This window comes from Equus asinus, chromosome 6 (genome assembly GCF_041296235.1).
Source record: "Equus asinus isolate D_3611 breed Donkey chromosome 6, EquAss-T2T_v2, whole genome shotgun sequence".
Taxonomy (NCBI): domain Eukaryota; kingdom Metazoa; phylum Chordata; class Mammalia; order Perissodactyla; family Equidae; genus Equus; species Equus asinus.
In genome coordinates, this window is record NC_091795.1 from 57,272,261 (window position 1) to 57,416,439 (window position 144,179).

The window sequence follows — 144,179 nt, forward strand, 5'->3', positions numbered from 1 at the left end:
AGTTGTTAGTAGCACTCAGGGCAAAGGACAAAATTTAAGGGATTAAAATTCAATGCACTAGGCTTGTCCACAGACCAAGACATAGAAAATACCCTAAGAATTACTGGCAACTTGGTGGCTGTAGATGGGCATGTAGGAGTTTCTGTGCCTTGTGAGAACATGCCTGAGAAGTTTATGAAACTCAAAAACAGAGGAAACAGTGTCTCATGGAGCAACTGGCAAAGGTATCAATCCTCTCTGGAGTTTAGAGTCTTAGGGGTACAGGCTTTAGAAACATGAATGGCAGTTTTAGAATCTTCCATTGTTGATTTTCCAGCTGAAATAAATGCAAGAATAAGATGAAAAACCTATGCCAGTCTCAGCTCACTATGAATAGAAGAGAATTTCCTCAGCTTGATAAAGAACATCTACAAAAAACCTATAGGCAACATCATACTTCACGGCAAGAAGCTAGAAGCTTTCCCACTAAGATCAGGAACAAGGAAAGGATGTCCCTCACACCATTCCTTTTTAAAATTGTACTAGCTAATGCAACAAGATGAAAAAGTAAATAAATAAAAGATATATAGATTGAGAAGGAAGAAATAAAACTGCCTTTGTTCACAGATGACATGGTTGTCCATGTAGAAAATCTGAAAGAATTGAGAAAAAAATGTCCCGGAACTAATAAGTGATTACAACAAAGTTTCAGGATACAAGGTTAATATACAAAAGTCAATTATTTTCCTATTTACTAGCAATGAAAAAGTGAAATTTGAAATAAAAAAACACTGTCATTTACATTAACATCCCCCCAAACTTTAAATACTTAGGTATAAACCTAACAAAATATGTACAAGATCTATACAAGGAAAACTACGAAACTCTGACGAAAGAAATCAAAGAAGAATTAAATGAATGGAGAGTATACTATGTTCATATGTAGGAAGATGTAATATTATCAAGATACCAGTTCTTCCCAACTTAACCTATAGATTCAACACAATCCAAATTGAAATCCCAGCATGTTATTTTGTGGATGTTGACAAACCAATTCTAAAGTTCATATGGAGAGGAAAAAGATCCAAAAATGCCAACACAATTATGAAGGAGAAGAGCCAAGTCAGAGGACTGACACTATCTAACAGAATAGAGAAACCAGAAATAGACCCACAACAATATAGTCAACTGATCTTTGACAAAGGAGCAAAAATAATACAATGGAGAAAAGACAGTGTTTTCAAAAAATGGTGCTGCCACTTGGCAAGCCATGCTGTGGCAGGCGTCCCACATATAAAGTAGAGGAAGATGGGCACAGATGTCAGCTCAGGGCCAGTCTTCCTCAGTGAAAAGAGGAGGATTGGCAGCAGATGTTAGCTCAGGGCTAATCTTCCTCAAAAAAAATAAAAATAAAAATAAAAACCAAAATATACAAAGAATACTTAAAACTCAACAATGAGAAAATGAACAAGTGGAGGGGCTGGCCCAGTGGCACAGTGGTTAAGTGTGCATGTTCCACTTCGGCGGCCCAGGGTTCACCGATTTGGATCCTGAGTGTGGACATGGCACCACGTGGCAAGCCATGCCGTGGTAGGCATCCCACATATAAAGTAGAGGAAGATGGGCACAGATGTTAGCTCATGGCCAGTCTTCCTCAGCAAAAAGAGGAGGATTAGCAGCAGTTGTTAGCTCAGGGCTAATCTTTCTCAAAAAACAAAAAAATGACATTTCACTATATACCTATTAGAATGGCCAAAATCCAGAACACTGACAACACCAAATGTTGGCAACAATGTGAAGCAATAAGAACGCTTATTCACTGATAGTGGGAATGCAAAATGGTACAGAAGACAGCTTTTGGAAGACAGCTTGGCGGTTTCTTACAAAACTAAACATACTCTACCATGCAATCCAGCAATTGTGCTTGGTATTGGTATTTACCCAAAGGGAAATTACACAACAACTTGCACACAGATATTTATAGCAGATTTATTTATAATTACCAAAACTTGGAAGCAAGCAAAATGTCCTCAATAGGTGAATGGATAAACAAACTAGTACATCCAGTCAGTGGAATATTATTCGGTCCTAAAAAGGAATAAGCTATCAAGCCATGAAAAGCCATGGGGGGGATCTTTTTTTTTTTTTTTTAAGATTTTATTTTTCCGTTTTCTCCCCAAAGCCCCCTGGTACATAGTCGTGTATTTTTAGTTGTGAGTCCTTCTAGATGTGGCATGTGGGATGTCGCCTCACCATGCCTTAATGAGTGGTGCCATGTCCGCACCCAGGATTCAAACTGGTGAAAGCCTGGGCCACCAAAGCAGAGCACATGAACTTAACCACTTGGCCACGGGGCCGGCCCCTCCATGGGGGAATCTTAAATGCATAATACTAAGTGAAAGAAGCCCATCTGAAAAGGCTACAGTTTTGGGTTTTTTTGAGGAAGATTAGCCCTGAGCTAACATCTGCCGCCAACCCTCCTCTTTTTGCTGAGGAAGACTGGCCCTGAGCTAACATCCGTGTCCATCTTCCTCTATTTTACATGTGGGACGCCTGCCACAGCATGGCTTGCCAAGTGGTGCCGTGTCTGCACCTGGGATCTGAACCGGCGAACCCTGGGCCACCGATGCGGAACGTGTGAACTTAACCTCTGCGCCACCAGGCTGGGCCCTGAAAAGGCTACATTTTTTGTGATTCCAAGTATATGACATTCTGGAAGAAGCAAAACTATGAAGACAGTTAAAAGATCAATGGTTGCCAGAGGGTAGGGGGAAGAGAAAGATGAATAGACAGAGCACAAAGGATTTTTAGAGCAGTGAATCAATTCCATATGATACTATAATAGTGGATACATGTCATTATATATTTGTACAAACCCATAGAACGTACACCAAGAATAAACCCTAAGGTACACTATGGACTTTGGGTGATAATGATGTGTCAATGTAAATTCATCTGTTGTAACAAATGTACCATTCTGGTGCAGGATGTTGATAGTGGGGCAGGTTGTGCATGCATGGGGTCTGGGAGTATACAGGAAATTTCTGTACTTTCCATTTAATTTTGCTGTGAACTTTGCTCTGAAAAATAAGTATATTTTAAAAAAAAAAACCCCACCTATGCAAGGAGGGAGGTTTCCTTGGTCTAACACATGGTATTTTTAAAAATACAGATTCTTCAGGAAAATGACATAAGAATCAATATTTTTTTAAATTTATTTATTTTTATTTCTATTTATTTATTTATTTTTGCTGAAGAAGATTCGCCCTGAGCTAACATCTGTTGCCAATCTTCCTCCTTTTTAGCTTGAGGAAGACTAGCCCTGAGCTAACATCTGTGCCAACGTTCCTCTATTTTGTACATGGGTCGCCACTACAGCATGGCTGATGATTGGTGTAGGTCCATGCCTGGGATCTGAACCTGCGAACCTGGGCTGCCAAAGCAGAGCACACCAAGCTTAGCCACTATGCCATAGGGCTGGCCCTCTAAGAATCAACACTTTAAAATAAGCACCCAGGTGACTATTTTGATCAGACAAGTCTGGAAAACATTGGTTTAAGCTATTCTATAGCTGAAAGCAATCACAGCAACTGATGGCCAAGAACTAAAATTTTCAGCTCACATGATATTACTCAACCAGGATTAGTAGAGCTCACTCTAAATGTAGCACTGAAAGGACAAGAACTTATCCTTGCGTGTTCCCTTCCAAGTTAGAAGGCCATATAACATGCTTTGGCCAATGGAAGTGATGCCAGTGGAAGAGATGTGTTACTTCTGGGCAGACATCTGAAAAGCCAGGGCATAACTTGTCACTTTCTCTAGTCCCTGTTGTGGTGATCATGGAAAAATCTGTGGAGAGTGTGTCATCCTAGTTCCATAAGTGAATACAGTGTGAACAGAACTCCCTTACAATCCAAGATGGATGTGTAGTATGAGTGAAAAATAAACTGTTGTTGTTTCAAACCACTAAGATGTTGAGGTTTTTTGCTATTGCAGCATGACCCAGCCTACCCTGACTGATACAATCTTCAAACTCTACAAACGTCTAAGCTTTACAAGAAGACAATAATATCTCAAATGTCACTCTCTGAGAGAGGAGTTAATACGGATAAGTAAATTTTTCCCCTAGAAATGGAAAATTTAAAGTGCCAAATTTAACATTTCCTAATTAAGTTTATCTTCACAGGACATGGGTTCCAGAACCTTATATCAGATCAACCATCTTGGTAAAGCTAAAACTCAGAATTTCTCTCCCTCTTACCCCTGACTCCAGAGTGTCTAACCTGGTATTTGACCCCACAAATTAATGGGCTTTGGAAACATAATTTTGCCTGGAATAACTATACTAGAGACTGGGGAATAGCTTTTTCTAAATGTAACGGGTATAGAGAGAGTGCTATAATAATTTTGCATCTTATTGACTTTTTGGACTCTCTAGAAACTCAAAGAGAGACCTGATATTAAACTAATACAATTTTTGTCCAAGCTACAACTGCTTAAAAACATTCCAACCCTATTTAAGCCATAAGAACCCCTCTAATTAAGATCGACTGAAATATGAAGTGGAAAGGATAAATCTGGATATTAATTTCTTTGAAGTTTAAATCTCAAGGGCTTCAAATTCAAGAGAATTTTACTTCAGACAATTTCTTTGGACCTTAATTTGTAAGGGGTTTTAATCTTTATACAACAATTTTCCCTGAGAATTTGATAATGGAAGAGAGTTTATGGTCAAATTTGGAGGGTCTCTGTGTTGACTGCATTTTATTATTGAAGCGTCTTAATGGTGCCATGTAGTCTCATTGCAAGCCCTTTTATATGTGAGATCAGACAATGTTTCTGAATATAATTGGTATGGAAAATCGATGAAGGGATGAATTTTCATATTTGGAGCTTCTATAATTAATATACTATTTATGGTGACTATGAAATGTGTCTGTTTTATGTCCTGTCCTAGCAGTTTCTCTCTCATGCAGGGCTTGGTTCTGGAAGGGAGCTCAGGTCGGTTTTGAGAATGCATGGCGCCTAGGCCACTCTCGCACCACCCAATCTTCCCATAGTTACCTTGTATTCACCTGCGAAATGGAGCCAACAAAGCTTCTCCCCAGTTTTGACTGCTACCCTCAGATGAACTCTCTAAGCTTTATACACCAGATGGGACTGCTTCCTTTGGGGGCATCTTTGGGTGTTTTGTTTTGGTTCCCTCTTCCTCCTCCCACATGTGAATTTTGTTGCTATCATGATGTGTCCCCACCTGTGTATATTTAGGAGCTCATACTTTGCTACCAAAACTTGTTATTGATGTTTGTGGGTTATAGGTTTTCCTAGCCAACTCGCTCTGTCTTTGTAGGAAGATATGGGGATATTAAACAACTATGCCACTTGCAACTTCCTAGAATTCCCTTTGCTTTTTTCTTGATCCCTTCATGTAGCAAAGATAATTATATGCTCACCAAATCCCTTTTCATGTTTATTCTACATTCCCTGAGTGCACACACACACACACCCCCCGCCATTAAGCATGACCATGAGACTAGTTCTGGCTAGTGAAACACCAGTGGAAATAATAGGTGTCACGTCACAGCTGTAGCAGTGAGATCCCTCTGCATCACTCCCTAGGCACAATCTTCCCCTCCAGTCATGAGCATTCAGCCCAAAGATTGAAGCAGCTGGATCAATGGGTCTTAGTGTTGAGGACAGCAATCTATAGAAGAGTTTGCATTAGCAAGAAATAAACTTTTATGTGTTAAGTCATGATTCTTTTTGGGTTGCTGCTACAGCATAAACTGAGACTACCCAGACACTTTCCCACCTACTTCCTCTATTAATTATCCCCTTTTCACCTCTTCCTCTGTAAATATGCTCAAGTATCTCCTATCCAAAAAAACTCTTCTCCTGATCCTACTGTTTCTCAAATTATCATATACCTCCCTCCTCATTCACTGATACATTTCTGCAAGGAAAATCTATATTTGCTGCCTCTACTTCCTCACCACCCACTCACTCCTTCATTCCTGGAGATCCGGCTTCTGCTTTCTTTACTCTTCAGAAACTATTTTCTTTAAGATTATCAATGATCTCCTACTTGCCAAATCACACTCAATCCTGCTCAACCTCTCTTCTACCAAGGCCCCCAACTCTGATCAAGTGGTTTAAATCTTATGATCACAGACCCCTTTGAAAATCAGGTAAAAGCTATGGATATTACTCCCAGAAAAATCACATGCACGTACATAAAAATTTTCATAAATTTCAAAAGGTTTGGATCAGCACACTTCCCCAAAGCCTATCCATAAATAGTCTAAACATCTCCTGGTCTGTACCTAAGAAATAAACAGAAGTGAAGAGCGTCATCCATTCCCACAAAACAGTCACATGGAGTATTCTTTCACTTCCTGATGTATTTTTCTATATCACCCTGAAGTTTTGTCTCCTTTCTATTTCTTGCATTTCTGTAGTGGCTTCTTACCATCTATTCCCCCATTCACCTCTCTCCTCATTCAATCACGGAGTACTTGTACAGTAAAAAACAACATTGTGTTCCTCTTATGCCAGAGGAAATGACAGTATAGCTGGGAAAGAGACATGCTCACATTAAAACTTGAGTAATAAAATAAGGAAAAATATGAATAAGTGGGAGATATATTGAAATATTTGTGAGGAAGAGTCAGACACTGCTTTCTGTAGGAGTGGAAATGTATAGTGGGCTTTGAAATTTGGGCTCGGTTTTGATAGGCAGATAGAAGGGCCAATGCGTCAAACAGAATAGAAGGTATTACATGAGCAAGAAGAAATAGGTAAATATAAATGACATGTTGGAGAGATCACAAGTAGGCCCCACTTAGATTGACCAGAGAGGACACAAAGTTAGATAAAAACAGAATGGTAGGTTGGGCCCAATTTTGTGTTAGCCTTGAGTACCAGATTAAAGAGTCTGGGCTATTATTTTGCGGATAATAGGGAGACACTGAACATTTTTGAGCAAAGGACTAACAGGATAAAAAATCAGTTTTTAGAAGATTAACCTGCTAACTGTTTAATAAAGAGATGAGGAACACCAAAAGGAGGAGAGTTAGGAGACTGTGAAACAATCCATAATCCGAACTTGTGAACTATAGAACTGAACAGTTTGAGAAGAGTAACATTAGCAAAAGGGGCACAGTTGATACAGTAGTCATGAAGACTCGCTGCTTGGATCTCCCTTCAGCTAGAAGGATGCAGTTAGCTGACAGCCTCCAGCTGCAGTATCTTTGGGACCTAGCGCAACAACATTCGAGCTGAGGTCATCATCTTCTCATGCGGCCCCCACCAATAACTGTGCAGGGCAAGGTTACTAGGGCCTAGCCATTTCTACCCAACGCAAGGCTTCTTTAACAGGAAATCTTTGCTCTGGAGCTCCTCACTGGATTGGCTGAGACTTTGCTAGATCTACATCAAAGTTTGAGCATGTCCAATCCTATCTCCTCCCCATTTTTTCCCCACAGGTGTCAGGTCAGCATCCAAATAGGAAGGCTTTCTCCACTCAATCCTCCTCTCTCTCTCTTTCTCTCTCACAGGTGTTATACTCCACTTTCCAACTAACATAAACATACTTTGGAAATACATGAAAAGTGACACATTACAAAATTCATACAAATAAAAAGTTAAATTGATAGCAGTGAATTAATTGTGTCTAGGAAAGGCATATTCTAAGTTTAATTATTTCACGCGCTAGAAAACTAAGAAATACAGGGCTGGCCTCATGGCCGAGTGGTTAAGTTCACACGCTCCGCTGCAGGCGGCCCAGTGTTTCATTGGTTCGAATCCTGGGCACGGACATGCCACTGCTCATCAAACCACGCTGAGGCAGCGTCCCACATGCCACAACTAGAAGGACCCACAATGGAGGATGTACAACTACGTACTGGGGGGCTTTGGGGAGAAAAAGGAAAAAAATAAAATCTTTAAAAAAAAAAGAAATTGAAAAAAAAGAAAACTAAGAAATGTGATAACAATGATTGATGTATTGAGAAAAACACCAAGGTCACTTCAGGTTTGAATGAGTTTCTATATGCTGAAATCTTTTCTTTGATTTAACTTGAGATTAAATAAGAGACTGAAGTAGCTATTTGGACATTTCTTTATTTAGAGGAGCCAATTTATTTCAAAGAGAACATTTTCATCTCACAACTGAAAGTAATAATGGGATAAATGGGAGGAGCAGAGCAGTTCTCTGAGACAAATGCTGCAGCTGGGGTTCGGTAAATGTGAGAGTCAGTATATGCACTAAAAATATGTCCTTCAGAAGCTAAGATTCTTGAAGTTTCTTTTGAATATTCTTTCTGTCTTGTGCTCATGAGACATTTCTGTGAAAAAGGAAAGATGCGCCTTTCATGGCAGTGTTGAAAAAATACATATGCATGTAAAGAACTGTCACACCAACTTCACATGCAGAATGTAACGGAAACTCTACATGACAGACCATCTAACACTATCAGCTAAACATAACCACTCTTCCTGTTTGGTTTGATGGGGGACGTTTTAGCGTAACGTTAGAAGTATATTTTGCTGAGTGTGTTAGGCTGGGGGAGATTACTTGGTCATTGAGTTTCAGTTGTTCAGTCGTAGAGTAATTTAGGAATGAAATTGTTACACTAGAAGTAGTTTTGAGCTAATACAAAACTATTTGGTTGAAGCCCTAATCATTTCATTCTTATTTCTAATTGCTACCCAACACAATAGTTTCCTTTTGAAGTAGATCTTGGTAAAGGTTGAAACATTTCAATGGTATAAATTAAAATTATTGCCTCTCATTAATAAAACATTTAGAAAATAATTCCACAGTCCACCTTAACCACCAGCATGACCTCTCTATTTCCAGCTTCCCATCTTAGATATTCTCTTTCCCAGATTATTTTCCTCCTTACTCTACAAATTCCCAATTTTCTACTTTTTCCTCATACCTTCTACATCATTTCCACAACTCTCTACTCCCAACTGAGGACATTGCTTCATACTTCTCTGAGAAAACAGAAGCCGTCAGAAGTTGCTCATCTTCTGCATCCCAAATCTACGATTCTACCTATATTTTCTCCTTCTTCCCTCACGTTTCAATGGAAGAAGTGTCTCTCCTCCCATCATTTCACTCCTGTTCTGGATCCAATCCCTCTCTCTCTACATCATCATCTCTCCCTTTCTGATGAAACATTCTGATCCCAAACAAACATGTGCTAGTGTCTCTCACCTGTTAAAAACTTTTTCCTGACTTTTATACTCTTCAAGCTACCTTTCTTTCGTTTCCTCTCATAGAAAATTTGAAATATTCTTTCTCTACATGCTGTCTCCACTTCCTCACCAACCAGTCACTCTTGAATCCTCCCTAATCCAGCTTCCCTGTCCCACCATGTCTCTGAAATTGTGCCTGTCAAGGTCAACAATGACCTCTGTATTGACAAATCACTTGGTCACTTTGGTCCTTATCTTACTTGATTCTTCAGCAGCATCTCTCTCCCTGGAAACATTCTCCTCCTGTAGCTTCTGTGATGTCACTCTCTGCAGAAAAGAGTTAACATAGCAGGTTTGAGATTGCTATCCTTTGAAGGGGCTTGCAAGGTTAGCCCTTGGCTAACATTTGGAAACTCGATTTTCGGAAGTGTTCCCTTTGTTCCCTAACTGATAATGATGGCTCACTGTGCCTACACTGTGTAAACAATGTGGTTTATGCTGAATACCTGCTTTCCTTCTGGGAATCTGGAAATTTGTAGGCTGAGTGCCTATATTACCAGACCCCAATAAAAATCTTGGGCACTGAGTCTCTAGTGGGCTTCCCTAGGCAGAAACATCACACATATGTTGCTGTATTTTCATTGCTGGGGGAGAGTGTGCTCTGCATGACCCCTCATGGGAGAGAAGGCATAAGGAAGGCTGCCCATGGATTTCTCCAGACTGGACCTGTGTTTTTTTCCCCTTACAATCCAGGGCTGTTTATTTACTATACCACTGTGATAAATCTTAGCTGTGAGTACAGCTATGCCGATTCCAGTGAGCCTCTTAGTGAATATCTGAACGTGGAGCTGGTCTTGAGGACTCCTAACACTACTCTGTCCTGGTTTTCCTTTTCTCAGATTCCTTTGTTGATTTCTCCTCCACTGTCCCACTTGGAGCCTCAAGGTTTTACTCTCTTCTCTTCTCTATACTGCTTTCTGGGTGATCTTTTTTGGTCCCTTAACATTAAATATAATATCATCTATATGCTGATAACTTCTAAATTTATATCTCCAGTCTAGTTCCTCCATTAACTATAGAAACCAGAAATCCAAAAAACTACTTGAATCTTTACTTATGATGTTCTAGGCAAATTTAATATGGCCAGTATGGAACTCATGATTGCTTTTTCTCAAATCTGGTCCTATCCTCTGTTTTCCTCATCTCAATGAATGATTCTACCATACACACTATTACCAAAGGCAGAAATGTGGGAGTCATCTGTGACTCTTCCCTATCTGTCACACTATATTCTATCATCTCCTCCTGATACAAGCCATCATCATCGCTATCATCCTCTCTCACTGGATTGCTGAAATAGCCTCCTAATTATTCTCCCTACTCCATTTTCACCCCTGTATAATCTACTCTCCATTGAGAGTCAGGGAGATCCTTTGAAAGTTTAAAACAAATGATGTAATTCTTCTGATTAAAAACTTATCTTTCAGTTTCCATCGCTCTTAGGGTAAATCTTAAATCTTGGTTCACTTATTAGGTTAGAAGAAAGAGTAGGTGCATTGTGAAAAAGCTTGACTTGATGAAGAAACTGATAGAAGGTCAGAGTACCTTGAATAGAATGAGTGAATGGGGAATCAAGATATGAGATGAAATATTAAGAGAGGAAGGCATCTTTTCTTGCAGAGCCTTGTTTTTGAGTATTTATTACAAAAATACGTGCTCGCATATGGAAGCAAAAGCCATAATAATGCAAAAATGTTCTCTAATGAACTATAATGATCATTTATAAAATGAATCCCTATCAAATATTTTTCCATACAAAACACTGGTACTTATTTTCCCCACCCTATCTCATTCAGTTGCCCCTCAGTTGACATCTTCATTGGTTTGAAGTTTGAGATTGTGGTAAACACCCAAAAATATTAATCAAATGCAAACCAAATAAATAAAAAATAATTGAACTGTAGATTTTGCAACAGGTACAAGATTTCATGAAGTTGATGAAAGTGATATTAGAGAGCTCTTCAAATCACACACGATGCTGTTGGCAAGTGAGCTTCCATAGTTATACCAGTTAACAATAGAAGCAGAGAAAATAGAAAAGGAGTGTGCTTCAAAAAGAAATAATTTGAGCGGCCAGCCCAGTGGCATAGCAGTTGTGTTCACGCACTCTGTTTTCGTGGCCTGGGGTTCACCAATTCAGATCTCGGGCACAGACCTAGCACCACTTATCAAGCCATGCTTTGGTAGGCATCCCACATATAAAGTAGAGGAAGATGGGCACGGATGTTAGCTCAGGGCCAAGCTTCCTCAGCAAAAGGAGGAGGTTTGGGAGCAGATGTTAGCTCAGAGGTAATCTTCCTCAAAAAAAAAAAGAAAAAGTTTGAATATCAAGCAATTAAGGGAGATCACTAGGAAAACTGATGAGGCTCTTGATAATTTTTACAAAAATCACTCTATGCATATTAAGAGAATGAAAAAAAAAGCCACAGGCTGGGAGAAAATATTTGCAAATCACATGCACAATACAGGACGTATCCTCAGAATATATAAAGAACTCTCAAAACTCAATAATAAGATAACAAATAAGGCCCCAAAAAGAGGACAAAAGATTTTAATAGACACTTCACCAAGAAAGATACTAAATTAGCATGCAAAAAGATGCTCATCATTATTAGTCATTAGGAAAATGCAAATTGGAACCACAATGAGCTACTACTACACTCCTAATAGAAAGGCTAAAGTTAAAAAGACCAATCATGCCAAGCAGGCAAGGATGTGGAGCAACTGGAACTCTCATACACTGTTGGTAAAAATGTAAAATGGCATAACCACATTGGAAAATGGCTTGCAGATTCTTAAAAAGTTATACTTACACCTATGATGTGTTCCAGCCATTCTTCTCCAAGGTATTTACTCAAGAGAAAAGGAAATGTATCTGCATACAAAGACTCATACATTAATATTCATAGCAGCTTTATGTAACAGCCAGAAAATGGAAACAATCGAAACTCAACAAATGAATGGATAAGCAAATTGTGGTATATTCGAACAGGGAACTCTAATCAGCAGTTGTTTGAGAGAAAACTCTAAAATCACACCAACCCTGATGAAGTTCAAGGGTGGTCACCTGACCAGCAGCATCAGCATCATCTGGGAATTTGTTAGAAATGCAAATTCTATTCTCAGACTCCACACCAGACCTGCTGAATCACAAACTCTAGGGGCGGGAGCTCTCTCAACCACTGACCTGGTTGCTGACTGATCTGCTGATCTGCTAAAAGTATCAGCGAATGTTCTTGATATGTCAGTTATCTTCATTGTCAGTAACCAACTTTGGTTAACTTAAATTGAAGACGAATTTATTGGAAACTATCAGGTAACTCACAGAACTGATGAAAAATGATAAGAAACATTCTCAGATAATAGGCTGGAATTAAGGGATTCAAGATAGCAGAAATAATCTACTGCTGCCACCACCCATGTATGTCATCTCTTCTATTTGACACAGTGGTCACTGTAGGTAGCCACTGCTCCTGATAACACAGCCACAGATGCCAGATTGCCTATGCCATAGTTACCACAGATCCAATATCATCCATCATCTCTTAACCTTGGCATCACTTGCTCAAGATTTAAAGTACATCCTGTCCAAATCTGGTCACAAGGCTGTCAGGGGAGTGAATAGAGGGTGAATCTCACCCCTTAGGCTTCTAAAGTTACAGGTAGGAGCTCGCTTCTCACCAAGACCTGGATAATGGGGGATTTCCCAAATCTAGAGGGTAGGTTCAGACGCTGAGTAGTCAAAAACAATTACAGATGCCGACTATTGTAAGTGTTCTGAATAAAGTAAATTAGGTGTATTTTTAGCAGGACCATGTTCCAGAAGAATTAGTCAAATTTATTCTTTGTATTACTAAGTATGGACTTAAGAACTGTACATAAAACTTACTCTTTGTTCTTGAGAGATTTGTCTTTTCATTTAAGTTTTGGCTCACATTGGATCCTAAGAGTGGATGGTGCCAGCATGTGCCTTTCTGCATATTTGAGTAAAGACTGTGAAATGAAATGACTGGATTTGGAACAGTGCTACTTTGGCTGAACTGTTGGTGGTCTTCGAGTGGTATTATTTATGTCTGAATTAATTGGACATTCATAGGCAAAAATAAGACCCTTGACCTAAATGTCACACCTCATATAAAAATTAACTCAATTTTCACTGACTTAAATGCAAAACATAAAACTATAACGATTAAAAAAAAATCTTTGAATCTAGGACTAGGCAGAATTCTTAGATTTGACACCAAAAGTTTGACCCACAAAAGGAAAAACTGAAGGGGTCAGTGCCACAGCTGAGTGGTTAAGTTCACAAGCTCGGCTTCAGCAGCCCAGGGTTTCGCCAGTTCAAATCCTGGGCGAGGACATGGTACTGCTCATCAGGCCACGCTGAGGTGGCGTCACACATAGCACAACCAGTAGGACCACCACAACTAGAATGCACAACTATGTACTGGCGGGGCTTTGGGGAGAAGAAGAAGAAAAAATAAAGAAAGAAAAGGTTTTTTTAAAAAAAGGAAAAATTGATAAACTGGACCTCATGAAAATTAAAAACTTTTACTCTGCAGAAGACTCTATTAAGAGGATGAAAAGACAAGCTACAAAGGAGAAAATATTTTCAAGCCACATATCTGACAAAGGAATAGTATCTGGAATATACTAAGAACTCTCAAAATTCAACAGTAAAAACCAAAGCAATCTGATTAGAAAGCAAGCAAAAACATGAGCACACATTTCATCAAAGAGGACATGCAGATTGTAAATAAGCACATGAAACATGGTCAACATCACTAGCCACTAGGAAAATGCAAATTAAATCCATAATGAAATATCACTACACATTTATCAGAATGGTTAAAATAAACAGTAGTGACAATAACAAATGTTGGCAAGGATGCAGAGAAACTGGATTACTCATACATTGCTGGTGAGAATGTAAAGTGGCACAGCCACTCTGGATAACAGTTTGGTGGTTTTTTATTTACAAAACTAAACATGCAGCGCCGGCCCTGTAGCTGAGTGGTTAAGGTCACGCGCTCCGCTTTGGTGGCCCAGGGTTTTGCTGGTTCCGATCCTGGGCACACACCTAGCACCATTCATCAAGCCATGCTGAGGCAGCGTCCCAAATAGCACAACTAGAAGGACATACAACTAGAATATACAACTATGTATTGAGGGGCTTTGGGGAGAAGAAGAAGGAAAAAAAAAAAGATTGGCCATAGATGTTAGCTTAGGGCCAATCTTTGAAAAAAAAAAAAACTAAACATGCAACTCAGCACGACCCAGCAATTGCTCTCTTGGGCATTTATCCCAGAGAAATGAAAACTTACGTTCACACAAAAACCTGTAGACAAATGTTCATAGTGGCTTTATTTGGAGTAGCCAAAAGCAACCCAGATGTCCTTCAGTGGGTGAATGGTTAAACAAACTATGGTACAACCATACCATGGAATGCTATTCAGCAATAAAATGGAGCGAACTATTGGTACATGCAAGAACTTAGATGAATCTCTAGGAAATTATGCTGAGAGAAAAGAGCTAATCCCAAGAGGCTACATCCTGTATGATTCCATTTATATAATAGTCTCGAAATAATAAAATTGTAGAAATAGAGAACAGATTAGTAATTTCCAGTGGTTAGAGACATGGGAGGGTTCAGAGAAGTGAATCTGGCTATAAAGGGCAACAGGAGGGATCCTTGTGGTGATGAAAATGTTCTTATCTTGACTGTGTCATCGTAAATATCCTGATTGTGATATTGGACTACAGATGATACCAGTTTTGCAAGATGATACCAATTTTGGGAAACTGGGTAAAGGGTACAAGGGACGTCTCTGCATTAGTTGTACAACTACATTTCTATTTCTACATGTGAATCTACAATTATCTCAAAATAAAAAGATCAATTTAAAAAACAAAGCAACATCTGGAAAACTGAATTACTCAGGTTCTAAGTCCAGAAAGGCAGTTCACTCTCTATGGGTGGGGATGAGCGTTTTCCCACAGCAAATGCTGTGTCCACCACGGACTATCCACAGGTCCAAAATGAAGAGGGCTTAGACAGAGAAAGGCAGGACTTACCTTGTTCTCTAAGCTAAATGGGAATTAGGAGCCTACACTTTGTAAAGAAGCCTGGAACTGCAGCTTTTTGTTTTAATTTTGTATATATATATAGATATATATATATAAAAGCCTCATACACATATATAAAAGGGCACTTATCATAACTGTACAGCTCAATGAATTTTAACATACTAAACACACTCATGTCAACGGCTCCCAGATGAAGCGACAGAACATAACCAGCACTCTGGAAGCCCCTCTCATAGCCCCTTTCCGTACTTGATGCTCAAGGGTAACCATTATTCTGACTTCTAACACCACAGATTAGTTTGGCCTGTCATAACTTACATAAACAGAATCATACAGAACATGATCTTTTGTGTCTTCTTTTGCTCCAACATTGTGTTTTTGAGATTCACCCATAGTGTTGCACGTATTTGCAGATTTTTCATCCTTATTGCTTTCTAGTATTTTATTGTGGGAATAAATCACAATTTATCCATTCTACTGTTGATACGGATTTGGATAGTTCCCTGTTTTGGACTCTTGGATACTGCTGCTGTGAATTCTTAAATGAATGTCCTTTGGTGAATATATGTACACATTTCTGTTCCATTTTCCAGATAGTGGCTGCTCTATCAGCCTGGATCTTGGAGTGAGGACAACATGGAGAAAGGCTCCTTCTTGGACTGCGATGGAAATATAGTAAATCTTAAGCCACTGAGATTTTGGGATTGTTTATTAGTGCAGGATAACCTGACGCAATTTATTGATACAGCTATTGTCCTTATCTTGTTCCTGATTTTAATGGGTCTTCTAAAGTTTCATTTTAAGAATAGAGATTGACAGAAATTTTATCGTTTAACGAAGTTCCCTTTTATTTTCTAATTTGATAAGCATTTTTATCGTGAACAAGTGAATTGCACTTAATGATTTTTCTGCATCCATTCTGCAACATTTGTCAAGATGTTGGTTTTTCTGCATTAATGTGTCGAATTTTATTGGTAGATTTTGTAACACTGAACTAGCTCTGTGTCTCTGAGATAAACCCTACAAGCTCTCAAAGTATTATTATTTATTTTATTTTTTTTTTTGAGGAAGATTAGCCCTGAGCTAACTACTGCCAATCCTCCTCTTTTCGCTGAGGAAGACTGGCCCTGAGCTAACATCCATGCCCATCTTCCTCTACTTTATAGGTGGGATGCCTACCACAGCATGGCTTGCCAAACGGTGCCATGTCTGCACCCAGGATCTGAACTGGCAAATCCTGGGCCGCCAAAACGGAACACGTGCACTTAACCGCTGTGCCACCAGGCTGGCCCCTCAAAGGATTATTTTTTAATATACACTTCTGGATTCAATTTGTTAGTTTTGTTTTTTGTTTTTTGTTTTTTTGAGGACAATTATCCCTGAGCTAACATCTGCTGCCAATCCTTCTCTTTTTTGCTGAGGAAGATTGGCCCTGAGCTGACATCCGTGCCCATCTTCCTTTATTTTATACGTGGGATACCTGCCACAGTATGGCTTGATAAGCAGTGCACAGGTCCACACCCGGGACCTCCATCAGTGAACCCCAGGCTGCTGAAGGGGAACATGTACACTTAACTGCTGTGCCACTGGGCTGGCCCCTCAATTTGTTAGTATTTTTGTTAGGAGTTTTTCCATCTATGTTCAAATCAGATTGGTCTATAATTTCCTCACTCAGTTTTGGGGTTAAATTAGTTCTAGTTCCTAACTGCCAACTACCAAGGCATTTTTTGGCCTTCATAAAGCATCTCATTGTTCACCACCAGTTGCCCCTTCAATGTACTGGTTATTTTTATTATGATAATGATGATGATAATGTCCAGAGTTATCTTTCTAATCTACAAGGCCTCCTCATGTCATGCCCCTGACTCAAAGATCATAGGATAAACCTCAAAAACCATTGGTAGGGCCGGCCCAGTGGCGCAGCGGTTAAGTGCACACCTTCCGCTTCAGCAGCCCGGGGTTAGCGGGTTCGGATCCCGGGCGTGGACATGGCACCGCTTGGCAAGCCATGCTGTGGTAGGCATCCCACATATAAAGTAGAGCATGGATGTTAGCTCAGGGCCAGTCTTCCTCAGCAAAAAGAGGAGGATTGGCAGTAGTGAGCTCAGGGCTAAGCTTCCTCCAAAAAAAAAAATATATATATAAAACAAAAAACAAACAAACAAACAAAAAAACCATTGGAAGGCATACATGACTATTTGTAATCTGGTTTCAGCTTACCTTCTCATCTCTTCTCTTGCCATTATCCACACTTTCTATGCTTTACCATACCATACTCTGCTCCCTGGCCAAAGTAGGCTCACTGAAAACTCCAGGCCTTTCTACATACTGATGCCTCTACCTGGGATATACCTACCCACTTGACTTTAAGACTTCAAGACCCTAATGTTACCCCTTCAGCTTCCCCCAAGTATTTGGTTACTGCCAACAGCACTATACTCATATATCTGAAATAGTTTTTGGATAAAATCCAAAATTCTCAACTCAGTTTACAAGGTCCTACATGATCTAACTCTGCTTACCTTATCAGCCTTATCTGCTACTCTTACCCTCTCTCTCTGAGCACGCTGGTCTTTTCTGAGCTTCTTGGACAAGCCAAGTTCTTCCCCTACCTTAAGCCTCCACTCATACTGTTTTCCTAGCTGGATTATTTCTAATTACCATTCTTCCCAATTCCTTATTCCTTATTCACCAAATGCTACCTCCTCAGAGAAATCTTTCTAGGCCTCCCAGTCTAGGCCAGGTCCCCCTATTCTACACAATCAGAGCACCCTTTCTCCTATTAAACCATTTAACAAAATTATAATTACAGGGGCCGGCCCAGTGGCACAGTGGTTAAGCGTGCATGTTTCGCTTTGGCAGCCCGGGGTTCGCTGGTTCGGATCCTGGGTGTGGACATGGCACTGCTTGGCAAGCCACGCTGTGGTAGGCATGCCACATATAAAATAGAGGAAGATGGGCACAGATGTTAGCTCAGGGCCAGTCTTCCTCAACAAAAAGAGGAGGATTGGTGGCAGATGTCAGCTCAGGGCTAATCTTCCTCAAAAAAAAAAAAAAAAGTAGGGAGTGACTATAAAAACATAAGCCCCCGTCCTCTAAAACTGAGGAAATAAAATAGAAAGATAAAAATAAAACAGAAAGAACTATTGGATGAGGCATTGAATTCTTCACAGTCTATGGAAGAGAGTTTGCATTAGTTTTATCTAGCGATCTTAAGAGGTAGGAAGATCCTAACCAACATCTGGTTTCAATTTTAACTTATTTGTTTATTTGTGTCAATCCATTAGACAGTGAACTCCTTGAGGACAAGCACTGTGTGATTCATTTTATCATCTCGAACTTGGCACTCAGAAGGCACTCAATACATGCTTATTGAATTAATGGACATATAATACATTCTGGAGAATTAGGAATTTGATATATTACCCCTTGTATGAGTCTATAAATTTTAAAAGAGATTCTGCTTAGTAAAAAGAAACAGATTGCAAAGGGTAGCATTTCAAGCAACAGATAAAGTATGAGTGTCTTGCTGGCTACTCAAACTATTCATGCAGACAATTCCATTCTCTGCCTATGAGCAAGGCCTGTTCTATTTATACATATAAAAACTGGCGGTAGGTGGAAAGAGTGTACATCCTCTTTGTGCATCAGTTATTATCTCTCCACTGACTCTATTGTTAATTTCTTCAACTACCATTAAAAAATACAATACATGTCTTTACTATATTTGATTATGAGGGAAGCTGTGACCTCTTACATTATTCAAAGCTTATCAAAAAAGAAGAAACACAAAGAGCTTCAGTGGTGAGGAAAAACTCTTTTTGCATTAAAATATCAAATAGGTATTTTAAAAATAATAAATTATTTTTTAGTCATTAAATAAATATAACTTGGTGGATAGGCATCATCAGTGACCACCTATGTGATATGTGGATTCTAAAAAAAGCTCCTAATCATCCACAATTACTCCCTTTTGTTGCCAACGATATCTAATATTTTAGAGTTAGAAGTTCATTCCTTATGGGTCTTCCAGTTCCACTGGCATGGCAGGCTGAGCTAATGCAGAAACTCTCTTCTATAGGAATGCTTCATTAGACAGAACAATAAATGATAACCATACATGAGCTCACATAGAGAAAAGGAAAATCTCCAGATGTCAGAAACAAAGAGGAAAGGAAAGCCACAGTGATAAGCGTTAACTCTCCACCAGCTTTGAGGCAGAGTTATTGGATCTGAAAACAGCAAGTGAGGTGGCTTTCTTTTCCTTTTTTTTTAATGATTGTCCCTGAGTTAACATCTGCTGCCAATCTTTTTTTTTTCCCCCCAAACCCCTGAGTACATAGTTGTATATTCTAGTTGTAGGTCCTTCCAGTTCTGCTATGTGGAACGCTGCCTCAGCATGGCTTGACGAGTGGTGTCAGGTCCTCGACCAGGATCTGAACCAGTGAAACCCTCGGCCGCTGAAGCGGAGTGCACAAACCCAACCACTCGGCCATGGCCCAGCCCCAGCAGTTGGCTTTTAACATCTGCTCAGGGACAGAAATTGAAGCCTTGGACCTAAGGCAACTGGAAGTAAAATACTGCATAAAAACAGAACTCTCCAAGCGTTGAATTCCCAGGCCTGTAACTTGCATAGGATAGAAATCCAAATTTACACTAGATGCAAAATGAACATAAATATTGATCAGTACTGGGCCTGTGATACTTCATGCATCTGGTGCAAGCAAACAAAATACTGCTCTGGGTCACGTGGGATTCCCACAGAGAAATAAAGCTATCTGAAGATGATCCCAAAATATAGAAAAATTATAAAACACAAGTAAATGATCCATCATGAACAAAAGTCAACAAACATATAGCACTGCTAAGAATTTGAGATAATAGAAAGTATGCCTAAATTTGACTGTCTAAAATAATTAAATACATGTTTCTAAAATGATTAAAGAAGTCATTGGAACCATAAAGGACAAAACTCAATGAAAAACAGAATAGGCAGATTTGGAAAAAAACTAAATAGAGGGCCATCCTGGTGGCAGTGGTTAAGTGCACACATTCTACTTCGGCGGCCCGGGGTCAGTGGGTTCAGATCCCGGGTGCGGACATGGCACTGCTTGGCAAGCCATGCTGTGGTAGGCGTCTCACATATAAAGTAGAGGAAGATGGGCACAGACGCTAGCTCGGGGCCAGTCTTTCTCAGCAAAAAGAGGAGGGTTGGCAGCAGATGCTAGCTCAGGGCTAATCTTCCTCAAAAATTTAAAAAAACACTAAATAGAGCTTCTAAAATTAAAAATATAATCATTTGAATTAGATCAATGGAAAAATTAAATAGCAGATCAGATACAGAATGAAGAATCCTAAGTACTAGAAGTAGATCTGATAAAGTTATTCAGAATGAGTTAGAGAGACAAAGACTTGCAAAATATAAGTAAGAAATATGGAGACAAGAATGAGAAGGTACAGCATATTTCTAACAGGAATTCTACAAGGAGAGAAGGGGACAAAAAAAACTGCGAAAAGATAATAGTTGAAAATTTTGCATGACTGATAATGACATGAATCTTTTTTTTTTTTTTTAGGAAGATTAGCCCTGAGCTAACTACTGCCAGTCCTCCTCTTTTTGCTGAGGAAGACTGGCCCTGAGCTAACATCCGTGCCCATCTTCCTCTACTTTATATGTGGGACGCCTACCACAGCATGGCTTTTGCTAAGCGGTGCCACATCCGCACCCTGGATCCGAACCAGTGAACCCTGGGCCGCCGAGAAGTGGAACGTGCGTGCTTAACTGCTGCGCCACCGGCCGGCCCCAAACATGAATCTTTTGATTCAAGAAACACAAATCTGGTGCCGGCCCGGTGGTGCAGCGGTTAAGCACGCACGTTCCACTTCTCGGCGGCCCAGGGTTCACTGGTTCGGATCCAGGGTGCGGACGTGGCACCGCTTGGCACGCCATGCTGTGGTAGACGTCCCACATATAAAGTAGAGGAAGATGGGCACGGATGTTAGCTCAGGGCCAGGCTTCCTCAGCAAAAAGAGGAGGACTGGCAGTAGTTAGCTCAAGGCTAATCTTCCTAAAAAAAAAAAACCCACAAATCTCCTGCAAGATAAACAGAAAGAAGCCCAGAGAGAAAAATGGTAAAATAATCAAAGCAAAATTCATTCCTTTAGCTGTGATTTCCTTCTTATTAAAAAGTGAAGTCCAGGGGCTGGCCCCGTGGCCGAGGGGTTAAGTTCGCGCGCTCCGCTGCAGGCGGCCCAGAGTTTCGTTGGTTCGAATCCTGGGCACGGACATGACACTGCTCATCAAACCACGCTGAGGCAGCGTCCCACATGCCACAACTAGAAGGACCCACAACAAAGAATATACAACTATGTACCGGGGGGCTTTGGGGAGAAAAAGGAAGAAATAAAAAATAAAATAAAATCTTTTAAAAAAAAAAAAGTGAAGTCCAGGGGTTGGCCCCGTGGCCGAGTGGTTAAGTTCGCGTGCTCCGCTGTCCAAATATGCTCTAGTTCAAATGAAGAGAATGGATCTTATGGCTGGATGAGAAGAGAAGTGTTTCTGGATGAAAAAATTCAAAACTAACTAATCATATGGGGGTCTGGCCTGGTGGCATAGCAATTAAATTTGTGTGCTCCACTTTGGTGGCCTGGCATTCACCAGTTTGGATCCCAGGCACAGACCTATGCACCACTTATCAAGCCATGCTGTGGCAGGCATTCCACATATAAAGTAGAGGAAGATGGGTACAGATGTTAGCTCAAGGCCACTCTTCCTCAGCAAAAAGAGGAGGATTGGCAGCAGATGTTAGCTCAAGACTACTCTCCCCCCAAACCCCCCCAAAACAGGGTTGGCCTCATGGCCCAGTGGTTAAGTTCACACACTCTCCTTCAGCAGCCCAGGGTTTCACCAGTTTGGATCCTGGGCATGGACATGGCACTGCTCATCAAGCCATGCTGCAGTGGCATCCCTCATAGAAGGACTAGAATGACTTATAACTAGGATACACAACTACGTACTGGGGCTTTGGGGAGGAAAAAAAAAATCATATAAGAACTAGAAAAAAATCCTCATTTCTCAGATCCAATATTCTTGTGGGTTTAATAACTGTAACAGAGGGTGTCTGGATATTTGATTATATTAGAATGAGTCATTCTAATATAATTTAAAAACTTTTAAAGATTACGCTCTGGCAACAGAGATTCTTCCAGTTACAATATAGCTCCAGCCCCAAACATATCATATACAGAAACAAACTAAGGCAGGGGAAGGCGTGAAACTAACTGCCACTTTTGTTCACTGTTAATAATAAGTGGATTATCCAGTAGTGAACCAATAAGTATATCAAAGACATAAATATTTGATCGATAATTATCCCTGCCAATTCCTCCAGTTTGAGGAGAAACCTCTTTCTTCAGAATATTTTTCCAAGAGCTACTGCACTTTCTTCCAAGAAGGGCAATTACAGTCTGCTTTCTAGAGGAGTCTGATAAGCCAGTGTCTCCCTCAGGACAGGACTGAGGAAAGCAGGCTGTTATCGTTGGGCAGAGTGTCCGGAGCTCTAAGAGATAAAAAATGCTTGCCAGTTGGTCTGAGGAGAAAACTGACCCCAGTCTTTGGGTTACTGTCTTCAATGATGAGTAGACTATGTCCCTCAGAGACACTTAAGGTCTCCCAACTGTCTCACCTGAAGGGGTTTCAATAGTGTTTTCTATTAAATTTCACATGAATAACAGAAACAGACTTCATCTCTTCTGGTTCAATAATTCTTTCGACTTTTCCACTTCAGACATAAACTCCCAGGGAACCTGACATCACCTGGAACTGCTTCTTTGAAATCTTATAGAAACACTCCTGTTCTTCCAGGTGCCTTGCTCAGGCTAATCCTTTCATACTGTCCTCGTACCTTACCAGGATCTCAGTCCCTTGACCCTTCTACTCTGCCTATCAGCCCTCTTCTCTCTTCACTTAGACTTCAACCAACTTAGTTGTTAACCACTCTCTGTCAAATATTTTCAACACAATAATCTCTATTGAGAGAAGAGAATTCAATGAGATAATGTAGGTAAAGCACTGGCAGAGAGAAGTGCTCACCAAATGGTAGCCAAGACCACCACTATCACCACAATCAACATAGACCACCACTATCACCACAATCAACATACGTAACATTCTCTTGCTCCTTTGTCATTCTATCATACCAGCCTGCGTCTCATACAATCCTCAGCTGCTAATTATTGAAGAAATCACTAAATCGTGCAGACAGATGATAGTAAATTCGTGCTTCCAACCTTAACTGCCAAGCAATTTCTCCTGTTTCTCTCAACAGTTTTCTGAATTTTGAGCTTACTCTAAAACTTCTCCAATCTCCTTAAATCTCCTACCCACCTCTTCCTTCCATCATTCTCATTCTCTTGCTTCACAGAGTAAAAAAGAAACCACCAGAAAGAACTTCTCCAACTTCCAGCCACTAAATCTGCAAAGCTTTCTTCATTTGCACCTATCTTCCCCTGCTTTCCTCCTCTGACAGTGGAAGCACAGTCTGGTTTACTGCCAAGGGCCAATGACTCCACATTCTCTCCCACTCACTGTCATCCTCACCCACAGCATCTTCAACTTCTCTCTTCATTGGCTCCTTCTCATCAATATTTAAACATATTTAAATATATCCCACCTTCAAAGATTCCTCTTTTTATTCTAGCTACCTCCTTATCTCTCTCTTGTTCTTCCCACTCAGACTTTTGAAAAAGGTTGTCCATATTAGCTGCCTCTATTTATTTACTCCCCATTTGTCCTTTGTCATTGTAATCTGGTTTCCATTACTACACTCCACTGAAACGGTTCTTATCTTCTTTATCAATAACTCCAATAAACCCTTCTAGGGTTTCACCACCTTTGGTAGTTGATCACTTCCTCCATCTCAAACACTGTTTTCAGGAATGCCCATTTGCCTAGAACTCCTCCTACCTCTCTTCTTTTGAGTATTCTTTGTGGTCTCTCTCCTCTTTCTCTGTCCATCCTTAAATATAGGGTTTCTCAGAGTGTGGTTAAGGGCCCTATTCTTTTCATACTGTGAAGTTAATTAAACAAGGAGGCCATTAGGCTGAGATGGTTCTAATGCCTTAGTAACAAACCAATGTAAACAAACCAAAATCTAAACCTTTAAATGGCTCAAGATTACCAAATCTAAACACTAGGAATGACCAATCACAAAAACTAACTAGGCTTTAAACTATAGCCAACGAAATACAATCATGTGCAGTGAAATGAACTTAGACTCAAGCAGGGACCACATATATAACACTGGTCCCATAAGATTATGTTGACAGAGGGAAGATCACTACATTTTAAACAGCATTTATTTGAGCAATTAGAATTGCAACTTGGGAGACATAAATTCAGGAAGAAACCCAAAACGTGTTCTGATTACAGGAGAGGGGCTGGGCTTAGGGTATTTATGGGAAAAGGGGAGGATGAAGCAAGCAGTATTAAATAAGAATTCATTGGCGCTGGATGAGGTAAGGCTAGGTTTGTACATCATTGATTGGCTTAAGATTCAGCCATCAGGCAAAAGGCTAAAACTTGTATGTACTTCATTGATTGGTTAGCCATTCAGTCATCAGCAAAGTTCAGTTTTATCAGTCCTTACAAACAGGATATTCTTATCTTTACTCACATCTTGGATTGTTGGCAGTTTGGTCCAGTTTGCAAGATAAAGAAAACAAGATGTGCAAGGCAATTCCTCTGAAATGGCTGCTCTGGCTCTATTTTAACATGGCTCCACGGGTGTCATCTTCCACAATTAGTACCATAGAGCCTAGGTGTGTAGTAGACTATACTACTAGGTTTGTGTATGTACATTCAATGATGTTCCCACAATGATGAAATCATCTAACGATGCCTTTCTCAGAACATATCCCCATCATTAAGCAACACATGACTGTAATTTCTTATCTTTGCTGCCATATCTTCTCTAGTATATGCCTTACCCCTGGCTCCTCTTGGCAGTACTAACCACACCTGGTTTGGCGCTGCCCAATTCCAATGGATTTTCGCTCAAATACACTCTCAAAATTTTCAATATGCCTCACTTTATCTTTTAGCAATACTCTATATATCTCATTCCCTCCAATCCACCAATATGCTAACCCATATCCGAGTTTAGCTCAGCCTCCTGATCTGCACATTAAAATACTTACCCATCTCTCAGACACCTCCAAAGCTGTTTCTGCTGTGTTCTCTCAGTGAAGGGTTTCACTATCTACCCAGCTTCCCAAGCCAGAAATCTGACATCATCCTGTCTCTTCCCTCTCTTTCACTTCATATGTAATCAACCACTAAGCCCAGGCCAATATACTTGCTGAAACAGCTCTCAAATCATTTCAACTGACATCCAGGTCATCATTATGTCATATTTCTTATTGAGGGGTCCCCCGGTTTCCAATCTTGTCTGTTCTAACCCATTCTCCATACAAAGCCAGTGTGATTTTTCAAAAATGTAAATTGCATCATATCACTCCTATGCTCAAAATCTTTCAGTTTCTTGTTGCCTTTAGGATAAAGGTCTAATAACTCCCTAGCATTTCCTTCTTAGTCTTGATTTTCCACTGCCCTCTCTTGCAAGCAATCTTCAGCCATCCTGAACTTCTCCGAATTGCTTAGAGTGCTTGCTTGCAGCCTCTGAGCTGTTCCCTCAGCTAAAATATACGTTCTCCTCCCTTCTTTTTCTAATCAAATCTGCACTCAACCTTAAGCTCAACTTTATGTATCACTTCTAGGAAACTACCTGACACCCCTCCAGTTTTTAATACTTTAGGTGTTCCCAAGGCAGCCTGTATTTATCTAGCAATTAAGAGTATTGTCTTGTAATTGCCTATTCTCTAGTCTATAGCTCGGCTTGCCTGTAAGTCCCTGAAGGGCAGAAACTAGGTGTTCTTACTTTCCATCTCAAGGGCCTAAAAGCAGCACCTGACACATAAAATAGTAGTTCAATAAACACTTGTTGAATGAGTAACAATTCCCCTCTTTGGAATGAGGGTGGACAGGACAATACCAGAAAGATTACGGCTTACAGGGGACAGAGTAAAAAAAATCTCTAAGTAACAAGCGGGACGGACACAAAATACCTAGGTTTTTCCACAAACTCGGCCTGGCGGACTAGGCCGACTGCCTTGCCCAAGGCCACGGAGACTGCGGGCTCTCGAGGGCAGCCGCAGGGAGCACGCGACCCCAGGCAAAGAAGGACAATAGCGTGGAATTCGGCCTCGGGCTTCCGGTGGGGAGCCTCGCGCTCGGCGGCTGAGGCCCCGGGTCGGGGGTCCGAGCCTGGCCCACCGCGAGGAAGGGGGCCCCCGCGGCTCCCGCCGCCGCCGCCGCCGCCGCCGCCTCCGGTGCCACCTCCTCCGACGCAGTCGCCCCGCCCCGGAAGTGACTTGAGGCCCGTCCGGAACCGCTGGGCCCGGCGGCTGCAGCGTCACCACCCGAGCCGGTGCGGGGCGGGCGGAGCGGCCGCTGCCGCCGCCAACGAACCACAGACCGCGCGGGCGCCAGCAGCGCGCCGGCCAGGGGAGGGGGCCCAGCGGTCGGGCCGAGGACGACAGGCCGCCGGCGGCCGCGGGGCGACGACGACGCGGAGGAGGCGGAGCCCGGAGAGGGGTGGGGGCCGGGGAGGGCTAGGGTGGGAGGGTTGGGGGGTGTCCCTGGGCTCATGGAGCCGGCCGAGCGGGTGGGCGGCGGGGATCCCCCGGAGCCGGGCGGGTGTCCCGCGGACCCGCGGGGCTTCGTCCCGCAGAAGGAGATCGTCTACAACAAGCTGCTGCCCTACGCCGAGCGGCTGGACGCCGAGTCCGACTTGCAGCTGGCCCAGATCAAAAGCAACCTGGGCCGGGCCGTGCAGCTCCAAGAGCTGTGGCCCGGGGGCCTCTTCTGGACCAGGAAACTCTCCACGTAAGTGTGTCCGGGCCCGCAGGATGGGCCAGGAGCAGAGGCTCAGAGGAGGACGTCGGGGGTGGGGTCGGCTCCTCGTCCCACCGGACCGCTGGACCCTCAACTCTGCCCCGGCTCGAGCCAGTGGTCCCCGTGCAGTAGTCTCAGGGTCACGACAGGAGCCTGGGAAGCACTCAGACCTCCCTGCCACTCTCTACGGGACCTCACCAGCCCTCAATATCCTCCCTACTGCTTCTCCCCAAGGAGTCAGGTGGTTTTCCGACCTGCGAGGCCCCCAGGGAAAGAGATGAGCGGTCCTCCAAGGGTCCTCCTTGGACCTTTGCCTGTGGGGGAGGGGAGGCAGAGAGGGTTCGTTTTTGAGGGAGCAGCTCTCGACTTCTGGTGCTTCCTCCGGTTCTTTCTTCCCCTACGGTCCCCGCCTCTTCCTATCCCTGAATTCACGTCTCGTAACTTTCTGAATGGGAAAGAGGCCGTAGGGAACTTCTAGGTTCTGCTTTTTGGGGGCCTGCTCAGTCTTTGTGAATTTGATTGAAAAGATTGATTTAAGCTCAGCCTTCAGCGCATTGTTGGGCTGTATACTAGACGTTAATGTTGAGAATGTTGAGTCTTAGAACCTCGGCAAAGTGTATGTTGCTCCTGCTGTGGCAATTCCTTTGGAAATGTATATCAAGGAATATAGGAGAGCTGTCGGGTTGTCCTGGGCATTATTTGTATCGGGCTCCTGTTAATTTTTGAGTCACTAGGATAAATATAGATTACATAACTCAGTTTCAGGAGTTCATTCTTCTTTTATTACTTTTTTTTTGTTTGGCTTTTTTGTATAAACTAGCTGCAAAGTGTAGTGCCGCTGAAATTAGGGGGGAAAAGTGAGTAAAAATATAGCTGAGGGGGGCATCTTAGAGACTTTATTTGCTAGATGGGCATCTTCAAGTGTTAGAAGAATTTTTTTAAAAAAAGGTTTTGCTCTGTCTTGTGTGGTTAACTGTACATGAAATCTGGTAACATAGTATGTTCATGCATGTGGGTACGGAGGATTGAACACACAAGACATAAGTCACTTAGCCAGTGTTTACCGAAATCTGCTGAGTGAACTGGCTGATGACTCAGGGTTTTATAATGCAATAGTCTTCTCTGTGTTTCCTCACAGGATGATTCTTATCTGCCATTTATTAGGGATCCTCTGACAAATTTCTCATCTCCACTTGTGGTGGTGGTGGGAATAATAATTGCTTTTCAATTAATAAGCAAAACTAAAACACTTACTTTGCTCTTTTCAAAGAGTGACCATAAAATGTCAAGGTTAACAGCTCTCCTCTTGATTGAGGGTAAAGAAGTTTGTGGTGTTGAAATCCATAGGAGACTTGGGGAAAAAAGAAATGCAACAGGGAGAAGAAGCACTTTTAGTGAGAAGAATGTTTTATAAATGAGTAAACTTCAGATGGTTTTTCAAGTGAGCCTCCTAGCTGTTTGTGTTATTCAGGCCAGGAAAAATAAAGTTACTTTGTCAGTTTCAATAATTCCCCATTTTTGTCACTTGGATTAGATTTGCTAGAGAAGAACCATGTAGGGGGAACAGAAACAGCTCTTAGGTGCACAGTATATGAATATACCAATGTATGACTGCAGAGCTGGATCAGATTTGTGAATCTAGAGTCTGCACAGGCATAGTTAAGTATTGTTTTCTGACATTGTTACTAAGTTTGGCAAAGTAGCACCTAGAGTTCTATTATTTTTGGCTTATTAGGTATAAGTAGTTTTTACCTAGAAAGGGCTAAAAATACAGGGGAGACAGTCCTTGGTGTTTAGGGCAAGATTGCAGCTATATGGCTTAACCTAGGAACTGCAACCCGTTGATATCTAAATAACCAGCAAGAAATGCTATGAGGTAGAATTTTATTTTGGAACGGCGGTTGAATGCTGCAAACTGATTCTTGGGATTGCGCTGTGAGACATTTTGAACTTGGTGGGACATGTTGTGATCTTGGGTGTATTTTTTTCTCCTAAGTCATGTTAAGGTGACCTGTTTATAGTTGTGCTTGTTTTTTAAGCCATGTGTGTGTTGCACAAGTTTATGTCTAAATTATGCCAAAACATGTGACGGTAGCTTTCATTTACCTCAGTAGTGATCATATTTGGTACTTTGTAGAAGAATGGAAAGTGGTAATGAAATTAAAATCTAATTTCTACCATTATCTCTGTGACTGTGGGAAAGTTGCTTTAATCATGTATTTCAGTAGTCCATGTATTTCAGTATTCTTGTGAGGGAAACAGCGGGGTTGGACTAAGTAATTCCTGAGAAACATTCCTGCTCTGGTATTTTATGACTTTATTTTTTATCTTGTAGAGCCTCGAATAAGCCAGTGTGTGTCTTTCTACAAGGACTGTTTGAGCAGTTTGTAAAATACTGGAAATAGTTGCGTAGATCTAGTACATTCCTGAAGACCAGAGTGTAAACGTTGTTCAGAGGCACTGGGACGGATCCCCGACCAGAAGTGTACACCCCTAATGTGGGTGTCCCAGGTCTGTGTAGGGTAGAGTTCTGGTTTGGGAGGTACTCAGGCTCCCCTTTTTTGACTTGAACCTAATTTTAGTAGTTATTGTAATTCTGTTTCAATCCACTTCAAGACTTGCGGGTCTGTTTAGCATGTCTGTGAAGAAAGGTTATTCTTGTGTATTTTAAAAATTGGCCCTGTGGTTATAATACCAGCTCTCTTGTACAGACAGTTTAAACTATTAGAACTGCCTGTTGCAGAGAGATTGTGTGATGTAATACATCCCAGGGCCAGTTTTTAAGAAGCAAGGAAACGAACTAGAGAGGCACAGACTGGTGGTCTTTGGAAAGCAGCAGTAAAGACAGCTCATGGCCACTAAATGGAAGGTATTGGTCCATAACCGGATGGCCTATGTAGAGAAGGAAAGGAGTTGAAGAAAGATAATCTTGAAACTGGCTTTTTCTCCCTTGCCGTTCTGGAACTTTCATAAGAGGCAGTGAGGTGTAATCCGAAGACCTGGGTTTATCTGTACCTGGCTTTGCCACCAGCGTTATCATCTTGGTCTTGCTTAACTTCTCTTAGCCCTAGAGTCCACTTTTGGAAAGCGGGAATGTAGACTGTTAATGGTTTTTCAAACTTAAAATTTAGCAGCGGACTATTTTATAAAAGCAAAATCTTAAACACAAAATTGGACTCCTCAGACCAGCTAAAACCACGCTAATTTTTTTCCTTAACAATTCATTGATATTAGAACCCCTTGAAACCTGCTCAGGGCACCAAAACATATGGTTTGAAAAAGCACTGGTCTAGTCCCTACGAGCCTTTCTAGCTCTGTGTTCCATTAAATTCCTAGCTCTGGAGGAGGGGGAAAAGGAGGGAGAACAAGTGTATAGGTTACAGTTTCCTACAAGCTTACCCTATCCCTGATCATTTCTTTAGTGTTTCTTTTTTTTTTAACAGAATTTTGATTTTAGTGAAGTATGTGGGCTTGGTGTATTATGAAGCAAATTTAGATGCCTTGTTTGTTACAATGAAGTGTTCTATTCTGTGCTGTTTTGTAATGAAATGACTGTGTATTATACTGAGGCATCATTTCATTTGCTAATTGAACTGTAGCTCCCTTGTTTAATTATTATTAAGAACATTATGTGTCCTTCTTGGATAGGAATTGGATTATCCCAGTTGAAACCACATAATGTATTTAATTAGATTATATAACCCCTGGAAATGTAAGTTTGGTCAAGATATGAGTTGAATACACTGACCTCTCGTGGAAAGTAGTAATGTGGCTATAGGAGTACCCAAATTCGTAGCATCTCTGTGTTGAGGAAGAAAGTAGAAAATGCTGACCACTGAATCTCAGTTGTCTATTAACATGATATACTTAACAGAATACCTAATGTTTGAGTATTGAAATTGTGAAGTTCACAATAGATACAAGTGCTTTTCATTTGTAAAAGAATCTCGAAATGTTGACAAAATTACTACGTTCATCAGTGTGAACCATTTAGAGAAAGTAGTAGAAAAGGTTTGTCTTTGTTATTAAGTGACCACAATCAAAATGGAATCATAATTTCTTTGTGGTGAGAAAGTTGATTTTCCATAGAAAAAACAAAATAAATGAACTAAGTGATTTGGGGGACATGAACTTTTCTGACAAAGTTGTATAATAGCATAATAAGCTATCCTTCACATTTGATTTTTTTTTTTTAATTAACAAACTTAATTTTTTTTAGAGCAGTTTTAGGTTCAGAGTAAAATTGAGCAGAAAGTACAGAGAGTTCCCATATACCTCTTGTCCCCACACGTGTACACATTTAAATTTTCATAGCAATGTCAAACATTTTTTAAGAAAAATATTTGAGGCCTTTCCCATTTTCCAGGGACCTCTCTTAATCATTCTTTTAAAACACCTTGTCAGGGGGCTGGCCCCATGGCTGAGAGGTTAAGTTCACACACTCAGCTTTGGTGGCCTAGGGTTTGCAGGTTCGGATCCTGGTCACGGACCTAGCACTGCTCATCAAGCCATGCTGAGGCGACGTCCCACATAACAGACCTACAACTAGAATATACAGCCATGTACTGGGGGTCCTTTGGGGAGAAGAAGAAAAAACAAACAAAAACGGCTTTTCAGTTTTCTCCTTGCTAGTTAACTCACAGTTTCTGCCTAAATTTCGTTTGTCAATATATGTGATTTGAACAGTTTTCTAGTATTTTTTATTTGGTTTTCTTAAAATTTTTTTTTTTGGAGGAAGATTAGCCCTGAGCTAACATCTATCACCAGTCCTCCTCTTTTTGCTGAGGAAGACTGGCCCTGATCTAACATCCATGCCCATCTTCCTCTATTTTATATGTGGGATGCCTACCACAGCATGGCTTGACAAGCAGCGTGTAAGTGCGCAGCCGGGATCCGAACCAGCAAACCCCGGGCCACCAAAGTGGAATGTGCGCACTTAACCGCTGAGCCACTGGGCCAGCCCCTAAATATTTTTTTATTATGGAAAATATCAAACATATACAAAGTAAAACAATATAATGAACTCAATGTACCCATCACCCGTCTTCAGCAGTTATCAACTCATGGCTAATCATGTTCCGTCTACTACCATCACCCTCATTATATTTGAAGCATATTACTTCATTCGTAAGTCTTTCCGGTATGTATCTCTAAGGGAAAAGGAATTAAACAAAAAATCAGTACCAATACCATTCTCAAACCTAAAAAAATGAACAATAGTCCATTATCACTTTGATCAACCTTGTGAAATTCTTCTTTGCAAAATTTGTGATTTTACTTTTGAGTTTCCATTTCATTTGCATTGTTTTGTTTAAGGTTTACTATAAACAGACTTCATGGACAGAGATTAAAAAATAGCTCATTAAAGAACATTTTCATATTATGACATCTTTTCCCTCTTCACTTTGGGGACATAGAATCGATCATGGGGTAACTAGGACTCCTTTGAATTATTTCCATTTTAAAAACAAAGACACTGAGGTTCATAGGTTAGTACATAGTTTGATGCAAAGTAGTAGAGGCAGGGGTGTTAGAGCAAATTATTTTCTGGGTGCCTTGTATGGGCCAGGCACTGTTTTTGGCACTTAAGGTATATCAGTGAAAGCTTTCTGCCCTTCCTGGAAGTTCCATTGTGCTCTGTCTCTTCGTGCATATTTTTGTTTATTTAGGACAGAGTAGGCAAGGTGTAGCTCCATGAAGAAATTTGGGGAAAGAAAATATGAGTTCTAAGTATATTACTTTAAAAAATTCCCATTCTTACCATTGTGTTTTAACACTCTACATTGAGGCACTGAGAAAGGCAGTTAGAAAAAAATTAGTGAAACAGTACCATTCATTGTTTGAGATCTGAGTGTATCATTTAAAAACAATTTTCCCCAGTAGTCTTTCTGCAGTGTTGTGAAATAAAATTGTCTTTGAAATACATATTCTTAAGTGAAGTGAAATGGAGGCAAATTCTTAGTTTTTAAGGGATGCTTATTTATTAGAAAATAAGCACACAACTTCTAAACCAGCTTTTCTCCTTGTGGAACCTGGAAGTTAACTTTTTTCTATTAAGTGAGACTCATTACTAGTGAATCTCTCCCACCACCACCACCCCCTCCGCCTTTAAGTATAAAATCTAAATCTCTGTTTCCCTCCAACCCTTGTAGAAAATGAGATCAAAATCTGATTCATACTGTGTGAACAGTAAGCTGAGAGCATGGTAACAGAAGCAACAGCAAGCAAACGACAACTAAAACCCTTCTACTTTCATTGAGACCGCCACTGGAATGTTAAAAGCAGCACATACTATAAATATTCCCATTTGGAATCTTGAGGTTGGCTACTTCCATATTCGGCCTACGCCCAGCATTTCTTCCCTTTTAGTGCATTCTCTCTTGATCCCTTATTCATGGTTTTGTATTCTTTGTGTACATATCTTCCTTCTCCTGTGAGCTGTCTTGAGGTCAGTGTTTTCCGTATTTACCTCTCCCTCCCTCTACTCCCAGCATTTAGTACAGTGGTGTATACATTCATAGGTACTCAATAATATTAGAATTAACTTATTTATTCTTTGTAAACAAAAGCATTCTGCAGTTCTAAGGAATTATTACTTTTAAAGTCAAAATGGAGAAAATGAGTCTGAAATGAGGTCTATTTTTAACACTGGGTTCAAAAGAGTATATACTAACCAAAGAAGTGTGGAGGGAAGGAGCATTTTGGTTAAGGAAGAGAATGGTGTGTTTTGTTAGAGAAGAAAGTAGGTTGTATTGGTTGCATCAGGGAGTTTGTCCAAGACTTTCATTTAAAAATAAACCTATAATAATTGTTATGATTAAATACTTAGTATTAAAAAATTAGAGTATAGTTATTATAATTTTTTGATAGATGAACCGTAAAATTTTGGTGGTGGTCATCTTTTTATGCTAACTTGGATTTTTTCATAATACCTTGACCCTGAGTTTTCTTTTAATTAATTAATTTTTTAATGTAAAACTTTATTCTGTTACCTAGAAAAGTAAATGGACAACTCCAACATTGTATTTTCTTTGGAAATTATAATCTACCAAAAAACAAAACAAAGAAAAGACAAAGAGAAGTGATATAACACTCAAGTGCCCAGTATTGTAAATCTAACTTGAAACTTAAAATTTGTGATGTTCTCATAAAGCTAATTTACTTAGATGGTTTTAGTTTAATGGCCTTTGTATACTTTTGTGAGTGCTGTAAACATTACATCGTTTATAGGGTCAAATTCTATTTTGTGTAATGTTGTATTTCATCGTTGAGTTCCAAACCTGTTGACAGAATATTTATTGACCCTAAATTGTGGAATTTAACAATATAATAAAGGCTTTTTCCTTTCTTAAGAAAATAACACTATTGCAGCTGTGAAATGGGTTTGAGAATAGTATTGTAGTTCAAGTAAATTAGAGGTTGCTTAAGAATTATTAAAAATCTTTATAATCTAATGGTAGACAGCTTAAATGGAATGTGTTAGTAATCTTTGAGCTGTTAAGTGTGGGTGTTTCATTTCATTTTATGACAATTTTCTTTTTTAAGTCAAGGATGAAGTAGAAGTTCTTAGAGCAAGAAATTCTCTGAATGCAGTCTTTTGCATGTGAGTGTTTATATTTTAGGCAGATTACTGGAGCGTTTAGTCAGGGTGGTTTGTGTTCCAAGGGAAGGTAGGTTACTTCCGAAGATCCCAATAAATAAACTGTCAAATTTCTGTACCAAACAGAGGTCCCTATTTTGTGTGTGGCAGGAAAAAGTTACCATTTAACAAATTCAGGAATGATTTAGAAATATGATTTTTTTGAAAGATTATAATTTAACAGACAAATATCTTAAGAGTTTTTCCACTTTGATTTTGGTGTTTGTTTTGGGGGAGGGTCTCACAATTTTTCAGGTATATGTTCATTTATAAGTGTTTACAGAGAATTTTTTTTTAATTTATTTTTTTTAAAGATTTTATTTTTCCCTTTTTTTCTCCCAAAGCCCCCCGGTACATAGTTCTGTATTTTTAGTTGTGAGTCCTTCCAGTTGTGGCATGTGGGACGCCACCTCAGCATGGCTTGATGAGCGGTGCCATGTCCATGCCCAGGATCCGAACTGGCAAAACCCTGGGCCGCTGAAGCAGAGCTCATGAACTTAACCACTCGGCCACAGGGCCAGCCCCAGAGAATTGTCTAAATTGTGGGTTATGGCCAAAGGGATGTGAAATCAATTTATTAGGTCTTGACCAGTTTTGTTTTTGGGATTTTTTGTTGGTTGGTTGGTGAACTAAACTAGAATTATTAGAGTAAATTTGGAAGTAATAAGGGTGAATGTTCATGACCTTTGTTTAAGTTGTGTATATGTTTCTGTGTGTACTGGGTTATATATTACTGTGGGTTGTGGCCAAAAAGTGTGAAAGCTACTGATTTTACAAGTTTGTTTCTATACTTAAGCTCATATAATCAACACTTATTGAACTATAAAGATACCAGGGATGCAAATGAAAAGTTGTAACAGTTTAAAAATATCAGTAACCTGAGGGATCATACAGGAAAGCATTAATAGATTGTTAAATGAGTGGCATAGATACTACTATCCTTTGTTGAGAGCTCAGAACGTGCCAGCACTATGCTGAGTACTTTACATTCATTATTTCATTTGATTTTCACAAACAACCCCGTGAAGCGTAGATACTTTGATTATCCCAATTCCACTATGGAAGAGGTCAGGCTTAGTGACTTTGTGTTACAGTGGAGATGCCTGATGACTGCAGAGCGCTTGCTCTTGACCATGTCTGTGTCCAGAAGAAGGAAAGCTCCCTGAGCTATAGAGCCCAGGAAGACTGCTCAGGGAAGGAGGAATTTGGAAAAAATTAATGTGGGGGAACAGAGATATGAGCAAATTGACTATACAACGGTCAGTACTGAGAGCATCATATTGAAATAATCAGTTACCTGTCTCCCTCTCTAGGCTGCATGCTCCAGGACCATTTATTACTTACTTTTGTTTCCGTTGCCTATTGCCATGTCTGGCTCTTAAATGACACTCAGTAAAGCATTTCAAGAAATGAATGCCCTTTATCCATGTCTCAAGAGAGAAACAACTGGGAAAAGAATAGAGGGGTCATTATTAGATGTTAATAGTGAATGACTTTATTACTCTAGAAACTGTCCTGTCAATTTTAAGGTCATAAGAAATATAACTCTGAAATATAATATGCCGAAACTCCAGTGAGTGTGTTCAACCTGTGTTGGATGGGGATTAAAGTGTCTACCTCAGATCTCCTTGTCCATTTAGAGCCTTCCATCAATTGGGTAAAGATGGTAAACTTGTTTTTTAGTGTCTTTTGGAAACCTACTCTTAATGTTTTAAAGCCAATTTGCTTAATTTGGTCAAATATTTATTGTTAGTTTGAAGGTTTTTCCCCCCCTCTTTAAAAGTACAGTTAGCCCTGTTGAGCTCTTTGTAATTACATAAGCTAGTATATTCCTCAAGATATACTTGTACATTGTCAGTTGAAAAAAGTGTTTCTTAGAATGTCCACCTTGTTTCATCTCCAGTTAGAGCTGAGGGTTAAATAGGTGTAGAGGCTTGGTGCCTGCAACCAAGTAGCTTTCATCATCTAAAATACAGTAATGTATACATACAGAACTATAGTATGAGATAGAACTTGAAAAATACTCACGTTTGGTACAAGCTATTAAGCGGTAGAGAGAACAGAGACTTTTCGTTGGGAATGAAGGAAGACTTCATGGAGGAGGAGTCTTAAAGGATAGATAGGCTTCTAAAGATATGAACAAATAATTCATGAGAAAATAATTATAATATGTAGTAAGCAAACCTCTTAAGGTATATTTAGCCACATAACTAATTAAAGAAAGACAAATTGAAACAGATTATATTGGTATTACATTATTTATTTATTGATTGATTTTTTTTTTTTGAGGAAGATTAGCCCTGAGCTAACATCCGCTGCCAACCCCCCTCTTTTTGCTGAGGAAGACTGGCCCTGAGCTGACATCTGTGCCCATCTTCCTCTAGTTTATATGTGGGACGCCTACCACAGCATGGCTTGCCAAGTGGTGCCATGTCTGCACCCGGGATCGGAACCGGCGAACCCCCGGCCACTGAAGCAGACCTTGTGCACTTAACCGCTGCGCCACTGGGCCGGCCCCTAGTATTACATTTTTAACGATTTAAATAGATTTTGAAAAGCATATATTGTGCTCCAGTCAGTCTGCTAAGGTGCAGTGGTTCTCAAATGTGGTGAAATGTCTGGGGAAACCCACTCCAGAATAATTAAATCGGAATGTCTTTCATGTATATTGATCAGTTATCCCTCACCAGGGCCTTGTCAGGAAACCCAGTTTTACAAATACATAGATTAAATGACTTGCCCAAGGGACTGACATGGAAGCTGTTTGAATTCTCGGCAAACTTGTTAGAACCATGCTGTTCCTGCCCGCTTGGCTGCTGTGTTGAAATCAAATATTCTGTCTGTCCAGAGTTGAGTATAATGTTGAGAGTTGCAAAGCAAGCTAGCGTGGAAACTGAAGACATTCTCCACTTTACATAACACCTAACTTGTCTTTATTCCATATCAGCAAGTCCCTTGGAATTAATATCCTTTATTGTTATTTATTTATTTGCGATAGTGTATCCTCTTCTTGATCCTCAGCTTGACCTCTTGGGAGGGGAAATGGGAGAATAAACAACGTTCTCGGTTGTGTGTTCTGACCGCAGACTGTTGTTGCTCTAGAGCTGTCTCCTGTGCCTCTTCCTGCCTCTTCCCCAAATGCTCAGATTATCTTGACTTGAGTTGCCTATTCAGAGTGATAACAGTTTTCTAATCTTTCAAGATTCGGTTCATGGATCACTTATATGTGATGAAACTTTGGTTAGAAAAAAAATGAATCACAAAACTCTAAAAATACATTTATCCCCCTTACTTCTATGTACTTTTCCATACACATCTGATGTCTCCTCGTATCTGATTGTGAGTTCTTGGCCGAAAGGGACTATTTGAATCCTACTCTTATCTAGTACATATCACTTGCTAGAGAAATGCTTTCTGAATAAACAGGTAATTGAGTGAAAAGAAAAAGAGAGGTAGGTTTATGAGAATCACACTTTTTGTCTAGTCGCTTACTGTTTTTGGCAGTGAGAAGTTGTATCTGCATTTTTAATATTATGTGTAGTGATGAAGGACTTAGTCTTGGAATAAAGTCAAAGTAATGTGTTCCTGATCCTCTGGTTTTCTCTGCTAATTTTGCCTTATTTTTTTTTTTCTATTTGATGACAGTTTAGGAACAGAAGGAAAAGACTGGAACTGATATAGCTACAGCAGAGTGTGTTTTGTTTGTTTGTTTGCTAGAGGGAAGAGTTGAAGTTACTGTCTGAAATTGAATTTCGGACTTGTTCAGGGATTTCATTGGCCATGGTAGTTTTCCTTGCTGTAAAATACTTGTCATTTAGCCCCAGCTGGCGGGTATTAAGACATTTAAAAAAATTCTTAGGTCTCCCTATTTACTCGACTATTTTGCATTTTGGTAAAGTTTTAAAATGTAACTGCTACACATTTCTTTTAGAGAAATTTCTAATTAATCTTTTTGTTGGTATTATGAATGGAACAATTTTCTTTCAACCACCACTGTTTTTTATTTGAATACCATACAGGAAGGCTACTGATTTCAAAAAATGTATTCTGCAGAAGTATTTTTTTGGTTGATTGTTTCAGATGTTTTAGATATAATCACAGCATTGACACCACACTATTCTACCTTGCCTGAAACAATTACCCTTATTTTTGTTTCCTAGTTTGCTATTTAATCTAGATTCAGAATAATGCTAAATAATAATGGTAAGCGTACTTGTTATTGTCCTGGCTCTGAAGTGCCTCTTGGAAGGATGATGCCTTAATTCTGGTACTTGCTATTTAATTAAGACTCATATGTGTGTGTTTAAATGATTTAGTTTCTTTTTGTTATACTTTGTTAATATTTGCTAATTTACTTTTTATTATACTTAGACTGTTTGGCCAGAATAATTTCCACCTGTTAGAATTAAGTCAAGGTTCTTTGTGGCCTAGTTTATGACCAGTTTTTATAGGTGTTCCACAGAAGATTGAAAAGAGGGCATAGTTTCTGTCAGTTCACAATTTTTATGTGTGTCTTTTAAAGTCAGCTTTATTAATTATAGAATTCTAATTACTTTTAGGTGGTCAGGTTAAAATATTAAAGATGCACAGTAATTGCTTTTGTTGTGTTTTTCAGCACATACAATTTCCTTTTCTTTTTTGAGACTGTGTAACAGGTGGTATTGTGTACTATTAGCAGGAGATGCATAGTCCGTAAGCACCACGTCAGCAGGCTGACCCCTACTTTTTGATATTTTGACTTTGATATTCTGAATTTTTACTTAGGACATATTGCTAGATGTCAGATTTTTTAAAAATGATCCATAAATACTTTTAAGTGCTTTCAATGAAAACAGTTCAATTATGGTTTTTAAATTTTCAAACTAAAATTCTATTTTTTGTCTTTTGAGTAGGACTAACCAAAATAAATCGTTTAGTTAAATATCATTGCTAAATGTCTTACATGTTTTATAATTACAGATAGTCTCAATGTTGCTCTAAAATAATGTTAATTTTACTTTATTGATGGATATAGTTAGAACCTTAGAAACCCAGTGATTGCCTTGAAGAAAAATAACTGGTAAATTATAAAGCTTTTTGAAAACCAGTATTTTTAGTCTTTAGCCAAGCTCTAATTCTTTATTTCAGTAGCGTTGTATAATTTTATGTTTTACGTTAAATTTCCTTGTAATGTATAGTAAACTATCTTTAGGACGTATAGTAGAAAAAACCTCGGCAGTATTATACATTTTATTAAATAATTACTGTTCCTAGTATGTTACTCTTTCTTTACTTGGGATTAAAAATTAAAACATTTGATAAATACACTAAGGTTGTGAGGAGGAAGCAGTTTAGGAAGAGTTTTGTATTATCTTCTATTGTTTTTTCCCTGCTGTGGGAGGGTAATGACTTGTCTTCTATATATTCTGGATAGTTTAACAAATATTCTATTGAAAAGTTCAATCATGACTGTTACCAAGGTTTTCAAGTATTTTGAGACATCCATTGGTAATTTTTTAGTCCTAAATTTTTTTTTTCTTTTTTGAGGAAGATTAGCCCTGAGCTAACTTCTACCAATCCTCCTCTTTTTGCTGAGGAAGACTGGCCCTGAGCTAACATCAGTGCTCATCTTCCTCTACTTTATACGTGGGACGCCTACCACAGCATGGCTTGCCGAGCTGTGCCATGTCCGCACCCAGCATCTGAACTGGCGAACCCCAGGCCGCCGAAGTGAAACGTGTACACTTAACCACTGAGCCACCAGGCTGGCACCTAGTCCTAAAATTTAATGTGAAAATAAATTGGAAAAAAGGAATAGGCTGTCTCTAAATATGGTCTAAAGTAGGGTTTTTGAACACAAACAGAAAAATCAACTGGAGTAGTTTTAAAACATGAAGACTCTTAGCCTCCACTCAGTATTTTTAAAATTTTTTTTTCTTTTTACAGCTTTATTGCGTTTAGCACACTCAATATTTTTGATGGACTAGAGCTAAGATGGAACCCAAGAATATACATTTCAAGAGTTACCGTCATAATTCTGATTTATTGATCTTTTGACCACATTTTCCCCTAAAGATAAATCTATACTCCATTCGTGTTTCTAGTCTCATTTTATCTATATCTTTTTTTAAAAAAAATTGGTGTATAGTATTGTTCAGTAAAGTATGTTGAATGCGCTAGTCTTAAATGTGCATGCAACGTGATAGATTTTTCTATGTGTGCACTCATGGAACCACCACACGGATTCAGATGTACAGTATTTCCAGCACCCTATAAAGTTCCGTGTTCCATATCAGTGCTCCTTCAGAGGTCACCACTGCTCACTTTGACACTGTTGATTAGTATTGTCCATTCTTTAAAATGGAATCATACAGTGGGCATTCTTTTGTGTTTGGCATCTTTTGTTCAACATGATGACTGTGAGATTTATCTACATTTTGACACGTATCTTTGGTTGACATATGCACTCATTGCACATACCTAGTAGTGAGATTGCTGGTCATAGTCTAGACAGCCTTTGGTTTAGCTTTACTAGGTAATGTCAAGCAGTTTTTCCAGAGTCACTGTACCACTTTATACACCCATCAGTAACAAATGAAAGGTCCAGTTGCTCCACATTCTCACCAAAACTGGGTCTTATTAAGCTTTTAAATTTTAGCCAGTCTCGTAAGTGTGAAGTGGTACCTTAATTTGGTTTTAATTTGCTTTTATTGATGAGTAATGATGTTGAGTATGTTTTCATATGTTTATTAGTCATTTGGCTGTTGTCTTTTGAGAAGTGCCTACCTGAGTCTTCTGTCCATTTTTTATTCAGTAGTGTCTTTTTCTTACTGAATTGAAGACGTTCTTATGTAATTTGGATATGAGTTCTTTGTCAGATAGATACACATATTTCAAATATCTGACTGGGCTGTTCACTTTTAATGGTGTGTAATTGTGAATAGAAGTTCTTAATTTTAATGAAGACCAGTTATTAATGTTCTTCAGTACTTTTTGTGCTCTTCAGAAGGAATCTTCTTGGACAGCATTTTGAGAAATGCTGAGACAAGAACCACTTTCTGGTTGGTGAGAACTGTTTGCTAGTTGACAGGCTAAAACAGGAAGTTTCTGAGTCATCCCCCTAAAATCGCTAGTTTTGTCAGCAGTGCTGGCTCCTCTAGGAATCCCCCTGTTGGTCTCTTCTTTTCGTACTATTAAATTTTGGGCTCTGAGTTTTACGTCCCTGACGTTAAGTTCACAGTTATCTTTCTACCGCAGTAGAAGCAGTGGGCTGCTGTAGCTGAGTTGTTTCAGTGGCTTAGAGCAGTGTTTCTCCAGTTTTTCCATGGAAGTATCCTAGCCACGAGTTAAGTGAGTACATAACTCCAGGGGCATCTGGAGTCCTGGCAAGGCCTGAAGTAGTCACTGAAAGCAAGGAATGCTTCTTTGAACCCCTCTGTTTTATCTTAAAACTATGTGTCATGTTTTAGGGATATAGTTTATTTTCATTTGAAAGTACTATTTAAATGATTCTAGTTTTTACTCCTAAATTTAGAGTGAAATTGCGGGAGGCTTCAGGAGACTACCATGTTTATTCAGCAGCTTGCAGTACCTCTGGCAGCCCTGGGCTTAGGGTCTCTATATATTGTCTTGAATCCGTTTGCTTTACCAGCCCAGAGTGGTTGAGAACCTTTCACAGTAATTATGGCACAGGCAGAATAACAGGGCTTGTTCCTCTGTCCCCCATATTGCCAGTTGCATAGTCCCAAGGTGAGATCATGGGGATTATAGTTTGAAATTATAGAAAAAAGCTGAGTAAATACACACAGCCTGAGAAACTGAAAGAGTGCTCCTAGTGGACCAAGAATTTTGAAGAATTTCTGGAAAAAGAAAAGCAATTATGTACCCTAATTTTAAAAGTTAAGTGTAAGTTTAATTTGATCTTGGCTGCTGTTGGGAAGTGCTAAACATCATTTAAGGGACCTGTCAATGCTATTTTTTCTGTTGATTTATGTATTTAATTGTCTGTAAAATTGTCTTCCTCAAAGGAGTTTATGGTTTTAAGTATCTAGTAATTTGTTCTAAGTAAGTTTTGGTTACTTAGTTTTAGTTACTTCTGAATCCTTAAATATGCTATGATTAGTCATTCTTGCTTTTGGGGACACATTTGCCTTAAATTTGCTTACAGTTAGTGCTTTTGATTACATTGGTTCTCTAAAGTTAAAAAATTGAAAATGTATGCTTTTGAGATAAAAATATGTATTATTTTTGGTAGTAATTTAATTTTATTGTAATAATTATGAATTACGTCTTAGAAACAAATAGTACAAGTTATGCAACTTGCTGTATTGTTTCAGGATTCTAAGTAAGCCATATGCATTCTTCAATGATTCTTGTAGTTAAAACAATAAACTTATATATCTGTATTTTGTTGTTTAACTTTAATTATGTTGTGATATGCTTTTTAAAAGTAGTTCCCGGGAGTTACAAGTGTATCATTATCTTGAATGAGCTTTTGTTTAATAAAGGAATAGGGGCACAGTTCTTTTTTTTTTTCTTTGAGGAAGATTAGCTCTGAGCTAACTACTGCCAATCCTCCTCTTTTTGCTGAGCAAGACTGGCCCTGAGCTAACATCCATGCCCATCTTCCTCTACTTTATACGTGGGACACCCACCACAGCATGGCTTTTTGCCAAGTGGTGCCATGTCCGCGCCCGGGATCCGAACCTGGATCTGAACCGGCAAACCCGGGGCCACCAAAGCGGAACATGCGAACTTAACCATTGTGCCACCGGGCCAGCCCTGGGGCACATGAGTTCTTTGCAGCTTAGGACCAGAGGCCAGTTAAGACCATATAACAATAAGACGGCAGTGTTTTAATTGGTCATTAAATGTTGATGAGAATTCAGTTATCATTATAAGCCTTATGTTTATAATACTTACTTGGTAATCTCTTAACTAAAACACAGAATAATTCTTTCATGCATAATGATGTATGGATATAAAATGCTTAATGTCAGAGGCATTTGAAATTAGAGTGTCACAATATATTTTTTTCTTGTGACAAAAACATAAATTTCCCCTTTTAATAATTTTTGTATGCAGTACAGTGTTGTTAACTATATGTACATTGTTGTACAACAGATCTCTAGAACTTTTTCATCTTGCATGACTGAAACTCTACCCACTGAACAGCAGCTCCCTGTTTTCTTTCCCTCATGCCCCTAGCAACCACATTCTATTCTATTTCTATGAGTTTGATTACTTTAGATACCTCATACAAGTAGAATCATGCTGTATTTTTATCATTGGCTTATTTCATTTAGCATAGTGTCCTCAGGGTTCATCCATGTTGTAGCATTGTAGAATATGACAGAATTCCCCCTTTTTTCCTTTCTTTTTTTTTTGCTGAGGAAGATTCGCCCTGAGCTAACATATGTTGTCAATCTTCCTCTTTTTGCTTGAGGAAGATTGTACTGAGCTAAAATCTGTGCCAGTCTTGCTCTGTTTTTTGTATGTGGGGTACCACCACAGCATGGCTTGATGAGTGGTGTGTGGGCCCGCACCCAGGATCTGGACCTGCAAACCCTGGGCTGCCCAAGTGGAGTGCATGAATTTAACCACTACGCCACTGGACTGGCATCTCACCGTACCTATTTTTAAAGGCTATATCAATTTTTCTCTTGCAGATATATTCGACTTTATGGGAGAAAATTTAGCAAAGAAGATCATGTTCTTTTTATCAAGTTGTTATATGAGCTGGTATCGATTCCAAAACTGGAAATCAGCATGATGCAGGGATTTGCCCGTCTCTTGATTAACTTGTTAAAGTAAGTCAGTTTCCTTTGATTTCTGCTAAGATTTTTTTGGTTTGTTTCTTCAGGGTTTTAGAGAATGAAAACCAAGCGTTCTTTGGTAAGAAGACGAAGTCCCAAATTGTGAGTTTGGAAAAAGATTGCAGAAAACTTTATTATAAGTTTAACCATATGTGTTAATTAACCTTTTAAAAAGCCATCTCCTCCATGAAGCCTTCTCTAGCACGCACTGAACTATGTCTTGTTTCATTTATATATAATATATATATATAATTATATAATATATATAATATATATTTATATATAATTATATATAATTTATATATAATTCTCTTCCCTTATATAGGTTGTAAGACCCTTCAAAGGGATCATTTATTCTTTTGCTTATCCCAAGGCACCCAGCACAATGCTGGAAACATTAAGAACTCCATAGATAGTGTGGGAAAAAATGAAATTCATGTACAATAATGATGGCACAAATTTACATGTCTCTTTTCACCTGGTGCTCTTTGAGGTTTAAGCAGCAGCAAGAATCTGGTGCATTGTTCTTCCTGATACTGTGTTCTGCTGGTACTGGGCTGTGGCTGGGAAAAGCAGAACCCAGTGTGATGACAGCAGCATTTAACAGCTGTCCTCCCTCTGTGGTAGGTACCTGTGTACACATACATCCATATGTATTTACTTTTTTTAATTAGGAAAAAGGAACTTCTTTCAAGAGATGATTTGGAGTTACCTTGGAGACCTCTTTATGACATGGTGGAAAGGATATTATATTCCAAGACAGAGCACCTGGGATTAAATTGGTTTCCTAAGTAAGCATTTCCTTTTAAAGTACTTCTTTGGGAGCACTTGGGGGCTTTTAGAAGGTTGATCACAGTTGAGAAATGGGGTTATTTGAGATAAGCAAGCAAATATACATTTTAATGTGTTCATTTCTGTGTAACTTGACTCCTAAAACAATTTATGGCCCTCTTTAAACTATATCCAAAGCTGCACTTGAGAATTTGCCACCAAGGTATCTCTTAATGGCTAACATCACCATACTGGCCCAAGAAAGCAAGGGATTTTTATTTGAAATCTAGTATTTTGTCATTAAAAGTAATACACATTTGGCGTTCTTTGTAATATATCCACGTGTTTTAATTCTCCAAGTAAAGTGAATGCTTCAAGAAGAGGAGCTTTGTGTATTCCAGGGGGTGCCCACATCCCAGAGAGTGCACGGTGCCAGTGAAGGAAGATCCATTTCAGTGACTGACTGTTCTTAGAGCATAAACTATTCAAATGCACGCTCCTTGGTTTATGTTATTTCCTAGTAATGTTTAGACATGCAGAGAGTATAAATCTCTTGCTGATTATGGCTTCTTGTATGTGCATCCTTCCTCTTCCAGCTCTCTAATTTGGGTATGTTTTGTATTTTGTTCTGAATTTACAGAGTATAATATGATCACCTCTCCTTTTTGGTTGATAGTGATTTCAGCCTTGACTCCGGAGTATCATTTCTGCCCCACAAGGGTTTGTCCAGTTGCGATCTAGCTCTTAATGTTCTCAACCTTAGTACGTTTGGCTTAAAATTGTCTTAAATTATTTGTGATTGAGGTTTATTTTCAGGAAATTTTTCCTTCCATATTTAATAGCTGTTTCCTCTCATTATCTAGAGTTGTTTGTCATGTACATATGTACTCATTTCCTGAAGAGCACCATTTTATATGCCTACGTTATTTTCCTTTTTCTCTTTTATAAATTGTCTTTCAGGCTTTATTTCTGTGGTTTCTCTTTTGATCCCAGACATGTGTATGTTATTTCGTTACTTCTTGTAGCCTCCCCAGTTCAGTTCATTTAATGCATGATTAGTCCTCAGGCTTCATTCATCATTCAGTTAGCATGCTGTCTTTGTTATACCCTTACTGTAGAATTGTTTGAAAATGATTACAGATGGCAGACTTAAAAGATTTTCAAGTCATAGGTAAATAGTGAAATGAAAACCCAAAATTTAACATAAAAACTTTGTTGTAAAGATACCTTTTGAAGAGCCGGCCTGGTGGCACAGCACTTAAGTGCACACGTTCTGCTTCTTGGCGGCCCGGGGTTCACCAGTTTGGATCCCGGGTACAGACATGGCACCGCTTGGCAAAAGCCATGCTGTGGTAGGCATCCCACATATAAAGTAGAAGAAGATGGGCATGGATGTTAGCTCAGGGCCAGTCTTCCTCAGCAAAAAGAGGAGGATTGGCAGTAGTTAGCTCAGGGCTAATCTTCCTCAAAAAAAAAAAAAAAAAAAAAAGATACCTTTTGAGGTGATGGGGTGATGGCTCCATGGCCGAAGTGGCCAAGTTTGTGCACTCTGCTTCACCAGCCCAGGGTTTGCCGTTTTGGATCCTGGGTGCAGACCTGCACACTGCTCATCAAGCCATACTGTGGTGGCATCCCTCATAGAAGAACTAGAATGACCTACAACTAAGATATACAACTATGTCCTGGGCCTTTGGGGAGAGGGAAAAAAAAAGGAAGACTGGGGCTGGCCAGTGATAACAGCTGTTTTCCTGGAAATTTTGTCAGTGCTTATCGTTCTTTCCCTGTGTCTTGGTATTATTACCATGTCTTTTCCTGAAGCTTCACATTATCCCTGCTCTTGTGGAAATCTTTGTCCTTAAAAGTTACGCCATGGCTATTCCTGGTCTTTTGAAGAGCCACTGTGTCTTTGCTGAAATCTTTGCTGTACAACGGTACTTTTAGTTTTTCAGTCCTCGCAACTGTTCTCTGTCCACTGAATTTCTAAGAGGGAATCATTTAAGACACATTAAAATTTGCTTTTCTACTTAAGGTTCAATTTAGCACACTAGTATGGCAAGTGTTTTGAACTTTTAAAGCCAAGGGATAAAATTAAGACTTTTAACAAATATTTTATTTTAGAAAATCCCTTAAAGAGGCCTTTAATGTGGCATGCTTTTGGAAATGGTGTTTTGTTTTGAGTATTTTCATCTTAGATGTATTCTGACACATTTTGAAACAGTTTTGTCAGCGACTTCATGTGTTCATACTATTTTTAGAGTACTATTTTTATAATCAAAAGTGAAGGATTGCTTCATTTGTTAACTGTCTTTCAAGTCTTAAACTCATGTGCCTTATTTGTCCTTGTTGAAACCACTACTTAGAGTGCCATGCATTTCAGCCCGATTCTAAAGGCTGGTTCTGTTACTTGGAGCAAGGATTATTAAGCTGCTTCTCTTTCCCCTTGTCTTCCTCTCTCTCCCTCCCCCTCTCCTCTCCTCTCTTTCCTCCCTTCCTTCTCCTTTCTTTTTGCCTCAGGAGCAAAAGACCCTCTTCACTCTCACCTGTTTCTATTTTCTACTGGGGAAACAATTTGTAGGGTTTTTTATTCAGTAGAAAAATAGAAATTGGAAAGGAGCTAGGTGGCTGTGAGCTTGATACTAGCAACATAAGAATTGCTTATAGTTTACTTCATAAAGGAAGCATTTGAATCTTATGGGCTTGGTTTTAATTCATAAAACGATGTCCCGTAAACTTAATTGCAGTAGCATATGCAAGTTACCACTGTAGGCAGCACACTAATGAAGGGTATTGCTGTTAACAAAATGTGGGGATTTGTGCATAGATCAGCCTTTGCAAATTGGCAGACAGTTCATATTTGAATTGCTTTGTGTATAAATTTGTTTTAGTTATCACTGTCAATTTAGTTTTTATGGGTTGTTTGGTTTTAAGGTTTACATATTTGCTTCACGAGTAGTTTGGCCCTAGATAACTCATTTACTTTAAAAAAAATTTTTTAGGGCTGGCCCCGTGACTGAGTAATTAAGTTCGAGTGCTCTGCTTCGGCAGCCCAGGGTTTCACCGGTTCGGATCCTGGGCGTGGACATGGCACCGCTCATAGGGCCATGCTGAGGCGGCGTCCCCCATAGCACACCCAGAGGCACTCACAACTAGAACATACAACTACAACTGTGTACTGGGCTTTGGGGAGAAGAAGAAGAAGGACGAAAAAAAAGATTGGCAACAGATGTTAGCTCAGGTGCCAATCTGTAAAAAAAAAAATTTAAGTAGTTTTCTTTTATATGTATTGTTCTAAGAGGATCGTACATTGTTAGACTTTTTCATTTTTCCTGTTAATCTCCCTATGAAGAAATTTGTTATTTCCCTTTTCTGGTACTTGTTCTTGATGGTATTTGTTTCTCTGTTGATCTACTAAAGGACCATTTGGGTTGGTGCTCTTATCCTTAAGATACAGTTAATTCCTTTGTTCCCCTCCTTCCCGCCTTCAACACATGGAAGTGGCATGTTCTTAACCTCTTTTGGGTGTTTCTTGGCACATGTGGCCACATTTCTAAGCTTAAGTTACTTACTACCAGCAGCTCAGAATGATATCTAGCTACAGAATTTAACATGATAATGAAACGATGGAAGTAATTTCTCTAAGGACCTGTTGCTGTTTAAAATAGTTTACAGTTATTAATAAACAATGATTATTAATGTGATATTTGCAGTGATTTTTTAGTGTGGTATTTGAGGAACATTGTTTGCTTGTTTTTAAATTCTACTTTTACTTTTGTTTTTAAATTAGGGAATAAATGGTTTATTTTTATTATGACTTCGATAGTGTTTCTTCCAAAGTTATGTCTGTGTTACAGTGATCTTTCTTTAGAAACTTCTCTTTCTAAAGCAACTTAAAAAAATGCTTAGTTCAAAATGATCAGGCTCGTCATCACTTAAAGCGATTAGGCATGCTCTTTTTATATGATTGGTCAGGATTATTACAACTTAATAATTGCCATAGAGGCATATTTTTTCTTTAAGTAATTGTAATGAAAAACCAGTGTTATTGCAACATCAGTAATGAAGATATTATACTTCATTTATACCTTTCCATGGTAAAATTATCTTGACCCTAATATTGTGTGAAGTGACTGTGAAAAATGGCTACTTGCCAATTTAACCAAGCAATATTAGATTTTGAAAGATTAGATATGAGATGCGTAGTGTTTGGTTAACTGATGATGGATTTGTTTAGATTTAGAGAAAGCAGGTAAAACTGAGTTCTTCTAGATGAAGAGGCACAGTCTTAAGAAAAAAATGCTATATAAACAATTATCATTAAATTATAAGGTTAAAGCAGGGGTATATAGAGTATGCCAGTGTCACAGTTTCCCAGTTCATTTATGAAAAAGCAACTATGATTATTTTGAAATTAAATTTTAGGTCAGGAATTGTCAGGTGAAGCTGAAAGTACTTCTGGCTATGGGCAGTCCACACTGCTCTCACCTTGAATATATCATTTGCTGTACATTTCTCTGGTTTAGAAGTGAATGTTGTCCTGATAGTTAGGTAAGGCCAAGGAGGCAGGAAGCATAACCCTCCAGATGTATATAAGTCCACTATCTTAGTAAAGTAACTGTAGCTTTTGGCTTTCCTCAGCCTTCTCTGCTACATATTTGGCACTCACTTTATTAATATCATCATAAGGAATCATAAAGAATGTCATCATAAGGAAAGTGTGACCCAGAGAGGAAAATTCACACAGTCATTTGTTGAAACTGGGACAAGAACTCAAGAACTGGGACAGGAACTTAACTTTCTGCCCTAATAAATAGGGTGGCGGTTTGGGGGGGAAATTCCTATTTTGATGTGATTTCCTAAATATAAACTAATAGCTACAGTAGGATAAATGTAAAAGCAAAGTGAACACAAAAGTTTAGTTCTTAAAGAGATTGAAAATATAATTTATCTTGGATAAGTATGACATGAAAATGATAGTTAACATTTATTGTGCTTAATCCTGGGCCAGATAACTGCTTTCTTTACGTTATCTCATTTTATTTTTGTCACAGCCTTATGAGAATAGGTATTGTTGCTCTTACATAGATGGAAAAACTGAGGCTATAGTATTGCACTACTAGTAAGTAGCCAAACTGGTCTTTAAATTCAGATCTGTCTGACTGCTAAGCCCAAGCTGTGAACCATTACATGATAAACCACGGCTTTCTTTTCAACTTAACATGCCTTTTCTACGAGGAAATAGGGTCTGAGAAAACTCATCCAAAGCTTAGTCCCTCTGTAGATCCCTTTTGATTTTTTTTTTAAAAAAGTGTTTTGAATTACCACTTTAGTATTATAAATTTCCAGCAATTGGAAAAGTGTGTGGTGATTATTCACACCCTCTAAAAATTAGTGAAATAGAGTCTAGTAGCATCTAGCTTTAACCTTTTATTTTATTTTTAAACAGAAACATTGTTCCCTTCATCTTGAGCGATTACAAGAATCCCAAAAGGTCACTATACAGATATCACAGGTTAGAGAGATTGTACCCTTTTCTGGCTAAAGAGCATAAATCCAATGGCACAGGCCTTATATAGAAGGAGGGGTTGAAATTGACTATTTAGAGGAATTAAATCACATTCCCACACAGGCTCTTCCTCTACTGAGTGAAGCAGCAGCTATCAAGTATTATAGTTAACCTCCTATTTTCCTGAAGAATGAAAGAAACTGGAGAAAACATGTAGCTGTGCTGCCTTTTATGACCTGCTTTCCGGAATTATTTTGACACTATATGGAAGTTTGTTGGTAGAATAGAGAAGTTACTCAGTGAAGAGAGCAGGTTCTCTGTGTCGTACTCCCACAGAAACAGAAACACAGAAAGTAAATGTGAAGTTACCATGAACACAAACTTTGAGGACTGGTAGCGTTACAGATCTTCTGCTTGTTTCTTTGGACAGAGAGTGTACCATTTTAGAATTATGTTTTTAAAACTTGCATTTCAGTTGATCTATTATTTAGTTTGGAACTAGATGGCTCTTTAAATCTTGCCTCTTAATTCCATAATTTGTTTCTAAATGGAGTTCTTTAGTCCAAACTAAAAGAAGATCCGAAGATCTCTACTCTTTGTTGCCCTAATAGAAAATGTTTATTGAGCATTGTAAATACATAAATAGATAAATATAAACCTGTATAAATATGTAGGAACACATAGCCTTGTTATAAGCACTTTGGAAATCCCCAGAAGTATAAATCATAGTTGTGATCTTCAGAGAGTTTTAAACAGAGTTAGAGAGAAGTTTGCCTTTTGGTTATTTTTACCAGGCAAGCTAATATGTTTTCTGAACTAAATTCTGTGTTTCTGAATTGCTTAGCTTGTTTGTGAGAGAAGGTGGAACCTTTCTCTGATAATCAGAGAAAATGCTTCATGATGGCCCTCTGGCCATGCGGTCATCTTTTTTATTTTAGAATTACCTCGTGAGTTGTAGCCCGGTTTCCTGTTTAGTTAATTTTTTTCTGAATAGTTTGAAAATTAAAGGGGATTCCTACGACTTCAAGTAGTGAAATTATAGTATTCTCTCTTGGTTACATAATATATTGACTGTTTGAGCTGAGTTTGGTTTGTGTTAGTCCTTGGAATTTCTTTGCAGATTAGTTCTTGAGTTTTCAGAGAAGTTGGATAGACTTCTGAACTTAAGAATTTCAGGAAGCTTAATGAGAAAGTGTCAGGTGGAAGCACTGCCTGAAAGTTACCTCTTTCCCCCATAATTTTTTTTTCTTGAGATTTGGAGACTTGTTTTATTTTTACTTGTACACATCATACTGTAAGTAGTCACACATCTATTTTAAAATTTCAGTTCAAAATTACCTAATGCCCCTTTGTTTTGTTTATTTGCATTTGACCTCTTTTCGACGATGGTCTAGTTAATATTTTAAGTATTCCATTCTGGTCCTGTGTGTTTAAACCAGGGTACATTGGCCTTTTCATTAAAACAGAAATGTTTATTATAAATTCATATACAGATATTTATGTTTTCCTGTATTCACTTGAGCCACCTGCAAGTTGGAAAATAAGTAGGAGCTTTTAATGTTAGTCCACTAACTTTTTAATTAGCTGATCAAAAAGATTCCTGTTGCTCTTTTGGATGATTGTTGCTGGTAGTAAAGTGCCTTGGAAGGTTATAGAACTCTCATCAATTGGTTACAGAAAACTAGTTTCTGGCAGTTGCTGATAGAAGCATACCAGATTTAGGTATGTCAGCTGTTTGTGTTTTGGTGTAAAAACACTTTAATAAAAATTAAAAATTAGTATGTGAAGTTTTAAGCCACTGAGCATACTTGATGTGTTGATAAGTATGGTCATTGCTGCCTACCTTGTAAAGATTGAAAATGATTTGTCCTTTTCCCAGTTTTCTTCCCTTTAGTTCATAGCAGAGAAAGAGCAAAATGAGGGCAAAGGAAAGAGTAGATTAAGTAGTTTAGGTAATTCTTGCAATTCTGTCTGTGTGAAAGAAAAGGATTAGTTATTGCGTGTACACATATAATATCTAAATGAGCATGTCTTAGAGATATTTATTAATTGAATTAGATGTATTCTTAAAATACACCAACCTAATTTATCAAATGGCTTTCACCCCCCCACAGTTCTGTAGAAAATGTCCTCAAAACACTCGTGAAAAGCTGCCGACCGTAAGTAGCTTCTCAATTTATAAAGCCTCTTGTTTCTGTGAGCTTTTCCCCATTTATAGTATGCTTTGAAGAGGAAATTAAAGATATAAATAGTTTCCGATGTTGTGAAGTTATTCATGGGGCGCAACATATCATTTCCAATTCTTGAACTGATCTTTTCAGATTTTGTTTATAAATTTAGAAATTTTTGAGTGATGTGAGTGTCAGTTGTTAGAAAGTAAGAATGCCATAATTTATGTATAATTGTCTTTATTTGAAAGATTTCCTAGAGTATAGTTACTTAGATCAAAAATATTTTCCAAAATGAGCATTGTAGCTATTGCATTAAAATATAAGTAATAATAAAAAGGTGGTCCATACGTTTTTTTCTAGTATGTTCTCTTTTGGTAGAATATTTGACTTTGAATATCGCATATTCTGATGTTTAAAGATGAATATGAGTAGAATTTAGTTTTAATTAATTGAAGTCTAGTTCTGTGGGCTTGCACTATTTTTTTGTTCTTGTTAATCAAGCTGTTCTAAGACAACTTATCCTGCTATGGATGCAGTGATTTCTTTTGAATGGAAATTCCTATATTTATCATAAGCTTATATGAGTTACAGTTATTTTATAAATCAAATATTTGTTGTTGACCTACTATGCCTCTCAGTCTTGGGCAAATATATTTTCAGGATGTAAAATGTTTCCCTTTTAAGAGACTTAAGATCTAACCTGAGTCATAAGCCACCAATGAGCCGTGTCACTTTTTGCTAGGCAGTTATCCTCTTGGCCTCTATTTCCTCACTGGTAATTTGATCATCACGGAAGTGTTTGCTGGTTTTTAGGTTCTTAAGTAATTCATAGAACATCCAAGCTTTTATTTTGGATTACTAGGCTAACAGTTGACTCTGAAAAATTAGGAAAGGGAATTGATATATAAGATCTTTGAAGGTGAAATATATTCTACTTTTTTTTTTCCCTCCAATTCTAACCTGTTGCACAGTGACCTGGCGTATAAATGCTTGATGAAATCAACAGAAGTATTACTAGAAATGTAGTTTTGTTTTTCTCGTAAAGGAATGAAGTGATTCTAGTTAACAGGTATATAAAGATCTAATAGGATTGATAATATGATACGTAGGCCAGACCTACAAGTGTATTTGAAAGGGTTTCCTGACTTTTTGGGCCATACTCAAATCAGAATTTCTAATGCTCTTTCTTATTTTAAACCCATTACTGAATATTTGGTAATTATACCTGGGTCCACTTTATCTATTTACCTTTTTGTGTGTATATGCACACTTCAGATTTTAATTTTGTAAATCTTCTCTACCCAGGGACACTTTTGCCCATTTCGTAGAGTTGTAGAATGGTCGAGCCTGTAGGACCAGATCATGTGGTCCAGTCCTCTCTTACATACAGGAGGGCTGTGGTCCACTGAGGGCAAATGGTTTGTTCACAGGTACCTAGAGATTCCTGGGCTGATGTTCTCTTCTCACTTCACTGATTATCCATTTCTTATACAGCCTGGATTCTCTATGACAAGATTTTTTTCTGGTGCTGTTACATAGCACATAGGAACTAAAAATACAGCAACCATGTTTTAAGTTTATAGGTGATTTGAGTGACTTTGTATTTTTCTTAGTTTTATCAACTTTATAGCATTTCTCTAAGTCCCATAGACAAGAAGAAAATTTACTTTATCCTAAGTGTGACAGGTATTTATTTTAGAGTTATAAAAATATGTGTTCCTTATAGGCTACTTTGACATTTGTAGTGTGTGATGTATCTTATGAAATCCATTCCCCCCTCCCCTTTTTTTGTCAGTTATTTATTGATATTGTAGAACTTTTAGACATTGATTCAGAAACATGAAAACTTTCTTTTTATTAGATATTTTCCAGCAGATGCCACAGCTGAGATGCTAGAAGAATGGCGGCCTTTAATGTGCCCTTTTGATGTAACAATGCAAAAGGCCATCACTTATTTTGAAATATTTCTTCCTACCTCCCTTCCTCCAGAACTTCACCATAAAGGTTTTAAGTAAGTATATACATATCTTGACAAATTCTAGAATACAGCAGGAAATACAGATATATAAGCAAACTATTAAAGCAATAATAAGTAAAAAAAGCCTTTTACCAGCTCAACCATTATGTTTATTATACTTGAAGTGTGTGAAGGCCAAAACAGTTAAACATGATTGAAAATAAAGGAGTAATGCTTGTATATCAAACCAAGTAAGATGAGGGCTTTAAGAAATTGAGAGAGAAAAAATGATAAATGCAAAAAGGAGTGGAAAATACCAATAAATAGGTAGTAATAGAAATGTTAACTTGCATAGAATTTAGGAAAAGGAGAAGTATTTTCCTAAAACTTGGGTTTAACCGTCATCACATATAGTTTTTCTTGGATCTTTTTTTTCTTTAAGATTGGCACCTGAGCTAACATCTGTTGCCAGTCTTCTTTTTTTATTTCTCTTCTTTTTCCCCAAACTGCCCCCCGTACATAGTTGTATATTCCAATTGTACTATGTGGGACGCCACCTCAGCATGGCTTGATGAGTGGTGCCATGTCCGTGCCTAGGATCTGAACTGGTGAAACCCTGGGTCACTGAAGCGGAGCGCTTGAACTTAACCACTCGGCCGTGGGGCCGCCTCCCGCTTGGGTTTTTTTTATAATCTTTTTTTCTTTTACTTTTTCTAATTTTTGCACCATTTTTAAGAACTATTTTTTTCTAGATGACTGTAGGTATATAATAAACCCTAGAATGAAAAACATTTGGACTGTACTTTTATGAAAAAAGAAAACAGTATAAAAAAAGACTGGAAGGATAATAGTAATTATCACTGTCGTGGGTTGATGCTTAGTTTTTCCCCCATGTTTTCTACAGTGAGATGTCAAATCTTTTATTTCTGTCAAATCAGAAATTTTGTATATAGCCATATATTTATGAAATGTTAGTTTTAATTTAAAAATTCTAAAAACTTATAATTTCTTTGAGATTTGTAAAGATTGGTTAATAATATTCAAACATTTTCTTGCCTCTGTATTCTCTTCTATTTCTTTAATTTGAGATAGTTTTCCCCACTATAATTTAATTGCATCTAACACTTTGTGGCTCATTTCTTTTGTGGAACATTTACTATAGTGCTAGTTAATGGCGTAATTACTAATTGGCTTACTAAAGAAAAGAAAGTAAGGAAGAGTTGGAAGAACAGGTAGTAACAGGAAAATATTAAAGGAGAAAGGCAAGGAGAGGAAGGAAAAACTTGAGCAGTTGTTAGATAGGAGTGGGCGATAATTGTTTGACAGTGAAGTAGAAATTTGATGACATTACTCTTTTTTAGCATAAATAGGAAGGGGAATATTCAGACAAAAATAGTCCTTTGTTCCATTAACTTTTTAACTTTCAGTATTATTTTTTCTAGGTTGTGTAGTTATCATTAAGAATAATAGATTAAAAAAATACAAAGGATACCTGGCTTTGAACCACTTTCTATAAGTCACTTGCTATTTATAACAAATTTTTCTTCTTCAGACTTTGGTTTGATGAATTAATTGGCCTTTGGGTTTCAGTGCAAAATCTCCCACAGTGGGAGGGGGTGAGTATCTCCCTTTTTTGCTATACTTTTTAGTTTGGAAATAAATATATCAGATCATTTGATCAGTAGCTTCAGTTCCCTGGAATTGGCTATTAGCCATGTTATAATCAGTTTTTAAAATGTTTGTCTGCTGTATTCTAACAGAAGTAGACATTTCATTATTTTGGTTTTGTTAATATCTGGAAGTGCACACATGCAGTGGAGGACCTCGTTTGTCTCCTTTTATACCCTCACTAGCATGGCACTGGCTGGACACATAGTGGATACTTCCTATATGCTTATTGGATTGAAATTTCTTTTTCTGTTTGCATTGTGAATAATGCTTTGTCGTTTTCCTTTTTACAAGCATTTCAACTGCAGTTGATTTTAAATGGGTGTCAAGAATCAGAACTTACATTGGAAGATTTTTTAAAACTGAGTCATAAACCATATATTAAGTTGTACTAATAATGATTGCTGAATAGAACAAATGGATGAGAAAGAGGTGTGACTGTGACACTTAAAAACAACTGTATGTACTTAATAGTCTTTCTTTTGTTTGCTTTCAGCAACTAGTAAATCTCTTTGCTCGATTGGCTACAGATAATATAGGGTACATAGATTGGGATCCATATGTACCAAAGGTAATTAAGAACATTTGAACATAAAACAGCACTGACATCAACTTTATTCTTTAAGGAGACATGCTTTGTATCCTAATTCCTAATATCACATAAAATATTTTTTGATTATTAGTAAAAAACATACAACTTACAGAGACAGATCATTTATTTTCAAAAAGTAATTTGATCATATCAAAGTTATCATAAATGTGTGGTTTTTGTCTTACCTATTCAGGGCATGAGGTATAAGTTTCAGAGTGAGTAATTTAGAAAGTAGTATGTATGTTATTCAGGGTGTCATACATTCATACCTTCCAACAAATTTTGTATATTGTATTTGAATGCTATTCTAGAGTTTTCCCCACTTTTTAGATCACATGATATATTTGCCTAGAGTGCCTCTAGGTGTGGTATTCCTTTCTTTTCTTTTTTGGTGAGGAAGATTGGCCCTGAGCTAACATCCATGCCAGCCTTCCTCCATTTTGTATGTGGAACGCTGCCATAGCATGGCTTGATGAATGGTGTGTAGGTCTGTGCCTGTGATCTGAACCTGCCAATGCTGCGCCACCAAAGCAGTGTGTGCAGACTTAGCCACTACACCACTGGTCAGCCCCTCCGTGCAGTGTTCTTAGCACTGCATCTTCGATATTATTTCACCTGCAGTAGAGTCATCCGGGAGCTTCAAGAGGACTGGCATGGGGCATGCAGGAGATTCTGATGCATACACTCACAGGAGAGCAAGGCTAGGGAGTGGCAGAAGGCAAATGCTCTGTTTGCTTTTGCTTGTGCTGTCTTCCTCTATTGCTGGCCAGTAGAAACGAAGAAGTAGTAGTTTTTTTCCACCTTCAGGCCCCTTACCTTTTAGTAATGACAAGATTTTTTTTCTTCTCCACAAAGCCCCCCAGTACATAGTTGTAGATTCTAGTTGTGAGTGCCTCTGGTTGTGCTATGTGGGACACCACCTCAGCATGGCCTGATGAGTGGTGCCATGTCTGCACCTAGAATCCGAACTGGCGAAACCCCGGGCCGCCGAAGTGGAGTGCGCAACCTTAACCACTCGGCCACAGGCCGGCCTCAATGACAAGATTTAAAATATAAACTTAAAAGTTAATTGCATTAAAATGCAATTGTTAAATGACAGATTCAAATGCAAATTCCTTTCTTTTCTTTTTTTCTTTTTTTCTTAAAGAAGATTAGCCCTGAGCTAACATCTGTGCCAGTCTTCCTCCACTGTGCCATCTGTGCCTGCCTTATATGTGGGTCACTGCCACTGCATGGCTGTAGGTCCATACTCTGGATCCAAAACTGTGAACCTGGGCCACTGAAGTGGAGTGTGCTGAACTTTAACCACTATGCCACAGGGCCAGCCCCAAAATGCATATTCTTAGGGGGAAAAAAATCAAGTTGTTGTTAAAATTTTGAGAGGGAAAGTGATCCTCTAGAAGAGACTTGCATTTTGTGCATCCTTGGCATGGAATGAAAGCATAGGAAAAATAATTTTATGTGCATTTAGAGAGACAGGAGTCAAAGTACTTCATGTTTAACTGCAGCTACCTATGTTTTGCCCTTTTTATGTTTAGCTATGTCTCATTTGTCTGTTTTTGGGTACACAGATACAGCTGCTTCATATCCATATGCCTGTGACCTCAGTGTGTCCTTAAAAAAAAGTATGTAGAGGGGCTGGCCTGGTTGTGCAGCGGTTAAGTGCGCATGTTCTGCTTCGGCGGCCCGGGTTTCACAGGTTCGGATCCCGGGTGCGGACGTGGCACCGCTTGGCAAGCCATGCTGTAGCAGGCGTCCCACATTTAAAGTAGAGGAAGATGGGCATGGATGTTAGGTCAGGGCCAGTCTTTCTCAGCAAAGAAAGAGGAGCATTGGCAGCAGATGTTAGCTCAGGGCTAATCTTCCTTAAAAAAAAACAACAAGTATATAGATATTTTTATATAACTTTTAAAGAATAAAAGCAGATTACTAAACAGTATGTGATTTTGCTTAAAAACTGATGAGAGTACATCCAATAATACTAATATAAAGCACTAAAGTTATTTAAGGAAAGAATTATTTGATACCTGTAAATATTTGTTTTTAATTCTTTTTTTCCTTTTAAAGATATTTACGAGAATTCTGAGAAGCTTGAACCTCCCAGTGGGAAGTAGTCAAGTATTAGTCCCAAGATTTTTAACAAATGCTTATGATATAGGACATGCTGTAATATGGATCACCGCTATGATGGTTTGTAATATAGTATATTTGCTTTATATAGTTCATCTAAATTTTGTGTTAACCATACAGAAATCATGTACAATCACATAAGTCTATATTAGTGACTTAGTTGGTCGCTTGATTCTTGGATATTTTCTGATGTAGTAAGCTTATGTTTATCAGACCCAGAATATAGTCATATGTACCATTTATAAATCTCCTTAACCAATGGACCATACAAATAGAGTCAGAAGTTTAGAGTTTTGAGAGATTCAGAATGTCTGTAGCAGTTTTCCAGACCAGGAACTAGGCTCGTAGATAAAAGGACTTTCCCAAGGTCAAATTGATAATGATAAAGGTAAGGTGAGAGTTCAGGGTTCTGCATATGCTCAGTATTAATGGATTGTGTCAGTGTCCACACATTACACTGAGCACAAAGCTTATTCACAAAGCAGTCTTAGTGAAGGAGAAGTATGAAGGATTATTTTATTGACACCATTGAAGGAAAGTAAAAATATATCCACATGCATGGTCTTTCGAATAAGAATATTAGAGCAGTTTTATACTGTAATTTTCTGGATTGTCATTCATATTGCTTCTACAGCTGTCTCCTTCTGTGTTTGATATTTGATATTACTCTGTGTCTGATATTTTCTCCCAGTTATGTGGTTTGGTTGGTTTTTTTGTGTTGGTTGTTTCTGTGGAAAAGGCAGAACGGTTGTGAGAAGTTTAGCTCTTAAATTTCATTGTAAGATTAAAAGGAAAAAAGGAATTCAAGCTCCTCCTGTTTTTGTTAGTTCATTATTAAACAGAGGGGGAAACCCCGTTTTCTTGCTTCTATTCAATAGGAGCAAAAACATTTGGATGTTTACTGTCTTACATAAGCCATGAGTTGGAACTTGTTTAGGAGCCGCAGAATTAGATAGTGATTAGTATCAGCCTTATCTTAATTAATAGTGCTACAGTGTTTTCATTGGCAGCTTCATTTTGTGTTAAATATGAATATTTAATATAATAAATCAACAATGCTAATTAGAATTTTAGAATTTTGAAAATTTTGTTGATATTTTGCTATGGAATTATTATGGTCTCTTACTGGTCTCTAGTCTATGGTCTTAAAACCATAATTTTTATGGTCTCTATTCTGTATTGGGAAACATGCCCATAGATTTCTTTTCAGCTGGAAGACATGTTTCTAATGTAACGTGACATTCTACCTTAGGTCTGTGCCGTTTCTTGAAAGCAGATCATTTTGAGACAGGCAGGAGGTTTCAAGGCCAAGTTGTAGTCCTTTATCCCCAGGGCTGTTCAACTCGACAAGTTGAATGCTAGCTTTTCCTCATTTTTTCCCTCAAGTTATGTTGTTGTTTGGTTGGTGCTTTGTGTGTTTTAGTGATAGATGAGTAAAAATGTTTTTCTTCTGAGTCAATATGTGGTCAAATATAGCAGGTTTAATCATTTAAAACATTTAGAAGTAATAAAATATTTGAATGCATTTATGTAAATCTCACTTCTTCATTTCTTGCAATGAGAAGTTCACTTCTCGAATCACTTAAGGGATGCTTTTTATGTCTGATGTTACCACTCTTGGTTGTTTTAAGATGATAATCTTAGTGACAAAAGTTATTCGACTGCAGAAGAGTGAAAAATAGTGTTATCCTAAATTGAAAGGTATCTTTTCAGTTTTCTAATTTGTTTTCAGTAAGTTGCCCTTATATTTAGTAGAATGTTTTAAATTGATTTGTATGAAGTTCATTGGGAAATTGTTTATGACTCTTATTTAGATGTAGAACTAAGTTTTGTCAGCAGGATGACTATGAACCACATTAAAGATTTTTATGTAGGTCTGGGCCTGTTAACGCCTTCAATTTTACAGTATTATGTGGGTACTGATATTTTTACTCTTTTATTTTAACAGGGTGGACCAAGTAAGCTAGTACAAAAACACTTGGCTGGTTTGTTTAATAGCATCACATCTTTTTATCATCCTTCAAATAATGGGCGCTGGCTGGTGAGTATGTCTGTTTTTCACTCTAGGATTTGGAGTTTTTCAGTGTATGGTCACTTGTAACTATTGGCTGTTGTATAACCCGTAATTGATTTTCTGTCCTTCATATAAGCTTTAGCTGTATGTAAGTGATTTAAGTTGCTGTTCATAGAACATACAGAAATAAATTAAGATTATACTGGTGTGGTAACTGGTGACAGATGCCACCTTTTGGCAACAAAATGTTAGCAAAAATGCCACAGAAGCATGGAATCTGACTTTCAGTTTTATTGTCAGACTTTTTGGTTTAAATTGCCTGGTTAAAATGGCTTTTCATGTAATAGAAGATTCTTGTGGTGCTAGAAATTAAAATCGAACTTTGAAACACATTTTTATTAATTATTATCAATAGTTAATTAGTAAGTATTTTATTCTGTCTAGTTATGCTGTGCAAGTCTTTGTAATAAAATTATAAGAGCTGTTATTTTAAAAATCTTTACCTGGGTGGGTAGAGAGGAACCCTGAATATCTATAGAAAATAGAACCTACCTAGGACTTTTTGCTTCTGTGTCCCCAGAACAAGTTAATGAAACTACTTCAGCGATTGCCAAACAGTGTTGTTAGAAGATTGCATCGCGAAAGATACAAGAAGCCTTCTTGGTTAACTCCGGTGCCTGATAGCCATAAGCTTACTGATCAGGATGTTACAGACTTTGTACAATGCATTATTCAGCCTGTCCTCTTGGCTATGTTTAGCAAAACTGGTAGTTTAGAAGCAGCCCAGGCTCTGCAGAATCTTGCTCTCATGAGACCCGAGTTAGTAATACCCCCTGTACTTGAAAGGTAAGTGTAGCTTTACTTGTTTTGTTGAAGCCTCAGCCATGGCTAGGCTATTCTGGTTGTCTGTTGCCTCTACCCCTCTGTTCTGCTTGATTCTCTTTTCTTTTCTGTGGCTTCTGTTTTGCTACCTTGGTGCTTATTCCTGTTTCTAGAGGAGAAGGAAGACATTTTAACCTAATGATTGGTAACTTGATGAAGGTTTATTGGAGAGAAAAGAAAATTGAAATGAAGTGGATCAGTATTTTGGATTATTTGCACATTTTGGGTCCGCAAGGTTTTTGCTCATAAATTGAGCTCTGGCTGTTTTTTCGTCAAAATGGGAGTGTCACTAAATATTGAGAATATGGCAGTGAAAGTGATTTTGGATTTCTCATATTCCTTAGAATCAGTGATACAGAAGAAAATTTGGCTATATTTATTATTTTCATATATTGTATAATGTTGTGTGTATTGTTTTCACAGTGTAGATTTTATTGCATTCATTTTGTTTTGTATGTTGGAACAGTAACAAAAATAGTTCTCCGTTTGCTAAGTGACTGTCACAATATAGGCTTGCTGTGCTTCCCAAGGGAGAGCTACTCTCAATTGTTTTGAGTGTTCATGAGCAGATTAATTAAACTTTCTGTTATTCCTCTGTTGCCTGAATTTGAGCCTTATATTTTCTCTCTAAATGTCTTCATCAAAAGTAGAAGAGCATCAGTTTTAGAGCCCAGAAGAATCTAATAGTTTGAGTTCCATACAACTCAGATTTGTCCAAGGTGCTTAGTGGCAGAGTACAGACAGCAGCCTATTTTCTGACTCACTGTTGATCACATTTACTTGGAGAAGGGTACCCTGTTTAAGATTTTGACCAAAACAAGACCCCATTATCTTTATATGTGAGTTGCTTATGTTCTCTTGCCCTGTCTTTTTTGCCATAAATATTCAAGTTAAGTTGTACCTCACTTTCCCAACTTCTATTCTTGTGTCCAACCTTGGGGGACTGAAACTCTTCCAATACATAGAACTTAATTAGGAAATGGAATGAGGAAGTTAGGCAGTTTGCTCTCTGTCTTCAACCCCCAGTGTTCTTTGCTACTTGACCTCCATGTGGTAGCAGAAGCTAACAGTCAGTGGCAGGTCCCTTGATGCTCCTTGGAAAGAGAGACACTTGCCTCCATGGGGTTTCAGCTGCTTCCATAGTAAAATTTTGGTTTGGGGTGTTTTGGTGTTTCTTTAACTTCCTCATTGCTTTGCCTTATTTTAGTGTTTTCCAGCTTGTTAATTATGAATAGTGAGATAAGTTTAGTAGAAGGAACAAAGCTTACAAATACAAATACAGTTGTCCATCATGGTTTTCTTTGGTTTTCAATTTTTGGGCAAATTCAGTATCAGTATATTGAGTGAACTATACTTGACCAAGATAAAGATTTAATTGACAAAATTGACGATACAATGGCATTTTTTGAGACTCCTTCAGTTGTAATTTTGTCCTATTTAGAAATGACATGGTTACCTTTTTTGGAAGATTTTTTTATTTTATAAAAGCAAAGGTCTTTATAAAAATCAAGTTGTAGAAAAAATTTTTAGGTACTTAGTTTTGTCTCCTAAAGATAGCCTTTGTTGAAGAGCTTGGTATATTTTGAAATAAGCATAGGTTTGGTTATTTTTTTAATCCAATTATAAATCCTCCCTTTTTTCCTATTTGCCTTATTATTTACATATTCTGCATAGGAGGAATTTCACTACTTTTTGGGGATTTTTTTCCCCTATAGGATAAATTCTCAAAAGTGAAATTGCTGGGTCAAAGAATGCATGTTCTTGGCTCTTAAATACTTACTTAGTGATTAAAGATTACATTTGTCTTATTCCCCCCCAATTTAGTCACTGTAGTGTCAGGAATATTCTCATATATTTCTGATAGCAGATTTTCAATTTTAAGAGTGTAAAATAGGAAAAATTTCAACATTTTAATAAGATTATTTTTCCTATGAGAGGAGGAGTACAGTAGCTGTAACTTGTTATTTCTGAATTCTGATAATCGCTGGCTATTAGATTGGATGCAGTCCTGTTGGAATGTGGAATGTGGATTAAAATGGCTGAAATAATAGAAAATCTACCAGTTTATGTTCGTTTTTTCATTGTGAAATTTGCGTGGAGTAAGGTGGCGAGGTAGCAGGGCATTGGGAAAACGTGCAATATTGTCTCTGTACCTTTCCTTTATTTGTGTGATTCTGTTACCTCTGAGAGCAAATATTCGCTCAAAATATTCTGCTAGCTACAAACCTTTAAGCCAAAATGCAATTTATGAATTAAGTATATTTAATGTATTATGTATGTTTTATCTGTGATGGAAAGTTTTTTTAAATTCTGTTTCAAACCATAGAACATATCCTGCACTAGAGACTTTAACAGAACCTCACCAGCTCACAGCTACTTTAAGTTGTGTAATTGGAGTTGCCCGCAGCTTGGTATCAGGGGGTAAATGGTTTCCTGAAGGTCCAACACACATGCTACCTCTGTTGATGAGAGCATTGCCTGGGGTGGATCCAAATGACTTTAGTAAATGCATGGTGAGCATATGTATGATTCTGTTTTGTATCTAAGTTTATAATTATGTAAATGGACATCCTGTTAATTTTTCTTCAAATACTCTTTAGAACATAGTTCAATGTAAAATTTGTTAATTATAACAGAATTATATCTGTAGATGCCCAAGTTTAGCTCTGTGGACAGTTAGTTGATCTATGTAACGTCTTCCTTCGTAAGTAATTTGCTATAACCTGTGTGCATTTAATGATCATATGTCGTAAAGGTCATTATATATTTACTATTTTCCTTAAGCAGAGCTATTAAAAACAATAGCGTGTGAGTGTTTGCACTTCCCTTCATCTACACTGGTGATGGGGCATGATAAAGGTTACTGGGTATAAAAGTGCCAGATCCTACTTGCACACACATCTTCTCCTGACTTAGAGCATTGTTCGTCTGCCCTCTTCCCCGGCCTCTAGCTTCTGCATTTGCATTCACTATTTACCCTTAGTTAATGCCACATTTTTAGCTCGGAGGCAAAGTAACTTCTCAGTGACAAAAGGTTGGAGAATGTTGTGTTTAAACCTAGTAAATAACTGTATGAAAATAAATTTAGTATCACTTCATTACTAAAGTAAAGCTAGTTAGTTGTGAAGAACCTTAAAATGTTGAATTCTAAGTGAAAAATTTCCAGAATGATTGTTGTGAGATTTCTATCAAGATAATTTATTTGGGTACTTTATTGTAGCTTATGGTGTACTTATGTTTTTAAACTGGAATTAATTTAATTAATGTTAAATCTTTTACATCTTCCCACAGATCACATTCCAGTTTATAGCAACATTTTCCACTCTGGTGCCTTTAGTAGACTGTTCATCTGTACTACAAGAAAGAAACGACCTCACAGAGGTAAGGATGCTGTGTGGTTGTAAAAAGATAGTTTAGCTGAGTTCTAATTCTTAACTGTATATGCATAGTAATACTTGATAGTTTAAAAGCAAGTTTGAATATGTGCCAACAAACTAAAATTAGTGTTTTGTGACTAGGATGGTGTAAATGGGGGGCTGGGTCGTCATTGGTAAGACAGTCTGCGGAGCACTCACCAAAGGGGGCTGGGTCAGTAATAGGCCATTTTTGTAAACAACTGAATCTAGGGCTGTATTTCCAGATTTTTGTCACTTTTCAACTTTTTGTTAAGCAAAGGTGGTGAAGTTTTATTTTTCCATCTTCTTGTGATAGGAATCTGTTGAGGGGATCAGTGCCTAATGAAGAGAAATTTACTTTATTACTGTCTTGTTCTTTTAGAACTATTTTCTTTATTGCAAGCCTTTTAGTACTTGACTTGTGTCGTTTGTATGTTTAAGTAGTAAGAGATCATCCTTTCCATACACACCAGCAGTTTAAAAACTAATTGATAATAAAAATGGCTACTTGCCTTCTGTTTTTGGCCCGTATAAAATATGTTTATTACTTCTTATTTTTGTTCCCGGAAAGTATTTGATCACGTTGTTCTAAATTGATATGCGATTATGGTGCTGTTTCTCACAGTGCACAATATAATAATGTAGTGTTAGATCTATTTTGTAGGCCATCATTGAGTTCTGTTAGTTCACAGAAAAAAAGTCGAAGGCTGTTTTAAATTTTTCTTCACATTGGCGTGTTGTAGGTGGAACGAGAACTTTGTTCAGCTACAGCTGAATTTGAGGATTTCGTCTTACAGTTTATGGACAGGTGAGCATGTACCCCGGAGCCACCCTTTATCTGAAATTCAAAAAGATTACTCCTGTCCCACCAACTTTAGTCTCTCTCTGTGTAGCAGCCTGTATATAAGTATTTCTCAAGTTACAAAATGACAGTAGATTTGTGAGCCATGTACATATTCAGTAGCTATCACTCGAATAGTTATGACAGTAGACTTTTATGTAATCATCTTCAAAAATGTTAATCTAGTTCTTAGTTGCTAAAATTATACTTTGGATTATTTAGATGCTTTGGACTTATAGAAAGTAGCACATTGGAGCAAACAAGAGAAGAGACAGAAACTGAGAAAATGACTCACCTGGAGAGTTTGGTCGAATTAGGTCTGTCTTCTACATTCAGTACAATCCTCACTCAATGTTCCAAAGAAATATTTATGGTAAGAATGCATTGCTGCAAAAATAAATTCCAATCTTATAGTTGTGTTTGATTCTTTAAAATTGAAGTTCGGGTTACTTTGTGTGTATATCATGCCAAGTGATCCTCATTATTTGAAAACTCCATATTTTTGAATTCACCTACTTGCTAAAATTTATTTGTAACCCCAAAATCAATACATGCCGCTCTTTTGTGCAGACGTGTAAAAGTGGCTAAAGACTGGAGTTCTGCATGTTCCCAGCTTAGGTCGAACATGGTGACGCTTTGCCTTTTTGTTTCAGCTCTCATGCTGGAAACGTGTCCTTTTTGCATCTATTTAGTGCCAGGTTTTTCACATCGTTGTGCATTTTGTTAGTGATTTTGCTGTTTAAAATGGCCCCAAGAGTAGTGCTGAAGCACTATCTAGTGTTGTAAGCGTAAGAGAGTTGTGATGTGCCTAACCAGGAAAATAACACATTTTAGGTAAGCTTCGTGCAGGCCTGTGTTGCAGTGCTATTGGCTATGAGTTCACTGCTACTGAATCAACAATATATGTTATATAAGGCGTCTTTGAACAGAAACACATAAAACAAGATTATATATTCATCAGTTGATGAAAATGTAACCAGAGGCTTGAAAGAACTTAATCCTGTACTTCCCCTAGGAACAGTGTATTGTTCAGTATTTGCAAATTCAGTGCTCACAGCAACTTTATACATTACTACAAATAACAAGAATCTACTGTACTTTTTAAATTTACAACTAAATATTATTTGGGAGAAAAGTTTTGGAAATTGTTTATGCCATCACATGATAGAAATTAAATTCTAAGTATAACAATCTGGCAAACTATAGTGGATTAGAAATAGTTTGTCCTCATAAGGCATTCTGTAAATGTTCCATATTGGTTGATACCGGCAATGTGCAGTATGGTATTTATGACCACACTTTATTTCCATTTCTGTTTGTTTTCGTTATTCTGAGATTATCACTGTTAATATGTTTATCCTAGTTAAAAGTTAAACTGCCTTATAACTGCATGAAATATTTACTAAGATTATGTTAGTATAAAGAAAGTAGGGGCCGGCCCAGTGGCACAACGGTTAAGTACCTACGTTCTGCTTTGGCGGCCCGGGGCTCGCTGCTTCGGATCCTGAGTGCAGACATGGCACCACTTGGCACACCATGCTGTGGCAGGCATCCCACGTATAAAGTAGAGGAAGGTGGGCACAGATGTTAGCTCAGGGCCAGTCTTCCTCAGCAAAAAGAGGAGGATTGGCAGCGGATCTTGGCTCAGGGCTGATCTTCCTAAAAAAAAAAAAAAGGGGGGGGAATTAGTGTAGGGGCTGGCTTGGTGGCGCAGCAGTTAAGTGTGCACGTTCTGCTTCAGCGGCCCAGGGTTTGCCAGTTCGGATCCCGGGTCTGGACCTTTGCACTCACTGCTTGTTAAGCCATGCTGTGATAGGTGTCCCACATAAAACAGAGGAAGATGGGTATGGGTGTTAGCTCAGGGCCAGTCTTCCTCAGCAAAAAGAGGAAGATTGGTGGCAAATGTTAGCTCAGGGATTATCTTCCTCAAAAAAAAAAAAAGGAAGAAATTAGTATAAATAATCTCTTGTTTAACCAAATTCTTTTGAAAGGAGTTTATAATTTTCGGCATTGTTAACCGATGTCTAGAACTCATTCTTTTATTCAGCAATTAACTTAAATTTCTGTGACCCGATTGTAAAATCATAGACTGCTATTAAGTCTTTTAGAGTAGAGATAGAGGTTTATAGTTTGTAGTTGTCAGAATGACAAACTGTAAAAGGTATTCCAAAAAATTCCCTTTGTTATATTGAATTTGCCAACCAGATAATTAAATTGCTTTTGCTTCCAGCAGCTATAATTTTGTGTAGTATTTCTGTAGCAATAAAATTTCATGCCTCAAATGTTTTGTTCATATTAGGGCCTTGTGTAAAGATTATTCGTAGACATGAATGCAACATGATTAAGCAAAGCCTTACAAATTCAGATGGTTAAAAAATTCCTAGTTGGTTATTTTTAATATAGCCTGAATATTATTTTCTTTTATATTTCATAAGATGTTTAATTTTCTTAAAAAGGTTGATCAGACGTTGTCATTTCTTACATATCTTAACAGGTGGCCCTTCAGAAGGTTTTTAATTTTTCTATTTCACATATATTTGAAACAAGAGTCGCAGGGCGCATGGTGGCGGACGTGTGCCGTGCTGCTGTCAAGGTGAGTTTGTTTTTTTTGGACTGACGAATTAAGGAATCAGTAACTGACAAGTTTCTGTGGTTAACTATTTTAGACATGCTTGTTATACTTAAAATATATACTTCTTCCAGTAGCTGCTTACAGCCCTTAGTTGCCACTGAAAATATTGCTGATGCATATTTTGTGACTGTTAAATAGTTGTGTCTTTCAAAAAAAGTTATTTATACAAATATGTTTTTAGTGCTGCCCAGAGGAATCTTTGAAGCTATTTGTTCCCCACTGCTGCAGTGTTATAACTCAGCTTACAATGAGTAAGTCATAAAATTATTATTCTGTCTTTACATTTGTAGATAAAATCTTTTCTTGGTTTCTAGAATTCTGTTGGTGAAAGCAGATTCTTTAAGCTGTGCAGTATTTTAATTTTGCAGTTTTGGGGAAAATTGCTCAAAACAATGTATCATTGGGTTGACAGGTAGCTTAGAAATTTTCCTTTATCAAATTAACATGTTCATACATACAAGGACCATCCAGAGGTTGCTATCAAAAATATCATTTATTTGGGTCGATCCGGTAGTGTAGTGGTTGAGTTCGCATGCTCTGCTTTGGCAGCCCGGGGTTCATAGGTTTGGATCCCAGGTGCAGACCTGCACATTGCTTATCAAGTCATGTCGTAGTGACCTCCCACATACAAAATAGAGGAAGAGTGGCAAAGGTGTTAGCTCAGGGCCAATCTTTCTCACCAAAAAACATAAAAAATATAAAGAAATCAGTTATTTTGTGAGACGTGGAGGGGCAGAAGTCCTGGTTGATGTGTTTATTTTCTTGAAAATTGTTTCCACTTCCTCTGGAGCAAGTTTAGCTTTATGAAGAAGAAATGAAAGTCTTCCCTAAAAAGAGAGTTTTTTCAGCTATTAGAAATGTTAATATTAAAAATGATGTATTTAGTTGGATACGTATTTTTCCCCTGACACAGTTTTGCCATTTCTAGATGATGACGTATTAAATGAAGAAGAGCTGGACAAGGAGTTGCTATGGAATCTTCAGCTTTTGTCTGAGGTATTGTCAGGCTTTGGAATAAGAAAATATTACTATGAAAGTGTTGACTTATTTTAGGATTTATCCTTTTTCTGAAAAATTGACTTTAAAACAGATAAAGAGTCCTGTGTTTTGGAAATTTCTTGATGTGGCTGCAAAAAGTCAGATCTCTCATTCTCTTGTTAGCAAAGGAGTGTGGGTAATTGTTGATTACTTCATGTTCAACACTATTCTTTTTACTGATCAATGCTAATATGGATGACTCATTACTTGAAAAATTTTATCAGACTGGGCAATTTTTTTTTCCCTACATTCCAAAATTGGCCACCAGTGAAACTTCACTTTCCTTTATGGGTTAGTTCAGGAACCAAAGAACAGATACATCCAATTAAGTAAGTTTTGTCTCTTTAAGGAGATAGATGCTTTTGAAAAGAATGTTACTGTGGCACATGAGGGCCTAAACTCAGAAAATGTGTCTTAATTTTAAAAAAGAATCAGTTGTTAGAATATTACTGAAATAATCCTAAAATGAATTACAGTCACTTTAAGAAACACTGTTACACTACTTTCGTGGTCATACATTGACCTTTGCATTAATTGTTGATTCTGATCTTTTAACCAAAATGTCTTTAACTGTTTTCTTCCTCTTTTTAGATTACTCGAGTGGATGGGAAGAAGTTGCTTCTTTATAGGGAGCAGCTTGTAAAGATCCTCCAGAGAACCCTGCATTTAACCTGTAAGCAGGGTTACACTCTGTCTTGTAACCTTTTGCATCACCTTCTTCGTTCTACCACACTCATCTACCCTACGGAGTACTGCAGTGTGCCAGGTGGCTTTGACAAACCTCCTTCTGAATACTTTCCTATCAAGGCAAGCATTTTCAATAATTTAGGATGCAGGGATATATTGGGGTTATTTTTCTAAGGGATTGAAAGTGTGGATTTATTTTTCTTGTACTTAAAGGTGTCACTTCTTTATTTTTAAGGTAGGTTATTAAAACTTACTGGAACGCTTTAAACCTGCAAAGTGCAACATAGCACTGGCGCTAACTCTAGTTTTCTTTTCTGTTTGTATGTGAAATGATTTGGTATGACATGTCTAACCTCCACAGTTGCATTTTATTGGGGAGCTCAGTAGCCTCACATACACTCACTGTTACTCTTTTAGTAAATTCATATTTGAGTGCTCTTCAGGGAGACCTTTTCCAAGAGTGATAATGAAGGGGTAATATGGTGTTTTCATGTCATTATATGTATATATTCTTTTTTTCTACTGCTCAACTTTCTGAACAAACCTTCTTCTTTTCTAGGACTGGGGTAAACCAGGCGACTTGTGGAATCTGGGAATCCAATGGCATGTTCCTTCTTCTGAAGAAGTGGCTTTTGCCTTCTTTCTCTTGGACTCTTTCCTTCAGCCTGAGCTCATCAAACTCCAGCGTTGTGGGGATGGGGAACTTGAAATGTCTAGGTTAGTTTTCTTTTACAGTCAGTTATATGGTTGCAGACTAAATCTTTCTGTGTCTTTCTTTCTTTCTCTCTCTCTGTGTGGCATATATGACGTATTAATTTTTAATGTGTTTTGAATATCTGCCATAATTATAGTTAGAAAATCATTTAATATGGTGTTATATAACAGAAATTTTGTCATGATATTTAAACGTTTTAAACAGAAAAACTCTAGATTGCTTTTAGTGCCTTCTACTTAGCAATTTCACTTGTGCATCTTTGGGGAAGCGTGTGTAGGTATGCCACTCTTGAAAGGAAATGCTTACTTCTCTAGATTCAGCTTACATTTTATTGGGTTGTTCTTTTTAGTAACTCATGTTATTGACAGTAATGTTGCTTAGAGAAATATTTATATGAGATTATTTTGTTTTCTCTCCCAGGGGACTTTAACAAGAAACAATTATTAGAGACCATTAGACTTTTATAGTTTGAATCTTTGATAGTTCCTGTAACAATAGTAAGAAAATTACTCTGTGTGAAACGTGAGGAAGTTTTAATGAGCAAATTCAGTATGAATGGGCTTGGAGAAGGGAGAAGTATGGGTGACTTAGGTCGCCTAGCTGGTACCCTGAACTGCTCTTGGGAGTAAATGTTCAGCTGGTCCATTTTTAAAAGATGGAAAATGCTGGAAGATCTCTAATGCTGTTTTTCCTTTTAGTGGTAGTGATCTTTGAGTAAACAGGCGATTAAATTCAGAATTGCTTCATGAAGGGCAATCAGTTGTTACTTGTGATTATTTAGAGCCTGTTTGAATGTTAACAGGTCTAGTATTACCAGTAAATATGCTTAATTACCTTTTACTATTATGTGGGTAAACTGAAGACGCTTGCCATTTCTTTGCCTTAATTTTGTATATCCCCACTTGATAAAATTTTTGTATGTCACCCTAGACTGTAGAAGTCTTTCTGTTAAATAAGGATTTGGAGTCTTCTAAAATATGCAGACATCTTGTATCTTTTCTAGAGATGATGTTCTACAGAGTCTGACTATAGTGCACAACTGTTTAATTGGCTCAGGAAACCTCCTACCTCCGTTGAAAGGAGAGCCGGTTACTAACTTGTAAGTAAAAATAGCCACTTTACATATTTTGCTGTTTTGCCATTTGGCATTTATTTTAAATCTTAGTCACATAATGAGTCACTGGTTTTGTTATTGGTGTTGTTTCTGTATCACTTTAACCTTTTTGTCATTGTTAGGCCAAAAATACCCAAGGCATAATTTAGGTTTATAAACTTTAAGGTTTTATGCAGATTTTCATATGGTACCAGGATAGAATAACCAGTGTTAATCAGTTTAAAAATAGCGACTTGGAGATATTAAGTTCACCTGTTAGTATACTGAGTTAATTAAGAGAAATAAACTCTTTACAAAAGAACGAAAAGCACTCTTTTTGTCTACAGTCAATGTTGAGTTGGGATTTTGTGGCCAAAAAATGGGAGTGTTTTTAATAAAAATTTGTTCAGTGTTATTCATTGTAATTTTGAACTCTTTAGATCTCCCAAGTTGCTTTTATGAATTTAAGTGCTTTTCAGAGCATTACTGTTTTGAATGGATGTCTTGATTTAGCCCAGTGTTAGTGCTGCCATTTAAGTTGAAAAAATTGAGTTGAAAGGAAATCAGCAGTATATAACTTTAGCTCAGTTATTGCGTATGTAGATGCTAGTTTTGGTATACCATCTGAGGTTATTTTCTCTCAACACCAACGTCTTGTTGCCGAACAAGTTAATGAAAATCACATAAAAACGAGTAAGTAACCCCTGTCCCCTCATAAAACACAAAGGGGAGAATTATTTGTTGATTTTGCAACAAAAACCTTAAAAAGCTTCAAGGAGTGGTTTTAAAGTGTGGCTTGTTTTTACCATATTTTATATAATTGTTTGGAGTCATACTTTTTATAATTCCCGCTTATTTCACTCTAAAAACTGTTTCTAGGCATTGAACTTTAGATTGCTCATTAGATTTCAGAGGGAGAAGTTAGGGTCATTTCAGGTAAGGAAGTCTGTATTAAGTTTGCCTAGGAATTTGCTGGATTCTTTTAAAGAACTTTTGTTTTTCATCAGTTTTTATAGTTTGACATATGAGCAATTTTACCAAAATTCCTTTTTCTTAAGAGAGATTAATTTTACAGTATTTAAAAATGATATACCTACAGAAATGGTTTTGATTTTTCTCATGATCTTAACAGTGTGTAATACAGTACGAACTTCTTTATGGCATGCTAAGCTGTTTCATACATGACAAATTTGTTCCATCAGTAAGTTTAGTTCTGCTTGAATGTGTTGACAGTGAGAAGTGTGATCATTTAATCCAATAATTTATCTAAGAGGAAAAGCATGTGTCTTCTGTGTGTATTAGACTTTCAGTATTGAAGGATCATTAGGACGCACTCCTGAAGGGTCAGCTCAGGAGGCTTAGAGCTTTCCATTGCAGTTCATGTCAGCATGTAGCCATGTGTATGCCACGTGCATATTATAGTTAACTGTGAATTGAAGCAAAGCCTTTATCCTTTGAAATAAATGTGTGTCAGGACAAAAGTTCCATATATTTAGTTATTATAAAGCCATTTAGGTTTGTTTATAATCAAATGCATTTTCAATAAGGAAAAGAATACCATGTTGTAAAAATTTTATGAATGCCATGGAATATAAATAAGTAGATTGTTAGCCTACATTACTATACATTATAAGCTATAAAATTGATCCTGAGTATCCTTTCTAGGTTTTTCCCAGAAAAGTTGAAGGAGAAAGATGATTCAGACTGAAAAGTTTTGTTTTAGTTTTTACTTTTAGATTGAAAATTTAATATAAAACAAAATGAAGTGATACAAAATTATATTTAATAGATACATAATGTTTACATATTTGAAAATATAAAATGTTTTCTTGTATATTTAATAATATATAATGAAATAAAATATAAAACAGAAAGCTTCACTTGTTTTAATCATTGAACAATACACATTTTTAGGGTTCTTTATAGTTAGTGCATGTAGGCGGGATAATGATTATACAAAGTAGAGTTAAAGATGAATGAGCAGCCCTTTGCTTTTGAATTGCCAAAATGAGGGAGTTTATGAAGTCTTCCCTGAGCTTTTAAATAGGTCTTAACAGAATCCTCTCCATTAAAACCAGTTTCTAACTGGTATCACCTTCGCCTGAAATTTTAGTTTATGTTGGCAATGTGTGACTTTTTTACATTTATTTTCTTTATATAACAGTTAGACTTTTTGCAGATAGTAAATTAGTTCTCACTAAAGTATCCTAAAATAAAGTTAGCCTTTTAAGTTTCTAAAGTGCTTATTCTAGTATAGGTCAATAATTGTTAAAATCTTCTAAATGTAAAGTGATTTGAAAAAACTAACCAAATAATTGCAATTTGATGGTGCCATTGTTCTGTGATGTTAAATCACACTGCCTTGTGAAGAAAGAATATCAGTAGCATAATTCCTGGGAATTATCAGCAGGTCAATTTGATACTAGTAGATGAAAAGCAAACTCTTTACTTTGGACATTAATTACTCCATAGAAAATAGAGTAAAAGGTACCAGGAGGGGGAGAAAAGGAAATATATGATTGTGACAGTTGCTTTAGAGTAATGCCTAAGATGCCTGTGGAAGTCACTCCTGTTAATAACAATTTGGCTGTGGTACTATGGGACATTATGCATTTTCTGAAATACCAGACCAGTTTTTGGAAGCACATAGCAACTCAGACAATTCTTTTTTTAAATTTAAACTCATAATATAAATCTCAATTAGGTAAAGTAGTCTAGCTGCTTTAATTTTTTTTGTCAAATCACTCATTAAGTTTGCCTTGCGCATGTGTTAGTAGTTGTCTTCTAGGAAAATTGCAGTAATGAAAAAATGAAAATGTAGTATAGCTTTATTTTCCTGCAAGAAAATCTAACTTAGTTCCTAATACAGTATATGGAAGATAGTCTTAAAATCCATTGTTTAGGGAAATGTCTACTAAATGTGAAAACCAATTTTCTGTGATTATGTGATTGGGGACTGACCCCCAAAAAACCAAAAAACCGGAAACTTAGATGAGTTCATTATCCTAAGTATAAAGTAAATGATATATCTAATGGTGTCTGCATTGTACTTTTTGGCCTTTAGCAGTCGTAGGGTTACTAAATATCTTGTACGTACTATAAATTTTGTTGTTTCAATGGATAAAATAAGGTCCCTTGAGGGTAATTTAGGGTAAATTTTTTTAATTGAGTACAGTTTTAATTTTTAACAGTTTTGTCAGATACCAAGGTTGCTGAATTAATCTTAAAATGGAATCTCTCTATTTTGCTCTTGGAACCTTTAGTTAATCATTTAATAGAAATATTTGTGGTATAGTTTATACTCACAGTTCTACTAGATGTGGAAGTTGGATTATGTCTTTCCAGGGTCACACAGGAATTTTGGACACTTGCCTTTAATCCTCAAGTTGTCATTAATTTTCCTTTTGCAGTATACTCTTTATAATCTTTTAGGTCTAACCAGCTATTACAGGATGCAAAAAAAACTAACATCTATAAAAACAGGGTTACTCAAGGTAGAGGAGTCATCATTTTTCATCTTAAATATTTCTTCTTTACTTTGTGCCCCTTTCCTCTGATAGATCTGTTAAGTCATTCTTAGTTAAATCATTCTTAGGATCTCAGCTTTTACTAACTTTTCACTCAAAAAAAATTCATACTTAAGGTCTAAGAGTTGAGACCATTTCATTAATATGTGAAAGGATGTGTTGTTATGCGATGAGGGGCAGGGCTAGCTAACCTCTCTTGGCACCTCCAGGAAACTACCCAGCTCTGCTGGGGGAGCTGCACACAGAAAAGGAAACAGTTACTACTCCACGGTGAGTAACCCTGTTTTCTCCTTATTTCACCTTCTGACTGTTTTCATTGATTTTTAAAAGCTTGTGTGTCAGACGTGGAAATAGTTCTTATGCTCAGAGTTAATTTTAAACCCAGCAGTGTGTAACATTTCTCTTTACTTAGCAGCCTTTTGTTCACCCGGTAGAGTAAGAGCCAGCTTTTCCCTTGTGTTGATAGCTATTATTGATGCCTGGGATTGAATTGGATAACAGAACACAGAAATAGGCCAATTGTCCCTTGTGAAACAGTTGTAACCTTGAGTGGAAGAAAAATCTATGAGTGGCTTAGTTTTGTACTTTTAGGTTTGTGATCATTGGCGGGGGGAGGGATCACTGGGAAGCGTACATTGTCCTTTCCCTTACGGACAGGAAGAATTGTCGTTTGCACTTGTTTCATAACAATTCATCTAGCCTTTGTTTGCATATTTAATTTGTAGTGTATATTTTTGGTGTGTGTTATCAATTCTTTTTCACCATCCTTTCTTTCCCACCAGTGATTATTTTCATAGTTCTGCTCTAATCAGATCTAAAGAAGATTGCCATCTAGTGGTACAAATAACAAAGTTGTGGAAAACTTATGTCTTTTTTTTGAGTGGCACAAATATTGAACACATTTTGTTATAAATTAGGTGGCCTGCTACTGTCTAGTTGCTGTGAGGCTGATTGAACTTTATTGTTATTGTATAGATGGTATTGTTTGTAATATGTTGTGTTGAAATTATTTCCCGGGATTCTATGTAGTTCTTGAGGTCAAATTTTATTACTGTTTGTAAAATGAACCAGTGAATGAGTAGAATGAATTTCACTTGGGGTGGGGGCTGATGGTATGTGATTTAAAATATGTATATTGCTACTACAGCTTTTAATCAGAACGTAGACCTGTATGTGTTGATAGCACTGTAAGTCTACTGAGTTAAGATTATGTACATAACTAAAAGTTACAAGAGCAGTTTTAAGTATCACTCCAGCCCAGCACACATAGACTTGTAATGTGGCCACAAAGAAATAGAATCATAAAGTCTTACTTCGGTAACAGGTAGAGATTTCTTTTAGAAAATTATTCTTCTAAAGATCAGAAGAAATATTTAGTATGAATATGTATTTATACTTGCTGAGAAACTTTTAGTGTAAAACATGTCAATCCAGTTGGAGTTTAATTAGATAGGAAGAGAACAATTAAAGCTTAAACTTAGATAAATAAGCATAAAAGGAACTTGTGATGGGTAAGAAATAAAGTAAAGCTGAAATGTCTATCTAAACAGATGCCTTCTATATACTTGAGATAATGGAAGCTGTGTTTTAATTCAAGTTTTAAAAGTAAAAGCCTAAGCCATTTTTATTTAAATGTACTAATTAATGTTTTAAAATCTCATACAAGTTGATATATTTTAAAATAGTTATAATAAGTGATAATATTTCTTCAGATTTTCTGATAGAAAAACAACTGAGAGTGACATGGATTTTAAAAATTAGCATCAGGGCTCTTAAGATGAGGCTTATTTTTAAATGTGACCCCAGTGTAATTGGGGTTACTACTAGAGTCTGAAATGCATACAAGAAAAACATTTCAAATGCTCAACTGATAGTATTTTTGTTTGATAGTTGGTGGGGTTTTTCTTTTTTGATATAGTAAAAATTATTCAGAATAATTTACTATTGAGATTACATTTTATGTTGTTTGTAAGTGTAATTTTGTGACAATTAAGATGCATGCTTGGTTCAGTGTTACTGGTACTGGGGCGGACTGGGTAAGGGACATTTGTACTCCTGCTTTGGAAAACGACGTATGTCTGTAGCAGCAGCAAGGAGACGTGCTCTTCTGTGATCGCTTATGACAAACGTGTCCCCATGCTCTGCCAGGGAAGTGGGGAGGGTCACGGGCTTGTGCTTGATGCTTGTTACTGTATGAGCACAGCCCTTTTTTCTCTTTGGTGATGAAATCTAATTTCAGTAAAGATGTTGGATTTCCCTTTAAGTTCATTATAAAGGAATCTGATTTTATTTTTAACTGAGTAGATTCTGGATACGTATATATTTTTCAACCATACATAGTTTTACAGTATGCTCGGGTTTGCAAGCTGTTGCCAAAAGTTGAAGCTTTGTAGAATGAAAACCAGATTTTAGGAATTTGAATTTGAACTTAAAAGTCTCTGAAAAGCAAATTGGCGTTTTGTATTATAAAATATTACCATTCTTTGTTTATACTCTGTAGGCTTGGTTTTGAAACTTGAGATGTATTATTGCCATCGTAGGGCACTAGATTAGGGCAAGGAACATAGTTAAATAATTGACATTTTAGTAATCTTAATTTTATTACCCTTTTAGATAAATCCCAGAATTTATAACTACCAAATATGATGGTAGAGATAATTTACTTAAGAAATACAATATGAATGGGGGTGTGTTGATTTATAAGTGCTTTGTCATTCATGAGTGATGAATTATAAAACTTATGTTTATTACTAATTAGCCCTGTATTGGACATGCTCACCCCATATTTCCTTGGCATTTGTGCCTACGTTCATCCTCTTAGAAAGTATTGTCTCTGTTTATAAGAAGTTATTGAATCGAATCTCATATTTTGAAGTAAAACGTTGAAAATTAACTTATGGTTTTCATTGAAGAAAGTTTAGATTTCGGATATAAAGGTTCATATTACCCAGTAAAATCTATTCTTGAATACCTACCTAAAAAGTGATTTTTAACCATTTAATGAGTTTAACTAGCTGGGTCTGGTTCTGGTCACATAATTCTTGCGGGCAGATGTTTAGTTAGGAAATGCAGTGTTTTTACATCTGAACTTCTTCACACGTGGTCGGATTTTACTGCAGATGGTAGGAGAGATCAGTCTGTCTGTTTGTAAGAGGAAGGGTAATGATTATCTAAAGAATCTTGTCTGCTATGTATTCTACAGGAAAATTTGACTGTGAGTTTTGTGTCTAGTTTTAAGCTTTGTTATACCACTATAAAGCAGCTGACTTTTCTTTGTATAAATGTTATCAGATTTAAGCTTGTTTACCCTTGAATATTGAATATTATGTTCATTTGGGTGGTGAATTTGACTGCCTAAAGTGATTAAATTCAATCAACATTTTCCTTAAGATGAATAATACTGTCCTTCCGAAACAGATAGTATCAATCTTCAGAAGGATAAGTAAAGAGTTGAAGTATTGAAGATGAGAAATCTGTGTTTGTTAAAAGAGCATCATCTTTGTTTTGATTTAAACATTCTAGCAGTGACACTTTTCCCTTTAATCCTTCTTATTGGCATTATTAATAAATATAAGCACTGTTGTCTTTATGCAGGGTACCAAGTATGGTGTCCTTGGAAGAGACAAAGTTGTATACGGGACTTGAATATGGTATGTGAATCCTAATCTGAGTAAATCTCTGTGGACTATTTTTTTCAATTACTCTACACGGGTTAAAACGGAATAATTTTATAGTTAGAATTTTCCTAGTCTCTTTGTTATATATAAATGCACAGTAGTTACATGATAGTTATTGTTGCTTTTTCTGAAGAAACCGGAAAGTTATTATAAAAGAATAGCCAGCAAAAGAAATTGGGTCAGTAAATAAAAATTTGGGTGCTTTATGTGTGCAGAGGCAGACTTTGATATATCATAATGTTCATGTATTTTTAGAATTGTTTTAGAACTGGTATGTTGTACTTGATGTGAATGGGAATATTATAACCCTTATATATTCTAATTCTCTTTGTATTTTTCTTATAGTGAGTTAATATTTATGTTAAACATTTTATTGTGTTAATTTAATATTATGTATCTAACATTAATAGGACTTTAGCACAATTCCTCATTGCTGGATTAACACTGCAGTTAGTTGCATACATTAATTGCTAGGGTATAATTTATGTTTGTTTGATTTCTGTCACCTGTAACTAACTAGAGAATCCTATGCGGTTTTGGTCTCTAACTATTGAATAGAGCCTTTGAAATATTCCCAAAGGTGGTTTTTTTCTCCCTCTTCCTTGCCTGCCCAATAAAGTTTTACAAGTAAGTCATTATAAATGGGAAAATTTTAGAAGTTACTCTGTATCCGGCCTTGCCACCAGTCCGACTGTGGTAAAGGCAGACCCATGTGTATTTTTCCTGGATATATTATCCTTCTTGACGTAAACTATTAATAAACTTTAACAGTCTGGGGAGCATTCAGTGTGTTTAAAATGCCTTCTCTCATTTTTTAAAAATAGATCTATCCAGAGAGAACCACCGAGAAGCAATTGCTAGGGTTATAAGGAAACTTCTTAGTAAGTACATATATGTGTTTAATTTATTTTTACTAATAAATATTTAGGAATTTTATTCTATAGCATATGTCCTTTTACTTAACATTTTTTATTCTAAATGGTGAGCGTATTAGGTAGTGTTTTTTCCCTTAACTAATAGATTCTTAACTAATATATCAGGAGTCCTATGGTGATTCAAAATACTTTACTAAAAATCCTTTCTTCCTCCTATTATAGACCACATACTTAATAATTCAGAAGACGATACCAAGTCCTTGTTTCTTATCATAAAGGTACAATTGTCATTTAATAGTTGCATAATTATTAGTATGACCAGGTTGGACATGATGACTTGTAAATATAAAATTTGAAATTCTTTGACACAGATTGTTGGAGACCTTTTGCAATTCCAAGGATCTCACAAACATGAATTTGACTCCCGTTGGAAAAGTTTTAACCTAGTAAAGAAATCAATGGAAAATCGGGTCAGTATTTTCACCTAGAACTCTAAATTACTTTTTAGAAAGGTGTATAATATTGATATAACCACCTAATTTAGCAGTTGTTCAGCATGCAGAGGAAGTTTCCCTAGAAGTGAAAATAGTAGATTTTAAAATATTATACATCATGGTATAATCACAAGGATCCTAGAAAAAAATATATTTTCTTGATACTAATTCTGTCAGTTTCCATGATAGTCTCTGAACTCTCAGTGGGAATTTGGAGTATAATAATCTGGCAACAGCATTTGGGCTGCCTTATAAGACCCTGAAGGAGTAAAGATAAGAGTAATTGTCCACAGGCATGATTTTAAAGCATTGCACTTTATGTAGATCTGAGAAAGATATATCTGATGTTTTATTTGTGCCCCAGGAGAAGTCAGTACAAGTTTCTCTGGGAGCACAGAAGAAAGAATACCTAAGTCAGCCATTTGCTGTTCATAGCAGTGTTCTTCTCTGAGAGACTTGTTGAAATTGAGTCTGAAAAGGTTGTATGAGTTCATTATTTAGGCAAGGGGTGCTACATATTTCAGACAGAGCGAATGCACGTAAAAGGGTAGGAGAGACACAGACACGGCGTGCTTGACGGAAGAGTGACAGGAGGTAGGATAGTCATTTATAGTTTTAACCCAAGAAAGTGCTTCGGTTTTATATTCGACAATGGGGGAGTCATTAAAGATTCTTAAGTAGATCTGATTTGAATATTGGAAAGATCACTATTCAATTCAGTGAATTTTGGGAAACTCTGCTGTGAAAACTAAGCAGTAGGAGACAGACTCGAAGCAGGGAGGGTGGTTAAACTATGGTGATAGTCCTCATGGGAAAACCCAGTCTGAATCAAGTCACTGACATTGCAATGGAGATGTGTTTTGAAAAAGAAGCAATTGTGGGGATTTGATGACTAATCAGATAAAGATGTGAAAGAGAAAGAATCCTTGAGTTCCAGATATCTGCTTTTGTGACAGCATGGAAGATTGGAGGTGGAACAGGGCTTAAAAGATAATTTTTAGAAAAATAAAAGATGTATTCTGTAGTAAACATACACGGTTACCCAGAAAGGCTGTTTATAAATGTAACAGAGTCAAGCAATTTTCTTGGTAGGCTATTTTTGTACTTTTAGTATTTGACTGAATAAGGACCAACTTCATTGTTCTCCCATGTGTGGATCCATTAGTAAACTATCAAACAGGCTGTTGAATGAGCCATTTAAAGGGGGTGTTTCTACTATAAGCCATAAGATTAACTGAAATAGTATATTTTAATATAAGCCTTATGACTTTAGAATAAATGAAATATCTCCACTACCCGCCAGCCTGCTGTGGACCTCCTTTCAACCAATTTTTCATTAAGAGATTTAGACGATGCTGTTGTTGAGTTGTCATTTAGGGAAACTGTTGATGTGTTGGCTGCTTTGTTTTCCAGCTCCATGGGAAAAAACAGCATATCAGAGCACTACTGATTGACAGAGTCATGTTGCAGCATGAGGTAAACATCTTTTTAAAATCATGATGACTTTTCTAAATGACTGTTTTCCAGATGAATATTTAATTATTTGTGTTACTTCATAATTAAATGAACTTTTAGTCAAAACTTTGAGATTTAATTCACATTGTTTTATTTTCGCAGTTACGAACACTAACTGTTGAGGGTTGTGAATACAAAAAGATACATCAGGATATGATCAGAGATCTTCTTCGTTTATCTACAAGTTCGTATAGTCAGGTAAGGGTAGTCCAATCACTCTCCCCTCCCCTACTCTCCCATTTTATTACTTGCAATCTAAGTATCCCCATTTTAACAGAAGAGTTTAAATAATTAATTGGCATAGAAAACATCTTTCAAATTGCAAACACATTCATGCTATTTTACTAGTCTTTTTAAATAATGTTTATTTTTGCTGTTTGTAATTATCTCTCAAATTTTTTAAAATAATTTAATCAAAGCTGATAGTGCTAGTGTGATGTTGCTGCTGCTTGATTAAATCACATTACGAGAGCCATGTAGTTCCTCCTAGTCATTATGCTTGGGTTTCAGGACACTGCTCCTGTGTGAGTTGTGGTTAAGTTGTTCTGTGTTGTGGAAAGTCTCATTTTCCTTGTATAGACACAGGGGGAAATCTGACTCTTCTCATCACAAGTAGGTCAGAATAAAATGTTTAATAGTCTGCCAATTATGTTACTGAACAAATGCAGTGCCAATTGGTCTCTCCTTTATTGAAAATATTTGAGGGGCTGGCCCTGTGGCATAGCGGTTAACTTCGCATGCTCTGCTTTGGTGGCTTGGGGTTTGTCAGTTCAGAGCCTGGGTGTGGACCTGTGCACCACTTAGCGAGCCATGCTGTGGCAGGTGTCCCACATAGAAAGTAGAGGAAGATGGGCACAGATGTTAGCTCAGGGCCAATCTTCCTCAGCAAAAGAGGATTGTCATCGGATATTAGCTCAGGGCTAATCTTCCTTAAAAAAAAAAAAAAATTGTAACCTAAACCATGGATGTGATTGGTAATATGCTTTTCTTTTGATAAAAAGATAATTTACTCATTTTTGTTAAGGTGTGTGCTTTAATATATTTCCTGTTATTATAACGTTTAAACTAGCATCACTTTGTTTTTGATAATTCAGTAAAGAAATTTGGGGGCTGGCCCTGTGGCTGAGTGGTAAAAGTTCTGCACGCTCCACTTCCGTGGCCTGGGTTCATGGGTTCAGATCCGGGGCATGGACCTACCCCACTCCTCGACCAAGCTGTGGAGGCACCCCACATGCAAAAAATAGAGGAAGACTGGCACAGATGTTAGCTCAGGGGAGATCTTCCTCAAGCAGAAAAAACGGGCAGGGGCGACTGGCAACGGATATTAGCTCAGGGCAAATCTTCCTCACCAAAAAAGAAAAAAACCATGTTTGTAGTTTGTTGTGTACCATTTAATAAAAGTTCTCTGTTAATAATACTTTCTCCAGGTCAGAAATAAGGCTCAGCAAACGTTTTTTGCTGCCTTGGGAGCATATAACTTCTGTTGCAGAGATATCATTCCCTTGGTTTTGGAATTCTTACGGCCAGACAGACAAGATGTCACACAACAGCAGTTTAAGGTATATGGGTTTTTGTTTTTGTTTGACTATGAAAATTTTCAAACATACAGAAAAATTGAAAGAATTCTACAATAACTACTTATGTGTTCACCATTCAGATTCTGTGTTTAACATTTTGCTGTATTTGCTTTATCACATATCTGTCCATCTCTCCATCCATCTTATTTTTGTAATGTATTTCAAGGTAAGTTGAAGACATTAGTACACTTAACCTTTAAACAGGTTTAGTCTTTTTTTTCTCCCTAATTATTTATTTTACCTATGTTTATGACTGATGTTATGATGGAGAAAATGTAGGATGCAGTTTGAATTGAGTGCTGGTGAATGACTAGCCTGGCTGGTCTATGGGAGAAGGGGACGAAAGACCCAAAGTTTAGAGCAGTGTGATCAGCGGGAAGGAAGGCCTGAGATGGTAAGTTTAAGCAAATGAGTGAAAGCTTCTGTGATTAGAGCAGAGAAGGAAGGGATTGACACAAGATAAGGAAAATACTACATCCCATAGGGATGCAGTAGAGTATAAGTGAAATACTTACACTATCGGATAGAAATGGGTTGATTGAAGGAGATCTAGAAGGGAGACTTGATGAGACTTGATGGTTGAATATGAGGAGACTGAAAAAAGGAGGTTTCAAAATTATTAAGGTTCTGGATTGTACAACTGGTTGTTCAATATATCAGAGAGAGAGAACACGGAGAATAGATGATGAATTGGTTTGTTTGGACAAGTTTAATTTGGAGTGGTTCCTGTAAATGAAGAGGCAGTGTCAAGCAGGCAGTTAGACGTCTGAGTTTGGAGCTTAAAGATAGGATTTCAGTTTGCGTTCGTGATAATTCAAATCTGGGCATGGGTAAGAGAGCCTAGGAGAAGAGTGAGAAGAGAAGAGGAGGAGGGAGGAAATGCTGAGTAAACTCCATTAGAAGCCCAAGAAAATCTAACTGAGAAGGGAAAGATTAGAAAGATATCACAAAATAAGGAATTACAGAAGCCAAAATATGAGGCAACTCAATGTTAACTACTATTTTAGAAATTATTCCAAGCATTATGCCCTAAAATGCCAAGGGTGGCACATTTCATGGGCTTAATGATATAATTGTAGTAGAAGAGAATTGGAATGGAAGCTGTGTTCTTAAAAACAACATACTTCCATTTCTATATTATCTTGTTAATAGCCATTCCTTGAGCCAACCCTCTATTAAAGTACTTAGAGAAAATATTACTAGATGACAATTAAATGTCAAGTTCAGGTTTCTAAAAGTAACATGATAAATGTGTGAACCTACTTTACTAACAAGTATCAAACATTTAAATAATTAATGTTTAGTAAATTTAAAAACAACATGTAGTGGAGTTGGCTATAATAAATGGTGCCCCTTATTTCCCATATTAATCATTTTCTCCCTGCAGGGTGCCTTGTATTGTCTCCTTGGAAATCACAGTGGTGTATGCTTGGCAAACCTTCATGATTGGGACTGTATTGTGCAGACTTGGCCAGCAATTGTTTCTTCTGGGCTTAGCAAAGCAATGTCCCTGGAAAAGCCTTCAATAGTGAGACTGTTTGATGATCTTGCAGAAAAGATTCATCGACAATATGAAACAATTGGCTTGGACTTCACAGTAAGCAAAACCATTCTTTTAATTCAAGTTGTAGTGGAGATACTGCCTTGTGGGTTTCTTGCCTTGTTAAAATACTTTTTATTTTTCTTTTTTCAGTAATAATACTCTTGGCATTTGATTCTAATGTTTTCTTTAAAAAGCTTTTGTTTCTGTTTCCTTTTTGTACTTTGGTGATGATTACTGTGGATAGCAGGGTAGAATAGGAAGTTGGAGCATGGCCAGGAGAGAGCTAGGTTGTTTTCTATCAAGGGGTCACAGAGAGTTACATTGTTGCATCTACCATTATTCCCTCTCTGTCCGTGGCCTCATTTTTCAAAGAGTTGATTACATTTTAGGAGTTCACTCCTAGTAGCCAAAATCAGAAAAGATTGACCAAAGAGTTCATAATTTATAATGAAGTGAACTAAAATTGGATGATTTGACAAATGAAAAAGTAAGGAGTATGAGTTTCAGTGGTGCTCAAATGGAGAGGTGGAGCAGATCATGTAAGAATTTTCAAGTGTGTATTTACATGCCCATCAGAATTGGGGATAGAGAAAAGAGGTGGGTGCAGTTGAAGCCCCCTCTTCTCTAAAGTGATTATATTTGACATCCACCCTCTGGTTTAAAAACCACTGCTCTAAGTGTAGTCCTTTTCCATAAAACGTAGTCTTGCTATTTGAAATTGTCATTGGATTGTACTTTCTTTTAAAAAAAATTAAAAATTGAGGTATAATTCATATACCAAAAAATTCATGCTTTTAATGCTGTGCTTGTATATTCACAATAGTATATTCACAGGGTTGTGCAACCGTCACTCAAATTCCAGAACATTTTTATCACTCAAATAGAAACTCTGTGCCCAGTAGCTGTACCCATTCCCCTGTGCTCCTAGCCCCTGGAAGCCACTAATCTACTTTCTTTGTCAATTTACCTATTATGGACATGCCATATAAATGAAATCATACCATATGTGGTCCTGTATATCTGGCTTATTTCACTAAGCGTAACATTGTCAAGATTCATCCATGTTGTAGTGTGTGTCAACACTTCACTTTTTCCCTGGCTTTTCTTTTTAATAAGATTCCAAAGTCATGTGTTGGAATAGCAGAATTACTTCAACGGTCAAAAAACCCCTCTACCAATCAGATAATGCTTAGCTCAGAAGAAATTAAAGAAGGACTTAAACGCCAACAAGAAAAGAATGCTGATGCCCTAAGGTAATTATGAATGCCTTCTTATCAAGATGGCTGACATTATAGATAGTAGGTTTAAAATACCTCTAAAATATAGATGCACCATAGCTACCTATTGAAATTGACACATTGATTCTGAAGAAATACAGAAATGTTAGGAGATAATTATTGTTTGGATTTCTGATTGTCACTTTTGGCTATGAAGGTGGAAAATACCCTCTTAAAGTTATCTTAGTATCGTGTCTTTTTTCAATGTGAATTCTCTTTGATTTTTTTTTTTAGGACACATATCAGTCATTACATCCCAATTCAAGTTCAACACATGTATCTCTTCACAGTTCTTACAGTAATTACTTTTTGATCAAATTTATACAGATTTGGTATCAGGATATTAGTAAACTGTTTTTACATTTTTGGAACCAAAGCTCTTCAGTGTAGGCAGGAGCCTCCCTCACTTGATTTTGTCTTTGCCTTATGAATATGCTTATTCACTTTTTTCTAACATGTCCATATAAATAATAAACTCTGAAATTACAGCCTACTTCCTGTATACCTGGAGTGCCGTATTATAAATAGACCACTCCTGACTGATTACTACTCACAAATTTACTTTCGACTGTCCACTCGGGAATAGTTGAGGTGCTCAGCGTACCTAACACTTTTTTTTTGCTTTCTCTTTGCTTTTCTGTTGTTTCCCAGTGTCTCTGTTCACCCATTGGCTTTCACTCTGGCTTGCTTTCACCAGGTCCTTTACAGTGTATTGATGAGAAGTAAGAAGAGGGTGAATTTGGCCAGAATTTGAGTTTATATTACATTATTTGATGTTGATCTTAGTATTGTATTAAAACAATACATCACCTGAATTTTTTTTTTTAAGGAACTATGAAAATTTGGTAAACACTTTGCTAGATGGTGTGGAGCAGAGAAATCTGTAAGTGCAAAATTTTTTTAATTCTTCAAGCTTTTATCTTAAATATTATAGGAGGTTTCTACTCTGAAGGTCCTGAATGACTGTTAGAAAGAATTGTTGTCTGATTCATGAATTTAGAAGACCAAGAGGGGAAGTTTGGGGCTAATGATAGGAGCATTGTTCTTCAATGTACCTATTTTAATTCTTGGGAAACTTAAAATTAATGTTTCAAATGTAGGGTTTCTTCTAAAAGTGGTTTTATGAGTGATGTGTTTTGTGATTTTTTTTTTCTTTCTCCTCCCCTTTTCAGGCCCTGGAAATTTGAACATATAGGCATTGGGCTTCTGTCTCTACTCTTGAGAGATGACCGAGTGTTACCTCTTCGTGCCATACGTTTTTTTGTTGAGAATCTCAACCATGATGCAATTGTAGTTCGAAAGGTAGATACTTTACTTTAGCTACAATCTTGGATTTAAGAATTTTTACCTCACCTCTTCAGACTTTAAATTCTTCACAAACAAGACACACTTAATAGATATCTTGTATTGGTTTGAAATCTACCCCTCTTGGTTCAGAAAAGATAATAACTCATCCAACAAATACATAAGGACATGCTCAGGTACTACATTTCAACTCTGGGGATATAGCAGGGAACAAGTTGATAGGTTAGTGGGAAAGACTGATTTTGAAAAATTAATTACAGATATGAAGTGTTACAGGAAGGGGAAGATATCTAAGGATATAATTTTGGTTTTACTCATGAAGTGTTAGAGGTAGGGTGCAAGAAGGACTGTCCTAACCTAGTACATTGGAGAAAACCCTTAGGGAGAAATGTTTAGGCTGAGATTTGAAGAATGAGCAGGTATTGGTTTAACAGAAAAAGGATCAAAGTTTTCTAGGCAGAGACTAGCATGGATGAACGTTCAAGAGTAGGAACTGTGAACAGACTCATTCCAAGTCAGATTTAGCACTCATGTGGCTGTACCACCAGATGTTCAGTGGGTGAGGCGTTTCTCTGCTCTTGAAAAAAACAGAATCTAGCTTCTGCTTTGATCAAGGCAGGCAACCATTTAAGAGATTTAAAATTTTTGATATATCTACCCTACCTGTTTCTTTTCTAGATGGCTATCTCAGCTGTTGCTGGTATTTTGAAGCAGCTGAAAAGAACACACAAAAAGCTGACCATCAACCCGTATGAAATCAGTAAGTCCTGCCAAATGTAATTTATAGTGGTTCTCAGTCAAACTGGAAAGTTTCTTTGAAGTATGTAAATCATGGTTCTTGATCGCAGATATTTTTCTGCACAAAGTATAGAAGTACAGAAAGATTTTAATACAAAGTATGAAATAATATAAGGGGAAAACAATTGATTTAATAGAAACAACTGATAAAAAGTTTTTATAAATGATTGAGGGGCTGGCCCCATGGCCGAGTGGTTAAGTTTGCACTCTCTGCTGCAGGCGGCCCAGTGTTTTTGTCGGTTCGAATCCTGGATGCAGACATGGCACCACTCATTGAGCCACGCTGAGGCGGCGTCCCACATGCCACAATTAGAAGGACCCACAACTAAGAATATACAACTATGTCCTGGGGGGCTTTAGGGAGAAAAAGGAAAAAAAAAATGGATTGATTCTGCGTCTTCCTAATACATGTACCTCTTGCACACACTGAGTATACTTGTCATCCACTTCTTTTTTGTTTCACCAACTAAGCAATTATACTACTTATTTGTCAAACTATATTTCAAGGACTTAAAATTTCATTACCATTAATATATCAATATGTAAAATGTTTCTCTCCAGGTGGTAGGATTGGGGCAAGGTTAATTTTCTTCTTTATACCTTACTGTATTATCAGACTTTTTGAATAGTAATCTCATATAGTCAGAAAAAAATAATAAAGTAGTTTGATTTGGGAGGATAAAAATGTCATTTTTATTCCTTTGGCTACCAAATTTTTTTTACCTCTGGTAACTCCTATGATATTTAAACAGCTGTCTTCAGTTCTCCCCCACTCCTGCTTTGGGAGGGGAGCATGGTTTGTACCACCATCTTTATTTTGGAACACTGTAAAATGGTGTTAACTAAATGTGAGAAGGACTTTCCTTATACTGCCTACCACTGATCTTGTTTTACCCTCACTTGAAATACGTGTTTTGTAGGTCCCATATTAAATGAATATTTAATGGTTCCAAAAAACAAGTATGTGTGTATAGAATGTCAAAGTACACATGGTAAAATGTTAAAATTTTGGGTATCTGGGTAAAGAGTATATGGGAATTCTTTAGCTCTGTAAGTCTGAAATTAATTCAAACCTGAGAAGTTTTGACAAAATTGATCCTTTTAATTTTGGTTAAAGGAATGGAGTATGGGTCATACTTGATTTTCTCCCCGTGAATAACTATCCCAACACCATTGAGTGAATAATTCCATCTTTTCCCCTCTGGTTTCAAATGCCTCATATATATGTTGTCTTGCCTTGAACACATTTTAATAGTCTGCTATGATAACAAAGTCACACTAGTACTTTTGATTGAAAGTTGAGAATAATTATTGCATGGATGTTTTTAAGTTCATCAAACGTGATTGTCTTTTCCTTAGGTGGATATCCTAAACCCACCCAAATTCTTGCTGGTGACAGGCCTGATAATCACTGGTTGCATTATGATAGCAAAAGTATACCAAGAAGTAAAAAAGAATGGGAGTCAAGTTACTTTGTGGAAAAAACTCACTGGGGATACTATACCTGGCCACAGTAAGTTGCAACTTGCCGTGCACCCAGCTTATTTTTGATAGAATTTGTCTTATCTTGTTGTCTTTGGATTTCCAGGGAGGTTCAGAGGCACTTGAGGCAGTTAGAGGTACTCTGCCACGAAAGATACATAATCTCTAGCTTTTTTCCTTTTCCTTCTTCCTCTTTTTTTTTTTGCTCCTGCCAGTTCTATGCCTCAATCCTGCCTCTTTCCTTGTCTTTCTGCTGAAACCCTTAGACTTCCTTAGTCCCGCCATTATATGTCTAAGGAGTTTGTTAATAGTGGCTCTAAGTTATAATTTCTACCTATTAACACTACACATGCCTAAACCTGCCCAGAGAAATACTTATTTGTGCCTTACTGTTGATTCCAGTAATTTATGTCACTAGGACACAAAAATCTGTTAGATTTTTAAGACTGAGACTGTTAGTAATGTACTTGTATCCCCAATTTAGCATCTAATTAGAGTTCATTAAAGGTGCCTTCTAATGCTTTCTATCACTGTAATATATTTTTCCATGTGTATCTCACATATACTCTTACTGTGTAGGAATATGGTTGTCTATGCTGATGTGGAAGAGCAGCCTAAGCTTGGCAGAAGCAGGGAGGATTTGACAGAGGTAAGCGTGCCATTTTCACTGTGTGTAGACACTTACCCTGGTTCAAGTGCATCTTAGTTTTGGCCAGTGGTTTGTTTCAAACTCATTTTATGTTTTTTATCCCAATTCATATATTTCAGTATAGCACTGGGTAAGTACTGATAAATGTATACTCCCTTATTTGTCCTCCCATTCTATTAGGGCCAGTTGGCATGAGTCTTTTTGTGTCCAAGGTTACTCTCAAGTTACCACCCCACTTAGCACTCACTTGGGTACTCCTTTATGTATTTATATACTTGTTTCTTATATCAGTTCCGTCTGCTAACAAGCTTCTTAAAGACAAAGATAATGACTGGCTTTGAGTTTTCTATTGCATATAAATGAGTACGCAGTAAATAGATGTTATAGATTTAAGTCTAAACTCCTTAATCTTTATAGAACTTATTTCTTTATTATTTTGAAAGTTAACTAAGAACTTTTAAGTTTATGTCTTCCTCAGTTAGGTCAATGGTGTTGTAGCTTTTATTTTCTAATTCTGAACAGTTTCCCTTTCAACTTCTGATGTTTTATAAATAATGGAAATAATTTGCTGAGGCTTGGTTTACAGTTTGGGGGATTTTCCTAAACTGCACACAACATGGCACAGTAGCGTTGTCTTCATTTCCCAAGCAGAATATTTGTTGGTTTTAATTCACAGTTTGAGCACTGGAATCCAAACCTGAATACCTGAAGGGAAACTAAAGCTATTCTTATGGATTTAGCATTTTTAGGAAACAGTGTTATTTTGGTTCTAGAAATCCTCTATGAGAGCTAAAAATTCTTGAGAACGAAAATAACAGCCTGCTATTGCATATCAAAACTTTACAGTTGAATTTTAATGTTTTCAGAATCATGTTTTTAAATAGAATTTTAACCCTGAATGTTGTTTCTTTTTTTTCAACTTTATAGGCAGAACAGATTATATTTGATCATTTTTCTGATCCTAAATTTGTTGAACAGCTAATTACTTTTCTATCTTTAGAAGACAGAAAAGGAAAAGATAAATTTAATCCTCGACGTTTTTGCCTCTTTAAGGTAACTATGTTATTTATATACCTTCTTCATAAAGCTTAGTGCCTGTCAATTTGTAGGTTCATAAATTTAAAAATATTTGATCAAAGTTTCAGTTGTGTCATCTGCTATCTTCATCTAAAGTGTCTCGGAAGTTACACGGATCCTATTGATCTTGGCTTAGTAAGGTCTAGGACTCTTTGAAAAACAAAGCTCTTTAGTATTTATCTTAAATATTTGTAATTAGCAGTAGAAGCAAAAAAAGCCCCGCAAGACTATATGCATTTGATGTCCTTTTTGATTTTTTTCTGAGATGTGTGTGATATTTTTAAGGTCAGAAACATTATTAATTGTAATTTCATTGATTACGTTTTAATGTGACATGCAAAATGACAGTATTCTTACCATTCTAACTTATGGACATTGTTAAAGCTGTTAGGTTTTAAAAGGACGAACACTTGGAGTTTTTTAAGCACCGTAGTGGTGTAGCGAACAGAAACAAGCATATTATAATTATAATGGAGATGATGATAGTCATTTGAATACTGAAGAACTTTCTTTTTGATTTGATAGGGTATATTCAGAAATTTTGATGATGCCTTTCTGCCGGTTCTGAAGCCCCATTTAGAACGTTTGGTTGCAGATTCACATGAAAGCACCCAGCGATGTGTTGCAGAAATTATAGCTGGTTTAATCAGAGGCTCTAAACATTGGACATATGAAAAGGTGATGTATTTGTACAGCGTGTTCCCTGTTAAAGCTACATTATCCACTTATGTAGCAGTTCCCAACACATTAGATAGTAATACTTAAAATATGAAATGTTCGATTCCATGTTGCTTTTGAGTATAAGTCACAAACTAGTGGTCTATAAGCGACATTCATTAGCTTTTAAAATCTGAATTATTTGCCAACATTAGGGGAAAAATCAGGATATGTCGTGTAAAAAAGATAATAGTTTCTCTGGAAAAATAGGAAGACCCTGGAACACTGTTCCCACGTTGTTGCACTGCATCAGTTGGCCGATGCTGCACATGGGCTTCTCCCTTGATGAGGCACTCTCTAGCTTCTCATTAAATCCTTTCTCTGAGCCTCCTCGCTCATCTACCTTACTCATTTGGTCTTGCAGACAGTTTGAGTTTGACATCTTTTTATTGAGTATCCCTCTTTTTAGTTGTACGATTTAGTTTTATATACCTGCCCTATGGTTAGTTTCTTAGCAAAATGCACTAAACTGAAAATAACTGGTACAATGTCCAGAATGCCTGAATATAAGGTAGACTACCATCAAGGAAAAGACCCAGATATTGTTTTTGGCCAGCTTAACTACGCATCCTCTTAGGAGGACTATGAACACTTTGACTATGAACACTTTTTAATATATTAATTTTGTTAAATATATTCAAATCACTTCTTAAATGAAAGTACTTGTTAATTTGCAATATTGGCCTTTTTCCTGCTTGCATATCATGAAATAATTTTATTTAAAGGTGTCACACATATCCTTGGTATCCTGTCTGTCATTTTTGAGTTTCTCTTTTCTAAAACACATTTCCTTTCCTTATAAGTTAAGATACAGCTTTTTTTCCTTCTTCTTCATTGTCTTTTTAATAACTGCCTGGTGCTACCACTGGAAGCTTTATGCCCAGCCCTCTGTCCCCATTTGTCCTCTGTGGGTCCTTTGACTAAAGTGCAGTCCATGGACCTGCAGCGTGGGCATCACCTGGGAGCTTGTTAGGAAAGTAGGATCTCAGAGCCCACCTTGCTCTAATGAATCAGAATCTGCATTTTTATCAAGATCTCAAGGTGATTTGTATTCTCATTAAACTGTGAGAAGCCTCTGTACACATGTGTTTGCAGTCTGTGTATAACTGAACACTTTTTAAAGGCTGTAATAATCCAGAACTTGGAATTTGAAGACCGTACGTTAGGCTAATACTAAATTTATTAAAATGTCATTGCTTCCTATTTTAGAATTCAACCGAGTGGCCTCGTTAAGCACTGCAAATCTTAGAAATAATTGAAGTGCTGTTTCAGCCCAGTGTACTATGTTATTCAAAATTTTTAAAAGAGAACTTTTCAGTAGTATGAGATTTTGTAAGGAACAATATAAGGTGTTTCCTCTTTTCTGAATAATTTTTCTGGAAAAAAATTCACCTATACCTGGGTATGTATGATGATGGATGTTACTTTTATACATATACATATACATATATAATATACGTATACAGTAATGCATATGTTACTGATACGGTGAAGTTACTTTTCCTGGATTATTGGAGTGTTCTAAAATATAATTTAAATGAGGTATCAGTTTGTGTATTTGTATGTGTATGTTTCCAGGAAAAGATAGGTGAAGAAAAATGTTCTGAGTACCATTAACTTTTTCCTCTGTGGTTTGAGTAGGTGGAGAAGCTTTGGGAGCTTCTGTGCCCTCTGCTTAGAACTGCGTTGTCCAACATTACAGTAGAAACTTACAACGACTGGGGGACTTGTATAGCAACATCCTGTGTAAGTCCTCCCGCTTCCTTTCGTGTCTAACTCCTCTATTCAGACAGTTTCCTTCTCCTCTCAGTACGTCTTGAATCTTGAAATTTCATTCATAGTTTTGTCATCTTGAGTAATGGAGATGGTTCTATTTAGCCTTCCAAATAAGCCTTGAATGATAACTCTAATGTGATTGTTATATTTTCTCTGCCATGGTAATGCGTTTTTAGATTGAATGACAAGTCAAATCATATAGCTGTAAATGTGACTTACATCTAGTAAAAGCCAGATGATACAAGGTTATAGTGTTATTTTTGACACTATCTATGTCCATAGCTTGTATACTTTGGTTTAAAGTCAATCCATTTAGCTAACAACAATTTTCTAACTGTTAGTCTTTCTAACGTATGTTATGATAATACATTTGGATTTGACTTACCTATGATTTTAGTTTGGATTTCTTCCTCTATACTTGTATTTATTTATAATATTTCTAAAATAACAAGATCTGATTTATTTACAGAATTGTAGGACCCATTTTAATTGTTACTTTATTTATTGTCACTTTCCTCTGTTTCAACACAGGAAAGCAGAGATCCCCGGAAACTTCATTGGCTTTTTGAGTTGCTGTTGGAATCACCACTGAGTGGTGAAGGAGGATCCTTTGTAGACGCATGGTAAATAAAAAGAAAACTTAAGAAGTTAACAAAAGATAGCATCTTTATTCTTGATGTGTAGATGCAAGTGAACTCTCTGTACTCCTAAAGGCTAGATAATGTAACTGCTTTCTTCTGGGAGATGGCATGATCAATTTTAATACAACATACGATACTAAATAGAATTATTTCTGAATTGGGAACAGTAGGAGAAATGGAGGCAACCTGAGCAATTCAAACATAAGTTAGATTCAGCTTTCTCCACTGTCACATCTTTTATACCAGGACTGCTTCTTTGCACCATGACGTTATTAACTTCTTTATCAGATCTTCTCAATTTTCACTCTTTCCCATTAGGAAAGAAGAGAGCAATCCTTTTAAGAAACAGTATACTTGGTGGAGCGTGGGGCATAAGGAGCTGGAAAAAATTAATGGATGAGAGAAGGAAATCTAGATAATCTTATTAACAACAACAACAACAACAATAATAATAATTATTGTTGTTGTTGTTGTTGTTGAGGAAGATTTGCCCTGAGCTAACATCTGTGCCAGTCTTCCTTTATTTTTTAGTATGTGAACTGCCAGCACAGCATGGCCACTAACATTGTAGTGTGGATCCCCACCCAGAAACTAAACCTGGGCTGGCTGCCAAAACAGAATGCACTAAACTTAACCCCTAGGCTATGGGGTCGGCCCTAAATCATTATTCTTTTTAATTAATGAAGAAGCTTCTGATGCTTAGAAATTAATTCAATGAGTATTCTAAAGTTAGTATTTCTTTTGATTGTATAGTAGTGGAGATGAAATGAGAATCCAGAGAAAAATGGCATAGGAAAAATAATAAAATCTTCATAAAGACGCTGTTTTGAATTGTCAGTTTTATTATTTATTAGGTGAGAAAATGAAGCAATTTTAAGTGGAATACAGACATCGTTAATCTATCTTGTCAATACGTAAAGGCAGAGGGGGGCTCTCACACAACTGTGCTGTGCTTTAATTTTAGTCGACTCTATGTGCTGCAAGGTGGCCTTGCCCAGCAAGAGTGGAGAGTGCCTGAGCTATTGCACAGACTACTGAAGTACTTGGAACCCAAACTCACCCAGGTTTACAAAAATGTCAGGGAAAGAATAGGGAGGTAGGTATAACTTTCTCCGTGGTATACCTCTTGGATTCTTTTTATTAAATTAAATATATACTGGTTGTGTTACTGTTGAGTTTCATGGTGCCCTCCTCTTCAAATTTTGTTTTATCTTGTGTTGTGAGACACTAGAAAAGAGGCTCCGAATGTAAAATAGGACAGCAGTGTGCTCACAAGCCAGAGGTGAGCAGTCACACAGCCTGGTTTTTAATACCTCAGAATTACTGGCACAGGGGCAAGAGACTCTCCAGGAATTGTCTTGGGAAAATTTACTTTGGTGGGGTCGTAACTTTTGAACTTTAGTTTTATTGATAATGTGGCATCTCTTCTTACTGTACGTATTTTATTTTACAGTGTCCTGACCTACATATTCATGATAGATGTTTCTTTGCCAAACACCGCGCCAACGGCATCCCCTCGTGTCCCTGAGTTTACTGCTAGAATTCTAGAGAAATTGAAACCCCTCATGGATGTAGATGAAGAAATTCAGAACCATGTTATGGAAGAAAATGGAATTGGTGAAGAAGATGAGCGAACTCAGGGCATTAAACTCTTAAAAACTAGTGAGTAGCTAAAATTAGTAGAAACTCACTTCAAAACAGACGTATATTTACATAGTCTGACTGGCTTTTTTCTCCTATGTTTTTTAGTATGGTAAAATGTACATAATATAAAACTTACAGTCCAGTGGCATCAAGTACATCCACGTTGGGCAACCATCGCCATCATCTATCTTCACTACTCTTTTCTTCTTACAAAACTGAAACTCTATACCTATTACACAGTATCTCCTCGTTCTCCCTTTCTGCCAGCCTCTGGCAACCACATTCTACTTTCTGTCTCTATGAATTTGCCTATTTTAGGTACCTCGTGTAAGTGGTATCATACTGTTTGTTCTTTTGTGAGTGGCCTGTTTCACTTTGTGTAGTGTTTTCAATGTTTATTTATTCCTCTGTTGATGGACGTTTAGGTTGTTTACATTGTTTTGGCTGTTGTGAGTAATACGGCTATGAGCATTGGTGTAGAAGTATCTGTTTGAGTCCCTGCTTTCGGTTCTTTTGGTAATTGAAAGTGGAATTGCTAGACCATATGGTAATTCTGTGTTTAACTTTTTGAGGAGCCACCAGGCTATTTTCCACAGTGGCTGCGCCATTTTACATTCCAGCCAGCCGTGCTAAAGGCTTTCAGTTTTCCACATCCAAGCTCATGCTTGTTTTCTGTTTTTATGACTACAGCTATCCTAATGGGTGTGAAGAAGGTATCTCGTGGTTTTGATTTGCATTTCCCTGCTGATTAGTGGTTGAACATCTTTTCATTTGCTTATTTGCAATTTTTGTATCTTCTTTGGAGAAATATCTATTCAAGTCCTTTGCCTGTTTTTGAATTAGGTTGTTTTATTGTTGAGTTGTAGTTCTCTTATAATCTGGATATCAGTCTCCTCTTGATATATGATTTGCAAATATTTTCTCCCATTCCATGGGTTGTCTTTTTCTTCTCTTGATAGTGTCCTGTACTCAAAAGTTTTTAATTTTGATGAAGTCTAATTTATCTGTTTTTTCTTTTGTTGCCTTTGCTTTTGGTGTCATATCCAAGAAATCATTGCCAAATCCAGTGTTGTAAATTTTTCCCATGTTTTTTTCCCACGAGTTTTATAGTTTTGGTTCTTACTTTATGTTTTTAATCCACTCTGAGTTAGTTTTTGTATATGGTGTAAGGTAGGGATCCAGCTTTGTTGTTTTGCTCGTGGATATCCAGTTTCCCAGCAGCACTTGTTGAAAAGTCTACCATTTCTTTATTGAATAGTCTTGGCACTCTTGTTGAAGATTAATAGGCCATGTATGTGAGTGTTTATTTCTGGGCTCTCTAGTCTATTCTGTTGGTCTATATTCCTGTCATTACCACACTGTTTTGATTACTGTAGCTTTGTGGTGAGTTTTGAGATCTTGAAGTGTGAGTCCTCCAACTTTGTTCTTTTTCAAAACTGTTTGGTTATTGGAGGTGTCCTACTGTTTTTATATCTAAAAATTCTTCAAGGATTCTAAGAATAAACAACTAACTTAGTCATCGTTTGTGCTGCTTCAGGATTATTGAAGCCTGTTTGTTCTTTTAAGATTTTATTTTTTTAAAGATTTTATTTTTCCTTCATCTCCCCAAAGCCCCCCAGTGCATAGTTGTATATTTTAGTCCTGGGTCCTTTTAGTTGCAGCATGTGGGATGCCGCCTCAGCATGGCTTGATGAGTGGTGCTAGGTCCACGCCCAGGATCTGAGCCAGCGAAACCCTGGGCTCTAGGCCACAGAGCCAGCCCCTGAAGGCTAGTTTTACTTGTGCTTGGTGTCAGGTGTTTGGTAGACTGTTAATAATTTGCCAGTTCATTCTTTGAGAGTGGCTTCAGTACCCTAGATTGGGTGACAGCCTTTATTGTGGGTCCTGTCATGCCGCTGATAGGTATCTAATTTGTTTATGGAATAACATAGACGATCTCTTTCTTAACATTGAAGAGCAATCAGAGTGGCTTTCTGACACTAGCATTACATTATTCTACTTGATGGTTTCTAACTGGATAGCAAAGATTGATTCTGTGTGCTTGTTTCCGAATAGTATTGAAATGGCTGATGGCGAGTGCAGGAAGATCCTTCTCTACAGCAGTCAAAGAACAACTTCAGCTTCTGCCTTTGTTTTTTAAGGTAAGTTTATGGCTGAAATTAAGAATGCATCCTCTTCTGACCTTCAAAAGGAATCTGTATTTATCATCTGATGGTTGATAGCTTTTCAGACTATGTATGATTTGGTTGGCTCTCTAAGAGGTACAAGAGTCACAGGAAAATCATGAGGCGATAGTGGTTTAATTTTTGTTGAAATAATCTTTTTTATGTTAGGTAAGGGTAGGATTTTGGCCGATACATGAAAAGTGTACAGACGGAACATTGTTTCGTGGATAGCCAATTTCCATAGCCCAGTTTAAGAAAATACTGGTAGCCAAAAGAAAAGCCACAATGAAATTTTTGAATATTAGCTATTTCTTACTTTTTTATTCAGTGTATAATAAATCTGAAGATCAAAATGTTGAGTGTATTATGTTTATTTTCCAGTGTTAAATGGCACTGTAGTTGGTTCTAACAAATATCTGCAGGAGGTAACTTGTCCCTGGTAATCATATAATGACACTGAAGTTTCACTTGGTGAGAGGTGTAACCTGAGGAGGTTTTAATTACTCATCTTCTCAGAGGATGAAGCTAATAAAACTAAGGTCACAGAGTGATCTATTAGTTTCCAAAATTATAGTTTGCAGTCATGCTATGGTTGTCTGTAGTTGGAAAAACAGCGTAGTCTCATTGCACATTTGGAAGGCTTGGCGCAAAACCTCACCACTACGTGACAATTGTTGGTCAGTACAGTCGTTATCATTTAAGAAGGAAGGCCTGTATTGCTCATTAGCAGATGGCATGCTAAACTTTTGATTGGCTTCAGTATACCTTGTCTTTAGGAAATTTCACAAAGATAAAAACTACTGGTAATTTTCAAAGGATTTACCTCTAAATACTTTTAAGAGTGCTGAGTAGGGCCTGATACCCATGAATACCTCTGAGATCTTACAGGATATAAAGTAGACAGTAGCTGTCTGCGTATAGGTCCTTGTTATTTTGTAGGTCGTTGGTGTAGATAGGGTTTGTCTTTAGGGCAGTAGTGCTCAAACTTTTGTCCACTGCCACATGTGCCCCAGATACAGAACGTGATTGCATGTGTCCATAAATGGATAATGGACAATGAGTGGTGGGATAGCTGGAGTCCCACCCCTTTTCTTTCACTCAAAAAAAAAAAATTCAGAAAGCAAATATATGAGAGTGGAATTTGTAGAAGGATGATTTGAATTCACTTGAAATTTATGAACAACGTAAATCATTAAAAACTTCTACTGTTCAAGTTGCTGGTGACAGGCCTAACATTTCACCTAAATATACAAATACTGAGGTTGAGAGTCTGCTTTAGGCCACAATGGTGAATGGGGTCTGGAGTAGACAGGCACCACAGCACAGATGAACAAAGTTATTTTGCAGATAGAGCAGATGTACAGAGTGAAGATAAAGAGAGGTGTCTGAAAGAAAGTTGTTGTTTGCTAAACTGTAGGAAGAGCACGGAAATACTTGGAGATGAGATCAGAAATTCTGTCTTGGACGTATCTGAGATGTTTATTAGATTTTAAATGAAGTATTATTTATTTATCCTATACCATAAAAAGCAATTTTATATCAATCCAAAAAAAGCCTTGAAATATGTATCAAAGTGAAGGTTTCATTCATTTTTGTATTCTAGTCTAAGAGTCTCCACATTGCTCAAGAGTGAGGGAAGAGGCTTTCCAACCAAGAATAGTTTACACAGCACTGCTTTTGGAGTAAATAGAGACCGAGTTTAAAATTCTGTCTGTGACAGATGCTGCTTTTTTTGTGACCTTGCACAAGCTACTGAACTTCAAAGACTGTCTCTTTGGGTGTAAAGTGTGGGATAATATCAACATCCCTCACAGAGTTGTAACAAGGGACAAATGAGATAAATGCCTGTAAAGCAGAGAGCACAGTGTAAATTATGCACCTTATTCTTTACGTTAGGAGTCTTGAACTGAATTTTAATTTGGACGGATCAAGAGCTGTAATGGTGTAGTGGTCAGGGAGAGAGGGGGGCATGTTTCGTCCTGAGTTTCAAACTTCACTAAATGCTTATCAAAACTCAGCACTGTAGAATAATGGTTTTGTCTACATCAAACTTAGAGAAAAATTTCCAGATATTGTCATAATTGGTATAAAATTATATGCTGTTGATGTCATTTCTTCAGAAAAATTATTTTTCTCAATAATTAGAGGAGAGGAAGACCCTGTAAAATATTCCTTCGCTAACTAAATGGGCAGCATTTTCTACAAGTTAACACAGTTTAATGACGGCCCCCCCCCGCCCCCCCGCCGCCTTGTTAAAAGAAAAAAGAATTTAAAAGAGGGTGAAGGGAATTTATAGCTTTTTTTTTTAACGTTTTTTTAATAGACTCTCTTAGACTTGAGAGATATACCAACCAGATGCAGTGTGATCATTTTCTTGAACTAGATTCCAAAAAGCCAATTGTAATAACACATGTATGAAATGATGGGGAAATTTGAACACTACTGAATATTTTTATTTTAACTGTGATGAATTTTTATGTATGCTGTCATGAAAAGTTTTTTTATGAAAGACTTTATCTTTTAGAGATACATAATAAAATATTTGTGGGTGAGGGGCCGGCCCCGTGGCCGATTGGTTAAGTTCACGCACTCCGCTGCAGGCGGCCCAGTGTTTTCGTTGGTTCGAATCCTGGGCGCGGACATGGCACTGCTCATCAAACCACGCTGAGGTGGCATCCCACATGCCACGACTGGAGGGACCCACAATGAAGAATATACAACTATGTACTGGGGGGCTTTGGGGAGAAAAAGGAAAAAAATAAAATCTTTAAAAAAAAAATTTATGGGTGAAATATGTCTAATATTTGCTTCAAATAATTTAATTGGGGAAGGGGAGCCATGGGGAGCAAAAAAGGAAAGGATTATGAGTTTGTCACTATTGAAGAGGTGATTGATGCATGAGGATTCATTGTATTATTCTCTGGTTTTGTATGTGTTTGAAATTTTCCAGACAAATTATTAAAAGTAGAAAAGGTGATTTCTTTTGTGTACGGATGCCTTCGTACTTATTGAGTGTTATTTTTCAATTTATGTCTTTGGTTTGTTTTATTGTTTTCCAGATTGCCCCGGTGGAAAATGACAATAGCTATGATGAACTGAAAAGAGATGCAAAGTTATGTTTATCACTGATGTCTCAGGGGTTGCTGTACCCTCATCAAGTGCCTTTGGTGCTTCAGGTGCTCAAACAAGTAAGAATGTATAAAAATATTTATATCTTTTGGTTAGAATTTTGGTTTATCATTCTAAGAATTTCACAAAGTCCCCTGCAGGGCACACAATACCTGATACTGATTTTCAATTTGAATTTTCTTTTACTATGAGAGAAGATATATATTGACCAAAGAAACAGACCTAGATTCTGTGCCTGTCTCTGCCACCAACTTCTCTGACCTTGGGCAGGTCACTAACCCCCAAATTTTCTCTGTACACAAAAAGCTAATCATTGAAGCACCTTGGACACAGAGTGCTTATGAGGGGGGAGCATGGTCATTCCCTTTTAACATTTCCCCTTTATTTTATTTATTTCCTTGTCTATGGGTAGAAGGACCTAAGTGATTGTATATTTCCTGGCTGTGTTTTTAGTATACTGTGTGCCCAGCTTTATTCAGGTCATACTATATGTGTTATGTAATATAAAAATGGGCATGTTCCCATGGTTTTCAGATTTTTAAGTTTGATTATCACTTAAAAATATTTTTGAACAACCCAAAATGTTTTGGGGTTTTTTTTGGTAGTGGAATTTAGTAGTTCTCAATCTTGTTTGCTTTCAGTACCCTACCTGCCACTATCAAAAGTAAAATAAAATAATGTGTAACCCTTCAAGGAGTTAGAGTCATTAATTATAAATAATTCCCTCTTTTAAAACTGACTTCTGTGTTCCTTTCCCTTACTGTCAACCATTCGTACATTCTGAATAACTAACTTTACCTGAAATAGCTTGTGCAACCTTTTATATAGAAGGAAATGTAAAACAAGCTTGCTCTAGTTATATCTGTGAAAGTAGAGTGATATTAGAAGATTATATTATTTGTGTGTAATTTTGCTGTCTGTCATCTCATGTTCTTGTCAGCACTGTTTTCATTGTTTCTACTTATGTCTTATTCACAGACAGCAAGGAGCAGTTCTTGGCATGCTAGATATACAGTACTGACCTACCTCCAGACCATGGTATTTTATAATCTCTTTATTTTCCTAAACAATGAAGATGCAGTTAAAGACATCAGGTGGCTGGTTATAAGTCTTTTGGAGGATGAACAGCTAGAGGTAAAATTTAAGTTATAACAAATCAAAATTTAATGAATTTAAAGAAAACCTCTTGCCTCCCCTTCGAAGAAGTATTCACACACTGATAAGATGTGTTTTATTAAAACATAAATTATTAAAAGTAACTTTAATTTTAACATAGCCCTCTATGATTAGATTTGATACTCTAATCATGATTTCTTATAGTACAAATGGAAACAAACCTTGGGCATGTTCTTGATCTGGCTTCTCTTTGCAGTCAGGCAGATGATATTTGTGAACCAAAGTTTTCTTATCTATGAAATTGCATGTGAAAATACTCTATTTATCTTACTTTTTAAAGAATTAATAGGAATGTGCATGAAGGCAGTTTCAAGAGAATGAAAATCTACACATAGATGCTATTTATCCAGTAGCCTTAAGACAAGATTGTTGTTGTTTTTTTTTAAATTTTCCTTGGTAGAGAAATTAAAGGCAACTTTTTTGAGCTATATTAATATTTTGTACAAAAAGATAAATCTATTATTTCAGATAGCCTAATGTAAAAACAGCATGTTATAATAAATATGGAATAAGATACCACTTTCTAAATTTGCCTTAGGTAAAGAAAATGTAACTGAAATTTTTATTTTATTTTATGGACTTTATGAGTTTTCCATATAGTGGAGCACTCCCAGTAATTAGAGAATTTATTTGAGAGCACTGAAATTGATTGTGTCCATAGGAAACGGGGAATGGAAATTTCTCCTCCTCTCTAATGAGCCTCTTCATTTTGTAATCTAGCTTTCTTGTGTCCAGATATTGTCCAGTCCCTAGGGTACTCACACAGTGGGAAGAACAACTCTGACAGGCCTCAGTTAAAATATTTACAGCTACCTATAAATTTTTTTAACTAAAGGATTGAAAAGGAAAGATTGAAATCTTGAAAGTCAGCAGTTCCTAACTTTAAATGTTATAGCAGTTGCATTAAAATTTACTGTTTTCTGGACCTTGTTTTAGAACTGTTTTTGTGTGTCTTTGAGGATGAGCTAACATCCGTTGCCAATCCTCTTTTTTTCACTTGAGAAAGATTAGCCCTGAGCTAACATCTGTGCCAGTCTTCCTCTACTTTGTGTGTGGGATGCCTCCACGGCCTGGCTGCTGAGTGGAGTAGGTCCACACCCGGGATCCACACCCATGAACCTAGGCTGCCAAAGTGGAGCACATGGAGCTTGGCCACAGGGCCGGGCCCCCTTATCCATTTTTATAGATTATTTTATATTTTTTTCCCCTGTGGTAGGCTTAAACATAGCTGTTAATATAACCGTAACCATGACATTTATTAAAACTACTGTATCATATTTTTAAAATGTGATACTGAATATTGGTAATAATTAGCTAACCTACTCCTGATAATATTGAAAAAAACTTTGTAATAATCTAAATGAGAACTATTATAAGAAAACTTTTAGATTTAAAGAAAAATTTTTAGAAGTGATAAGAAAAAAAACTGTGTTTATGGATAAAAAACCTAAATACTACTCACGTTACAAAATTAATTATAGACATGTGCAGACCGACCCTTGGAACAAAATATCCCAGAAGTAGACTTTGCTATTGGGAAAGAGAATAATTCAGTTGGAAGTGTTCAGGCAATTTGTTAGCAGTTTGGAGAAAAAGAAAAATCAGTTAGAACATCTCACGCTGAAATATATTCCAGATGTAAAGAAATATACTCCCCCCTTTTTTTAATTAGAGAAAGTAGGACAAATGAATTTGGATATTTATATGAACTTCAAGCAGAGATGACTTTCTAAGGCTTTAAGTTAATAGATGCGACAAATCTGACTATATTAGAAACTCATCAATCTAAATTATCAAGCTTCACACTAGAAAAAACATTGTAGCGTAAGAAAAATCATCAAGGCCTTTGGAGTAGATAGTGATGGTGATATAATATATGTATAAAGACAGTATAAGCAATCAACAGTGGAAAGTCAAAATGATCAGAGAAATGCAAACTTAAAACAATGAGATGTTTTTCACCTACTCTTAATTTACTCTCTGCCCTCAAAAAAAAATTTGTAATGATGATACCCACTGTCGGTAAGGTACAACCAATACTCGACATTAATTTTGTGTCATAGTATGTTAGCCCTGTCTCTTTGAAAAGCAACTGATAGCCACAAAATTAACAATGAAATTATTCATACAATGACATTTAATAATCTAAATTCTTAGAATCTATTCTAAGAAAGTACATTGCAATATGGGAAAATCATATAAATTAAGAATATTTTGGGGCCTGGCCCCGTGGCCAAGTGGTTTAAGTTCGCGTGCTCCACTTCAGCAGCCCAGTTTCACCAGTTCAGATCCTGGCCGCCGACATGGCACCACTCATCAGGCCATGTTGAGGCGGCGTCCCACATGCCACAGCTAGAAGGACCCGCAACTAAAATATACAGCTATGTACTGGGGGGACTTGGGGAGAAAAAGCAGAAAAAAGGAAAATATTTTGTAGCATAGTAGTGAGAAATTGAAAGCATTCTAATCAGTAGTTGAATATAAAAATAAGTCGTGATATGAAAGGAAATAATACAACCAAAGAAGAAGTAGTAAAACGCATTTAATATAATAGTGTAATGAAAGTAGCAAAAAAAAATGTTAAGTACCCCAACCTGTCACATTGAAAAATTTAAAAAAAAACTTTCTGAAGGAATAAATAGCAAAGCATTTGGGTTGTTTTTCAAATTATTATGGCCTATCCTTATGAATATTTAGTAGAAGTTTTTGTGATTTATGAGACATCTTTCTATTGCTTTTTTCCGTCTTCCCAAAACTTGAGTTTCCATTTGAATTTAAAATGGACGGGTATACACTCTTCATTTAGTACTTCTGTAAACTGTGTTTATAGACTGACAAGAGCCTGTGAAATTTATAAGAGGTAGGCTGGATATGAATGTCTACAATATATGCCATTTGTAGAAATTGGTTCTCCACTGTATCTTTATTACCAACAGAAACAACAGCAGCAGTAGTTTTAAGAGATGTAGAGACTAGGAAAAATTTATTTTAATTTCAGGCTCTGGCACCACTTTTACAGTTACAACCCTTATAAGCAGAATTGTCAGTCAGTGGGAAAATAATTTATTTATGGAAAAATTTAATTTCATACAAAGAGTTAAGCTTTACTTTCTGTAACCCTAATATAGTGGCTTTCATCCCTTTTCAGGCCACAGACCCTTTGATAAGCTGATGAAATCTCTAGTAAGAAATTGCAGAAGTGCATTTACACAATTGGCATACAGATGTCAGAGGTCCTACCCCAGATCCATCCCACTCTCCCAGCCGCCATCCTTCCACCAGGCTTTATCTAAGAGAGATGATTTTCTCTACAGGTTCGAGAAATGGCTGCTACCACCCTAAGCGGGCTATTACAGTGTAACTTCCTTACCATGGACAGTCCTATGCAGATTCATTTTGAGCAACTTTGCAAAACAAAACTACCGAAGAAAAGAAAGCGAGACCCTGGTTCCGTAGGAGATACAATTCCTTCTGCAGGTAACAGTGCTGGTAGAAAACACTTGTATCCTTTTGGGAGTTAACCAGGCTTACTCAGCAAAGACTTGTATGTGCCTGGGTCTATGCTAGGTACCGGGAATAGTTGTCCCTGCACATAGAGAAGGCAAGACCTGGAATATAAAAGCTAGAATTGAGATAGATGCAAGGGACCTGCACCCTGCTGCATGCAACTGTTACAGTGAATGAGGTCTGCACCTACCCCCTTGAAAGCGCTCTATAAAGAGAGCTATCCAGAATTATTTTGGAGGGTCTGAAATATTTCCTTTTAGAATTTATAAACTTATGTGTAGATGTGCTAAGAGAAAAAACTAAATAAAACAAGCCTTGCTTTTTTTGGAGAGGGGATTATTCAGTACTTCACTAGGCCTTTGGTGAGAGGGTGAGAAGAGCCTTACTCTACAGGAGCTTCCAGTGTAAATGAGCATAAAGATAACAGAAGAATAAGATCTGATCACTATGTTATGTTTAAAGAGAAATTTAAATGTGATTGCAAAGAAACATCTGATCTTGCCAATGCTAACTACAGTCACAAGAATATTAGAAAATATGTGGAAAGATCATTAGTAAGTAGGAAGCTTATTGAATTTACAGGAAGTTTGGAATATGAAACTCTTAAGTGCTGATTATAGTCGAGTCTTGATTATATATATAGTTATCTAATAGCAATTTCTAGTAAAATATCAATGTATGTTCTAGTTTCTTTGCTTGAGAACATTGTATTTTTTAATAATTAAGTACCAAAGTAGTTTTAGGTCTTCATTATACCAAATGGCATTGTTTACAATTCTGACTACCCCAAATTCCCTTATTCTTCAACTCCTTATCCGCCGTGTTTCATGTATACACATATAATACACTTACAAACACATACACACATTCTATCACTAAAGAGAGAATAGAGACCCTGTAGAATATAGACGCATTGCAGTTCTGTTTTGAGAAGTAGAGACATTCCTCGTACATGGCGTGTTTACCTAAGGAACTGATGCATTCTGTGGGGGGTAGTCACATCCAGAATAGTGGGGTCTGATTTTGATTGGAGATTGTTTTAGGATCAGGGATTACACTTTTGCCTGTGGTATGAATTGATCAAAAATGGCATTACTATGTTAGTTTTAGCAAATATACAACACATTTCTGACCTAGAAATAATTATGCTGTCATTGAGGGACAGCTATAGGGTATCTTTAGTGCAGCCCCAAAATCATGTTTTCGATTTGTGTGCATACAGATTCGTTTCAAATGCAGAAATTCACACATTGAAAACAACTAGCATAATCGAAAGCTAATCTATTTCACTGTAACACGTGCAATAGAGTCCTGTAAGTATTTCCATGTATATTTCTGTTTTCTTTGCAGAGTTGGTCAAGCGCCATGCTGGAGTGCTAGGACTTGGTGCATGTGTTCTTTCTAGTCCTTACGATGTTCCCACCTGGATGCCCCAGCTCCTTATGAATCTCAGTGCACATCTGAATGATCCTCAGCCTATTGAGGTAAAATTCTTCCTTGTTAGCTTCTTTCTACACATGTTCTCAGTGATGTTTTGTAAGAAACCAATTGTACTAATAATTTCCTATATACTCAGGACTTTCTGCTTTGGTAAAGCTACTACTTCTGCCTCTGCCAGGGCCACGTCTACTAATCGGTGATTATTAAAATCTAGCAGAGACCTTGCTCTCATGTATATTTGAGATTTTTTGGTAGCGGGAAATTATAGCTTCTGTCCGTCCCAGTCCAGTGGAAGTAAAGTATTGTCATTGTTGTCAGGATAGTTAAGTCCTTATCCTTCTGTTTTACTAGCATTTTATATCTAGCCAGTGTCTAACTGGGAGCTGATATTAAATAGGAAATTATGATGGTATTATTTAGTGAACACCTATGTTCCTAAATTAAACAACTCAGAAGACCAACGACTTTGTCCTTTTCCCTTTGGTAAAATAGATGTGAGTGTATACTGAAAGTGGTTTAATAATGTGGTGTAAGTTTCAGTAGCTTGTCCTAAAGTACAGCTAGTAATTCTAGAGAAGTGAGCTGGGTGGCTTTGCCAAATGAGATTGGCTTGTTGGTATTGTAGCACTCGGTGAAGCGTGAGATCTGAAGTCTCGAGTGATTGTTACTTAGCCTCAGTTATCCTAAATATAACCCTAGTTGTTGAGAGAGGTTAAAATAGAATGTCTGTGGGTTGCTTATTCTACAGATGACTGTAAAAAAGACCTTATCCAATTTCCGAAGGACTCACCATGACAACTGGCAGGAACACAAACAGCAGTTCACTGATGACCAGCTGCTTGTTCTCACTGATCTCCTTGTGTCACCATGCTATTATGCATAGAAGGGTAAGTCAGCAAGGTGCTGAGTTTAAGGAAGTCTGACATCCTCAGGCAAATGTCATTGGTTTGATGCCTGAGAAGTAGATGTTCCCAAGTTTTTTCTTTTTCTGACATTCTTAGATGTCATTGTTTAAAGATTTTTTTTTTTTAAACATAACTTTTGCTATGGCCAATGGAAGTAAGTTCCCAGAGAATTTTTCCTTCTCTGCTTCAAGTATTAAGCAGAGAATTGATGTGACTGCTTTTGGACCTTTATAAATGAGTAGGCTTAGTAGCCTAGGAATGGTTAGATAAAAGGAAAGAAATCTTATTCTTAGTTCCTTCTGAGTGTGGTCTAGGCATTTTAAGTTGCCCTCAGCACTCTAGGTTCTATACAGTTGTGAGAACATTTCATCTGGATGCTTAAGTATGTATTATCCATTCTGTATTCAAGAGGGAGGACCAGAGGCTTTCTATTGGGATAGGAAGAATAAAGAAAATTTCATTTAGGGGGCTTAATTTAGAGTTGGATGTCCTGTTGTCTAACTGAAATTTTTTTCCTCCTTGATACAGATGAGTAGTCCTCACTTCAAGCTCTTTTCATCAAAAATTCCAGATCCTCAGGTACCATCTGTGGTGGCTCTCTGCAGGTTTTAAAACTCTGCCTCTGTTGAGCTCTCATCATTTTGGTGGTTTCTGTATTTGGTCTCATTAGTCTGCATTCCACAGGTTCTCAGCTGCCATTTGATTTCCTAACTTGTCTCAAGTGTTTCCAGAATATTGATCACTTTTTCTTTGAGGCATCTGACAAAGCCATAATGTCTCAGACTAGAAATAATTACCCACTATGATCATGGCATCCAAGACCAGACAGAGTCTGGAAGCTCACTAAAAAACAGTTTACTTGGAATGGAGAGTTCCCATCTGTAATACAGGTCCTGTCATTTCATTCATCTCAAATTATTTTGAATTCTTTCCAAATGGCTGTTGGGTTTTGATGATAGTAGGGCTGTGGGCCATAAATCTGAAGCCTTGAGAGCCTTGGGTCTGGAGAGCCATGAAGAGGGAAGGAAAAGAGGGCAAGTCTTGAACCTAACCAAGGACTTGATGGATTGCTCAACCAAGACACAGAAGCGAATCTGTGTCCCTGTGCTTCCCACAGACTGGAGTTTTTGGTGCTGAATAGAAGAGCAGTTGCTGAAAAACTAGGGGTTTGGTGAATAAATTTTTGATTGTTGTGTGTGTATACAGTGTGTGATTTTGAAAATAAACAGCAACAACAATAAAAACCCTGACTGGTTGATTTTTACCTGAATTCTTTACAAACGTTGTTTGGCCCCCTTTGAAAACTGTTACACTTCACCTAATGGAAGACTGCTGTGCTTGTGAAAAATCTGTAACCTTTTTTTTTCTTTTTATTTTCTTCTCTTTTTTTTGCCTGCAGAATCGTTGAGAGACTAAGAAGTCCTGATATTTAATTGACTTGTTTAATAAATGTTATATAGATGGGAAAGACTGTATAAATTGTAGAGATAGCCTTGGCAAGACTTTGTACAGATGCAAGCTTTTACACACCATTGTGTAATTAACTTGTAAAGATTCACATGTAGCTCTTTATTATAGTGATTTTTGGCTTTTGTACCAATTCAATGCCATTTTTTGTGTTTTTAAATTATTTTCTTTTATCTTTTCATGTTACAAAAGCTGAGGCATGGGGGTTTTATTTGAGTTTATTTATCATTAGGAGGTCTCAATTTTTATGTAACTCTCATGTGAGCATCTCTAATGATGCAGATGCCACATGTTTGCCTATGACAAGTTGATAGAATGCAAGGTATCTTCTAGATTAAAGTAATTCACAGGTCGGTGAATGTCATCTTGCAGCACACCCCGTACAGTCTTCCTTAAAGGAACACTACAGTATATTTTTTAGTATCTATTTGCTGAATGACTCGATGCAGAGGTCCTGGTACAGTATTTAAGTGTCAGCATACACAGGCGTAATCCCTGTATAGAGTAGTGCCAAACTGATTATTTCAATTGTGTAACTAGTTTAAAACTGAATAAATGAATTGTTTTTAACACCCGGCTTTTGTCTTCATTAAGAGGAAAAGACAGTTCTGTAGGCAATGGATTCCTTTTGCATCCACTGATCTGGACCTGTAAATTCATACTGCCTGACCAAAGGGAATTATCTAGATCAAAGCTGTCCAGTACAGTAGCCAATAGCCACGTGTGACTATTTACACTTAAATTAAAAATTCATATCCTCAGTCTCACTGGCCACATTTCAAGTTTCCATCAGTTACTTGTGGCTGGTGGTTTACCCTATTGAGTAGCACAGATGAATAATTTCGTCATCACACCGAGTTGTTTTGGACAGCACTGATACAGATTATTGATTCTCAAATTGATGTGCCCAAGAATCACATGGGGATTTTGTTAAAATGTGATTTTTAATTCATGCTCTCAGTTTGTAATATCGATCCCTGGTCCTGAGACCACACTTTGAGTAGCGAGGCTTTACATTATATTGACCACAAGCAGCTTTTTCTAACTAGGTTGTATGGAATTATGCCTTAGCAAGTTCCTAAAGTGGGAACTTTAAAAAATGTGAGATACTGGGTACCCACTGTGTTCCTCAATCAGAATCTCTCTGGTTGGGGCTCAGGCATTGTTTAAAAGCTCCACAGTGCTTCAGTCGTGCAGCCAAGATTGAGAACGCTGGTGAAGACTCCTAAGGCCCAGTCTAGACCTAAAAACAGGGTACCTTAATCTGTGTCTCCAACATGTGCCCCATGTGATTCTGGCAGCAGGTTTAGAAGTTGCTTACTACCTTGATACCCCAAACTGGTTATACTGTGAATTATTTAATTCCTTAAATCTTCTACCAGTGGCCTCAAGAATGAAAGTAAGGAGGGAGAGAAAAGGGGTTGGATGGCTACTGTTGTCTGAGATAGTTCTTAGATCTATGTTGCATTAAAAAGAATGGAGCAGGAACAGTGTGAGGGAGGTAGTAAAAATTTGGGGGTGGAGGGTGAAAGCAGGTCAATGTTTAGAAGTCCCTGCTGATTTCAGGGCATAGAGCAGAGTCAAGGTAGGTTTCTAGGTTGGGAGAGGGGTGAGTGGTGAAAAATGAGGGGAAGAGAAAGCCTGTATCATCTTTGAGGTTGTAAGAGCTAATAAATGATCTTTAGTTTCTGAACGAATCCTTTAAAAAACAAAGACTTTGCAAATAGCATTTCAAAATGTAGGAGGAAAGTTTACCCACCTGTTTTCTTAAAAGTGTTTGACCGAATGCTTTGGTGCAAAAAAATTAGGTGATTAGTAGTGTGGACAGAAAGGACCAGTGAGGAATTTTGTTCTGCTGAAAAAATTAACTTTTTCTACATAGTTTTCATAGTTATTTTTGTGGACAAAGAACATTTGTCTTGTTCATATAATTGAGGTGTCTCCCATTGTTGAACATGGAAGTTTTCAGTTTACTACAAATTACACTGCAATGGACATTTTCATATCTTTATGATTAAAACTTTTCTTTAAGTATTTCCTTATGATAGATTTCCAAGTAGTGAGATTTTTAGGTCACGAATGTAAACATTTTAATGGCTCTAATATGTTGTTTTCCTGAAAGTGCACACAGCAGTTTGCATTGCCAGTGAGACTGTGTATTAGGATGCTGGTGTCCCTGCAAATTGATAACCTGTTCATATTTTAACATTATAGTCAGCCCTGCTTGTTTATTTGCAGATTTTCCATTTTTTGAGTACTAAGCCAATGTTCTTTCCAATTTGACTTTGCCGGCACATTTTGTAGACATAATTCTAGTAGCCTTAGCCTTGCTGATAGTACTAACTAGTTCTGGAACTTTGGTAGTTCCTGATTTCCTGATTTTTGTTTTCGTTTGGGGTTTTTTCAGTATGGGGTAATTTTCTCCCCTAAGTGTAACTCTAATGGCAGCATTCCAGCCCAAACCTATTGTAATCTCCTGTCATATGGCCAAATGCCTGGAAATGATCTGCAATTATTTATGCAGTAGCTAATTCTAGTTCATATGGAGAGGAATATCAGGAGTTAGTTTCTACTTTAAATGCTAACTCTGAAAACTGAAGGAGCCTTCTTTTTCTAAGTTGATTCTTTCTAGGGCCAAGGTCACCATTACTGACAACATAGATTAGAACTGCTACATTGCAAGTGGGTGGGGAGTGGAACATTATGAGGGAATTGGAAAATTTTCTTGAAGTTATTTCTAAACAGGATTCTGATAGCATAGTCCACTTCTGGACTGAATGTTACTTCATAAATTATCCAGCCCTTGTCTTTTGATGAAAGCGTTGGGAACTGGGAAAGATAAGTTATACGCATAAATCAAATTCTTTGGTACTTGTTGGTACCAAACTGTTCTTTTTAGACAGATAAAACTATTAGCCGACATGGAGATTTCAGTAGCAATATTCCAAGTATTTTGCTTGAATGGAATTTTCTGGTTTTCTGGCACCAGGGTGAAGAAAAGAGCATTCAAATAGCATTCTCTTTCTAAAGAGTACCCCCAAAAAGGTTAGAAAAGTGGTAAGATCCTAATTACCCAGGTTGGGACACTGAAGGAATACGAGTTTATCTGGCTTTATTTTGTACCCAGAACAGCAAACACTTTAGGAATGTTACTTCATGGCTCTGAAACTAAAATTAAACGCACTTTATGAATTCATTATTTTGGACGTGTGGACTTTAGAAGATCGAAGGTGGTAGTTTTTGGCTTGGTGTTCTTGCTTACTAGAATTAGCCTAGCTTGCATACATAGCACCATTGCTTTTCAAGATTTTTTACATTCAGCGCAGTATTAGATAATGTCCGTGAGCTCTTGGCCTCGTTATTTTATTTGCATGGGTAGTTTCATTTTACTTTGCATTTGTTTCCTAGTAGTTATTCCCCTTGCTGAGTCCCCTCAGTAAATTCATTAATATTTTCAGAGAGCTGAGAGAAGAAAAAAATGTGTGGTACTTTTATTTTACATTAAGTTAAAGTTAGTTTGATTTAAATTCTGTTACAATGACTTGACTTAACAAATTCTGTGTCTCAATGTACCAAACTGAACGATGACGCCAGTGTAATCTAGGAGAGAGAGGATCAGCCGCAGCCCGGAGGAGCTGGGCAGGCCGGCTTGAAAGCACCGGGAATGGGGGGAGGTGGGCGGCGGGCCTGGCGGGAAGCCCAGGGGGGCCCGCGGACCCCGCCCTCTAAGGCCAAGCCCCCGAGGGTCGCTGTGTGCCGTCGGTGCCCCCACTTTTCCTCTCTACCCAGGCCGCTTGCCCCTTCTTCCTCTGTGCCGCAGGGCGCCGGCTCGGCGAACGGCACAACGGCGATCCTGAGAACCCGCGCGGCGCGGGCACGAGGTCGGGGCGGCGGGAGCGGCCGGGCCGCCGGGCACGAGGGAGCCCGCGAGGCGGTGAGGCTGCGGGGGGCAGGCGGGCCGCCGAGGCCTGTGTGTCCGGCGAGGGGGCGGCGCCCTCGGCGTCTCTGTGACAGCGCTCCGCGCCCCCGGCTGCCGCGGCTCCCGGGATGCGCGGAGGCGGCGGCGATGGCGCTGATGCCTCTAGCCCTGCATCCTCCAGGGCGGCGGGCAGAGCTGGGGTCCGGGCTGCGAGATGGAGGAGGAGGGGCGGCGCTGCGGCCACCGGGCAGGTGAGAGGCCGCGGGCCCCCGGGGGAGGACGAGCCCGCGGGGACGGGGAGGGCTGGGAAGCGGCGGGCTGGCGAGGAGCGCGGATGCTCTGGTCCAGGCCTGGCCGCCGCGCACCTGCGCTCCTGGCGCGGCCAGCGGGGAAGCCATCTCGCCCCTGCCCGGCCCGTTCCCGGGCTCCGCCTGGCCGTGGAAGCCCTCCCCCACCGCCCGTGCCCTGGCTGAGCCGTCCTCACCCCACCGACCCTCTGCTGCTGCTTTTACTAGCTTCCCTGGCCCGGCCTAGGCCCTCCTCACCATAACCTCCCCTACCCCGGGGAACTCCGACCCATCGCCAGCCTCTGGCCGCGTCGACCTTCCCTCCCCGCAGTCTCCCACTCCATCCCCAGACTGGGGAGCTCCACAGCCTCCCCATCTCCCTACTACCCCATCAGCTGCTCCGGGCTTCAAGAGATACTTCAACTGGGGAGAAAGAGCATGGGCTCCGAAATCAGATAAATCTGGCTTGAATCTTAGTGACCCTGGGCAAGTCAGCTAACTTCCCTGAGGTTTTCCTGATCAATACAAATACGGTAGGAATAATAACACAGAACCTTGCTCTCTGTGACGGTTGGACTCTGAAAATGCCTGCCCTCGAGGAATTTAAGGCATTATGAGAAAAAAAATGAGTTGGAAGAATCTAGGGCATGAGTTGACTTGTAAAAGCTCATATAAAATGTTTTAATATGTACTAAAATATTAAGAAAGCATGCTAGATTACCAGAGGCTTTTCACATAAAGAGAAATCATTACGGCTGTACAGTAAATTTTCATTTACTCTTCCTTGCTTACTGTTTACTTTAAAATCCTTCCTCCTCAGTTATAACAAGATGCACATGATAAAGTCCATTCCGTCTTATTGCGGCTAATATGCCTGATGTTCTAACTTAAAACTTTTCTGATTTTATGACGTTAATCACATCTTCTTCCAGGACCTGTCTGTGGTCCCAGAGATAAAGAGTAGCTTGTGTGCTTGCATTGAAAGAATGTTGGTAACCTTTATTTAATATTTAGGAGTAGCAAATAGATATAAACTCCCCCCCCCCCCCCACCGCCCCCACCACGTCCAAATCACTGAGTTTTACGGTTTGGCCACCATAACTTCATTCCAAATTGTGACCTCAGCCTCCTCTTTCTTCAAGTCTCAGAAGTTAGTACTGAGACCTGGGTTTATTTTCCCTCCATTTAATTTATTGCTCTTAAAGTTTCTCTGCCAAAACCTTTACTTCTGTCTTCTGCTTTTCCTCCCTTTTCTCTTCCCAGCCTCTGATTCCTTCCCTTTTTTTCTATTTATTCCAATAGGAGTGATTTATAATTACTTTATACTGGAACCATCATTATCAACCTTGCCAAAAGGGCACACAGAAGTATGTATGTGTGTGTGTGCATTCAAATTTTGGGTTCCAGGAACTTTGAGTTGGGAAGGGATTGCAATACGTACCTCATATATTGAGAGTAAAAGAAAGTTTAGTAATTTATGTAAGGCTTCTGGTATAGATGCCTGACATACAGTAACCACCCAATAAATTAAAGCTCCAGTAACTGTCTTCTGACCTGGGGATCCCTCCCTTGATCTCTTTGCTGTTCTGGTTAGCATGGTGGTGAAGAGTGCGGGCTCCAGAGAGGTTGAAATCCATGCTCTGCCGCTTTAAGCTCCGTGCTCTCTGACTTAGTGTTCTCATCCGGAAAAGGTAGATAAGTTATACTCCTGTGTTGTTGGGAGGATTCAATAAGTTCATAGTATGGAGCACTGAGAACAGAGCCTGGCATGTCGTAAGCACTCGGGAACATTCACATGCTAATAATGATACTGATAGTTATATTCTTGACCTAGAATTCTCCTTTATTTTTTTTAATCTATTGAAAAATTTTAAATTTCTTGAAAAAATTGCAGCTGTACAGAAAGTGAAAGTTGTCCCTCAACTGCTCCGGATCTGTTGTCCCCCCGCCCCTCATCCTTGACTAATGTTGGTGACTCATCATCCCATTTTCCCCTTGACGACTCCCTTCCCACACATCTCCCTTCCTAGCCTAGGGTCTGCATCGCTTCCATCACCTTGCTTCAGTATTACCCACTTAATCGACATTTCTCTTAGCATCCTAATTCCAGGCTCCTCCTCCTTCTAATTTCCCCACACCAAATTCCTGCTTTCCTCTTCACCCCTGTTCTTTTCCCTACTTCCAAAGAGGAAACCCTTGCGGGGGCAGGGGCTTTGCTCTAATCCATAGTGTCACTCTCTGCTCTTCCTGCCTCCTCAGATTTTTTCTCTTCTACTTCTTTTTTCATCAGTTAACTCCAATCCTGCAATTAACAATTAAAAAAGAAAACAGTAAAAGGTTGTCCTTTTTACTACATTCATATCAAAAAGGGTTCAGAAACAGGCACTCAGTCTTTTAGTGAAAACAGTAGGCTATTTGTTATTGTTTTTTAAATTCTAATATCAAGAAACAAAAGGTCAGGGTTTGTATTTTTCTCCCTCACAGAACTTTTATAAGGAAGGTAAAGAAAAGTTCATCTCACTTCCCAGTGGAGAAATTCATCATATTGTCGTGATCCGTACTGTTTGACCGTTGAGAATTAGAAGAGGTTTTCTTCTTCCTTCATGAAGGGTGCCAGCTAGTTACGTAGATCTCCCCAGGACTGAAATTTGTCTGGGACTCACTGGCACGGCCGTACTTTTATTGAATGCTGAGACACTTCTGTATTGGGTGGTCCATAGCTGCTGCTGGGAGCCCCCGGTAAGCTCTCACTGACCTGGCCTCTTCTTCTGCACCCCATGATCCAGCAACGAAAGGGTTAACCCCTGGCACAACTGGAGGCCTCTGGGACCCAGCCTGAACTGGGGGTTAAATATTCTGAACACCACTCCTGGACCTCCCCAGTGCCATTGGTTATTTGTAAAATGCTGGATTAAAGCAAGTACTTTTCACTTGTCAAGAGCATTGCGCCAGTCTCCAAGGAGCGAGGTCAGCTGTCCCACTGGAAACATCTTTGGGAGCAGAGTGGGCCCCAGGCCACACAGGGCTTTGGGAGTTGGAACAACAGAAGATTTGTGTGAGTGTATTTTAAATCTCATTGCAAAACAGAAAAAAATTTTTAAGAAAATAAAGGAGCAAAAAGAAAAAGAAGTTATTCTTTTAGAGTAGAGGCTGTGTGTTACTCATCTTTGTACCCAGGGGACCTAGCATACAGCTGGCGTAGGGCGTGTGCATGATAAATGTAAACGGAGTGGATGAGTGTGTGCCTGGGTGCATGCCTCCTGCTTCATCGTGAGGATATTCCTGTTGAAATAATGACAATTCACATTGGTCTAGCAGTTTGGAGTTTACAAAGTGAAGCGATGCTTTGCACCTTGTAAATCTCAAACATGATCGTGACACCCTTCATTACTTTCATTTTTTCCCTCTCAAATGTAGTCCTGCACAAAGTTTTTTCCAAAGCGGTGTATGGAGTTGGCCAAGAAATCAGCAGAGAGAAGAAATTATAAATAATGGAAAATAAGGGATTCTTCCGAGGGGAAGAAAGAGGATTTGTTAGTGATTCGTGGGAATTATGTAAAGGACCACAGGATACTCCAGTGGTACCCTCCTGCTTATATTTCAAGCACATGCTTTTTCTCCTCTCAAGTCCTTCTGCTGCAAAGACCCACTCCCCTTCTCCCAGCCCGTCTGTCCCCCATGCCCCGCCCCTCGCCTTTCCCCCAGCTAGCTCCTCCTCACCAAGACTCCCTTCAGCCTCTTGCAGCCTTTGGGTTGGATTAGGTTCCCTTTCCCTGACTTGCAGCGTGCCCTGCTATCATCTGATTTACCACATTAGGCTGTAATTGCATAGGTAGGTTGATCTCCTCCAACTAGATGGTGATCTCTTTGGCGGGGAGGTTATGTTCTTGTGTCTCCGGTGTCTGGCACCGGCGTGTTTCTAAAAGTAACATCTGCACCCCCTTCCATCAGAATCTAAAAGGGTGACACCCAGGAATCTGCTTTCTTTAACCCTCCCTCCAGGTGATCCTTAAACTAATTTGAAAACCACTGTGTCATAAAACCTAAAATTAGCTGGATGAATGTATTTTGAGGTGTTTGTGCCTTTTCTGTGTTGAGTTTGAGAGGAGAAATGCTTTCTACGCCTTGGGTCAGAGCTCAAGAATTCTAGTGCTTTGAAAGATCATGAGATGACTCTGCTTTCTGCATTAATTCCTTTCTGTTTCTGGGTGTGCATTTCTGTGTGCAGGCTTTTCTGCCTTGGGCCTCTTTTGTCACATATCGCTCATCTGTGAGTTGAAGCCCTGACTCCCTTCCCACAGAAGGAAGAGTCATTTTTCTCTGAAGATGAACTCAACGGACCACCTTCAGGATGCTCCCAACACTACCTTGCTACATGTGCCTCACTCCCAGGGAGGAAACAACACTGCTCTCCAGGAAGATCTCCAGGATCTCATCCACACAGCCACTTTGGTAACCTGTACTTTTCTACTCACAGTCATCTTCTGCCTGGGCTCTTACGGCAACTTCATTGTCTTCTTGTCCTTCTTTGATCCAGCCTTCAGGAAATTCAGAACCAACTTTGATTTCATGATCTTAAACCTGTCCATCTGTGACCTCTTCATTTGTGGAGTGACGGCCCCCATGTTCATCTTTGTGTTATTCTTCAGCTTAGCCAGTAGCATCCCGGATGCTTTCTGCTTCACCTTCCATCTCACCAGTTCAGGCTTCATCATCATGTCTCTCAAGACAGTGGCAGTGATTGCCCTGCATCGGCTGCGCATGGTGTTGGGGAAGCAGCCCAATCGCACGGCCTCCTTTCCCTGCACCTTGCTCCTCACTCTGCTTCTCTGGGCCACCAGTTTCACCCTCGCCACCTTGGCCACTCTGAAAACCAGTAAATCCCACCTCTGCCTTCCCATGTCCAGTCTGATTGCTGGAGAAGGGAAAGCCATTCTGTCTCTCTATGTGGTCGACTTCACCTTTTGTGTTGCTGTGGTCTCTGTCTCTTACATCATGATTGCTCAGACCCTGCGGAAAAATGCTCAAGTCAGAAAGTGCCCCCCCATAATAACAGTTGATGCTTCTAGACCACAGCCTTTCATGGGAGCCCCTGTGAAGGGAGGTGGAGATCCCATCCAAGGTACCATGCCGGCTCTATACAGGAACCAGAATTACAACAAACTGCAGCACGTTCAGACCCATGGGTACACCAAGAGTCCCAACCAGCTGCCAACCCCTGCAGCCAGCCGGCTCCAGCTGGTGTCAGCTGTCAATCTCTCCACAGCTAAGGATTCCAAAGCAGTGGTCACCTGTGTGATCATCGTGCTGTCGGTCCTGGTGTGCTGTCTTCCACTGGGGATTTCCTTGGTGCAGGTGGTTCTGTCCAGCAGTGGGAGCTTCATCCTTTACCAGTTTGAACTGTTTGGATTTACCCTTATATTTTTCAAGTCAGGATTAAACCCTTTTATATATTCTCGGAACAGTGCAGGGCTGAGAAGGAAAGTACTCTGGTGCCTCCAGTACATAGGCCTGGGGTTTTTCTGCTGTAAACAGAAGACTCGACTTCGAGCCATGGGAAAAGGGAACCTTGAAGTCAACAGAAACAAATCCTCTCATCATGAAACAAACTCTGCCTACATGTTGTCTCCAAAGCCCCAGAAGAAATTTGTGGACCAGGCTTGTGGCCCAAGTCATTCAAAGGAAAGTGTGGTTAGTCCCAAGATCTCTGTGGGACATCAACACTATGGTCAGAGCAGCTCAACGCCCATCAACACTCGCATTGAGCCGTACTACAGCATCTACAACAGCAGCCCATCCCAAGAAGAGAGCATCCCATGTAACTTACAGCCAGTAAACTCTTTCGGATTTGCCAATTCATATATTGCCATGCATTATCACACCACTAATGATTTAATGCAAGAATATGACAGTGCTTCAGCCAAGCAGATTCCAGTCCCCTCTGTTTAGAGTCATGGAGGCTGGAGAAATTCTGTAAACTGTTTTTGTTTCTGATACTAATTGATTTTTTTACCACTTTTGTGAGAGCAGTGGTAGATCAAAACGTAAAGATTTAGCTAAACAGTTGGCATTTATGATTTTCTTTTGTCTGAAGTATTAGCATCTATTGATTTACTTTGTGGTTTCCTGATGTTTTAAGATTTGATGTAAAAGTTTATTACTTAGATTTTTACCCTCACCTATGCTCCAATCTTTTGTACTAAACTTTTAAATAGATGCCAGGAATGATCTTGCTACTATGTTAGAGAATGAACTGATTATGATCATTTGAGTCACTGCTATGGGTCTTCAAAGTGTCTATGAGGTGGATTTTTAGAAAAATGTTAAGGTATGATCTTTCCCAATATGTTATTCGTATTAATTGAATTATAAATTTTGATTTGTTGAAGTGTTGAATGGGGAACAATACACTTTTTTGGTAGCAGGCTTGGATAAATGTTATTTTGGATAAATAACATTGTTAAAACAGGAAATCAGAAATATATTATCTACAACTATCCTTACCAAAAATACACAGGCATTAAGTACCTTCCCTTTCATAAGACGGTCAACCAAGAATATAGCATTCTGCTTATTACCATTTCTTATTATAGACATTATTATTTTGTGTCAGTTGAGTAGCTATATAGTTCTTTTAAAAAGAGAGATGCTTTTGCTTGCTAAAAGTGAATTATTCTATTTTGGAATGATCTTACCCAAGAATCCTAGTGAAGAGGACTGCAGCTAAGTGGAGGCTGTTCCTGGGAGAGCAGGAGCTAACTGTGGTCATCTCGGTCAGGGTGCTGTTAGGTGGGAAGCAGTCTAGACTGTCGGGATGTGTTAGACGACCTTTATTATTGCTTAAGAAGACATAAGGATGCGATTGGGAGTGTTCTGATTTATGCTTTCTTTCTGCGTGAGAATGGTTTGTTAACAACCTGGCAAAGAGTATCCAAGTAACTATCTGGAAGTAAGTTTTTTTGTCTTGGTTTGTGTATTAGTGTGGTAGAAAAACTCTTAAGATGATCTGTTTTCAAACTAATTGTCATTTGTCTCCTGTTAATCTTAAACTGGAAATGGGCAGTGAGGAAAAACAGATTAAGTATTTCTATACCTAAAACTAATTTTATTATATACTCTGTGATTCCTAGCATAACAACTGTAAACTCATATTTTTATGTAAAAACATTTTCATTATACAGTTAGCATTTGTACTCACTACAATTTTGGAACTGTAACTGCTAGACACAAGATGAGCATCAAGATACAAAACCTATCTACATGAATTGTTACGTTCAAAAACTGTTATTGCGGATTGCAAGGCACTTTGTTCCTTTGGATGAAAGGTATTCAGTTTAAGACACCCTCTCCCGGCTGTTTCCAAATACAGGGGTCATGAGCCGCGTGGAGAAGACAGAGCAGATGCTCAGCTAGAACTCTGCTCAGCCTCATCAAACAACTTTTACCTTCTAGCATCAGCCAGTCATTTCTAGTTCTGAGATTTAAGTATGAGATATGGGTTTTATTTTGTCATTAAATTCACCTTTTAGCACTATCTTCTTCCCTTCCTTCTCTCCCTTTCTTCCTTTATTTTTGCTATTAAATTTTATAACAGAAAATATTCACTCTCTCACATTTTTTTGTAATTGAATGCTATTTTTGGAAGTCCCTATGACTATTTCAATTGTGCTTTTATATTTTTAATACAACACTATTTTCATTTATTAATACTCTCATGAGATAGGTTAGTATATTACCTCTTTTTAACAAATAATTAAGAAATCTAATATCCTTTCCCAAGATCATTTGAAGAATTGTGGCAAATTAGGAGTTAAACTTTTGTCTAAATTTAGAACCTGATATTTATTCTGATAAGCCAAATAGCTTTATAATAAGTAATATTAATCAAGAATATATTTCACACTTTTTAAGGTATGTATACCTTTTTTGGCCAGGCATTTCAAATATGATTCAATAAAAGAATTTTTTAAAAATAGTATCTACTTGTAAAATTAAAAATGACAGGTTTTCTGTACGACCTTTGAGTTTAAGACAACTTGACCCGTCTTTGGGAGGTAAAAATTATAGCATAAAGAAAACTAAGTTTGTGCATATGAAGTATTCAGTCTCTTTATGCTCATCAAGAAATTACTGATTTAACTTGCATGAAATACACAGTGGGCCAGATTCTTAGCCATCCTCCATGTCTATGTCTATATCTATATGTAGATATAGACAGATATATAGAACTTGTCTCTTCATAACTTATATATGTCTATCTATATCTGTTTCTCCATATAGATATAGATAGACATATGTAACTTCTCTCTTCATAAGGGCTAAAATGAGAACTAAAAGTAATGAGAATTCAGTTGAATACGACTAATTAGCAGGGTATAATAATTAGTTCTCTTGATGCTTTACTGTGATGCAAAGTATGTGATGTATTTCAAACATTTTATAATTGTTCTGATGTTAACCATTAGGCCAGATTTGTACTTCTGATGCTTTTACTGTTCTTTTAAAATAATGTTTGGAAAATAAAAACATTGAAAATCCTAACATTTCTGAATGTCAGATTGCAATACTGTGACTTTCTTTCTCAATCATTTAAAAACCATCAGAGAGGGGGCCAGCCCTGTGACATAGTGGTTAAGTCTGCACACTGCGCTTCAGTGGCCCGGGGTTCGCAGGTTCAGATCCTGGGTGTGGACCTAGCACCGCTCATCAAGCCACACTGTGGCGGCATCCCACATAAAAATAGAGGAAGATTGGCAACAGATGTTAGCTCAGGGCCACTCTTCCTCACACACACACACAAAAATAATCAAAAATAAAAATAAAAACCATCAGAGAATAGCAGTGATCTTTATTGCATGTTGGGTAACAATGGGTTGAATCTCTGAGAGAGTTCTTGCCTTAAGAGACAAAGTAACTTGTTTGGCCACATTTTGCAGCAAGCGTATATGCTCAGGCTAACCAAGAATAATTAACTCCAAAGGTTAATTATTTACTGAACTAAGTTTCTCACCCAGCAGGAAAAGTCTTGACTAAACATTTTAAAAAATTCTTTAAAATGAGATTGATCTGGAAAAAGAGATGGAATTTTGGCATTTTTAGTTTATCAAGCAGGGTTTGGTTTTAAGAATCGTAAAACATTGATTCAAGCAGAAAAGGATTGAATATAAGAAGTTAGATGTCTACTAAATCATTAGGAGCTCAGGGCTCTATGATGGGTCTCCAGGAAAGATTCCACAATAAACACTCCCAGCGTGACCAGCCCGAGAGCTGCTACTGCTCCTACAAGCAGAGGGAGGGAGTCAGGAGGCCTCCTTGGACTTTTGACTCTAAGGACCCCCTGTTGAAGAAGATATCCAAAGATTAGGAAGCTACTGCTCCTGCCACTGCCTGCACAATGAATCTTCTCAACACCTCCAAAGCAAGTGGCCGAATGTCAAAACACTGCTGCAGGACAAATTTAGTTGGCAGAACCCAATTGGCGTTTAAAACCCTAGCTTCTGGTGAATTTGGAAAGTGCAGTTACACTAAAGAGGGAAACTAAAAGGAGGTTCGGAAGAGATCCTGAGTTCCAATCCACTCTGTCCACGATGGTCCACCTTTTTGGTACTCGACATTTACATCCACACTCGAGCCACACTTCTGAACAACAGCAACAGTGCCGTTCACCCACTGGAAGTAATGCAACTTCTCTCATTTAAACAAAAACATGCCTCCTCTCCTCCAGAGAATGGATGCAAAGTCTGATCAATCACTTTATCTATTTATCTGTGACCATCACTCTCCCAATTCAGTCAAAAATCTCAACTTGATATTTTGTAACCTTTTCAACTTGATATTCTGTAAACTAAGGACTAAATTATAAAGTTTACCACCAACAAACACATCTTATAGAAAGTAGCAGGGAAAACAGGGTAAGAACAGGAAATTGGTTGAAAAGTGGAAGAGTGTGTGTGTGTGTGTGTGTGTGTTTGAGACAGGATAGGGAAGAAGATATGGGAGCTAATGCAGTCCTTGCTCACTTCTGTACCTGAGCACGAAGCTGTGGTTTGTATTTTATAACTTCTTTCCTCCACTCCCTGTTTCCTATCCCTTTGCCCTCAGGTAGCACATTATATAGTTTGAGAAAATAAATAACTTTTATAAAGTAGTAGAAGGAAGCAGGTAAAATTTCTGTTCAGTTCTTTAGTCTTAGCTGGATTTCTTGAACTTGCCTGTGCCTCAGTAGTTAATGGGTCAGCCAAGGATTTGGGCAGAATTTGTAGGCAGGGTTTAAGGCTTTGTCTCTGTGACTATCTCCTTGTCAGGATTTTGTCTCTCGTTTTCTAGCTGCTCTGGGTGCCCTGAACTCTCCATCCTCTGATTTTTTTCTTTTTTTTTTTTTAGAGATTGGCACCTGAGCAAACAACTCTTGCCAATCTTCTTTTTTCTTTTTCTGCTTTTTTCTCCCCAAATTCCCCCAGTACATAGTTGTATATTTTGGTTGTGGGTCCTTCTAGTTGTGGCATGTGGGACGCTGCCTCAGCATGACCTAATGAGCAGTGCCATGTCCACACCCAGGATCCAAACTGGCAAAACTCTGGGCCGCCGAAGCGGAGCGGGCACGCTTAACCACTTGGCCATGGGGCAGGCCCCGCATATCGTTTTTTACCAACATTAAAAAGTTTATTGTTTTCACTCCCAATCACATGCTCCTCCCTCCACCCCCAGCCCCACCAGGCTAGAGGTCATTGTTACAGGGCAAGGGCTCGCTGCCCAATGCACATAGAAGCCAAAACTACAGCACTGGCTTTTGAGAGAATAAAAAGCTTTATTGCATGGCTGACCAGTAAAGGAGACAGGAGGCAAAGCTCAAATCTATCTCCCCAAGTGGAAGCAGGGATAGACTTTTAAGGAGTTGGGAGTGGGGATGGTTATACAAAATGCTAATTTGGCAGAATTTGGTTGGAGGGTGGGAGTGTAACAGTTTTATGAGTCTGGTATGCTACAAATCAAGGGACCCCTCACTGCCTTTTTTTTTTTCTAGCTATATATATGTAGGTTTTTTCAATTGAAGTAACATTGGTTTATAACATTATATAAATTTCAGGTGTACATCATTATATTTCAATTTCTGTATAGATTAATTACATCCTGTTCACCCTCCAGATACTAATTACCATCCATCACCATACACATGTGCCTAATTGCCTCTTTCACTCTCCTCCCTCCCCGCTTCCCCTCTGGTAACCACCAATCCAATCTCTGCCTCTGTGTGTTTGTTTGTTGTTGTTTTTATCTTCTATTTATGAGTGAGATCAAATGGTATTTGACTTTCTCCCTCTGACTTATTTCTTTCAGCATAATATCCTCAAGGCGCATCCATTTGTCACAAATGGCAAAATTTCATCATTTTTTTTTAAAGATTTTATTTTTCCTTCTTCTCCCCCAAACCCCCCAGTACATAGTTGTATATTGTTTTTGGTTGTGGGTCCTTCTAGTTGTGGCATATGGGATGTCACCTCAGCATGGCTTGATGAGCGGTGCTAGGTCCACACCCAGGATCCAAACCCTGGGCTGCCAAAGCAGAGTGTGCGAACTTAACCACTTGGCCACGGGGCTGGCCCCAGATTTCATCATTTTTTATGGCTGTGTAGTATTCCATTGTGTATATATACTGCATCTTCTTAATTCATTTGTTCTTTGATGGGCACCTAGATTGCTTCCAAGTCTTGGCTATTGTGAATAATGCTGCAATGTTTCATTAGGCATTTGTGTTTTCATGTTCTTTGGGTGACTACCCAGTAGTGGAATAGCTAGATTGTTTGTTAGTTCTATTTTTAACTTTTTGAGGAATCTCCGTACTTTTCCATACTGGCTGCACCAGTTTGCACTCTCACCAGTGGTGTATGAGGGATCCCTTTTCCCCACATCTTCTCCAAAACTTGTTATTTCCTGTCATGTTAGTTATAGCCATTCTGATGGGAGTGAGGTGATTGATATCTCATTGTAATTTTGATTTGCATTTCCCTGGACCCCTCACTTATTAAATTCCTCATTCCACTTTCTCTTCACATTGAGTTCCATAGTTAGGGGACTTTTGATTCCTGGGCAGCTAGAGGTCATTTGAGGATAAGATTTCCATCTTCTGAACGTGCTCCAGCTGTATGACTTGCAATTTTTGCTCATTGCCCCTACAAAACAACTTTGATTGACATCTTGTTATTGATATAATAGGATACAATAGGGCCAGTATGAAGTGGTGTGTATGATGGTTACATAATCACTACTATCCTGAATTATTTTTACTTAGTGATTTTTTTTTCCTTTTTAACCCCACCCTCAACATTTTATTATGAAAATATTCAAATATACAGAAAAGTTGAAGGACAAATACAGCAAACATGCTGTGTGCCCACTACCTGTGTTCTACAATTGTTAACATTTTGTTATATTTTCCCAGAGAAAAAGAATATATTGTTTCTTGTGCTTAGAAAAGCTGCACTTAACTATTTTGTGCTCCTCAGCAGCAATTATTTGAATTACCCTAAAGGTTACAATGTGAAGACTGCTTTTACAGACTCGTGATTAAAAAACAAAAACAAAATAGAACTCAGAGTGTTTTTTAGAACGTACAGGAAAACAATCTCAGATTCCAGATGAAATGGCAAAAATTGTTGATACGGGTGAGGACATCTGTCATTTTATTTTTTAATATTTTAAAATTGTTTTTGGAAAAAATAATACAAACAAGGGGGGAAAAAACTAGAGTAGAAGAATGTAAATGAAAAGTCTTCTTCTTGTTTCTGAACCCCAGACTTCTGATCCTCTCTGCAGAACCAATAGCTGTTTATATTTCCTGCTTATTTCCAGACCTACTCTATGAACATTTGAATACACATGTAAATACAGTGGTCCCATCCTTATCCATGGTTTCACTTTCTGCAGGTTCAGTTACCTGTGGTCAACTGCGGTCCGAAAATATTAATGGAAAATTCTAGAAATAAACAATTCATAAGTTTTAAATTGCGCACGCTGTTCTATGTAGCATGATGAGATGATCTCGCGATATCCCACTCCATCCCTCCCAGGAGACAAATCATCCCTTTGTCCAGTGCATCCATGCTGTATATGTTACCACCTGTCAGTCATTTAGTAGCCATCTTGTTTATCAGCTCCACTGTCATGGTATCACAGGTACTTGTATTCAAATAATCCTTGTTATACTTAATGATGGCCTCAAGGCGCAAGAATGGTGGTGCTGGCAATTGATAGGCCAAAGAGAAGTCACAAAGTGCTTTCTTTAAACTGGAAAAATGAAAGTTCTCGACTTAATAAGTAAAGAAAAAAATTGTATGCTGAGGTTGCTAAGATCTATGTGAGAACGAATCTTCTGTCTGTGAAATTGAGAAGGAAAAAGAAAGTCATGTTAGTTTTGCTGTTGCACCTCAAACTGCAGAATTTACAGCCACAGTGCATGAGAAGTGCTTAGTGTAGGAAAAAACGTAGTATATGTAGGGTTCGGTACTATCCACTGTTTCAGGCATCCACTGGGAGTTGTGGAATGTATTCCCCTTGGATAAGGGGGGACTGTTATAAACCCAACAAAATAATTCAAGGTATAAAATAAATGCTATAAGAAGAGTATAAAATGCTACCAGAGGGACCAGTTTATTCCCAATGAGAGGTAAGTCTTGATTAAAAAGGTGGGGGCCGGAGAGGGGGACTGATGTATGGAACACACAGAAAAAGTCTGTACCTCACTGAGAGTAAGAATGCTAGCCCCCAGTTGGGTATCCTGGGTTTGAATGTTATCTTTGTGACTCTGGACAAGTTATTTAACCTCTGTAAGCCTCGGTTTCCTGTAGGTAAATTTGAGATAATAACAGTATCTAGTATGATCTCTTTGCAACTTGCTTAAGAAATACTTCTCTATCTTGAAGGCATAAAAATATCCTATTTTTCTATGAAAAACTTTGAAGTTTGGCACTTCACATTTAAGTCTTTAATTCATGAGGAATTGACTTTTAACATATGGCATAAGTTATGAATTCGATTTCATTTATTCCATATGGATAGCCAATTTCCTTATTTATTTTCAATTCCATCTCTTTTATTTATCTGGTTTCCCTGTATACACAGGTCTCTGGGCTCTCTATTCTGTTCCATTGGTCATTTATATATTTTTGCACCCAATATTATGCTCCCTCTCTCACCATATTCCTCTTCAAAAGTGTTGTAGGTGTTATTGACTATGCTCTTGTCTATATATTTAAACATAAGCTTTTTAAGTTCCTCAAACACTATGATGGGATTTTGATGGGAATTTCATTGAATTTATTGGTCAATTTCAGGAGAATTGACATTTTTACCAAAACCAAATCTAATATATAAATATTTTTCTATCTCTTAATTTATTTTAATATTCTTAAATATCTTTCAATACCATTTTATAATTTTTTATTACAGGTCTTGCAAATCTTTTGTTAGACATATTTCTAGGAACTGTATTTATTTGCTACTGTAATTTTTTTAAATTAAATTTTCTGTTTATTGTTGAGGCATAGGAATGTGATACTTTATGTAAATTTTATGCCAATTCTACATCTAATCACTTTGCTAAGCTCTCTTGTTTCTGATCATTTATGTAAAGAATATTTTGGGTTTTCCATGTAGACAGCAATGTTATCTACAAATAATAGTTTTATTTCTTCTTTTCTAAACCTTGCACCTTTTCTTTTTCTTGTCTCATGTGGTTAGCTAGGAAATTCAGTGCAATATTGAACTGAAGTGTTAATAGTGGGCATCCCACTCTGGTTGTTGATTTGAAATTTTCAGCATCTTGGACAGTAGTTGTTATAGGGTTTTGTTAGATATACTTATCAGGTTAAGGCGATTCCCTTCTGTCCCTAGTTTGTTAAGAGTTTTCATTATGAGAGAGGGTTACATTTTATTGAATGATTCTCCTGAATCTATTGAAATGATCATAGGATTTTTTTCATGTAATTTTTTAAAATTTTATTTTATTCAGGTCATAACAGTTTATAACATTGTGACATTTCAGTTGTACATTATTATTTTTCCATTACTAAATGTATGTACCCTTTTACCCCTTATGCCCACTCCCAACCCCGTCCCTCTAGTAAGCACTGAGCTGTTCTCTTTGTCCATGTGTTTGTTTTTCTTCCACATATGAGTGAAATCATATGGTGTTGGTCTTTCTTAGTCCGGCTTATTTCGCTTAACATAATTCCCTCCAGGTCCTTCCATGTTGTTACAAATGGGACAATTTTGTCTTTTTTATGGCTGAGTAGTATTCCATTGTATATATATACTGCATATTCTTTACCTGTTCATCAGTCTATGGGCACTTGGATTGCTTCCATGTCTTGGCTATTGTGAATAATGCTGCAGTGAACATAGAACTGCATAGTCTCTTTGAATTGTTGATTTCAAGTTCTTTGGACAAATATCCAGTAGTGGGATAGCTGGTCATATGTATTTCTATGTTTAATTTTTTGAGAAATCTCCATACTGTTTTCCATAGTGGCTGCACCAGTTTGCATTCCCACCAGAAGTGTATGAGATAGCAGTGTGTGAGTTCCCTTTTCTCCAATCTTCTCCAACTTTTTCTTTTTTGGTGGGGAAGATTCACTCTGAGCTAACACCTATGGCCAATCTTCCTCTATTTTTGCTTGAGGAAGATTAGCTCTGAGCTAACATCTGTGCCAATCTTCTTCTATTTTTTATGTAGAACACTGCCACAGCATGGCTTGATGAGTGGTATAGGTCCATGCCTGGGATCCGAATCTCTGAACCCAGGCTGCCAAAGCAGAGCTCACTGTATTTAACCACTACACCACAGGGCCAGGCCCCACAACATTAGTTATTTTTTGTCTTGCTGATTGTAGCCATTCTAATGAGTATAAGGTGATACCTCAATGTAGTTTTGATTTGCATTTCCCTAATGATTGGTGATGTTGAACATCTTTTCATGTGCCTATTGGCCATTCTTTGGAAAAATGTCTGTTCGTATCCTCTGCCCATTTTTTGATCCGGTTGCTTGTTTTTTTGTTGTTGAGTTGTGTGAGTTCTTTATATATTTTGGAGATTAACCCCTTGTCAGATATATGATTTGCAAGTATTTTCTCCCAGTTGGTGGGCTGTCTTTTCATTTTGTTCCTGGTTTCCTTTGTACTGCAGAAGCTTTTTAGTCTGATGAAGTCCCATCTGTTTACTTTTTCTTTTGTTTCCCTTGCCTGCATTGACATGGTGTTTGAAAGATCCTTCTAAGACCAATGTCAAAGAGTGCACTACTATATTTTCTTCTAGGGGTTTTATGGTTTCACATCTTACCTTCAAGTCTTTAATCCATTTTTAGGTAATTTTTGTGTATGGTGGAAGATAATGGTCTATTTTCATTCTTTTGCACTTGGCTGTCCAGTTTCCCCAACACTATTTATTAAGAGACTTTCCTTTCTCTGATGTATGTTCTTAGCTCCTTTGTTGAAGACTAGCTATCTGTGGATGTGTGGTGTTATTTCCGGGCTTTCAGTTCTGTTCCATTATCTGTATGGCTGTGTTTGTACCAGTACCATGCTGTTTTGATTACTATAGCTTTGTTGTATATTTTGAAGTCAGGGATTGTGATGCCTCCAGCTTTGTTCTTTTTTCTCGGGATTGCTTTTGCTATTCAGGGTCTTTGGTTGCCCCATATGAATTTTAGGATTCTTCATTCTATTCCTGTGAAGAAGGTCATTGGGATTCTGATTGGGATTGCAGTGAATTTGTAGATTGCTTTAGGTAATATGGACATTTTAACTATGTTTATTCTTCCAATCCATATGCATGGAATATCTTTTCAGATATTTATGTCATCATCAATTTCTTTCAATAATGTCTTATAGTTTTCATTGTATAGGTCTTTCACTTCCTTGGTTAAATTTATTCCTAGATATTTTATTCTTTTTGTTGAGATTGTAAATAGGATTGTAAATATGATTGAGTTTTCTTTCTATTAGATTGTTAGAGTATAGAAATGCAACTGATTTTTGTAAGTTGATTTTGTACCTAAAAGTTTGCTGTAGTAGTTGATTATTTCTAATAGTTTTCCGATGGATTCTTTAGGGTTTTCTATGAATAAAGTCATGATGTCTGTAAGCAGCGAGAGTTTCACTTCTTTGTTGCCAATTTGGATACCTTTTATTTCTTTTTCAGAGCCTGATTGCTCTGATTACTATATTGAATAAGAGTGGTGAGAGTGGATACCCTTGTCTTGTTCCTGTTCTCAGAGGGTTGGCTTTCAGTTTTTCCTGTTGAGTATGATTTTGGCTGTGTGTTTGTCATATGTGGCCTTTATTATGTTGAGGTACTTTATTATGTTGAGGTACTTTGCTTCTATATCCATTTTATTGAGAATTTTTATCATGAATGGATGTTGGATCTTGTCAAATGCTTTCTCTGCATCTATTGAGATGATCATATGGTTTTTATTCCTCATTTTGATAATGTGGTATATCACATTGATTGATTTGTGGATGTTGAACCATCCATCCTTGTGCCCCTGATATAAATCCCACTTGATCATGGTGTATTATTCTTTTAATGTATTGCTGTGTTCAGTTTGCTAATATTTTGTTGAGGATATTTGCATCTATGCTCATCAGTGGTATTGGCCTGTAATTTCTCTTCTTTGTGTTATCCTTCTCTGGCTTTGGGATTAGGGTGATGTTGACCTCGTAAAATTTATTAGGAAGTGTTTCATCTTCTTCTACTTTTTGGAATAGTTTGAGAAGTATAGATATTTAATGTTCTTTGAATGTTTGGTAGAATTCTCCACAGAAGCCATCTGGTCCTGGACTTTTATTTTTTGGGATATTTTTGATTACTGTTTCAATGTCTTTACTTGTGATTGGTCTATTCACATTCTCTATTTCCTCTTGACTCAGTTTTAGGAGGTTGTATGAGTCTAAGAATTTATCCATTTTTTCTAGATTGTCCAATTTGTTGGCATATAGTTTTTCGTAGTATTCTCTTATAATCCTTTACATTTCTGTGGTATCCATTGTAATTTCTCCTCTTTCATTTCTAATTTTATTTATTTGAGCCTTCTGTATTTTTTCCTTAGTGAGTCTGGCTAAGGGTTTGTCAGTTTTGCTTATCTTCTCAAAGAACCAGCTCTTGTTTCGTTGATCCTTTCTACTGTTTTTTTTTTTTTGCTTTCAATTTCATTTATTTCTGCTCTAATTTTTATTATTTCCCTCCTTCTGCTGAATTTGGTCTTTGTTTATTTGTTCTTCTTTTTCTAGTTCTGTTAGGTGTAGTTTAACATTGATTATTTGAGATTTTTCTTATTTGTTCAGGTGGGCCTGTATTGCTGTGAATTTCTCTCATAGGACAGCTTTTGCTGTATCCCATATGAGTTGGTGTGGGCTATTTTCATTATCATTTATCTCCAGATATTTTTTTATTTCTCCTTTAATTTCTTCAATGATCTGTTGGTTGTTCAGTAGCATGTTGTTTAGTCTTCGCATATTTGTCTCTTTCCAGCTTTTTTCTTAAAATTGATTTCTGGTTTCATAGAATTATGGTTGGAAAAGATGCATGACATGATTTCAATCATCTTAAATTTATTGAGGCTTGCCTTGTTTCCCAACATGTGGTCTATCTTTGAGAATGTTCCATGTGCACTTAGGAAGAATGTGTATTCTGCTGTTTTGGGGTGGAGTCTTCTATATATATTATTAAGTCCATCTGGTCTAGCTTTTCATTTAATTCCACTATTTCCTGGTTGAATTTCTGTCTGGATGGTCTATCCATTGATGTGAGTGGAGTGTTGAGGTCCCCTACTATTATTGTATTGCTGTTAATATCTCCTTTTAAGTTTGTTAATAGCTGCTGTATGTTCTTTGGTGCTCCTGTGTTAGGTGTGTATATATTTATAAGTATTTTGTCCTCTTGATGGAGTGTCCCTTTTATCATTATATATTGTGCATCTCTGTTTCTCATTGACTTTTTTATCTTGAAGTCTACCTTGTCTGCTATAAGTATGGCAACACCTGCTTTCTTTTGTTTGCCATTAGCTTGGACTATTGTCTTCCATCCCTTAACTCTGAGCCTGTGTTTGTCTTTAGAGCTGAGATGTGTTTTGTTGAGGCAGCATATTGTTGGTTCTTGTTTTTTAATCCATCCAGCCACTCTGTGTCTTTTGCTTGGATAACTCTATCCATTTACATTTAGAGTGATTATTGATATATGAGGGCTTGATGCTGTGCTTTTATCACTTGTTTTCAGTTGTTCTGTATTACCCTTGTTTCTGGTCCTGTGTATTTCTGACTGCCAATTCAGTTTGGTGCTTCTCTGTGATGGTTTTCTTAATTTTCTCTTTATTTATCATTTTGCCTTTGTTCTGATTTTTTCTTTAGTGGCTACCATGAAGGTTTGTATAAAAGGTCTTGTAGATGAGACAGTCATTTTCTGATAGCCTCTTATTTCCCTAGTCTAAGCTATTTACATCCATTTCCTCAGCCCTGTCTAAGTTATTGTTGTCACAACTTATTCCAGTTTGTGTTGTGAGTTTGTGATTGAAATGAAGTGATTATAGTTATTTTTGATGTTTTCCTTCCCTTTATCTTTAATGTTATAATTAACTGTTTTCTAACTTGTTCTGATAGAGAGCTGCAATTTTCTCATTTTGTCTGCTTATTTATCTTCTTGCTCAAGGCTTTGTAAACCCTCTTTTTTTTCAGGTATGAGGGCCTTCTCAATCATTTCTTGTAAGGGAGTATTATGGCAATGAACTCTTCAGGTTTTGTTTATCTGGAAAAGTTTTTATTTCTCCATCATATCTGAAGGATATTTTTGCTGGATAGAGTATTCTTGACTGAAAGTTTTTGTTTTTCAGAATTTTGAATATATTATTCCACTCTCTCCTAGCCCATAAGGATTCTGCTGAGAAATCCACTGAAAGCCTACAAAGGATATTTTCTTTCACCTTGCTGCCCTTAGCATTTTTTCTTTGTCATTGACTTTTGCCAGTTTTATTAATATATGCCTTGGAAAAAGTCTTTTTTTACATTGATCTAATTAGGAGTTCCACTAGCTTCATTTACACGTAATTCCAGCTCCTTTCCCAGGTTTGGGAAGTTCCCAGCTATTATTTCTTTGAACAAACTCTCTGCTCCTTTTTCCCTCTCTTCTCCCTCTGCAATATCTATAATCCTTATGTTCCATTTCCTAATTGAGTCAGATCTTTCTCAGAGAATGTCTTCATTTTTTTTTAGTCTTAGTTCTCTCTCCTCCTCCATCTGAAGCATTCCTATGTTTTTGTCCTCTAAAATATTAATTCTGTCCTCCATAATATCAGCTCTGTTTTTTTAAGAATTCCAGATTTTTCTTTATCTCATTCATTGTGTTCATCTCCAACATTTCTGATTCATTTTTTTTATAGTTTCAATCTCTTTTGTGAAGAATTCTCTCTGTTCATTGATTTTATTTCTGAGTTCATTGATCTGTCTTTCTGAGTTTTCTCATAACTCATTGAGTTTCTTTATGATAACTATTTTGAATTATCTGTCATTTAGATTGTAAATTTCTGTGACTTCAGGATTGGTTTCTGGGTACCTGTCGCTTTCCTTCTGGTCTTGAGTTTTAATATAATTCCTCACTCTGTTTGATGGGGTGGACTTTTGCCATGGCATAGTGGTAGTATCTGATCGCAGATTCCATCTGCCATCACCGGAGGGGGGCAAAAGTTGTGTTTTCTGAGCCCACCATGACCCCTGGCAGTTGTGTCCATTTATTGGAAGCTGTGCTAACAGGACCTGTCCAAATTTGCCCACTGGCCACTGCTGCTTTCCAAACACTATGTGCAGGCACTCTTGCTCTGGCTGACTGGCCAAGCTGGTGCACCAGGTACAGGGAGAGGTGCTTTCTTTCATGTGCATGATCCTGGGTGCACTCACTGTCAGCCATCCTGGGCTGCTTGGCTTGTTGAATATGCCCCCATGATTGCTTTGCCTCCTTTGTGTGGAGCTTTCCCATCACTGGGAGGCAACTTGGGGAGTGAAAGCATTCCCACAGAGGACTGTCCCCTCCCCCCTCTCCTCCTAGAGCCATGTGCAGCTCTGTACCCTAGGTTGTTGCCATTGGGGGAGGGAGAGGAGATCCCTTTACCTCTTTCCACTGCCTCCTGGAGGGTCCAGCACCTCCACCTCAGACGTATGGCTGCGTGGGTCTGTCAGATGTCTATTGTATTGTGTGGATGTCTTCTCTTGGTTTATGAGTGTCTTTTCATTGTATCTTGGGGGAAGAGTCTACGGGAAGAGAACACTCCACCATGAGGCTGACATCACTTCTCATTTGTTTAATATGGTAACATATATTAATTGATTTTCTAATGTTAACAATTGCATTTCTGGGATAAGTCCAAGTTGGTCATGATGTTTGTAGTTTTAAAACATTGCTGGATCAGTGTGCTAATATTCTAAGATTTTTGCATCTATGTTCATAATGAAGTGAACCTGGAATTTTCCTTTTTTGTGCTTTTCTTGTCTGGTTATGCTATTTTCATAAAATGGATGGGCAATGTTATTTCTTTTTCTGCATTATGGAATAGTTTGTGTAAGATTGGAATTATCTTTTCCTTGAATGCTTGATAGAACTCTCCTGTAACAACCTGTGCTATAGTTTTTTTGGGGGGGAAATTTTCATCTACTGATTCAATTTGTTTAATGCCTTTACAACTTACCCAGTTTTTCTATTTCATCTTAAGTTTTTATATTTTATATGATGTGATATTAGTATTACTATATGTAATGTAATATAGTGATATGATATTATTAATTACATTTTTCTAAGAATTTTTCTCATTTTACCTAAGTTTCAAATTTCCAGGCATAAAGTTGTTCACAATACTCTTTATCGTTTGTTTATTCTCTGGACCATCTGAGTTATGTTGCCTTTTTCATTCTCTTTGTTATTTATTTATGCCTTCTCTCTTCTTTTCTTGGTCCATCTTACCAAATATCAATTTTATTTGTCTGTCTAAAGAACCAACTTTTGGCTTAATTGATTCCTTTTCTATATATTTGTTTCCTTTCACTAATTTCTAGTCAAATTATTTCCTTCCTTCAACTTCTTTTGGGTTCATTCTATTTTTGTTTTTCTAACTTCTTAAGTTTGATACCCAATTCATTAATTTTTAGTTTTCCTCTTTTCAAATATAAGCATGTAAGTCTGTAAAGTCTATAAATTTCCCTTGAAGAGAAGCTTTGTCTCCAACCCACAAATTTTGATAAGCATTTATATTAGTTAGCTGGAGCTAAGTTGTGCTGTGTAACAAGCACTTTCAATCCAATTTCTGTGGATTACCACAACCAAAACCCATTTCTTATGTGTTGACTGTGAACTGACTGTGACTGTGCTCCATTCTTGGATCCAGGCTGAAGTGGTAGTTACATGTAGCATGCCAATCTATGGCAGAAGGAATGAAACAGTGACTCTTGAAGACTTCTGCTCAGAAGTAGCATGCATCACTCCACTCACATTCCACTGGCCAAAGCAAATCAGTTGGCCAAGCATGATGTCAGTGCTCAGGAAATATAAACCTCACAGGGTGGGCACTGCAAGATCATGACAATGGGCTGGAATGTAATTCTTTCACAGGGTGGAGCTGAAACTATTTGGAACAATAATACAATTTACTACAGTATTACTTTCATTATAATTTAGTTCTAGGTATTCTCTAATTTCCATTATTTTTTTTGATCCAAAAATTTTTGAGAAGTGATTCTTTCCAAAAATTATTTATCAGTTATTGATTTCTAATTTAATGACATTGTGGCCAGACAGTGAGATCTATGATTCTGACCCTTGAAAATTATTTGAGATTTGCTTTATGCTCCAGTTTATGCACATTTGTGTAAATGATCTGAGTATACGTGAGAATTGTATTTTCTAATTGTTGGGTAAAATGTTCATTATAGGTCCATTAGTTTAAGCCCATTGATTGTGCAGTTCAAATCAATATCTTTATTGATACTTTTTGTCTGATTCATCCTGACAGAGATGGCAGCAAAAGACCCTATACAGAGAGAGTAGTCTACTGGCATGCAGAGTGCACGGGCAGCCTGCAGGAAGGTTTACAGAAGGAAGAGAGAATTTGTTAGTTGCTAGATTGTTAAAGTGGAGGTCAGTTAGGAGAGTTTCTATGGGAGTATTATTTTTAAAAATTTAATAAAGAAGCTTGATATTGACCAAAATCATTTCTGAACCTTATTACTATAAAACATGCGTTTCTACATAGCTGTAATCGGAATGTATGTTTTACCTTTCATTTTTTTCTGTTGAAATGGTCACGTCATCAAACGTTTGAAGAGCAGATTCATTTTGTGAATACTCTTGTAATTATACCCAAACCTCTATCTGTTCAAGGGAAGCAATGCAGAGGAAGAGTGCTTCAAATCAACCTAGCAAATAAGAAACAGAGCTGGGAAGAGTGTTTCCTTACAGACTGCCCTCACAGAAGCCTTTGTAGGAGTCAAAAGTGAATTGGCAACAAGGAGTCTATCTCTGGGTTGTAGGTTTAAATTTAGAAACTCATCTACTTGACCCAGAAAGCTAGTCTTCTTTTTGTCTCCTGGTTTTGGAACATTGTTAATCTCCTCTGGTTCATCACCCCCTATCCACTTCTCCCCACAACTCTGCTTCTTAGGAGGTAAAAGAGTGCTCTGTCATTAGCTCCGATATGCTGGTACCCTTTCTAAAAGGTTTCACTGTGCTGCTTTTGATGCTGCACCTGTGCAGGTAATGATAACAGCATCGGGCTACACGATGGTAAGATATACCAGCTTCAGAGAGGTTACAATGTGAAAAAAATGCATACCAGCATTGGGGATATATGCTGTGTATAAGCTAGGAGAAGACACAAAATTACGGTCTCTTGATAAATAATTTAAGGATCCTTCTCTGAAACTAATATTTTGAATAGTTCCTTGGTTAGCAACTCTTTACATCCAGGAACAATGTCCTCATAAAATTCCAGGTTGGAATTCTTTTCTAAAGTGGGAAGGGGGCAGAAATGAAAGCGCAGTGGCAAAGAAAAAGCAGCATGAGGCTCTGAAGAGTAAGGCGCGGTAGCCTTCTCAAACAGCTCAGTTTTAGGGACCTGAAAATGAGCATCTGTAAATTGTTTCCCTTCTTCATGCTCAGGATGCTAGCATCCCAGTTTGCAGATCTCTACTCCAGGCCACCAGTAGCACTTCTTTTTTATCTTTTGAGGAAGATCAGCCCTGAGCTAACATCTGCTGCCAATCCTCCTCTTTTTGCTGAGGAAGACTGGCCCTGAACTAACAACCATGCCCATCTTCCTCTACTTTATATGTGGGACACCTACCACAGCATGGCTTGCCAAGCGGTGCCATGTCCACACCCAGGATCCAAACCCGCGAAACCCAGGTCGCTGAAGCAGAACGTGTGAACTTAATCACTGCGCCACTGGGTAGCCCCAGTTGCACTTCTCTAGTGCTGGCAGTCTCAGGTTCCCTCCAGACCTGACTTGTAATTACACCTCATTCTTCAATAATTCTTCCTGATCTGGCCAGGCCAGGTTATGGAGTCACCCCTTTCAAGGCCACTCTCTTCGTTTATAGTTCAGTGGCAATGTATATACGGAAATCATAGTGGAAGTTTTGACTCCCAGAGAGACACGCTTTTTCTCCCTTATTCTCTAAAAGCAGTTGTTTTCATTTGCCATTAATGAAAGAGGCCTATAGTCCTTAAAAGAGACTTGCCCCACTGCTATACTACTGGAGTTGAAGAAAGAAGGCTAAGAGTCAGTGAAGACACCAGGCCTGTGGGATGGTGAGAAGAGAGGCAAGCAAACTGCTGGGGGTAGGGCAGTGAGCGGGGGTCGGGGTATAAGGCTCACCTCCGTCAGGAATCCAGGCTTCAGAGGTCAGTTATAGGCTGAGCTTAGAAGCATGGGCAAAGCAGCCAAGCGTCCCCAGTAGAAGGACTCTGCCTCGGCAGACAACTGGAGAATGTGCTCAGGGTGCACCAGTTCAGCTGCACTGGCCCGAAAGTGATGAGATGCAGGAGAGCCAGAGTGCCTTCCAGGATAGAAAACAATGACAGCTCAAAGCTGGATCGGGAAATCTTTGAGAGGATGAAGATGGGAAAGGAGGAGCAAAAAGATAGGAAAACAGCTCCCTACTTCCTCCTCCTCCCCTAAAGATGGATCCGTAAATTGAGAAGCAGGGGCTGGCAGTAATTATGATGATATTTAGTCTTCTGGCTTTTAAAACCATTTAAATGCTAATAACACTCAATTTTATATCTCTAGTCCTAACCTCCCCCTGAACTCCGTGCTGGTCTATCCAATTGCCTATTTGGTGTCTCCACTTGGATGTCCATCAGGCATCTCAAATTTTAATATGTACAAAACTGAACACTTGACTCAACCCCACTCCCCACCAAACTGGAGCCTCCTGCTGTTTCATCATCTCAGTAAATGGCGCTGCAATTATCCAGTTGCACAGCTCAATTTCGTGTCCTTGACTCTTTTCTTTCCCTTGCATACCACTTCCAATCTATTGACAAATCCTGAATTATCTTGAAAGTAAACTCTGAATCCAACTATTTCTCACCTCTTCATCCTTATCCCCTCTAGCCCATGCCCCCATCATCTTTCACCTGGAGTATTAAGCCAGCCTCATAACCCTTTTCCCAGCTTCCAGTTTTTCTCTCCTATAGTCTCCTTTCTGTGTGACTGTGACTCTTTTAAGGTAAATCATATTTGTCATTCTCCTGCTTAAAGCCTCCCCACTTAGAACAAATCCTTGCTATGGCCTGTATGGCCCTAATGATCTGGCCCCGGTTTCCTCTCTGTCCTCATTTCCTTTCATTTGTACCCTGCCTAACATGCTTGGGACCTTCTGGCTATTTCTCATGTCTCAGTTTTGTTCCCATGTCAGGGAATTAATTCCCCCAGAAATACTCAGCCTGGAATGGTCTTCCCCAGTGGCCTTTCCTAGTCGCCATATTCAACATAGCTCTCCACTTTCTCATTATCTATCTCTGTGCTGTACTTTATTTTCTGCATGGCTCTTATCATTTCCCAACATTATGCTACTGTATTAGTCTGCTCAGGCTGCCATAACAAAGCACCACAGATTAGGTGGCTTAAATAACCGAAATTTATTTTCTTGCAATTCTGGAGGCTACAAGTCCAAGATCAAGATGCCATCAGGGTTGGTTTCCTGTGAGGCCTCTTTTCCTGGCCTGTAGAAGGCTGCTTTCTCATTTTGTCATCACAGGACCTCTTCTCTTTGCGTTCATGGAGAGAGAGAGAGAGAGAGGGGGCTGTCTGGTTCTCTTCCTCTTCTTACAAGGATACCAATCCCATCCAATTAGGGGTCCACCCTTAGGACCTCATTTAACCTTAATTACCTCCTCAAGGACCTTATCTCCAAATACAGTCACATTGGGGGTTAGAGCTTCAAATACAAATTTGGAGGGGTGGACAAAATTTAGTCCATAACAATAACACATAGTTGTTTATGCTGTCTCCCCATTAGAATAAAGCTTTAATAGGGCAAAGACTTTGTCTGTTTTGTTCAGCACCATATCAGTCCTTGGCCCAATTGGCCTTTCAGTGCACAATTGTTGAATAAATGAATCGAATAATAAGTGATTGAACAGATGAAGCCTGGAAGTGATGTCAACCCAAATCTCTGTCTAGCTGGTTTACAATTTCCCCATGTTTGTTATTTTTTGTATCGCTCTTTGTATTCCCAGGACCATTATCAGCAGGATTCTAATGAAAGGGAACATGGGTCTTGCTTTAGGAGGACCAAAGTCCTTGTGTCTGACTGTTCACGCAGTTAGGGGACCAGCTCTGAGGGCATCTCTTCCCAAGGGACCACCCTGGCTGCTCAGGAGCTGCTAGACAAGCTGAATTCATTCTCATTGGAATTTCTTGGCTTATTATGCAGCCCAAGGACACTGGAGATGAAAGTAGACTCTTCAGCCACCACACAGGAGTTGGAGGAGGAAAGGGGTAACTGGTTCGTGGAGGGGGAGCAAGGAGGATACCAATACTTTAAAGCATATGACAATTTGAATAAAGGTGCAGATTTAGTGAAATTTAGCTTTCCATAAGAGAGAGATAGTGGGCAATCTCTTTAGGTCCAATGCCTTTGAGATTAATTTTACCAAAGTAAAAATATCACTTCATTGCTTATGGGCAAATTAGTGAATTTTCTCTCCTCTACCCGGTAAACAGATAATTCTGCTTTTTTATAAATACGTTTAGCTGGTGCCAAGATAAGTTCAGTTTATTTCTCTGAGTTCCAATTATGTGCAGGTTGCCCTTTTGACACTTTCCTGAACCTTCAGCTGCCTGTAGCATGCTGATGAGTGGGAGAGCTTTCAATTGACTCCTAATGTGGCAATCTTGATTTTCATGCAAAGCCTGAAGTTTTGTAAAATGTAGCTTGTTCAGATGCCAGATAGGCCTTAAAAAGCAGAGCAATTCACAGAGTGCTTTTTGCCTGTCTTCTGGGGCCAGGGCACTAGGCTAAGTTTCACGACCTGCAAATGCTTTGGATTCAACACATTTCATATCTGACTTTAGTGAAGGCTTATGAAAGCTTCTTCTTCATTTGTTTGGCTTTAACAACAAAGTATGTCAAAGAAATTGGGAGAACTGATGTTATTAATATTACTCTGAGGAAGGATGTGACTGGGGATGGTGTTTTTCACAGAGAACCATGGTAGACACGTTCCTTGAGTAGTTCAGAGTCCTCAGAACCAGAATGTTTTCAGTTCATGGAGCTGGAGACTGAAAATTCAATTCTTCTTTTGACCTTAGAGATCAGGGACTTTACTTCAATCACTGCCCACAAGTGGGGGAAATAGAACAGGAGGAGACACGGACACTGTATTCCTGTTAGGGAGGACAAGCAACCTGTGGAACCATGACAAAGCAGTGTCAGACAGTAATGAATTACTTAAATGATGTGCTGTGGAATCTGAGTGACAAGGAATACAGATGGAATGAATTGATAATTCTACTCCTTTCGCTTTCCCAACCATTGTAAAACTAAGGAAAATATTTTGCTTCTCAAAGCAACAAACACTGAAACATAAGGACTGGTAGGAAACCCATGGGAATTGGAGTAGTTGGGGAAGATTTTATAAGGTGTGGGTAAGAGATGGTGAGGGTTCATTCGTTTATTCAGCAAGTATTTGCTTAACGTCAATTTCATGCAAGCTGTGAGGAGAAACAAAAATAAGGTATATTCTTTACCCCAATAAAAAATGAAGGAATTATTTTTACCATTTTTTAAAAATGTTTATTCTTTACTTTTTTTTTAAGATTTTAATTTTTCCTTTTTCTCCCCAAAGCCCCCCAGTACAGTTGTATATTTTTAGTTGTGGGTCCTTCTAGTTGTGGCATGTGGGATGCTGCCTCAGCATGGCTTGATGAGTAGTGCCATGTCTGCGCCCAGGATCTGAACCGGCAAAACCCTGGGCTGCCATAGTGGAGTGCATGAACTTAACCACTTGGTCACGGGGCTGGCCCCTATTTTTGCCATTTAAATCATAAATACAATCTGGATCTTGATCAATTGCCACTGCATTTGCATTGTTTACCATCACAGAAGGATTATCGAAGAAGGGAGGGGGGTCTGGCCCTGTGGTCAAGTGGTTAAGTTCGTGTGCTTGCTGGGGTGGCCGGGGGTTGGTGGGTTCAGATCCTGGGTGGGGACATATGCACTGGATCAAGCCATGCTGTGGTGGCATCCCACATAGAAGAGTCAGAATGA

At 37.9% G+C, this 144,179-nt stretch overlaps 2 protein-coding genes and 1 long non-coding RNA gene across 7 annotated transcripts; 2 read left to right on the forward strand and 1 right to left on the reverse strand.

Annotated features, from left to right (window-relative positions):
- Window positions 1-8,081: 8,081 nt before the first annotated feature.
- LOC106832287 (uncharacterized) lies at window positions 8,082-26,735 on the reverse strand. Its single transcript, XR_011504033.1, has 4 exons — window positions 26,455-26,735; window positions 12,057-12,118; window positions 9,444-9,510; window positions 8,082-8,324 (listed from the first exon to the last, which is right to left on the reverse strand). It is a non-coding gene; the product is annotated as an uncharacterized lncRNA (long non-coding RNA).
- A 276-nt stretch (window positions 26,736-27,011) lies between these two features.
- Window positions 27,012-111,740, forward strand: PSME4 (proteasome activator subunit 4). 2 transcript variants are annotated; one of them, XM_044772438.2, is made up of 47 exons: window positions 27,012-27,274; window positions 44,570-44,710; window positions 45,391-45,507; window positions 53,105-53,149; window positions 55,023-55,172; window positions 56,671-56,734; window positions 57,283-57,357; window positions 59,446-59,568; window positions 61,457-61,549; window positions 62,103-62,368; window positions 64,731-64,917; window positions 65,696-65,785; window positions 66,543-66,607; window positions 66,863-67,013; window positions 69,135-69,233; window positions 69,454-69,523; window positions 70,186-70,268; window positions 70,902-71,117; window positions 71,557-71,714; window positions 72,716-72,811; window positions 79,927-79,982; window positions 80,834-80,890; window positions 81,107-81,162; window positions 81,256-81,354; window positions 82,792-82,854; window positions 82,996-83,091; window positions 84,321-84,452; window positions 85,858-86,067; window positions 87,130-87,266; window positions 88,120-88,173; window positions 88,463-88,592; window positions 89,274-89,355; window positions 90,753-90,906; window positions 91,455-91,524; window positions 92,452-92,577; window positions 93,127-93,279; window positions 94,960-95,064; window positions 95,626-95,717; window positions 96,700-96,831; window positions 97,189-97,397; window positions 99,435-99,520; window positions 102,604-102,732; window positions 103,652-103,807; window positions 107,164-107,326; window positions 108,707-108,840; window positions 109,545-109,683; window positions 110,230-111,740. In XM_044772438.2, the coding sequence occupies exons 1-46, from the start codon at window positions 27,036-27,038 to the stop codon at window positions 109,677-109,679; spliced, it is 5,544 nt and encodes a 1,847-aa protein (XP_044628373.2). In that variant the 5' UTR covers window positions 27,012-27,035; the 3' UTR covers window positions 109,680-109,683; window positions 110,230-111,740. The 2 variants fall into 2 exon arrangements, with proteins under 2 accessions (XP_044628373.2, XP_014698478.2); XM_014842992.3 differs by having other exon boundaries at window positions 70,201-70,268.
- A 3,033-nt stretch (window positions 111,741-114,773) lies between these two features.
- On the forward strand, window positions 114,774-123,930 carry GPR75 (G protein-coupled receptor 75). 4 transcript variants are annotated; one of them, XM_044772419.2, is made up of 2 exons: window positions 114,774-115,338; window positions 119,676-123,930. In XM_044772419.2, exons 1-2 carry the CDS (start codon window positions 114,833-114,835, stop codon window positions 121,321-121,323), a joined length of 2,154 nt encoding a protein of 717 aa, XP_044628354.1. In that variant the 5' UTR covers window positions 114,774-114,832; the 3' UTR covers window positions 121,324-123,930. The 4 variants fall into 4 exon arrangements, with proteins under 4 accessions (XP_044628354.1, XP_014698466.1, XP_044628356.1 ...); XM_014842980.3 differs by having other exon boundaries at window positions 115,070-115,338; window positions 119,603-123,930; XM_044772421.2 differs by lacking the exon at window positions 114,774-115,338 and adding an exon at window positions 118,256-118,429 and having other exon boundaries at window positions 119,603-123,930.
- The last annotated feature ends 20,249 nt before the right edge of the window (window positions 123,931-144,179 follow it).

What these genes read in the sequence shown, in the direction of transcription:
- GPR75 (XM_044772419.2), top strand. Translation starts at nt 114,833, where the DNA reads ATGGGGGGAGGTGGGCGGCGGGCCTGGCGGGAAGCCCAGGGGGGCCCG. An exon ending in GCGCTGCGGCCACCGGGCAG is followed by an intron (nt 115,339 to 119,675) that starts GTGAGAGGCCGC and finishes CCCTTCCCACAG; the next exon opens with AAGGAAGAGTCATTTTTCTC.
- PSME4 (XM_044772438.2), top strand. Translation starts at nt 27,036, where the DNA reads ATGGAGCCGGCCGAGCGGGTGGGCGGCGGGGATCCCCCGGAGCCGGGC. An exon ending in CTGAATACTTTCCTATCAAG is followed by an intron (nt 71,118 to 71,556) that starts GCAAGCATTTTC and finishes CTTCTTTTCTAG; the next exon opens with GACTGGGGTAAACCAGGCGA. An exon ending in GTATACGGGACTTGAATATG is followed by an intron (nt 79,983 to 80,833) that starts GTATGTGAATCC and finishes TTTTAAAAATAG; the next exon opens with ATCTATCCAGAGAGAACCAC.